General features: G+C 34.3%; 9 protein-coding genes, 2 long non-coding RNA genes and 1 pseudogene across 21 annotated transcripts; 9 read left to right on the top strand and 3 right to left on the bottom strand.

Moving 5' to 3' along the window:
• Positions 1-4,772: 4,772 nt before the first annotated feature.
• LOC132067474 (pectate lyase-like) lies at positions 4,773-7,400 on the top strand. The gene is made up of 4 exons (XM_059460729.1): positions 4,773-5,021; positions 5,527-6,229; positions 6,386-6,628; positions 6,885-7,400. Exons 1-4 carry the CDS (start codon positions 4,813-4,815, stop codon positions 7,107-7,109), a joined length of 1,380 nt encoding a protein of 459 aa, XP_059316712.1. The 5' UTR covers positions 4,773-4,812; the 3' UTR covers positions 7,110-7,400.
• A 213-nt stretch (positions 7,401-7,613) lies between these two features.
• On the bottom strand, positions 7,614-10,997 carry LOC132067475 (uncharacterized). Its single transcript, XM_059460730.1, has 8 exons — positions 10,669-10,997; positions 10,173-10,228; positions 9,623-9,785; positions 9,363-9,451; positions 8,899-9,031; positions 8,600-8,692; positions 8,269-8,371; positions 7,614-8,145 (listed from the first exon to the last, which is right to left on the bottom strand). Exons 1-8 carry the CDS (start codon positions 10,837-10,839, stop codon positions 7,778-7,780), a joined length of 1,176 nt encoding a protein of 391 aa, XP_059316713.1. The 5' UTR covers positions 10,840-10,997; the 3' UTR covers positions 7,614-7,777.
• Positions 10,998-13,837: 2,840 nt separating this feature from the next.
• Positions 13,838-20,121, top strand: LOC132067477 (single-stranded DNA-binding protein WHY1, chloroplastic-like). Of its 3 annotated transcripts, XR_009417154.1 has the most exons (8): positions 13,838-14,241; positions 16,365-16,462; positions 16,571-16,663; positions 17,527-17,621; positions 17,946-18,019; positions 18,118-18,206; positions 19,407-19,689; positions 19,843-20,121. XR_009417154.1 is itself a non-coding variant. In XM_059460731.1 (7 exons), the coding sequence occupies exons 1-7, from the start codon at positions 13,989-13,991 to the stop codon at positions 19,524-19,526; spliced, it is 822 nt and encodes a 273-aa protein (XP_059316714.1). In that variant the 5' UTR covers positions 13,838-13,988; the 3' UTR covers positions 19,527-19,833. The 3 variants fall into 3 exon arrangements, 2 of the variants coding, with proteins under 2 accessions (XP_059316714.1, XP_059316715.1); XM_059460731.1 differs by lacking the exon at positions 19,843-20,121 and having other exon boundaries at positions 19,407-19,833; XM_059460732.1 differs by lacking the exon at positions 19,843-20,121 and having other exon boundaries at positions 13,838-14,232; positions 19,407-19,833.
• A 9,029-nt stretch (positions 20,122-29,150) lies between these two features.
• On the top strand, positions 29,151-35,415 carry LOC132066690 (uncharacterized). Its single transcript, XR_009416912.1, has 5 exons — positions 29,151-29,490; positions 33,555-33,734; positions 33,812-34,144; positions 34,309-35,077; positions 35,176-35,415. It is a non-coding gene; the product is annotated as an uncharacterized LOC132066690 (long non-coding RNA).
• A 4,636-nt stretch (positions 35,416-40,051) lies between these two features.
• Positions 40,052-44,107, top strand: LOC132067478 (WRKY transcription factor 72A-like). Of its 2 annotated transcripts, XM_059460734.1 has the most exons (6): positions 40,052-40,190; positions 41,172-41,240; positions 41,741-42,017; positions 42,126-42,277; positions 42,696-42,809; positions 43,400-44,107. In XM_059460734.1, exons 2-6 carry the CDS (start codon positions 41,193-41,195, stop codon positions 44,036-44,038), a joined length of 1,230 nt encoding a protein of 409 aa, XP_059316717.1. In that variant the 5' UTR covers positions 40,052-40,190; positions 41,172-41,192; the 3' UTR covers positions 44,039-44,107. The 2 variants fall into 2 exon arrangements, with proteins under 2 accessions (XP_059316717.1, XP_059316716.1); XM_059460733.1 differs by having other exon boundaries at positions 41,741-42,277.
• Positions 44,108-46,453: 2,346 nt separating this feature from the next.
• On the top strand, positions 46,454-50,594 carry LOC132066691 (SNF1-related protein kinase regulatory subunit gamma-1-like). Of its 2 annotated transcripts, none has more exons than XM_059459934.1 (5): positions 46,454-47,439; positions 47,950-48,401; positions 48,821-49,087; positions 49,175-49,347; positions 50,104-50,594. In XM_059459934.1, the coding sequence occupies exons 1-5, from the start codon at positions 47,271-47,273 to the stop codon at positions 50,384-50,386; spliced, it is 1,344 nt and encodes a 447-aa protein (XP_059315917.1). In that variant the 5' UTR covers positions 46,454-47,270; the 3' UTR covers positions 50,387-50,594. The 2 variants fall into 2 exon arrangements, with proteins under 2 accessions (XP_059315917.1, XP_059315918.1); XM_059459935.1 differs by having other exon boundaries at positions 47,962-48,401.
• Positions 50,595-51,299: 705 nt separating this feature from the next.
• Positions 51,300-55,875, bottom strand: LOC132067479 (probable LRR receptor-like serine/threonine-protein kinase At1g14390). The gene is made up of 7 exons (XM_059460736.1): positions 54,373-55,875; positions 54,109-54,242; positions 52,951-53,194; positions 52,464-52,648; positions 52,343-52,386; positions 52,146-52,257; positions 51,300-51,699 (listed from the first exon to the last, which is right to left on the bottom strand). Exons 1-7 carry the CDS (start codon positions 55,595-55,597, stop codon positions 51,415-51,417), a joined length of 2,229 nt encoding a protein of 742 aa, XP_059316719.1. The 5' UTR covers positions 55,598-55,875; the 3' UTR covers positions 51,300-51,414.
• An 8,406-nt stretch (positions 55,876-64,281) lies between these two features.
• On the top strand, positions 64,282-67,987 carry LOC132067480 (uncharacterized). Its single transcript, XR_009417155.1, has 2 exons — positions 64,282-64,860; positions 67,264-67,987. It is a non-coding gene; the product is annotated as an uncharacterized LOC132067480 (long non-coding RNA).
• Positions 67,988-78,649: 10,662 nt separating this feature from the next.
• On the top strand, positions 78,650-86,483 carry LOC132067481 (protein IQ-DOMAIN 29-like). The gene is given in 8 exon segments (XM_059460737.1): positions 78,650-78,715; positions 81,425-81,546; positions 82,168-82,449; positions 83,711-83,911; positions 84,560-84,616; positions 84,945-85,082; positions 85,084-85,969; positions 86,137-86,483. Coding segments are annotated over 7 exon segments (1,671 nt in total). The 5' UTR covers positions 78,650-78,715; positions 81,425-81,471; the 3' UTR covers positions 86,169-86,483.
• Positions 86,484-89,299: 2,816 nt separating this feature from the next.
• On the bottom strand, positions 89,300-101,397 carry LOC132067482 (mitochondrial import inner membrane translocase subunit TIM44-2-like; annotated as a pseudogene).
• A 3,083-nt stretch (positions 101,398-104,480) lies between these two features.
• On the top strand, positions 104,481-113,428 carry LOC132067483 (uncharacterized). 7 transcript variants are annotated; one of them, XM_059460741.1, is made up of 7 exons: positions 104,481-104,500; positions 105,129-105,902; positions 108,379-110,939; positions 111,046-111,091; positions 112,200-112,617; positions 112,692-112,932; positions 113,343-113,428. In XM_059460741.1, exon 3 carries the CDS (start codon positions 108,386-108,388, stop codon positions 110,705-110,707), a length of 2,322 nt encoding a protein of 773 aa, XP_059316724.1. In that variant the 5' UTR covers positions 104,481-104,500; positions 105,129-105,902; positions 108,379-108,385; the 3' UTR covers positions 110,708-110,939; positions 111,046-111,091; positions 112,200-112,617; positions 112,692-112,932; positions 113,343-113,428. The 7 variants fall into 7 exon arrangements, with proteins under 7 accessions (XP_059316724.1, XP_059316723.1, XP_059316722.1 ...); XM_059460740.1 differs by lacking the exon at positions 104,481-104,500 and having other exon boundaries at positions 104,607-105,721; positions 105,812-105,902; XM_059460739.1 differs by lacking the exon at positions 104,481-104,500 and having other exon boundaries at positions 104,607-105,180; positions 105,812-105,902.
• Positions 113,429-141,192: 27,764 nt separating this feature from the next.
• On the top strand, positions 141,193-141,819 carry LOC132066106 (uncharacterized). The gene has a single exon (XM_059459491.1). The coding sequence runs from the start codon at positions 141,193-141,195 to the stop codon at positions 141,817-141,819; it is 627 nt and encodes a 208-aa protein (XP_059315474.1).
• Positions 141,820-144,179: the final 2,360 nt, after the last annotated feature.

Raw genomic sequence — 144,179 nt, forward strand, 5'->3', positions numbered from 1 at the left:
AATAAAAAATAAAAATTTAACATAAATAGTAATGAGGTTGGTAGACATAAATAAAGGTAAACATAATTAAACGTTGGTAGACATAAATAAAGGTTGGTGGAAGTTAATAAGGTTAGTAAATGGTTAGTGGCAGTAATTGTTAAAAATATCTATCAATTTATGAGTCTCTTTTTACAAAATATAAACTTATGGGTCAATTTTTTTATTTAAAATTTTTGAAACCCCAAATCATGCCTTTTTGGATGATTTGGGGTTTCAAATCGCATGTCCAAACGCCTACTTATCTGGAGGGGATTGTAAAGATTTGACTTTACTTGATTACTGAATATGTTTAGTTTTAACAACATTTTCCAATATTGTCCAAGAAAGTGTATAGGCGAATCTAGGATCTAAAGCATTTGGTTAAGAATGAATTTGATTTTTTAATATGTACGGATTTCAAGCCCTTTTTTCAATATGTGTTCATAACCGGAATAAAAAAAATAAGCCGAGTTAAATCCACTGAGCTCGACTGAAATCTGCTTTTGAGAAAGTCCGAAGTTTGGTAAAAGAAGCTAATTCAATAAAGAGTGGTTTTATCGTTTTGCAAGAAAATGAAAAGATTCGGATGCAAATCACCAAAAATAATAGAAAAAGGTACAATTTATAAAGGGCAAAAAACATATATGTACATAATAAGAGGTTATATTTACTGAATATAACGATACTTTCAGTTTACAAAATATATCAATAGATTTGTTACAAAATCTATACAAATCAGGTAAACTAAAAAGAATTAAATAAAACACATTAAATAAGGTAAGGAGATTGCTTTCATTATTTTATCCAATTTTCTCTCTCCAATCAAAATTAAATATATTGTTACCTGATTTTCTCCGTGCTCCCTTATTTCATCCACTTTTATATCCCCATTCAAAATTAAGAGATATTGTTCTCTAATTTTCTTCAACTTTTATTCAAAAAGTCAATACTAATCGGTAGTTTTTATATACCTCAGAAAACATATATGTATAATTTTTATATGCAATATGTATAACTGTATAAATTTGTTATAATTTTTGTATATCAAATATGTATTAAAATTACGTGTATTTTGATTATGATAAATTGTATAAAATTTAATCAAAGTATGTATAAATTTTGAGAAAATATGTATAATAAATTTGTAATTGATACAAACCAGATTCCATACAAAGTTCATACACCAGAAAATAAATTTGTGTGAATTTTTGTATGCAATATGTATATATGTATAAATTCGTTATAATTTTTATGTATGAAATATGTATAAAAGTTGTATGTATATTTTGATTATGATAAAGTACATATAAATTGTATAAAATCTAATCAAAGTATGTATAGATTATGAGAAAGTACATATTTTCATTAAGTTTTTTGATCGATACAAACTACATTCCATACCCGTATAATTTTCAACATTTTTTAGATTAATTTATATCGAACTTATTCGCATTCCATACACACTATGCCACATATGTCTAAAAAATGATAGTATATAGCAGATTCCATACACATACTAGTTTTCAACATTTATACAGATTTCATACACGCAATGATCTCACATATCTCAAAATGATACATATCAATTTTTATATACAATTAATACACATGTCAGTAATAAAAAAATATTTTGTAATATTGGTTTGAAAATTTATATTATGAGAGAAGATGAATTTAGGTCTAGAAATGGTGTCTATCATAGTGGGGGAGAGAGAGAGAAGAATCTTTTAAAAAAGCCCAAAATCGTGGGTATCTCATTAAGTCCAAATCTGGTATTCTATTTGGTATACTTTGTAATTTTGTTGGTATGTTTTGCAAATAAAAAAAAAGTATCTTTATGTTTTGTAATATAGAGATTTAAGTAGTATTATTAAGTCATTTTCCCATTTATAAAATAAAACACACATTGGGGGTAGGGCTACTTATCAGGCGGATTGGGAGGATAATTACACTTAACGGTTCGGCTTATTGATTTTAAATTGTACTAATTAGCTAGCTGCGATATGGGGTAGCAATTATCGGACGGTTATCAGACGGTGTATCGGCTAAATTTAAGAGAAAATCAAAGTTAAAAATTTGCAAGAGACTTCTACAAACATATATATAGGGTTCTTCTTCTAAAGGTAAAAGCTGCTATACTATATATAAACAAGAACTAAAATTAATGGTCCATCACAATGAATATGTATCAAATTACTTGAGGGTTTTCACCAATCAAAGAATACCTCCTCCTCTCCTCTCATACAGATAATGAAACAAGGAAGGCAGAAACTTACATTTTGAGATCTTCAAATGTTGAAACAAGTGTTTCAATAAATTTTAAATAGCGATTTGATAAAAGTATTTATTTCTTAAAGTAAATGAATATGAAATGAATTTGAAGAATTCATAAGTGTTATCTTCATTAAGTTAATATGTTTTAGTTTTTTGGACAAATACGTCTTGATTTCAAGAATGCATAAGTGTAGTCGTTGTCTTCTTTTGATGAAAGAACTTATTTTCAAAGAATTGTTTAGACTATAAATAGTGCTTACTTTCTTTGGAAATAAAAGCAATCCACAAACTACTTCCCCTTGAAAATGCTTGAGAGATATTGATCAAAAGGTGAAATCACAGGTTCAATAATAGAAGAGCAACGTTCCTGAATGCTACTTGCTGTGTGGCTTAGTTGAATCCCAAAGATAGAGATGTCATTTGCTCTTCCGTTTGCTCATAGGAGAGACTCCAACTATCTTCAAGAAACGTCTTGACGTGCCTCTAAGCCAAGCAAATCCTATTTTGAGTTTCTGATACCTATTCTAACAATTGGAAGATATTACTATCCTTCTTCTAACATCAAATTCCACAATGAAACCACACAATAGTAAATAATAAGAAGTGAACATCGAATGGTTACTGAATGGGGGCTGGGGCTTTAGATTTAGTACTTTACTGCTTTAGGGTGTACAATATATATTTTATATATCTAGGGGTAAAAATGTACGCTATATAATACTCTCTCCGGATCAAAAAAAGAGTCCACTTCACCTTTTTTTTTCTTTTTTTTTTTGCGTGGATTGCCCTTCATTTGGGGTGGTCTTTAATTTTTGCCCTTCAAATTGGTGGTCTTTAAGTTTTGCCCCTCGCCTAACACCCCGAGGTTGTGGGTTCGAACTCCAGCTTAGTAAAAAAAAAAAAAAAAAAAAACTCTCAAAGCAGAATTTTCGCGAGGCAGAAGTTGCAAAATTTTGCAAATCTGCCATACAAATTCTGCCTATTTGGGCCTTAAGGCAGAATTTGCATGGGCAAAAATTCTGTCTGTGCCATGTAAATTCTGCCTGAAGGGTAAAATTTAAAGACCACCATTTTTTTGAGGGGTAAAAATTAAAGACCACTCCCAGCGAAGGGTAATCCTGCAAACGGCCCTTTTTTTATTGGATCAAAAAAAGAGTCCACCTGGCAAATCAAGAAAGAATTAATCTTGTTGTTTCATATTTGCCCCTATTAAGTGTTATATGATCAAATCCCAATGCCTATTTAATTAGGGGTAGTTTAGTCAAATCACCTATTTTTATTTAAGAGTTAGTATTTTCTTAAGGGGTGTGCACTTAAGGGGTGTGCAAATAGCTAAGTAGACTCTTTTTTTGATCCGGAGGGAGTAATTCTTAATGGGTTAACGGTTTATCCGATAAGAAAATTGAGTAATCCACCCCGCACCAATAAGCCGTTAACTATAAATTTTTAATCGTTCACCAACCATTAATCAGACAACCCTATACGAATAAGCCAATAAGCCAATTTTACGGTTGGATTATCGGTAACGGTTCGATTTTAGACAATCATAATTGGGGGTGCTAATGGCTAAGAACTCCTGCCTTTTGGTTAAGGCTCAATAATAGTGACGACATCTTGTATAAGTATTGGAATGTACCTATTGATTTATTTTATAATTGCATTCTTTTCCCAGTATAATATCCCCTTGATTACCACAAACTTGAGTCTATAAAATGGATCGATCATACACAAAAAATAGGGGTCACTATTACATTGCATTTTTCCTCATTTTAGTAATAAATAATTGTCCTTATCATAAAACTTTTCGTGAAAATGAATCACGTCGACAAAGAAATCAGGGTTTAACATAACCAAAAATCTATCTTAAAATTCCTTTATTTGGGAGTCATAAATATTCATTAAAAAGAAGAGAGTAAATTACATTTAACAAAAGCTTGTTAGTAAATAAATATTTGATCTAATTTAAAATTCCTTTTATTGTTCAGTTTAAAAAGTACTAAATCATTATGGACCTTGTACGTACGTTTGACAGAGACTTTCGTTCGAATTATAACTTCTTGCTCATATTTAACAAGAACGAGTAAACACATATATTATTATAACAATTACAGCAAATGCCACTATTTCAAAACATAGATATAGTTATAACAATATCCTGGATCCGCTTTTGTTGTTTCCCATTTTGTTAACATCCTTTGACTTGTCTTTTCCACAAACAAAAAACATTCAAAAGTTAGTTAGAAAACAGTTATTATCAACCTCAAATTAGTATTTGGTCATCCGTTGTTCCCGCTAGAAAATTGTCCAATGTTGTGCCTATATTAGTGGTATATATGTGTTTACTATCATTGTATTCCCAAGCTTTGGGAACTCACCTGCAGTGAAAAAAAAAATAAACTGCAAAAACTTGGGAATCCCCCCAAGCTGCAGGTGGTAGCAGAAAAGAACAAACTAAAAAACCAAAAAAAACAAAAAACAACAAAAACAAAAAAAAGAAAGAATTTTCTGCTACCATTAATGATGGCCTCTATTAGTAATTTTAATTCAGTTATTTTTCTGTTTTCCCTTTTATGTTTTGCTTCTTTAATCCCATATTTGCATGCCAACATTGCTGATTTTGACCCTTATTTGGAAAAAAGAGCTGAAGAAGCCCTTAAGTCTTCTCTTGCTGCTTATAATGAAAATCCTGAGGATGTCACTTATTCTTTCAACAAAGAAGTTGGAGAGTAAGTGCTTTTATAACTTTTAACAAATTAGAATTCTTTGTTTGCAAAATCTTTTGGGGCTCGCAGGGGCGGATATAGGGTAACATTATGGGTTCATCCGACATACAAATCCAATAGTTTTGTCTCAGACCATATATATGTGTTATAACAATTCGCTAAACAAGTATGAGTATTAGATTTCGAACCCAGTAAAACAGATATGTTATAAAGTTCAAATCCTAGATCAGCTCCTGGGAGCACGAACGTGAGGTTAGAATTAAGTATGAGCCGATTGTATGGGAAATCTTTTAAGAAGTTATGCATGGACATCTTGGATTGCTGAATAGAGCACGCACTCAACATAGATTAGGCATACATGCATTCCATCCTATTGTAGTGTATGGGCGCGCTGTTTGTTTACGTACATTAGTTTGTAGGGACCTAAGGCTCTCCTTTTTTTCTTTTTTTCAACAGGTAGATCAAAAGCTCCTATTTTTTTAACATTAGTTTTTGTCCAATACTGCAGAACAATTATCAATGGCACAAGGAGGCATCTGAAGGAAGAAGATAAAGATGATAAAGATGATAAGGCTGAAAAGGATAATAAGGATGATAAGGATGATAATGATGGTTGCAAGGCATACAATCCAATTGACAAGTGCTGGAGATGTGACAAAAACTGGGCTAATAACAGGAAGGCACTAGCAGATTGTGCTAAAGGATTTGGCCATGGCACAACTGGTGGTAAAGACGGTAGATTCTATGTTGTCACCGATTCCTCTGATGACAATGTGGAGGATCCTAAGCCAGGGACCCTCCGTCACGCTGTCATCCAAGAGGAGCCATTGTGGATCATCTTCGAGAAGTCCATGATTATCAGGTTGAAACAAGAACTGATGATCAACAATGATAAGACTATTGATGGCAGGGGAGTTTCTGTTCATGTTGCATATGGAGCAGGACTAACCATACAATTTGTGCACAATGTGATTGTCCACAACATTAGGGTTCATCACATTGAATCTACCTCTGGTGGTATGATCAGAGATTCTATTGACCATATTGGTCTTAGGACAGTGAGTGATGGTGATGCTATTTCCATTTTCGGTTCCAACCGTATCTGGATCGATCATTGTACTTTAACCAAGGGTGCTGATGGCCTCGTCGATGCAATCATGGCCTCCACAGCTATCACCATTTCTAACTGCAAATTCAACCATCATAACGACGTAAGTTTTTCTCCTCCTACTCTTAATAGGCACATTTCCACTCTTATTCAATAAGTCAAATCCTTAGATAAGGTGTCTAAATGAAAAATTCAGATAGGTTTAGGCCTTAGGGGGTTGTCGATGTATTTGGCGTAATAACGATAAATGATGATTCAGGTGATGCTTTTGGGAGCAAACGATGCCTTTCCTCAAGATAAAATCATGCAAGTTACAGTTGCATTCAATCGGTTTGGAAAGGGATGTATCCAGAGGATGCCAAGGTGCAGGTGGGGATTCTTCCATGTTGTCAACAACGACTACGCTAAGTGGGAAATGTATGCAATTGGTGGCACAGCTAATCCCACCATTATTAGCCAAGGTAACCGCTTCAAGGCTGACAACAACCCAAACACTAAAGAGGTATGTATGCTTAACATTCCAATCACATTTTTTTATAAACGTGGTTTCTGTAAGTGCAAATAAGGATTATTACGCCTGGTTATCTGCTATCTCCAATCAGCACAAATACCAGATAGTATCTGCCCACCAAGGCTTATATCTAAAGAAATCACCTAACTTCTCTTGTTCAATCACATTTTGATATGTTCCATTAGAATGTCGCATAAGGCCAACATAAAGTATGTGAATTGCTAACATAACATATGCTAAAATGAAGGTGACAAACCGCAATGGCGCCCCAGAATCTCTATGGAGAAACTGGCAATGGAGATCCGAGGGGGACTTGTTCTTGAACGGAGCCTTCTTTAGGGAGTCTGGACCAGATATCAAGCGCACTCCATTTACAGAACATACCAGCATCAAGTTTGAGCCTGCTAAATTTGTAGGCAGACTCACTCGCAAAGCTGGTGTAATCAAGTGCAAGATTGGAAAAGCATGCTAGTCAATGGCCGATTTATATGTACATAATAATAACAATAATATATAAAGCTTATTGTACATTTCATTTTTGGGGTTCACATGGAGCCGAAGATTTTTTTGGGGGGTTCTTTTACAGTGTTTTTGTTTCTACTGTTTTGCTTTTTTTGCTTTTCCTGGCTGGTTTGCTCAATAGGGGAAACAGTGAGGAGGGGGAGAAAAAGTGAGGTTCTGGAGAGATACAAGTTTATTTTTTGTAACAGAAGTTTTGATTTATGATTTCTAATAAATGTAAATTTCCCTGTTTGAATTTCAACATAGGCTACATGTGTCCCCAAGAGTGAAATCTATTGTAATACAACCTATTCCTTTATCATAGTAATAAAAGGCATAATGGTGATAAATTTGTGCTTTGTTTAAGAAAATGTGGATTCCAAGAACAGATATATGCATCATACATGTTCTCATGCAACAATTAATCATGTTATTTGTAAAAGTCTTATAGTCAAGACAGATTTTTCCACAACCGTAGAGCAAAATAATCCTAAGTTTTCAAATGAACAAACATTTAAAACGAATACCTATCAGATTGAGTGGTAGATCACATGTACAAGCTCAGAAGAAAAGAACCAGAATATTTGATTAACCGAAATATGTGAATAAAGTCGGACATCAGGGATTTCTTACAAAGAACTATCTGCTTTTGGAGTTATTTTTATGAACACATGTCCTGGCATTGTGTCCTTTTCCTAAGCACACGCTGCAGCTATATGTTCTCTTTACTCGAGTCTTGATTGTCGCAACAACTTTAGTGTCGAACTCATTCTTTTGGCGGCATGTCCTTCTATTATGTCCAATTCTTTGACACTTGCTGCAATAATGGTTAATCTTAACCATCTTTTTCGGTACAATTAAGGTCAACTTTAAGCAGGTTCTTCTATTATGACCTTTTGCTCCACATAATCCACATCTATAACGTCTATCCGTATTGTCTCGAATTTCTGGACAGTAGTTACTCCTATGCCCTTGCTGTCCACAATTTCTACAGTAAAATTTCACTCCTGCAATTAGAAAAATCAGCTATTATCTTCTTCGACAGTTGAAATCTTCATCTATGGTATATTCAAAGAAGAAAGCAAAAACACCATTAATTTAAGTGTTACATGAGAAAAAATGTTATAGACCTTTCATGGATATGCTTCTCTTGCGACGATTATCTGGATCGCGGAAGTAATTTTTCATGGATTCCGAGGCACGTTTTCTAGCAGCAGGTGTCCCCTTTGCTTTCTGCATAACATGTATCATATCAAATTAGAACTTTTAGGTTTGGCTGAAGCAATGTTAAAAATCTGCTATAAATGTAAATCTAGCTATTTTTTATAATAATTTAAAAGTATTGCTAAAACGGGTAAGTAGTGGGCTTAAGTCGTTATATCACGTAAATTTTCCCTATATATTAAGCTAACATTACACATAGCTAGAGGTCAATCATTTGAATATGAAGTTAAGTCAAACCTTAATAGCAGCTACTCTTTCTGCATGAAGCATGGGATCGCCATGGATAATTTTCATCCTCTTGCTAAATAATCCAGTCTTGGCATTTAGGCTCTGCAATCATCCAACTAAACAAATTGGCAAATCCGTCAGAAGTTTAAGATTTTGCATAGGGATCCAAAGAATCATCCAAATGAAAGGTTCACTACATTGTCCAAGCAATAATGGTGAAATCGAAACATGAAAACAAGAAAACCAAGTGACAAAACTTTGATTGAAGAAGAATTATGTGGGGTGCTAACAGAAAAATGAATACTAACTTTTAGTGATCTGCTGATCTTCAAATTGACTTCCGTGTTGGGAGATTGGTAGACACGCTTGGTTTTTCTCTTCGCACGAAGGTTTATGTCTAAGTTGTCCACTTCATCGTCTTCCTTTACTTTTAAAGGGGAACTGAAAAAGATCATGTAGACTTCTTATTAAGCAAAGTTGACTAAGTTCCCAGAGAAATATTGCTTCTCTAATATAAATATGAAGAAAGAATTATCATAATGCAAGATGTCTAGTGCAGAATATACAAGAAAGGCTATTTAACTCCTTTGAAAACATAAAACAGAATGCCATACTTAAGCAGGCAAACATGTTGATAAATATTGAGAGTATCACAGTGATGAAAACTTGATTATGGAGCAAACTTATGTGCCAGATGTAATAATATCACAGTGAGAATACATGGCTTTGGCAAAATGGAATCTGATTGAAACTTGAGGTAGAAAATATTAACCTTGATCGAGCTTTCTCCCAAGGTCTTTCATCAATAGACTCTTCCCAAATGACACAGTCTCCTCCGCACTGATGACAAGTCATCATACCCTACCACACACAAAAACTTCTATTAAGGACATATCTATTGTAGAAAATGAGCATCACACACACACACACACATATATATATATATATATATATATATATATTCCTACTGAAATATCACGCGTATACATGCAACTTTAGAGCTTAATACACTTGATCCAGAAAAGAAATTACCTTTCCATTACATAGTGAACAATCTAAGCGAGATCTCTCTATTCCACATTCGACACATGGAGTGTAGCCCCTTCCTCTGCAGCTTGGGCAAGGCAATTCTCTTATATACTGGCCGTTTGGGCCAAACCACGACCTTTGACTCGAAGCACTAGAAACGACCTTCCTGGAAAATGATTAAAACACAGGTCAAAGATGGATATTTAACTTAATCAAGAGATGATTACGAGTAAATACGCGAAAAAGGGGCTTCTTATCATGACTTCATGAGGACGGGGCATAGAGTTTATGCTTCAATTATCAAAACATCCAGTCTACGCAGTTCTCACTATCTTATAAGCAGGAAAAGAATAAAAAAAATACTGTTGTTTCAAGGTGTATTTCAAGGAGCAAACTTCAATACTCTAAAGCTTCTGAGTTGAAAAACAAATGGTCATTAGCAAACTCTACAAACTTCACAAAGAACACAAATAGAAACTCTACTGCTGCAATAAAATATAGCCCATGATTTAATGCAAGCAATAAAACAGAAACAGAAGAAGAAAGCTAAAACCTTGGCTGCAAATCTGCAGCAAGTCCAAACAGCTCCTCTGAAGGATCATACATAGCCTGACAATAGAACATGTAAAATGTAAGCCCTCTTATGATAATGTGTTTCAAGAAACAATAGGTTAAGTTCACCTAGGTCATTTACTTTAGTCACAAATGTCATATTAAAATAATTCAACTTTATCCGGTATAACAGTTAGACTTTACTATAACAGTAAAGTTATAATTATTTTTCTGTTGAATCTCACTATAACAATTAAGTAACTGAACTTTACCATTAAGTTACTTATTAGTGGTGACTATACTGGCACTATGTAAAGTTATTGTTTTGTAACTCTACTATCTTCAATTTAGTGTGAGAAAAGCTAATTTTGTGACTTTAATGGTACATTGGATATAGAAAAAGCACATTTCACCTTATTTCTCTGCCATATGATTGTATATTTCATTGTAAAAACAGAAGAGACCAACAAAAAGAAAGAAAAAAAGAAGAACAATACCTGATTTTGTTTGATGGGTGACACAGAATCATCATTATTACTGAAAGAAGAGAAAATAGGGAAATAAAGGAAGCTAAGTTTAGTCTTTGAAGGTGGTAATATCCAGTAGTGCAAATTCTTGTTACAGTATCTCCACTGAGGTACCATTGATGAACATATTGCTGATGACATTCTTGATATTATAGTACATGGAGGAACAAAGATTTTCTTGAAAAAGAGTAAGAGAAATCTAACATAGAGTATTTTTGATCTTTTAAGGAGTTATATGTGGATGCAAAACAGACAGCCAGATTTCATGGTTCTATCCTTTACTCTTTTTTTTTCTTTTTTTCTTTCTTTTCCTCATGATTTTATCCTTTGCTTTTTGGTCTCAATTCTTTGGATAATGCTATAATGGGCTCCATGCTGCTTCATCTATGGCTCATATTACTCCACCTCATTGCATGGTAATCCCACGGTTGCCAAAATATACAACGAAAGAGAGTTTGTTGGAAAGAACTATAACTGATTTTTACACACCTAAAAGATAACTATGGCAATGTAATAAGATCAGTAAGCTGAAAAATAAAATACTAGTTAGCTACACTAAACGCTCTTGTAATATAAATTATTGTATACACCTTTTATATTTTAAAATCAAATACTTACACTCCGTAAAAAGCTTACACTTTATACATATGAGATCAGTGACGGAGTCAAGATTTTCACTAAAGAAGTTTAAAAATATAAAAAAGTAAATATACGAAGAAGTCAAGGGGTTCAATATCTACTATATCTAGATACAAAATCATTTTAACCTTGTACATACAGAATAATTTTTCACCGTGAACCCCCTAGCCACTACCTGGCTCTGCTCCTGTATGAGGTATATTTGTAAGTAAGTATTTTAAAATATATTATTAAAAGACAAATTAAAACTATAATTAATTTTTTTTATGAATATTTATTTAAAAAGAAGATAAAAGATTTAACAATCTTTTTATTCATGCCTTTAGTTAAGAAAGAGAATAAGTATTTTTTCAGACATTTATCTTTTCGAAACACATAAATAAGAAATGAGCACAAATTACTCAACAAGATATACCAATTAATGGTAATAACTACTTGCATTTTAAATACATAAGGTATTTGTAATTTTGTTTAATTATAGTCTTACATTGTATAAAGAAAATCTTGTTTATGTTGTTATATTCCGCATCAAATTAAAATTATCTTAAATATATTTAGCAAGATGAGTTTTCATCTGTGTAGGATTTCTATTATATAAAAGGTTTAAATATTTTTTTAAAATAGGGATAACATTAGAGTATCATAAGGAGTATAAGTGCAGCATTTCCCATTGGGAAAATAACACATTATGACAATTTGAAAAAAAAAATTACCTGGATTAGCCCATGTTTATTTTTTTACTAGATGATGGAAGCCCGTGTGCTAGCACGGGCCCAACACAAAAAATAATACCACATTTTTCTTTTTAGTCTGTCTTAAAAAGAATGATATATTTTTATGTTTAGAAATCATTTAACTTGAAACTTCCCCTTTTATCTTTAATGAAATGATTTAAATCCACACAAATATCTATGACTTGTTTTAAACCATAAGTTTCAAAAAACTTTCCTTTTTTTAAAATAAAAATAAAAATCGTGCCTAGTCAAACTATGTCACATAAATTAGGACGAAGAGAGTACTTTTTAGTAATATAATTATGAAATTTTTATTATAGAAAGTATTATAATTCAATTAATTGAAAATATAAATAAATTATTTTATTTAGTCCGCTTCTCCCATATATGACTTTCCTGATTTGGTTCTTCAATTGAAAGATTTGAAATACACCTTCTCCTACCGAGTTTCATGCCATCATCTCTTTCTACTCAACAATACCGAAAAGCTCTTTCATGTGTTAGCATCTGTTGTAGTCTTAAATTTTTAAGTATAGACCGACTTTATCATTTTAAGAAAATATGTGTATACGTTTCTTGACAGGTTATATTTCATCTTCTTGATGTTATTTCTCATTATTTGTGTGAGACGTATGTGTCTAAAGACTCTAAACTTATACCCAAAGGTATAAGTTTTAAATCTTTTGGTTTTATGAATTCTTTAGCTATTTTTGTGTTCAATTTAAATCGTTATTTCTTTTTTCTTGAATTTCTCTTCTTTAAATTTTCTCTAATCGTACCTTTACCATTTTCTGAACTTATTATCATTATTTAAATGTCTTATTTTATTTTTTTATTTTTTATAATTGTCTCCTACTTCTTCACGTGGACCCCGCCTTATTATTATTATTATTATTATTATTATTATTATTATTATTATTTGTAATTGTCTCCTACTTCTTCACGTGGACCCTACGTGGACCCTACTTTTTTTTTTTGCAATTGTCTCCTAATTCTTCACGTGGACCCATACCTTAACTTTTTTTATTTCTACTATTATATAAGAGTGGGCCCTATCTTTTCTTTTCTTTTTTTAATTTACTTACTATTATAGAAGAGTGGGTTGACGACCAAACCCACTCTTCTATAATAGTAGAGATATGCGTTAGCGGGTCATCTCCTTCATCCTAGGTCGCCGATCTTGCATCATCGGAGCTAGATCTTGCTATAGACGGTCGTCTCCTTCATCTTAGGTCGCTGATCTTGCTACGCCTACGTCGGATCTTGCTATAGCCAGCCGTCTCCTTCATTCTAGGTCGCCGATCTTGCTACGCCGGTGCAAGATCTACACTGGAGAGGTTCGTCTTCTTCATCTACCGCCAGATCTACGCCGAATCTCCACTGGATATCCATTATTATACTATTTTATACAATGTAGGAGTGTGTATAAACACCTCCTATATAAGTTTGTATAATATTGTATACCAGTGTAAACGTATGTATAAACACCTCTTATACATTTTTATACACTTTTATATAAGGTTGATATATCATTATATTGTCTACAGTAGGTGTACGTGAAAATGTGGCTATGCGGATATAATTTAAAAAATGGCTACGTAAATGTAATTTCTTTTGTTGGATTTTACATTATGGAAATTTGCTCTTCGTATAGTATAGAAAATGTAAGTATTTGATTTTAAAATACAAAGATTTTATCCATAATTAAATCATAGTATAAATCATTGTACAAGGGTGTATATGAATACACTTTCCCTCGAAATATCTGCTTAAACACCAGTAGGTGATTGAAAGCTCTTCCCTTTTGCTCCAAGAACACCAGACTTTCCAAATTCCACTTTCCATTCTTGGAACATCAAACTTTCTTATAAAGATTAAAACTTTCATTACCCCTTTGCCATAAAACCTTTTGAAGCAATGTCTAATTTCTCTCTTTCTCCTTCACCTACTTCAGGTTTTAGCCTTAACCTCCAAAACCCTACTAAAACCTCACCTTATCATCATCAACCTCTCTCTTTTTCCACCTCCATTAATAATACCATTTTTACCCCCTTAAATTCCCACACAAAAACATTCAAAGCTTTGCCCAAGAATCTTTCCTTAACATGTCGCCATTCTGATTATTTTGAACCTCAACAGCAACAACAACTACAGTCACATGGTAAACTCTGTTAAATCTTGAAAAATGGGTTTTTCTTTGTTAGTGGCTTTTGCTTATTCTTAGTATTTCCTAGCTGCTATACTTTTTTCTTGGACTGTTTCTTGTGGGTCTTGGTTGAAATTTTAATTTTCCTATTTTTTTTTTTTTTAATGACACGGGAACCAGCAGCCGCTGCCCTTTGGGTGCGCACAGGATAAATTCCGCTTCTGTATAATAGCCCGCAAACCACACAGGAGAGATAACCTGCACTAGTAATTTTCCTATTTTATAAACCAATTAAGCTCAAATTCTAGCTCTTACCTGAGGTTTAAATGAATGTTCTTGCATTGAGAATTACTGTTGTTAAATTTCCCTATTTGCTTCATTTGTTAAACTCAAAATAGGGGTAAGGTCCTCCCCAAACCCTACTTTGTGAGATTTCATTGGGTATGTTGTTGTTGTTGTAAAATAGCGAATCTTTTCTTGAATTACAGTGGTTGATTATGGCTGCATTCTATTTATATGTACAATTTTTTTCGATTTAAAATGGTTCTTTTTGCTTGTTATGTTCTGCCTGTGAGGTCCTGTAGATTATGGAAAAGGAAAGGAGTACTTTTTAGTTTCTTCTAATTCTAGTCATCAACAAAGATATCAGAAGATTTTCCCACTTTTTGATGTTTTCGTCTTTCTGCTTTCTATGTACAATCTTTCTTTAACATGCCGCCGTTCAAATTACTTGAACCCCAACAGCAGCAACAACAACAACAACAACAGGGTAAACTCTATTAAATCCTTCTTTTTTTTTTTTGTACTGTTTTTTTGTGGGTCTAGGTGACACTATACCGCTGAGTTATATCCCTTCCCCGCCCCATCAAGAAATAGAACTGACTAATCCTAAGTCAAAGGGTTGAGAAACTCAACGCCACTATTCTTGAACAACTTGGAGCCGGGCCTTCTTTTCGCACTATTATGGATATGAGGTCAATTGAAATTCTTGGGGAGTTATACATTTGTGTATTGATAAGACCGTTTACTATTTCTTGAAGCTCAATCTCTCTCCCGGATGAACCATATAGCCAAGAGAAACCATGAACCAGAATAGAAGAGCTTGCTCCCCTCAATTTTTTTATTTTCCTATTTTATGAATTAATTTATTAAGCTAAAATTCTAGCTCTGGCTGTGGATTGGTTTTTGGTGCCTGAGGTTTAAATGGCTTTTCCTGCAATGTGCATTACTGTTGCTAATTTTTACCTAATTGCTTCATTTGTTGAACTCGAAATAGTGAATTTTTGTTTGATTTAGAGTTAATGGTCAAAAACACGTCTGAACTATGGTGATAGTTGAGGTAGGAAAAGGGAACAACTGATAGTTGGGGGATGAAGCTCGTGAAAAAGCGTTAGTTCAGGTGTGTTTTTGACCATTATCTTTTTTATTTACAGTGGTTTGTTATGGGTGCAATCTATTTATATGTACAATTTTTTTGGTCATATGTATACATAGTCCAAATGGAGAACAGTGGTTCTGGTTGAACACTTTGTGAATGCTTGATATGCTCTTCCTGTGAGGTTCTGTAGATCTGTATATATTAAGTATTTGAAATGTAAAGGGAAAGGAGTACTTTTTAGTTTCTTCCAATTCCAGTCATCAACAAAGATACCTGAAAATTTTCCCACTTTTTAACGTTTTGTCTGAAAAGAAAAATTAAGGGGTCGTTAGGTTGTTGGTTAGAGTTATGCAGGGTTTAGTTGTTCATGTATTGGTTATTCCATCTTATACCCTTCATAACATAAAACATCGATTCCCTCGTAAGTTATACCTGTATTGGTTATGCGGATCTGTAAACTGACAACCAAACATCGTACTCGTGTGCTGAATTTTATACATAGCAACTAAAATACTACCAAACATAGTACTAGTTATGCTAATTTTATACATGAATAATTTAGTTCCTAACCAGCAACCAAACGACTCCCGTAGGCTATCTCCCTACTACCTTGTGTTTTCGTCTTTCTAGTTTCTAGTATATTGTTCATAGAACACAAATAAGATCAGTCTTGGTATATTTGTTTGAAATAATTACTTTGTCTGGTCCATTTGTATTATTTTGAGCCATTTCATGTTATGGAAGAACTAAAAATGTCCTTGGTTTTTAGGGGCATCTTCGCCTAAGGTTTTTGTTGGATACTCAATATACAAAGGGAAAGCAGCTCTCACCGTTGAGCCTCGGTCGCCAGAGTTCGCGCCTATAAATGTATGCTTCCTCATATTGTGTTGGTTGCTCCTCTTCTGTTTAATCTGTGTTTGTCATTGAGGAAATCGTAATTTAATGCTACTGTGGTGGTTGTAAATTATGGCGCAGTCGGGGGCATTCAAGCTGTCAAGAGAAGGTATGGTGATGCTTCAATTTGCACCCGCTGCTGGTGTTCGTCAATATGATTGGAGTAGAAAGCAGGTAATCATTACCTTAATTCCTCTCTTTTCCCCACTGCATAATACTTTTTCTATGTGCTTCTCTTATCCATGGATTGCAGTGAGGCTAAGGTTTGATAAATATGGGGACTTCTACATGATTACCCCAGCGAAGTGAAAAAATCACCCGTCTATACGTATTTACAAATTTTGCCCATTAAAAAATTGTACCATACAATTTTGTACGTGGTATATCTTTGGGGTAACATTCACATAATTGTATACCTTTCAGGTGTACAACAATAAGAATAGTTGAATCACACTGTTATATACTCCCTCCATTCCAAAATAAGTCTCTTTTAGCTCATGCACACCCCTTAAGAAATTGCTCACTCTTAGAAAATTAGGAGTGTTTTTACCAACTTACCCCTAATTAATGCTTAGAAAAAGAAAAGTTATTTAATGATTCTTGATAATAAATAAGGGTAAGTTTGGAAGAATAGAATTAATTTCTTCTTGAAATCTTAACGTGTCACTTATTTTGGAACAAAATAAAAAGCCTAAAAGGACACTTATTTTGGAATGGCGGGAGTAACATGTAAATTGTATACCCCAAAGATTTACAACATACATACCTGCTGGATGTTTTGTAGTAATTTTCTTTCCCTAAATAGGTATATAGTGTAATATTTTTAAATTGGGTTTTTTTTTTGGGTAATCATTTTGGGCACACAACTAGTTTCCCATAAAAATTACCAGATAGTAGATATGTAGTAGTGATTTGTGGTAGACGTGTACGTGACACTTTTAGCTAACATGGTGAGTGTGCCAAGGAGTCGGGCCATGATTTCTGACTATCCATGTGTTGCTTTTGAAGTGCCTTTCTCAGTATTTGTGTGTTTTCAGGTCTTCTCGTTGTCAGTGACTGAAATGGGATCTATTATCAGCCTTGGGGCAAAAGATTCATGTGAGTTCTTCCATGATCCAAACAAAGGAAGAAGGTAAAACCTACGTCTTTTTGTGAGGTCATAAAAAACCTAGTGAGACTGATTCCTAATATGAACCCTAGAGCGACCACTGTTCGGCAATTAGCTCCATTACCATCTATCAACTGTCCTGGATATAATTATGATTTGTTTATCATAAATGTATTTGTATGCATAAACATATGCGATTTATCAGAGTACTTGCTTGGAGACCATTATATTTAATTGATAGGGATCCTAGACCATTATATTTAATTGATAGGGATCCTATCTGTTGGGAATTAATATGCATTCTCATCTGTTTAAGTTCTAAGATGACATTTTATGTGTGCTTTACAGTGATGAAGGTAAAGTCAGGAAAGTGTTGAAGGTCGAGCCACTTCCAGATGGCTCTGGTCACTTCTTTAATCTCAGTAATTGCCTTTTCCTTAAACTCTATTACAGTAAAAATTCGAGATATTATTTTTAAACTAACAAAATATGACTCGTTTCCATTCCTAAATGAATGCAGGTGTTCAAAACAAGCTTATTAATTTGGATGAGAACATTTACATCCCTGTTACAAAGGCAGAGTTTGCAGTTCTTGTCTCAGCATTCAATGTAAGATGAAGATAGTCTCCTATTTTGTGTCTTGATATATAGTCTCTGATTGTTTTCTCACCCATGTGGTATACCATTAAGTTAGTAATCCACTTGGGTTTTTCCATCTTGTGGTGCTAAAGAGCAAATTTGCAAAAGTTCGTGCACGCATATAAGTGGCTGTTTATGCAGTTTATGGGTCCAGTCTCTTTGATATTTGCTCAAATTCCCTAATCAGGAGTAGACCTCAAGTTGAGACCATAAATATGTTGGTAGCCCCATAGTTTGCTGTAGATATGGATGAGAAAGGATAAAGAAATGAGATTATAGGTCCAGTCCCTTTGATAAGTGCTTAAATCTTAATGTAATCAAGTGCACTTAATGGCCTAACTTCTGAACCATTCAGATTCAGACCTCCATTGAGTGCAAACAAATGAGGCCTAAGTACTCCCTCCATTCACTATTACTTGTCCACAATGGACTTTGCACTTGCTTTGAGAAATAATAAATGAAGTGCATATTTACATAATACTCATATTAATTGGTGTATAGTTTCAATGCACTTGAAAAATGATTTGGGATTGAGTAGTTAGTGTTGAGGGTAAAACATGAAAAAATATTTGTTTTTCTCCTGATATGCTAAAGTGGACAAGTAAAAGTGAGAATTTATTTTCAGTTTAGTGGACAAGTAAAAGTGAATGGGGGGAGTAGAGTTTCTTAGAATCTTTCTATTTTAGGAAATTGTTTGCTTTTCTATTGGAACTTGCCTGTGGCTAGAATCCAATCCGTACAGCGTACCTTGTGCTTTTTTGGTGAAAACCTGGGAATTTAGGTGATGAGTTTTCTCTTGTTACTTTCTTGCATTTTGAAATAAAAGCATGTGGTGGAAGCTGAATCTTGGTTTTTGGAAAGTATTTCATGTTATACTATAATTTTAACCATCTTAGAATTGAGCTATCTACTACGTGTCAAGTATTGATCAAGCCTTATAAATCTTGTCTGCAACATCACCCTCCTTCAAGAGCTCCTCTTGTTAAAGTATAGCATCGTGACTAGCTAACCCTTTGTGATCGTTGTTGGTGTTGTCATTTCACGGTGGTTCTTTCTGGTTAAACCTTACCTTACCAAAAAAACAGTGGTTCTTTCTGGTTGGTGCTTATTCTGATCTTGCTTTCTAGCAGTGTTGCCTCTTCTAACATGTTATCTGCTGAATTTGTGCAGTTTGTTGTGCCATACCTTTTAGGTTGGCACACTGCCGCAAATTCCTTCAAGCCTGAAGATACCAGTCGCTCAAATAATGCAAATCCAAGATCAGGCGCTGAACTCGAATGGAATAGATAGGTTCTCGCGGGCTAGAGAACGTTGCCTCGACTATGATCGAGGGGCAAGATGTTCTTTTGGCCCTCAGATCGAAATTTTGTATGACCCACTCTGACTTGCGCCCTCCAGTGATTTTGCAAAGGGTTTTAGAAGTTTCGGCGATAGTTGTATTAACTCTCTTATGGTAATGCTTGACTTAATGTAGTTGTGTTAGTGTCTAGGTGTGTTTATTATGTAGCCATATTGCTGTAGAAACCATTAACTGATTATCCTGTTGAATGTGAAATCAGTCTAGTTTTTGTGAATCTATTTGGTTCTTTTTATGTCATTGTTTCAGGATTATGTGCTATTCCAGCTAGCCTTTTCATAATCACAAAAAGAGCATATGTCAGCTTGTCAAACAAGGGAGCTCTTTTAGCTGATGTTTGCTTCAAGAATGAGGCTCACACTGACCTCTGCAGATCTTTTTTTGAAAGGTCCAAAGAAATACTTGAGGATTTTCCTGCTGCGTCACATGTTATAGTAGGTAGAGAAGTGCACAAAGACGAGTTAAATTTTCCCGAGCTTGTATTATAAGAGATGTTTGGCATTAAAGGAAAAAAGCTTTAAGGCTCTAGTGACACGTTTTAAAGTCATACAGACTTGGTTTAGATCATATATAATTGGTGAGCTGGGTTATTACATATGATATTAGAGTCTCCAAGTGCAACCTCTAGTGAGGGGATAGTAAACCCTCACGAGGTTGCGAGTTAAAAGAGGGAGTGACTCCGTATTAAGTATGGTGACCCGGTAGATGCGCAAACCGAGTGAGTTCGGGCCAGATGTGCTAAAGATTGATGACTACGAGGGTACGGTGCTATCCTTGTATTTTGTTTGTTGCGCTTGACCTAATGTACACTTGCCATCTTATTTTAACTCTTTTGGAGGTTTGTCAATTTGAATCTATCTTCATCATGCTGCTGAAAGACGGAAAGGGGAACCCTCGTTCCGTCCTTGTGGTGTAGCATCCTAATTTCCAAAATAAGGAAAAGTTATGCGGTATATAAGGGAGCAAAACAATATTGCTTGTATACTTTCATAGTTACGGCCTTTTGTCATATCACATATGCCAAAACTTGAAGCCCATTAAGTAAGCCTTTGAATTATTATGGATCTTAGACTACAAAATGCGAAGCCCATGCATTAATATTGTGAATATCAAGAATCGATTTTTTAAAAGAGAAATTGACATAAATAGTCGTTTTATATCAAAATAATAGTCAGTAATGTATTTTTTTTTATACATATTAATTTATAATATTCATATTTTATACATAATTAGTATATATATATTTGACTAGCGGCTTTAATTATTTTCGACCAATTGGCCAAATATGTTAAAAGTCCTTTTTAAAATTGGGGTTTTTTTTTTCTTTTCTTTTCTGATTCTCTTCACTTTCTTCTTTCTTTATTTTCAACTACAAGTCAACGATTAGTGCATAAAAAAGGTACTATATTGTTCAGATCAAGTTCCACGTCATTTGAAGTTATACCTGAATGGCTACACCAATGAGAGATTTAGGTCAAACGTCTTTAAAGAATTATTAGACCTCAAATAAGAGAAAAAAATATTATTTTTTGAAAAAATATACAATAACAGCTGATAATGAAAGACAGTGACACCATCATTTTACCTTGGAGGAAAGTAAATGAAAAGAGTAGATGATTTGCATACTTCACATTGTACAACTTCTTTGCATTATGTGAAAAATGTACGTTTTGTTGTCACGCATCACTCAAGCATCACAATTTTTATTTGATGTAATTTTTTTCAATGGAAAGTGTGACTAGTTGAAAGATTAATTATACAAAACAGTTAAATTATAAATTATAATACTACAGTTGGTTGTAATGTAGCGTAGGATCTACTAACTCATTGACCATCACACCTCTAAGTCGTCATATGTATAATTTTTGTCATTTTTCAAAGAGGAAAAGGTTAGACTTTATAGTATAACGGATTAAAATTAATCATTTAGGTTTACTTGCCCACCTAAGTAACTAAAAATATGAAGCAAATTTTATTTTTATTAAGTTGGATCCATGAGAACGAATAAGATAAGTATTAAATGTGGTATTTAATTTGTGTGCAAATTGTCATTGCAATATACACCGACCCCTCAATTGATTATTGATGAAAATCTTCATGAATCAATTTTTTTTCCTTTTTCTAATTGATTTATAGTGGGTTAGTATACTACTTATAATGAATACGACGTATTTATGTTAATTACATAACAAGAAAACAAATTAGAAACTCGTCAAGTTACTTAAGATTATATCAGTTTCCCACAAAAAGAAGAAACCAAATTATGTCCTTTGTCTTTTAATACCCTTTTGTAAACAAATTACACACACACATATAACAAATCAAGCAGAAAATTAGAAGGTTTTACGGTTGTGGTGGAGTGATAATTACTTCTTCATCCTTAATCAGGGATCTCTGATTCGAGCTCTTGGTATAAATTCACCTTTTTTTAAGAGCACTTTATCTCCCACGTGGGACTTTCCGACGCCAATTCAGATTTAGTTGGTTACCCTATGCGGGAAACCGACACCAGGTGGAAAAAAAAAATAGAAGGTTTTAACCCCCTCATAGTGTAATCCATAGAATCCATATTGGAATGTGGGGAGTAATTTTACCAATTTTGAGCTTTACATTATTAAACTGAATAAACTAGTTATATTGATATTCACTCTTTTGAGGAATTGTAATACTTGCTTAAGTTATAATATATGCAAATTAAGGAATTTGGGCAAGCTAATCAGCAAACAGCAAATAGAAGATCCCAATAACTCCAAAAAGGAGGGTATATAACTTTGCTTACCTTTTACCTTTCCTAGTGGTTCCAAAAAAATCAAGTGTAAAATATATAAATTTTCATATTTTATAACACTTTTAATTTCTTTCTTTCTGGAGCAATAGATTATATGAATCTTCCTTGGAAAAAAGATGGTAAGACTCTTTTGGTCATAAATTGTGACTTACACTAAAGTGGACTAACAAATGTGATACATATACAAAGAATCTGCGTAACTAATGCAACAAAAGTAGGGGAGTTAATTGAGAAAAGGTTTGAATAAGAGAAAAGCTTTGAATAAGGTCTTAAATAAATATGCTTGGGTCAATATATTAATTTAGAGGAAGTGTTAATTAAATATAACAATTAGACTTTTTATCAACATCTGTTAACCCACTCTGATGTAGAACGATCAATAAACAAATTCTAGCTAATCCACACATCTTAATGATTCTTTAGTGGTATAATATTTAACTAAATTGACTGCCTTTAATTCCTCAAAAAATGCAACAAGAAGTGTGCTATTGACGACCTAGCTAAAGGCCTTGACAATATAGATAGGATGTAATATTCATTTAGATTAAATACATTTAGCTTAATCATAATCATGTCAATACAATTTAATTACTTAGACTAAAAAAAAAAAATTTAGAATTAGCAACATACGAATTCTATTGCTCAACAACAAAATTTATTGCTAATCCTATTTAGCGACAGATTATCAAAAAAATTTGGTTAGCTAAGAGAAATTTAGCGATGGATTGGTGACGAAATTTGTAGCTAATTCCAGATTCTTTTTGTAGTGTATAGGTATCCAGTATATTCCCACAAGTGGGTTCCTTGGAGGATAGAGTGTATGTAGGCTTTATCCCTGCCTCGAGGAGGTAGAGTCATAGAGAGGTTGTTTCCAAAAGACCTCGGGTCAATGACACATAACAAGAAAGAAAAATACAATGCCGAATTAAAACGGCATAGCAAGTAAGAATCTATTCAATTAATTTTTTTCATATTATGGAGGTAAGATAAATGTTCCCATCCTTCATACTTTTACTTTTGGATTATCTATACAATAAGCAGGTAACAGTCTGCCTCACCCTCTTTTGAAACTCAATAAGAAACAATTTTTAAAAATCACACTAGCTCTTTTTTATATTGAAAGAGAAAACTATAAATCCAAACCTTATTTTCCCTTAATAATTTCATTATTATATATGAATATGTATATAGTATTAAACCGATACCTCACCCAACCCCTTGTATTAACACCCCCCCCCCCCAAAAAAAAGTAAAATAATACACACCTCAAATTTCTCGGGTGAAGGAACGGGGCATTATATGATATTTACACCATTCTAATGAATACATATAAACTCTAACCACCCGGATAAAGGAGTGGAGAGGGGTATAAATAGGATTTTAGATGCTATTCTATTCTAGTAAAAGTAATCTAGTCCTAGGATGTTTATCTACTCAACACATATTAGTACAAGTTTTTGTTTACCTACAGCATTTTAATTAATAAGTTAAAGTCTGGCCACTTAAAGATAACTTAACCTTTATGGTTGTTATCCTTTATAATCTTCTAGATTTTTTAATATTTTTTGGTATTTGAAGATGATCAACCGTCCCTTACAAGTTGGAAAAGTTGTGAAGAACTACGCAGGATTGATAAAAGTAAATATTACTACATGCACCAAATATGAACTGTTGGGTCTTTTTGACCATTGGTCAACGGCTAGTAACAATGCCACATTTAATTTATTTATTTTAACAAAATCGGACTGGCGCACTGGTGGGCCGCGATGCGGGCTACAAGCTGAGCAGGTCTATCGAGCCCAACCCTTTCCTGGTCCCCTATAATGCAGCCCCCAAGGATTATAGGGGTCGTGCCGGTCCGGGAATTTATACCTGGCTGGAAAGGGGCTGAATCATCCCATTAGACAGGTTTGTATGAAAATATCATATTTGATGGGAGGTGAATGTCACTTCTAGTGCTTTTGGACCTCTATAAGATTGTTGTGAAATAATACATACCTGAAGACGATGGTGTCGTAGTCAGCATCTGCTTTGGAGCCGAAAACAATTGAGGATACCTAGACTTCATATCATCCTCGGCTTCCCAAGTCATCTCTTCTACATTCTTATTCCTCCAAAGTACTTTTACGGAAGCTACATCTTTGGTTCGCAACCTATGAACCTGGTGTTCTAAAATAGTAACAGGGACTTCCTCATATGACAACTGCTCCGTAACCTGTACATCATCTACGGGCACAATCCTGCAAGGATCTTCGATGCACTTACGGAGCATGGATACATGGAAAACAGGACGTACAAACTCCAAGTCTGAAGGTAAGTCCAACTCATAGGCTACTTGGCCTACTCTACGCACAATTCTATAAGGACCAGTATATCTAGGGCTAAGCTTGCCTTTCTTACCGAACCTCATGACACCTTTCATAGGTGATACCTTCAGGAATAACCAGTCATCTATCTGGAACTCCAAGTTTCGTCGTTTATTATCTGCATAAGACTTCTGGCGACTCTAAGATGCTAAGCGTCACAATAAATAGCATAACCCTCTGCTCCAGACTTCATTGCTAGTTCTGACACTTCCACAGGGACCAGAGGGTTATGATATTTATTGTGACTCTTCTCCACCGCCTGCTGAACCAAATCAGGCTCTATCAACTTTGATTCTCCGACTTCGAACCATTTGATGGGAGATCTACACTTCCGCCTATACTCGTACGGGGCTATCTAGATACTGGAATGGTAGCTATTATTATATGCAAACTCAATAAGTGAAAAATGATCATCCCAACAACCTCCGAAGTCTATCACACATGCTCGTAGCATATTCTCGAGCGTCTGAATAGTACGCTCAACCTGCCCGTCTGTCTGGGGATGAAATGTTGTATTGAGGTTCACATGTGTCCCCAAACCCTTCTAGAAAGATCTCTAAAAGTTAGCTGTAAACTGTGGACCTCTGTCTAAAATAATAGATACTGAAACACCATGAGTCGTACTATCTTTCAACAGCTCTAATAATCGCCTCTGACGTAAATTCAACTCTTTCTGCTTGAAGATGTACTGAAGGCTCCTATATATATATATATATATATATATATATTTCAACATGAATACCATATAAGTAATTCCTCCACGTCTTTAACGCATGGACCACTACAGCTAAATCCAAATTATGGGTCGAATAATTCTTCTCGTGCTTTCTTAGCTCTCTCGAAGCATAAGCGATAACCTTACCGTGATGCATCAATACACAATCCAATCCGACGCCCAAAGCGTCACAATAAATAGCATAACCTTCTAGTCCCTCTGAAAGTGTCAGAACTGATAATGAAGTCAGTCTGTCCTTCAAAAACTCTTGAAAACGCCGCTCACAAGCATCAGTCCACTAGAACTTAGTTGCTTCTAAGTTAGCTTCGTCATTGGTGCGGAAAGGGAAGAGAAACCTTATAAAATCTCCTGTAATAACCTACCAACCCCAGAAAACTACGAACCTCTGTCAGTATCGTGGGTCTAGGCCAAGTCTTCACAGCTTCTATCTTCTGCGTATCAACCCTGATGCCCTCATCTAATGTAATGTGCCCCAAAAAAGCCACAGAGTACAACCATAACTCACATTTAGAGAACTTTGCATACATTTTCGATCCTGAAGGACTCTGAGCACTGCATGCAAATGATCTACATGCTCTGCCTCTGATTGGGAGTAGACTAGAATATCATCGATAAATACAATCACAAACCGATCTAAGAAAGGTCTAAATATGTAGTTTATAAAGGTCTAAATACATGGTTCATCAAATTCATAAATACTGCTGGGGCATTAGTCAACTGAATGACATCACACGAAACTCAAAGTGACCATATCTAGTCCTGAAAGCTGTCTTTGGAATGTCTTTCTCTATGACCCTAACATGATGGTAACCTGACCTCAAGTATATCTTTGAAAAGCATCTGGCACCCTGCAACTAATCAAATAAATCATCAATTCTCAGGAGCAAATATTTATTCTTTATCGTTACCTTATTCAGCTACCTGTAGTCAATACACATTCGCAACGAGCCATCTTTCTTCTTTACAAATAACACTGGTGCTCCCCACAGCGACATACTAGGCCTAATAAAGCTCTTCTCGAGCAAATCTTTCAACTTCTCTTTCAGTTCCTTCAACTCAACAGGGGCCATCCTATAAGGGGGAATAGATATCGGCTGAGTATCTGGTAATACATCAATAGCAAAGTCAATCTCTCGCTCTGGAAGAAGGACTGAAAGGTCATCTAGGAATACATCCTGAAACTCATTAACCACTGGAACAGACTGGAGAGCCAGTGACTCTACTTCTGCATTCTAAACTCGAACTATATAATAAATATAACCCTTTGTGATCATCTTCTTTGCCTTGAGATAGGAAATAAACCTACCTCTCGACAAAACTATATTACCTTTCCATTCCAGCACTGGCTCTCCTGGAAACTGAAATCGGACCATCTTTATTCTGCAATCAATATTAGCATAACAAGAAGTCAACCAGTCCATACCCATAATAACGTCAAAATCCACTATGTATAACTCAATTAACTTAGCTACAGTATGACAATTACAAACTATAACTGCACAATCTTTGTATACAATCTATGTATACCCGTCTAGCTATCACTAGATCACCAACAGGCATAGATACCTCAAAAGGCCCAATCGACTCGGGTTCCACCCCAAACTTATCAGTAATAAAAGGAGTAACATATGACAACATATAATCTGGGTCTATTAATACGTATACATCATAAGAGGAGACTGATAGTATATTTATGACAACATCGGGCGATGACTCAAGATCCTGTCGATCAGCCAATGCATAAATGCGATTCTGAGGAAGCTCAAACTGGACGCTCCACCTCTGCCTCTACCGTGTCCGAATAATGTTTGAGAACCCTGCCCAGGAGGGCATACCGATGACGAAGAACCAGCCGCAGATCCCATCGACTAAGCTATACCTCCACCACCTCTTGATAGACAATCTCGCATAATATGGCCTGACTGACCACAGGTATAATACACATCTGAACCCAGACGACACTATCTGCCATGAAACTTACTATACTGAATACATCATGGTAGAGATGGCCTCATCTGGCTAGAACCACCTCTGACCTGGGAACTAGAAGCCTTGGAACTCTGGCCTAGCCAGAATAAGTGGATCGATCAAACCTCGGTCTTGGAAACTGTGAGGGCGCACTAGCCGCTGAATAGGATGGATGCCTTGGAATCTATTGTCTACAACAACCCCTAAACTCACCAAAGGAACCAGAAGATATAGCTCTCTTACTCTGGCCCCTATCATGCTCTCGATCAGCTCGATGCTGTTGCTTTCGCTCCTCTAAACCCTGAGCATTAACCTGAATACGAGAGATATCCATACCCTCTTGAAGTGAGGCCATTATGTAATCATTAATCAAGTGCAGCCCAAGTCCAATCACAAATCAGTGTACCTAATCCTCTATCTCAGCTACAATTGTGGAAGCATACTTGGCTAGTGAATTAAAGAGAAGACTATACTCCCGAACACTCATATTCCCCTGGCGTAAATTCAGAAACCTATCAACTGGAGCCCGTCGGGCCTCTGCTGGCAAATAATGTCGAAGAAAAGCCTCTGTGGACTCCTGCCATACTGCTAGAGGTGTATTAGCCCCTTTAGACAACTCCCAGGTCTCATACCATTGGATAGAAACATCTTGCAAACGGTAGGAAGCCAACTCTATTGACTCAGTGTCTGAAGCATGCATTACCTTCAATGTCCTCAGCATCCAATCTATAAAATTCTGCAGGTCTTTATCTAGTTTTGATCCAAGGAATACTTGAGGATCCAAATTAATAAAGTCTCGAACCTTGGCATAATAGCCCCGTCAACATAACCAGTAACCGTACCCTGACGTTGGGCTTGAGAGGCCACTAACTAAGTCAATAATTGAATAGCACTTCGCATCTCCTGGCCTGATGCATTATGTGGAGGTACTATAGGTGTAGCACTTCTGGGGTCCGCTGAGACGGAAGGGCTCTGAGAAGACTGAGATAGGGCCTCACTCTGGGACTCACCCTAGCCCACATCTATTGGTAGCGCCTGACTGGTACCCTACGTGGTAGCCTTGCCTTTCTAGTTGGTTAAAGCTCTGCTCGTCACAGGCATTACTGTAATCACAGTACGTTATTAGAAAAGAAATCCTGTTGGTACGGCTCGAACGCATAATCTAAGATAAGAAAGAAGGACAATATTCCTAAATGCCCGACAGCCTCCTGTTTATAAGTGTGGTGCACAACACACCATAAACTAGACTCTGATAGACACGGCTTGTAGACAACCCTAGGACGCAGTTGCTCTGGTATAAATAACTCCTATAGCTTCGTGGATCAGTGTCTTAGGAATCGAGAAGCAAAAAAAAAAAGTGTCAAGGCCCGCTTCACGCTTTAAGTGAAGCGCTTGCTTCATTGAAATAAAGCGCGATTTGTAAAGTCTCAACTTTTTAACATTAGAAATATTTAGATCTTGAAGTTAAACGATTTAAATCTTCATATTACTAAATAATATATTTTTCAACAACATCTAAGATAATGTATTGTAAATATATGGCTAACATCTTATTAACTTGAATTAATTTTTACTAGTATAAATTATAATAGATCTATGTGAAGTTAAACTTATTATGTCTTTTAAGAAACTACATTACAAATAATAAATTTGAAAAAAAAGCCTCTTGCTAATATTTGGGTTTGGGACTCTGATTCTAATTAGCCACTCTTGGTCATGGATCACATGGAAACATGTAACAATGATGTTTCCTTCAGGCCAAATTATGCCAGAACCATTATGAGTTCAGATACAGACGTTGTAGCAAAGTGACATTGAACAACATACAATTAAAAACTCTATTTTTTCAAACAAGTATTACTTTAAAAAAATCTACTCGCTATAGTTCACCTAGTAGAGTCTCTTTCCTCTCTCTTCGTCACCTTGCCAGAAACGGCAAGGTCAAACCTGTAGATTCGCGTGTAGCAAGCCCGGTATGGCTAGTTTGGCAAGACAATTAATGCCTCACCCTCTCTCCACCACAGCTCAGCCAAGAGCAGGTGAGGTTGCCCCACTCTTTTCCTTTTCGCTGCAATCCATTTATGAATTTTGTCTCATTCATTTTCAAATTCTCGATTTCAATCAATTCTTCATATATTGAAGGGAATTTTACCCTTAATTTCACAATCTCACATTGAGTGGAACCCTAGCCGTTGGGAATTTTGGGGTTCTATATAAAGGACCCCATCCTACTATTTCGAGAGAGTTGAAAACTTAGCATTTTTCACTTGCATAAAGTTTTTAAAATTGATTTACTTAAGGATTTGGCTTTAAGTCGGAACCCGTACCAAATCGGCTATTTCTAATTTCTAAACTCTTTTCTTTTTAATTTTTGTGCCTGAATTGTGCTAAGGAGGCTTGGAGATCCTTCAATCCCCGTCTCGACCAAAGCTGCCGCGAAAAAAGAATAATAAATAACGACAATTGCAACTGGAAGTACAAAATTTCGAATTGTATCATGGAATATCAACAAGAGAAAGAATCCAGATATAACATTAAAGTTGACGCAGAAATGAGCTCACATTATTATATTGCAGGAGGCTCTTACAATCCCCAATTTGGGAAATGATTTTAGATTCTTTAAAAATGATCTTTTGGTGTTAATATGGGATAGTACATCTGTCAAGCCTACTAAAATTATTCTCACAAGAGATCCTTCGATGATAACAAATTTCTATGGTCAGAATTTGAGTTTGTTAAGTCAAATAAAATTGTTAAGTCAAATAAAAAATAACAGTTTTTGGAGTTTATGAATATTAATATATATATATATAAAAAAAAAACTAGCAGAGTCCCAAGATTTGACTTCTATACTAATATGACAGGCCGCATTTTCTTTATACACATTTGATGCTCAGATGCTCGGAGTTCAGGGTTCATTTTAAAAGGTCATTTCATAAAGCTGAAAGCTTGTACGAAGGAAGTCTGAAATTTATGGACGAAAATAGGGGCATTACCGGTATTTAAAAAAAAAATGAAATTGCTGTTAAAAAAAAAAAAAAAAAAAAAAAAAAACCAGCACAACAATCTCTGGTAAAATTGTCATAACTCCTTGGACATATGTCAAAATCACTAACGGTTGCTAGATGATCACGGAACTCACATTTGACAAGCCCAACATAATCCTTGCGAGATTCCACCCCACATAATCTTTTAAATCACCTAATTTGGCCTTAAGCTAAAAGAGAGATATGATGTTTTTGAAGTTTTAAAGGAAGTCTGAAAGTTATGGACGGAAATAGGGGCATAACCGGTATCTTCAAAAAAACTGAAATTGGTGTAAAAAAATGTAAGAGAAATTTGCCGCTTAGTACTTGATCATGTGATGACACGACTGTGGGTCGGGTTCTTTTTTTTATTTTTTTTTTATTATTTGCATTATTGTTGGAATTACAATTGAACTTTGTAAGTGGACATAAATTTTAAAAGAAATTCAAAGCTCAATTAGCCTATAATTTCATTAAAAAAAATAAATTTGTAATGTTTTAGGTGCCTCATTTTAGTCTTTCCATAATGCAAATTAAAATAACAAAAATTAAAAATATAAAAATATCTGATAATATTGACCAAAATATTCTTTAAATAAGTTACGCAAAACAACTACAAATAAATAAATTAAAATGGCTAATGTAATCTTTATTTAATATCTAAAAAGGAAAGAGAAAAAACAACCAGAAAGTTGCTACTTTTCTGGTGTACAACTATTTTGGTGGCATTGGTAATGACAATAGCTACTTTTCGATCGTATACAATACTTTGAGGAGACACCTCAATCTGCGGGCCTATTTGGAAAAGATTAAATGCTCAACTGACTTTGTCATTGTCATATAACCATGAGTTATTTTCATTTGCTACAAAGAAAATTGGAGCTCCCGTTTGTTACGTGCTTTTGGAATGTGTTGTAAAAGGATTTCTTTGCTCTTTCTCTTCCAATAGTTTATAGTTTGATTCCTTACTATGATTTGACTTGTTCATATACAAGTAGAACAGTGATTTATTTTAAATAAAATAATTGAGCCGAAAAATATATACTTAAAAAAAAAGAAGTTGCTAGACATAAAATTCGAAATTCTAATGATCAATGAAGGAAGTCCTAAATCCCTAAATTTATGATTAACTAAAAATTATTTTTTATTTTTCAAGAAATCTTAGTAACTAACTCCATTCTTCATTAATTCCTCGTCAAGATCACCCTCTTTATCTGTCAAGTTAAAGACACGCTTTGTGGGGCCCAAGACTTTTGTAACCCAAAAATAAATTTTTGAAACCAAAATAAACCATTAAAAAAAAAGAACCAAAATAGGCTTTACACACAGAATCTTTGCGTAAAAGGACCAAAGTGTAGTTTTACACTTAAGTCCTTTTATGCACAGATTCTGTGCGTAAAAGGTGTTAAATATACCCGCTCCTTCTTCCCCACTACTGGTCCCGCACGATCAAAAGGAAAAAAAAAGCAGCCATTAAAGGTTGTTTTCTTGTTGATTTCCGAGGTCCCACGCGATCAAAAACATCGTTTTCTTGTTGATTTCTAACCCAAAAGTCAATATTTTTGGTATATTGAAGTACGGAACGAAACTTCGCAATAAAGCGGCGTATAATTCAATTCAAAAACTCAAAATTAAAGCTTCAATCTAGGTATTTTACTATGATTTTTCTATTACATTATTAACCTAAGCATTACTATTGTGTATTATTTGCGGATATGGACAAAAAAAAAATCTTTTACGCACTTTTTTTTGTGTGCAAAATGGGCTGTTTCTGCCCTTTTTTCATTTTTTAATTTTTTTTTATTTGTTGTTAATTGTTAGATTAGTTATTTCAATTGTTAGACTAGCTAATTATTTATTTAGTTTTTGTTAAGCCAATTGTTTATTTGTTAATTATTTGATTAGTTAGTTAATTGTTTATTTATTAATTATATGCTAATTGTTTGCTAGCTAATTGTTAATTTTTTGATTTCTTAATTATTAATCTTTATATCTTTAATTGTTAATTTATTTATTTGCTAATTAGAAATTGAAAATCCTTAGTTTAGGATTCAATCCTTTGTATAATTTCTCGGTAAAAGATTACATAACTAATACTACGTATTAGAGATTAATTAAAAAAATATTGATTAATTTAAAATGCGTAAAAAATATACCACTTTAATCCTTACTTCATGTATTAATGATTAATTTAATATGCTTAAAATAGATAGGACACCTCCATGGAGCCAGGGCCCTTTGACAACAGAGGGGTACTTTATCTACAGCATCAGCATAGGTCCCAGTATGTATGGGATGCACTGGTATCCTCTAGTAGAGTGGTTTGTACCCGTCCGGGGGAGTCAACATGGGATATTCTAGAGGTTATTCCCTCATATCCTCGTGTCATCGATATACTACGTCGGGCCGGTATCTACCGGTGCATCGAGGTTGGTCGGCTTGTGCACGATAGGGCTCTAGTGATGGCCATGATTGAGCGTTGGCGACCGAAGACCCATACATTTCATCTCTGCACTGGCGAGGCTACCATCACCCTGCAGGATGTCGAGGTGATTTATGGTCTTCATATTGATGGACAGGCATTGTATAGAGTGGAGCCTCCGCAGCTGTCATATCCCAACGAGTTGACTAGGCTCACTGGTTTCGTGCCCCATCAGAGGGATATGCGTGGATGGAGTCGGTTGTTGCGGTCCTCCCTCCATGCTCACTTGCGTCTCGTACATCTGCAGCATCCGATTGGCGAGGCGACGCCTCAGGTTGATGTTAATCGACGTGCTCGCTTATATCTTCTCATCATATTTAGGGACATTATGTTCTCGAACACGTCGGGTGCGGATATGAGCATGAGGTATCTGCTCTTTATTGAGGATCTAGACCAGCTGGGATGTTACAGTTGAGGCGCCGCTGTCCTGGCTTACATGTACAGAGGATTTGATCGAGCCTCTGTAGGCGAGAGGCTTGAGGTCGTTGCATATAGCCCTCTTCTTCGGGTAATATATTTAAGTGTGTGTAATAAAACACTAAATATATTTTTCGAAACGACGACTAATAATTTTTTTTTTTGATGACTATGACAGATATGGGTGTGGACTAGGTTGAGACCTTTTCAGCCCATAGCTGCTCACCCTCCCGATGACTTTGTTGCTGAGGATATGTCATACGCGCGGAGATGGTCGCGAGGCCGTACCAGAGGTGTGGAGACGCACCATGTCAGTCTCTCGTTTAGGGATCAGTTAGACAACATGACGGCGCCCGAGGTAAGTTTTTTTGATTTAACATTAGTTTCTTATTTTTGTTAGTCTTTTATTATTAACTAGTTGAATTCTTTTTATAGGCTTTCATATGGACGCCGTATGATCAGATTTTGGGTCAGCTGTCGGCATTTTGTAGGGCTGGTGAGCACATATGGATTGCACGGTGTCCATTGATCTATATGGAACATCGTTGAGCATCACGTGCCCGACCGCGTGTTACGGCAGTTTGGGCATGTACAGAACATACCCGCGGCTACACGTTGGGAGCACACCCACTATACCAGGGACGAGCGTTCGATCGACAATGCGGCATGGCGGGCGCGTATGCACCAGGAAGTCGATGCATGGAACGCGAGGATGACGACTCTAGCGGCGGTCGGACATGACACTCCGGTCCATGAGTACATGACGTGGTACATGCATATCACTCGCTCCTTGATTGCCAACCCCTCAATGCATCACTCTCAAGAGCGTATGTGGCGCTGGTAAGTTTTATTAGTCTTAAACTTAATCCATCATCTTATTATGTATTACTTTACGAATTTATTCAATTCTTAAAATTTGCAAATATATGCAGCTACGGATGACTCTGATGATACGCCATAAGAGCATTCCCCGTATGGAGTCCACCGACCCCGGGATAGCGGCATATGCAGCACGGATAGTTCAGCTTACCGACATTGGTATGACACGGGCACAGGAGTGGCATCGTGTCGATGAGAATGTTCCAGAGCCTGCTCCAGAGGGTAGTCCAGAGGGTGGTAGGGCTGATAGAGGTAGTCGGGCTGGCAGAGGTCTAGTAGATGAGCCTGACGATATAGCCCGTCAGGCTCCGTCGGCTACAGATATCCCGTCGACTTCTTCTTCCAGGCCGTCGACTTCACAGAGACCTGGATATACGCCAGAGATGTTCCCACATTATGATCCTTGGTCATCATTTCCACAGGTGCCAGTTAGTGATCTACATATGGGAGACGGAGATGAGGACATAAACTTGGATATTATTTTCGATGACTACTTTCTTCGTTCTACAGCCAGGCCTACGGCACCATCGCATCTCGGCTCGCGGCCGCTCGTGAAGCCCTCTCACATGCCATCTCAGGAGCCTGTCGACACACAGGTTTATTTTTTTACAATAAAATAATGTATTAATTAATTATTTTATTAATCCAAACTAAATTATTTACATGTATTATAGGTTCACCGCGCCTGTGGACCCATCTCCTCTTGTTCAGATTGACCCGTCTCCACCTCCAGCTATAGCTCCGGGTAGTGCTCAGGAGACCGTTGAGGAGCCAGCTAAGGAACCCTCTGACCAGCCATCTCAGGAGGCCGTCGACACACAGGTTTGTTTTTTACAAAGAAATAATTTATTAAATAATTGTTTATATGTTATTTCATGTTTAGTTTATGAAACATTAAATTATTTATATGTTATTTCAAGTTCATTCTTCTGCTCCTGTGGTCCAGTCTCCTTCAATTGAGTCATCTCTTGAGGCATCTAATGAGGCTACTCAGGTGGCTACCGCCGCCGTCTCCCACAGGAAGCATATTTTCACCCACGGCCTGAAGAAGGGAAGAAAGGATGATCATGGCATAAATCATCCTGTGATTAAGAGGAGGAGAGAGGATCCTGATGATAATGAGGGTGGTGGGGTTAGGAGGATCCTTAGGCCTTAGGAGATTGTTTATTTGTAAATAAAATGTACATTTTATGTTAATATTATATATATTTTTGGGTATTATTTTTTTAATGATAATTAATTATTTTAGCATTTATTGTCGATTAATAATAACTCGTGCGACGTCTTATATTAATTAGAACCCTATAACGACGATCTAAATGTATATGTATAACAAGTTTTCAAACTTACTTCGAAGCACTTTACAACCTCTAAAATGACGATCTAAATGTATATGTATACTTGATGTAATGAGTCGATATTATTGTACACTAAAAAAATATTAAGTTATATATAAAATATTTATATTCCGGTGTTTTGAAACGCGACTAATTTTCGGTCAAAGTATTGAAAAAAACTTAATTTTGAGTTTGAGTTTGAGTTTGATTTCCAAAGAATAAAGGCTGGGGTGCCCCGGGGGGGGGAGGGGGAATCTGTGCGTGAAGCCTACTTTGTTTTTATTTTTTTATTTTTTTTAATGGGTTAGTTTGGTTTCAAAAATTTATTTTTGGGTTAGAAAAGTCTGGGCTCCGCTTTGTGACATCTAATCTTACTTGCCCCTGCCCGAATTGTTGAAAGTAGGCTTGTTGCTCTTTTTGTTCTCTTACTTTTTCCAACTTTTTCTTGTTCGCAACATCTTTGTTGATTCTTTCGTTCTCTTTTCTTGTTTTTGGTGTATAGATCAAACTCGAAGCACTGCTAATGCAAATTTTCCTAACATAAAGTTAAACAAAAGATTAACTAAAAATAAACCAAATTCAAATTAAAATATATCAAAGGTTGTAAACTATATAGTTAGTCCCTTCTCAAGTATGTTAACAATTTCTTTGCTTTTCCCAAAAAAAAAAAAAAAAAAAAAATCCTTACTGATTTTGTCAGTGAGCATACTATAAAACTCTTTCAAATTTAGGCTGAAGTACTTTCAAATACATTCTTGAGAATATGACATGAGAACAAGTACTTCATAGCAAAATTAGTTAATATAACGTCAGGGAACATATAAACAAATAACAAAAAAGAGCTATGAACAAAAAAAAGTAACACCGGGAGCGGTTCAATGAAATTGGTGGTTCTAAAGCCAAATCTTAACTAAGAGGTCTCAAGTGTATTTAATAAAACTAGCTTCTTCGTGCATCGCACGTGCATTTGGTGCGCCGCACGTGTTTTATATGTCATTGGGTAAAAATATTTTAAAATCACGTATATATTAGGAGCTTCCTTTCATTGACATCTCTTTTTAAAAGAACTTAGTGACCGTTATCAGTTCCACATCCACACTACTGTATATCCATATCGCCATCCAAGTAATCACACTCACCCAAAAACAATTGGTGCTGAAGAGTTGGCAAACAACGATGTCCTTAGGCTTGTGTTAAAATATAATAAATCTGACACTTAATAGCCGGTTGTGCGACTCTCATCTTCATAACTCAAGGTGTAACCACATTGATTTGTCTCACTAGAGCACTCTGAAAAACACATTGGATCTGAACAAGAGATGAGAGATGTAGTTGATGAGGTGGTTGTGTCATAGAAATTTAGCTTAACATGCAAGAACATAATAGTGTTAGGAAAGTTTGAAAGAAACTGAAGAAGTAACAACAGTACGAAGGAAAAGAAGTTCTTTCCCGAGTCCATTTGTCTGAGGACGATCATCGCAGGAACTACATGTAACCCATGAGATCACTTCTATTATCACTCTGCACCTTTCATTCTCTTGGTGGAGATTCCAGTTTTACTTTAGTAAATAAACGCTAAAACAACTGCAAAGCATAGAGAATCAGAGAAAGACGATGGGCAATAACGTTGACTATGTAGAAAGAGTTAAACATTTACAGTATATACCAACTGCTTAAAACAATCATTACAGTCATCAACTTCAATAACCACACAAAGAAAATGTAAAATTTGATCATATATTAGATACTACCATAATACGAAGTTCATCAATTTTAACTAAAAACTCAACTTCAGAGCAAGACACAATAGTATAACGGATGGCTATATACGGATGGGTATATTCGAACCAATAGTATAATGTGTATATTTGGACCGAAACTTGGTCGTTTACATTCATGCTATCCACGGGAACAACTATCCGAGAAATGTTGGTCAGTTAAACATTTTGCGTCGAAAAATTACAATTTATATCTCGACTTACTATTGATTATATCGCTATTCCAATCTCGGGCTTATCACCCTGAAGACTTATAATTTAATGATTATAAACACTTGTAGAAGTGATGAAAAAACTACTTCCTCTGTTTCAATTTGTTTGAACCTATTTTCTTTTTAGTCCGTGCCAAAATGAATGACCTCTTTCCTAATTTGGAAAAAAATTTACTTTATGAATGATTTACAACCACACAAATTTTCAAGGCTTATTTTGAACCACAAGTTTCAAAAGTCTTTCCTCTTTCTTAAATGTCGTGCCCAGTCAAATAGGTTCATATAAATTGAAACGGAGAGAGTATGTTTATTATTGAAAGCATCAGAGCATTTAGATACACGTTATTCCTAAGCATACTGCTTGTACTAGGAGACTTGTATAAATCAAACTATTAGTAGACTATCTTAACTGAAAGAGAACTCTTAAAGTATATCAAGATAATAACGTAAGCTAAAAGATAAAGACGAGATAAACATAAATAAGGATAAACATAAACGACTTCTAAAGACACTAAACAACATCTAAAGATGCTGGTGAAAATCTCTCAGACAGTAGTTGTGGATTCATTTTTCACTATCACCCTTCCCTTTCCATGATCTCCAACGTATTAGAGATATTTTTTTTATTTTTATTTTTTGTTGTGACAAAACGTCGAATTTATCAACCTCCCATTATATGAAGCACTAGGTTAGGTTAGAAATTGTAACAAATACATCAACAATATTAATTTTTAGTCATGTGAAAGGCATAAGAGGGTAGCCGAAGTTGTTGTATTAGACGACTAGTATAGCAGAGAGTGGAAAAAGAATGTAGATTACAAAGTCTTTGATGAAATTCATTAAAGAGTTAAAGGGAGAAATTTATTTACGAAGTTTTCAACGACAATATAATCTTAGGACTTCGACTTTCATAATATTGTCTTACGTCCCATGTATCATGCATTGAACTGAACTGATTGACCCCAACCATGCTATTTGGAATTTAATTTCTTGAATTCTTTAAGAATATCGCAATATGCCAGCTAGTTTTAGCGACATCACAGGAAAATTTCAATTAATTACTTCAAGAACATATATATAGACTATAGTATTTTATCAAAAATTCTTTAAGATATACAGTTAATTGTAAACTCTGGGACTGACTTTATTTAACTACGATCACCGATATCATCACTAAGATTACACACTAAAATGTTTAATTTCGGATTTCAACAAATTCAATACATAATTAATTATACTCTCATTTCATTTTGTTCTATTTGTTTCAGTTGTTAGGGGGGTGTAGGATCGAGTCCATATATGTGTAGTCGAAGTGGATGCGGTCGTACTTTCTGGATGTCATGTGTGAGGAAATTAATTAAATTAAATTAAATATAATAAATTACACCATTTTGAAATCATTGATGGTGTGTTTGGTATAAAAATAGTACTTACTAAATGTTTTATATTTTTGATAAGACTTACACGGAAATCATTTTCTTTAAGACTATTCTAACTTTTAATTCCATATTGTCATTTCCAAGTAGCACTCAGACATTATTATTCATCTTTATTTGATACTCAAAAATTCCATAAAAACTATCAGATTTGCTAATACATCCGAAAAATATGTTCACTAATCATATACTCCATGTTTACGAAGTCAAGAGCCACTCATTTGAGCTGACAAATTCGAATATTTATGCTATGTTGGTGCCTAAAGCAAGCACACAACAACTATATAAATCTTTAGTCTGTCTATTATTGTCTAGAGTCTTCAAAATGTTCATTCCAGAAGTCAAAGAAAATTTGGCTTGTTAGCTTACAAAGCTAGCTTACCAAACATCGAAAAAACATAAATTATTTACTGCACTATTTATGAAAAATTACATTTATAATACCAAATGCATGTCTATTGTCGTACAGAGACGCCCTGCATGTAGTCAAGAAGAGGGGCTAATTTATTTTGACGGAAATTAAATGAGAGGTCGTTGGAGTGACGTCCATTTGGCGTACGAATATTTATTTCAATTATGAATGCTTGTTCAAAAGCAATCCAGGGCGGCGATAAAGAACCAAAATTTAAATTTATGAATTTTAAATTCTAGAATAGTGATATGAGATGTTAATTAATAACGGAGTTTTGAATTTAATTTTTATACCTATGTAGTGAATTTCTTATACAAATACAACATCTAGGACTAAAACTACTAAGTTCAGCCGAAACCAAGTAACCTTCTAGCTCAACCTTGGATGGCGGCAAATAAAATTTCTCTTGTCTCTTTCCAAAGCGTTGAAATTAGAATTAGAAAATCGATCTGCCATTTGAATTAGTTTGCATCGATGATAAAGAACTCAGTTGAAAAACTTGATTAATTGACTAGTTGGCATATTATTTAGGGGGGATGTAACATGCCAATGTAATAACTCTACTCCTATAGTAATTAATTAATTAATATTACAATATCTGGTGGCTGCCCTATAAGAAGACTTCTCCAAAGAGAAACACCAGCAAATGCTAAGAATAGCGTAAAGAGAAACAAGAATAGACATGCTAAGAAAAGATATGGCAGTGGACTCTACTACCATTTGTGGTAAAGAAGAAGTGTAACTAGCCTCTACCAAGAAGGTAATTAAAAATTGAAATTCATACAAATATAATTAAGAGTTTTTTCCCCCATAAATTTCATCATCTTGTGATTCTTGCTGTAATTTTAATAGTACTTTATTTTAACCATCTGTCCATCTTTTGTTGATATGCATGACCAGAACAGTTGCAGCCTTTCATCACAAATTTTCTTTGAAGATACTAAATCATTTTATCAAAATATGGCTTGTTATAGGGTGTGTTTTGTATGAAGGAAAATGTTTTTTTACGGAGCGTATTCTTTTTCCTTACTTATTTTCTGGCATTTGGTAAGTAAGCAAAAAATATTATCTCACGAAAGATATATATAATCTTGGCAAACTGTATAATCAGAAGTTTTTCAATTGCAAGTATAAAGGGAGTTGTGTAAATAAACAATGATTTTCATGTTAGATTTCATGCTTGAAGATCTTTGATCAATTCATCTTAATTTCATGTTCAATAAGGAAGAAGATCAGCAATAATTGGAATTAATTTTCTTTTAAGATCCTTGTTGAATATATTACTATACATTATATAGACATGCTAATTAGGATTTGAAAGGACAAAAGGGACGAGAAAGAGACGATCTTAGCTTAAGGAGTGTTCCTTTTCGTTATTTATTTATTTATTTATTTATTTATTTATTTATTTTTGCAATTAAATATCTGCAATTTGTGTGGAACTATGGCAACTAGTGAATTGTTTAATAGTCATCAGTCAGAGTTCATTTTGTATTTATTATTGAGATTGCAATTAAATAATAGTCTCAAATCTCAACGTTGTATTATTCTAGAGAGAATAATAGTTAAATTAGTCAACTTGGACTGGTCACCTGTTCCAGAAGAGAAAACAACTAGACATAACCTAGTCCGATATATAACTTCTTTCCTATTATTATTCCAAATATTATCTGTATTAAATTGCTCGATCAAGTTCTTTTTTTTGTGTCCAAATGAATATAATTATGCCATATTCATGCAGGCAACTCGAACAACAACGTCCATGAATACCAATTCAAGAGACTCTTTCTTGACCTCTGAGAAGAATCAGGTATAGCCAATTGTTATAGAATATTTGCCATTAACATACATATATTTGTACCACTTTTGAAAATAGTAGCCCTTATATTAGACATTTAATTCAATTTCATCAATTGCGTACGTCACTACAAGAGGGTTTTTTAATTGTGGCGATGAATTAAAGCCTTCTAGAAAGTAGAAATGTCATCACAAAAGACTTTTCGTAATGACTAGAGGATCCCTGAGAATAGTCTCGTCGCTGAAACTTATTTCTGGTGATTCCTAAATGCCACGCATGCATTGCCTATATAAAAGGGCAGCCCGGTGGCACACAAAGCATCCCGCATTAACAAGATCCGAGGAAGGGACACACCGTAAGGGGTGTGATGTAGATAGTCTACCCTAATGCATTGCTCATATATAGCCAAATAAAAATCAAATTTGTTGAATAAGTCATAAAAAATTGCTCTAGTAATGTACTAGTTTGAATCCATTATAACTAATTTGGTGCTAACTTGTGTACATTATCAGGAGGATCAGCTAAATTCAACAAAATCTCAGATTGTTGAAGCAAAAGAAGAAAACGAAAGACTAAAGTCCACGCTATCCAAAATCATGAAGGATTACAAATCCTTGCAAATGCATTTTCAAGGCGTAGCTCAACCTTATCATAAACCTCAATATTCAAAGGATATTGCAACAAGTACTATTGTTGAAGTGGAAGAAGAAGAAGAAGAAGTGGAACTTGTTTCACTGAGCCTAGGGAGAACTTCAAGAGAGATCAAGAAGGAATATGATCAAAATGAGGGTAAAAATAAAAAGCATAGTAAATTATTATTTGATGGTCTTGATCTGGGATTAGACAGTAGATTTAGTTCAGATTTAACTAAAGTCACGAAAAATTATGATACCTCAGAAAATAGCTTTGAGGAATCAAAGAAGGAGAATATAAATGAACCATGCCCAAAAATGGCACGAATTAGTGGGGATGATGATGAAGATTTTTTGCAGCAGAATTCTCAAAAGAAGGCTAGGGTATCTATAAGAGCTGCGTGTGACACTACTACGGTAAGTTTAATTCATACTTCATTGAATTTTCATAGGATTTAATTTATAGACACTTAAGTTATTACACTACAATATTGTAATTTAGCCGATTATAGTTAGTATTTACCACATTTTTATGTTATCAAATAAAGATTACTATAGATAGTTAGGTCATCTCTATTTAATTTGATGATGTAAAAGTTGTACATTATCTTAAACTCATTTGTGTATCTAGAAAATCTTAACGTCCTGATCAAAGTATAGCTTAAAAGAATTGATGATTTTATTTGCTAAAATGTTTGTTCTCTTTCGCTGTTCGTATTATTCTTTTTAAAAAATTTAACAATTTAATTCACTTAACAATCAAATTTTCGATTTCATATGATATTATCTTTATCACTAATTAATTTAAAGGCCTAAATTTAATTTGCAAATGTAGATGAATGATGGATGTCAATGGAGAAAATATGGACAAAAAATAGCTAAAGGGAACCCATGTCCTAGGGCATACTACCGTTGCACTGTCTCCCCGTCATGCCCAGTCAGAAAACAGGTATGTTATTTTAGTATTTTACTTATGTACACAGATAATTGGCTTGTAAATTTTCAGTATTCATATTTGATTCATACTTAAAGGGAGAATCAGTTTTTTAATTATTTATAATGAATAAATTACTAATTAACTGAATATAATACATTATCATTATATATTAGTTATAAAATTAATTAATTATTTGTTTGTTTAGTAAGTTTTCAGTATTAATAATTTCCAAATAATGCAAATTGTTTATTTTTATACACTATTAATTCATCTAAAAATAACTATAGGTAAGAGTAATAAGTGAGATCGCTAATCTGAAAAATAAAACAACTTAAACAATTTAGGGTACATACGCTTGTAATTAAGTTTTTATATGGTTAGCATGTACAATTTCTTTTAGTTAGGGTACACCAAAAAATTTGTCCATACAATGTTTTTCTTAAAAATTGAGTGTTTGGTTATAAAAAAAAATTCATTTTTTTAGTTTCAAACTCACAATACTTCAACTGTTTTTCAAGTAAAATTCATGTTCAAACAAACTCAGATGTCGAAACGCTTACATCTTACCCTTAATTTCTTTTCATGTTTGTGATCCACCACAGGTTCAAAGGTGCTTTGAAGACATGTCCATTTTGGTCACCACTTATGAAGGAACACACAATCACCCCCTTCCAATTTCAGCAACTGCCATGGCTTCCACCACCTCTGCAGCTGCCTCTATGCTAAGATGCACTTCCTCCTCATCAACTTCACAACAATGTTTCTCAAATGTTGATCAAAATTTTCATGGATTCAACTTCACTAATAATACTTCAAACAATAACTTATTAGCCACACATGCACCAACTTTCTACTTACCACCAAAAACTTCAATCTCCACTTCCCAATCACACCCCACAATTACTCTTGATTTCACTACAAACTCATCATCATCATCTAGTCACACATTGTCTTCTCAAAGATATTCTTCCACTTCTCTCAAATTTTTCACACCACCATCAAGTACTTCTTCTTCCTCTTTCAATTCATATACTTCATTGTGTAATAATTTCAAAAGTCGAATTGGAGCTGCTTCATATCTTGGGACGCCATGCTTTTCTCAGCCCTTCACTTCCAACAACACTCTGAATATGACCATTGATGAGTATAGCGGTGGAGCCAGAAATTCTGACAAATGGATTCAAGAAAATGCAAAAGTGTCACGCCTAGGATTTGACCATGTGACTGTAAATAAATTTTAAACCACTTTTGTCACTAAAGTAGAATCTTCTTTTTTGTTAAGAGAAATCAACATTTTATACATATACATATCCAAGGCTTTGTTTTTACCTTGTTTGTGCAGTATAATTTTCTAACGAAAGATATGTTTGCATCAACTATGGTCATTTCTAAGGACCCGAGTCTTGGATCGATTTTTGTTGCTGCAATTTCTTCAAAAGTTTGCAATGATTTGTGTTCCAGAAAGTGATATTCATGGAGAGAACTCTAGCAACAACTTAGAATGGGGAGAAAATTTTTTATCAAACATATCTCGTCCATCCATTAGCTAGTCATGGAATTTTAAGGTACTTGAACATATTTCATCCATTACGATCATGCAATTCTGAGAAAAGAAACTTGGCATTGTTCCCTCCCGCAGATAATCTTATCTATATAAATATATAAAGCAGGGAGATAAGCCTGTGACGTGGCACTCTCTTAGGCTAGGATTTGTATTTATCTATTTTCTCAATTTTTTAGCCTGTTAAATCAATTCTTCCATATATTTGCTAAATAATAAAAGGAAAAAACACCGAAACCTCACTCTAATTTCTATGCGTTGTGACCTTTTAGCCTACTTGTAGGGGTTACAGAGAGTTCGTTTAAAACCTTCGTCCTGAAACGACACCCACAGTTAAAGGCCTCGACTTGTGTATGTCGACATGCCTCTTCGTGTATGCATCTTTCATTTTCACTTATTCCTTTTTATCTTCTAGGAGATCAAAGTAGCCTTTTGCAAGTATCTATTTCTGTCTAAATTAAAATGTTTTTACTTCTGAGAAGTTTTCATCTATATTCTCCAACCACTTTAACGTAATTTATCACCTTTACTATTCCACCATTATATTGGTTGGCACAGTAATCTCCCCGTCATCTGCCGCTGCTTGCTATCATTTTTAACAGTACATTCTCCTCCTATATCTCAACATAGATGTGCATCAGTTTGTACGAGTCTGAATAACATTGATATTACGTTGATTTAAGTTGTGTGCAACTGACGATCGTCTAAACTGCAAAAAGTATTTCACAATCCCATAAACAATTTTTCCATTGTCCCTCAGTTTAATTCTCAAATGTTCGTCGCTTTGTGATATTTATTTTTATATATAAGAATGATTTCGCGCTTGAAAAAAAATGAAATTTCAAATCAAAATAGTTTGTTGGAACAATAACAAATAGGAAAGTCAACGATTTGTATGTGATTATTGGTGTATTTGTAATGTGTAGCTCCTTAACATGTGTGTATGCGTCATCTTCACCCCCCCCCCCCCCCGGCCCTCTCTTAAATTATGTCTTTTGGAACAATTTTTGCTGACACATGTATGTTTTCATTTTGATTTTCGAAACTAATGCACTTCTGATTGTTGGGAGCTAGGCTGGGTTGATTGATAGAATGTGTTTCTGGTCAATGGTGCGGAAGTGGAAAATTTTCGACGCAGTATTAACGACCCAACAACAGTGTTAATTGGTGTCTTTGTATGAGAGAGGAATCTGAAAACTCTTTGCTGATGTATTGCTTCAACTTTTAAAGATGAACCCCATTGTGTAATCTAAGAATATTTTTGTTGATAATAAAAAAAAAATTAAATCCATTTATATGAAATTATATCTTCTCTCAATATACAACTAATATTAATTTTAATTTGCACGATACTAATTATATTTTAAATAAAATTATGCACTTTTAATTAATTATAATTTTTCATTTCTAATACTCATTTTAAATAAGCTTTATTGGTAATATGTAATTAACTTTACATTAGATAGAAACTACTTGTGCTTTAAATAAACCCAAGTGTATGAATTATTAATCCCAAAATGTATGATGTTTCTTAAAGTTCCTTCCTGACAGAAAAGATAAATAGTATCTAAATGTATTATTATCTTGATCATTTTATAAATTCACTAATATGTTTTATATTCGCGCGAAGCGCGAGCAAATTTACTAGTTCATTATATATCCTTTTCCGTGGCTAGTTTTTCTTTTGCGGCTTGCCTATATATGTAACCCATCCAATGCAATCGGAATGGTAAGGTTTTCTTCAATTTGTACCAACAAAGAGGCCATTAAAGTACTAAGAAATGATATTGCATCACTCTACCAACATATGAAGGCTACTTAGAAAAGAAAAAATACTCTAATTTGTGAATTGGCTGGTACGTAATAGATAAATCCAATTTGATAAGAATTAGCCTAAATTGTTGCTTATCCAGCCGTTAAACTAAAGACATCCGGCGGATGTAAAATATATGTATATCTATGTATAATATGTGTATAAATATGTATAATCAATGTATAGTTTCATCTATATATATCAGTTAGAAAAAATAAACATTAAATCTAGTCGGTTATTTATGTAAAAATCCTGATATTATATACCAGTCTTATAAACAATTGGAACCTGGTTAGCCAACAATTCAAATTTATAGTCAAGAAATAATTTTGTCAATCATTGTGGCCGCAAACACAACATTTTTTCACTCTCATTTTTTATTTTTATTTTGTCAAAACAGAACGAAAGTTATCGTAGCATTTGCTTTACTAAATGTCAAATTCCGCAATTTTAAAACATGAATTTGTTATTGGAGCCAATAAGCTCTAGTTGCAAGCTCAGTGGCACGTAGAATGAAACTTGACACCTGGCAGAGCTGCAGAAACCAGCTAATTAAGAGCCAATCTTTCTTGAAACATGGAAGTAACAACAAGTATCAGTACCACACAACACATAACCTTGTCACTCTTCCCACATATCTTTCAGACTAGAAAGTCTTGCAGAGACAGAGAGGTAAAATTTCTAAAGACCCCATGTTTTGTTTTTCTCCAGCTTTGTCCATATGACTCGTAAAGTATAATTACTCTCTCACGTTAAAAATTAATTTAAGGCTAAATACATAGATGGCCCTCGAACTTGTCACAAAATTTCATTTAGACACGTCAACTGAGGATACGACCGATTGAACACCTAATGTTAGTTAAAAGTGTACCTATTGGATACTTAAGTGACAAGTTCAAGGGGCTGTCGCTAGTGTAAAAATAGCTTTCTTATGATAATTTTTAGAATATAGCTAAATTATAGATATTCTAAGGATATTTATTGATGATTTTTACTTTTTTAGTGTCATATAAATCAGGTAGTACATGCTGGGGACTATCTAGGAGTATGAATTTTGTCACTGTGATATAATTTCACTTCTTTGAGTACAGCGCAGTAAATGGAACAAACACAAATTACAGAGAAGTGTTCAAAGCTTGTAAGCTATGATGCTTACTTTGAGATGATCCAGAGGAAAAAGAAATTGCCACATAAATTGCAGGAATCTTTAACAGCTGCATTTGCAAAAATTACAGTTTCATCCTTCCTTCAAGTCCCTGGAGGCAGAGGTATTCCAAAATATATCATATTTAAATTAGTTACTTTTTCTGTTCCATTTTATGTCACACTATTTCATTTTTACTCTGTTCTAAAACGAAGGACACTTTTATATACTTGGAAAAAATTGAACATTGAACTTCAAAACTTCCCAATTTATGTTTTGACGTATAATGATAAGATTTTATAGCCACCCAAATGTCATAGCATGTTTAAGAGCATCGCAACTCTGCAAGTTCCAAAAGTAAATCTTTATAAGCTCCATGTCTAGTCAAACAGGTTCAGTGGCGGAGTCAAAATTTTCACTAAGAATATTCAAAATATAAATAAGTAAGAACACGAAGAAGCTAAGGGCATTCAACTTCTGTTATATACACACACACATATATATATATATGAAGGGGGCTTGGATGAGCCCCTGGCTCTGCCACGGACAAGTTCACGTAAAATGGAAGGGACGAAGTACTTATTAGTAGTAATAGGCTTGTTTTTCTGCACCCTGAAAATTTTCTTTATAACAGTGATCGAAATAGATGCGGACACTTTGATCGGCGATGCTGTCAGAATTCTTTCAGAATCCAATATCCCGTCAGCTCCTGTGAGGGATCCAGCTGTTGAGGATAGTAATGAGTGGAGAGAAAGATACTTGGGAATACTTGACTACTCTGCTATTGTTGTTTGGGTGCTGGAGAGTGCAGAGATAGAAGCAAAAGCCTCATCAGCCAACTCAGCAGCATTGGCTGGAACTGGTGTATGTGTTGCTGGTGCTCATGGAGCACTGGCAATGAGTGCAACATCAATGGCAGATCCTGCTGTTGCTGCTGGCCTAACTGTTGCTGCAGTTGGTGCAGCCGTGGCAGGTGGTGTGGCTGCTGAGACAGGTATAGGAAACGATGCTCCAACTGCAGCGGATAAGTTGGGCATGGATTTCTACAAAGTTATACTTGAAGAAGAACCCTTTAAGTCAACAACGGTAAGATGCTCTTGCAGAAAGACTACCCTTAAGGTTCCAGTATTCCGTTAGATAGTATTGAATTTGTGATCATGTCATCTAGAAGCTTAAACTGTTGGAGAGAACTTTTATTTACTTACTTATATCCTCACACGGCCCCTCACATATGGTTATGGGCCAAACATGTGGAGATTCTTTTTGCTAACAGATGGAGTTGAGACATGAATGGAAGACTTTTGCCTGCTCTGATACTATATACATATAGATTTGTGATCATCTTATCTGGAAACTTAAACTTAAGTTGATTGATAGACCAAACAATCATGAAGTATGTATACCTCTGGAAAATATAACCAAGTCTGAGGACAAGAAAATAGTGCCATTGGAATGAACTATAGTTATAATTTTTGAAATAACGACCTATGTATCTGTATTTGCAGGTGAGGTCAATTGTAGAATCCTACTGTTGGGCACCTTTTGTGCCAGTAGCTACGGATAGTTCTATGTTAACTGTCTTGCTACTGCTGTCAAAATATAGGCTGCGGAGTGTACCCGCGATTGAAACAGGGAAGCCATTCCTTAAGAACTTGATAACTCAATCGGCTGTGATAAAGGGTCTTGAAGAATGCAAAGGGAGAGATTGGTTCAACAGTATTTGTTCTCATCCTATATCAGATCTTGGTCTTCCTTACATGTCCTCTAATGAGGTCAGTGATTTGTAGCATCCGATAGTATATTATTATCTCATAAAAAAATCGATGATCTAAAGTTCGTGATTTCTAAATGGGCACCAGGTTGTTAGCATACAAAGTGATGAACTGATTTTGGAAGCATTCGAGAAAATGAGAGATAACGACATTGGAGGTCTTCCAGTTGTTCAAGGGCCAGCAAAGAAGATTGTTGGCGACGTAAGCATAGGAGATATCAGATTCTTGTTACTCAACCCTGAACTCTTCTCCAATTTCAGGTATATTTTAGAGTCAACTTGTTTGTTCCTCTTATTTATATCTGATAATTTTCAAAATATGAGTGTCTCAATATTAGAGATACTCGAACTACAGTAGAATACTTGAGCCGAGGGTCTATTGGAAACAGCCTCTCTACCTGCCAAGGTAAGGGTAAGGTCTGCGTGCACTCTACCCTCTGCAGACCCCACTTGTGGAATTACACTGGGTATGTTGTTGTTGTTGTACTTGAACTACAGTATCAAGTCAATTTTCAATTTCACTACTCCCGTCATTTCATTTTATATGGCATTTAACTAAGCATGACGTTCAGGAAATAAAGTACTTCATTCCATTTTAAGTGTCTTAGTTTGACTAGGCACAGAGTTTAAGAAATAAGAGAAACTTTTGAATCTTGTGGCTCTAAATTAAAGATGTGTATAATGTACTAAAATGTCCTTTAAATCTTGTGGTTATAAACTTGCCATGTAGAATGTTTGAATTGTCAACTTACCAAATATAGGAAGAGACACTCTTGTTGTGCAGACCAAAACACTTAAATTGGGACGGAGGGAGTAAGACTTTTGACACATAACAGAAGCATCTTTAGAACTTGTAATCTTAAATATGTCATGACATTTCTATAGCTATGAGAGCATCTCATTAAGTGTAAAGTGGGAAGTGTAAAGCTAACACGTTTCCAACATGTAAAATAGAACATCGGGAGTATGATTTATCGTAATAGCTCATGCATTTGGAATTTGACGGTCTGATTGCAGGAAGCTAACTGTAAAGGACTTCATAATCACGGTTGGGTCGGAAACGCATGAACCTAGTAAGGTTGCTACAGCAATAACATGCAAACTTGATTCAACTCTTGGTAATGTGATAGAGATTCTTGCTTCCAAGTCAGTTCACAGGATATATGTGACAACTGATGAAGATAATGAAGTTGTTGGCGTGATTACACTTAGAGATGTCATCTCTTGCTTCATCTTTGAACCACCACACTTTTTTGACAACTATTTTGGATTTTCTGCACAAGAAATGTTTGGAGGATGATTCTGCTTTTGCTGGTGAATAAGTATTAGGCGTGTGAGTAGACGCAAATTTTACCAGTTTAACATGCACAAGATTTTCCTTTATGAGACTACACTGGTTTGGTTTTTCTTATTGTTTACCTTAAATGTGTCAAACAAACAATTCTGAAAATACCTTTAACTTTTTTAGAACAGGTCTAGAGTCAAATAGCAAATATTGAAAAAAATTCACTCTGCTCATTGAGCATCATTCCTACAACCAATGAATTCATGTTATGAAATTCCTCTGGCTGACCATTTCTTTGCATAAATCAAACACTCTTACCTAATAACCGCACTTTGAATACATATCTACTAGACTACTAGTGATATTCTGAGCACATTGTGACACACCAGTGTTTACAACAAACTATTTAATTTACCATGGTCAAGTGATGAATGGAGGAGAGAATGTTTTACCATTTCATCAACTAAAAAAATTATCAATTCAAAGGAATTGTAATTACAATTGAAACGACCGAAAAGAAAATGTGAGTTAATATATGCTCTCTAAGGTTGAAAATATCATAAAAAATCTTAAAAAGAACAGTCCCTTAATTACGTGTTTCTAAAATGAAAATTGGGAACTGAATTAATTATAAAATCTATTTATCATTTTAGAAGGCAGTATGCCTCCGCCTGGACTCGAACTGAGATGCATTACCCTTGCTTTATAAGAGCACCGTGTCTACTAATTTCACCATAGCAACCTATCTTGAAATCATAATAGCCTATGTATAGGCAATCGCCGAGACTAAGGAAACTTTTTTAGGTTAGTAATAAATCGACGTGAACATATAGTTTATATATTCATTGGGTTGGCGTAAACATCGAGATCCACCGGATTTCAACTTCCATGAAAATTTGCTTTGTGTTGTATTGTGAACTTGGGTACATTTGTGATGTAGAAAGCAAAACATTTATTCAGTAAGCTACTGAACTGTGCTATACAGGATGCATGCAAATAACTAAACAACAAGATTAAACAAAATCATTGACAGCTCTCTTTGATCAGTAAAATTTATTATTAAGATTTCCACTTATTTTCCCACTGAGTTTCCCACTTAGGTTCCCACTCAGGTTTCCACTGTTAGTTGCTCCTTCTTGAACCTGAATTGAGTATTGCATATGCCATAGAACATCTTCTACTGATGGCCGCCTGCTTGGTTCTTTTTCAAGGCAGTTTATTGCTATCTGGACAGTTGTTTTTAACGAGTCATATGCAAATGTACCCCGAATACAAGGATCTGTTAAATCTCGTAGCTTTGATGGTGATTCCGCTAAGGCAGTCTCCACCTGTATGTCATAAAATAGGCAATTTGATTTGAGGGTGTTAGAGAGATTGTGTAAATAGACTAGGTCAACATGTAATATATGAAAAAAGCGATAATTAGCCAGCAAATGTATAGATTTAAGTATAAATATACATACAATATACATATTGTATACGTAGGTATACATATAATATACATAATCAGTGTATATGTTTTGTATATTTTGGCTGGAAACCGTAATAAATTTCGGCCGATGGGCCAAAAATGAAATATCCCTATAAAAAATGTACTATATGTAAGTGCTCTATATCGAGTCATGTCAATATATATAGTTTGAATATAGAAGAATTCAAGCGTAAGATATTTGTATTCATGTATTCTTCTTTTTCTTTCTCGTGTTTCTCTTATTTCTCAAAGATAACATATACTTCCATGATTTGAGAGTTATTAGGATCTTGTAATTGATACCTGAAGCTTAAGGTCTTCTGTTTCGCTTTGAGAATTGATTGGTCTACCAATAATAGCCTCTAGTAGAATAACTCCCAACTGATACATGTCTTCCTTTTCTGCTTCTTTCGCGCTGCATATGAAGTTTATATTAGTAGGTAATTTGGAAATGATAGCAGCAAACAGAGAAAGTATATGAGTAGCTGCAGAATTTATACCTGGTAAAATGATCTGGTCCAGCAAGAGGACTTTCAGAACCAACCTGCAAAAATTTTGGATGGTCAAAATCGCGTTTTTTGCATGATTTTGGTGTAGTTGTTTGTGATTTGCTGGCATTACCTTAGGTGGCAAAGATATATTATAGCTGCTTATTCTAGCAGTAAGAGTCTCATCCAACAAAACATTCTCAAGCTTTATATCATTTCCAGTGACTCCTCCAGTGTGCAAATACTGAATTCCTTTTGCAATGCCCATTGTTATTCCCATTCTTTGTGGCCACTTCAATACATCCCTTTTTCTCCAATCTGTCAAAGAACGAATTCGGAAAAATATAAATGGGATAATTAAATGCTTGGACAGCTCAAAAGAATAATAGCTAGCAAATGTATAGGTTTTGTATATTAAGTATAAATATACATATAATATACGTATTGTATACACAAAATATACATAAGCATTGTATAGGTTTTGTATATTTTGGCTAGCGCCCGTAATTAATTTCGGTCGATAGGTCAAGAATGAAAAAAAACCTAAAATAGATTCAGCCCTTTATCGTTCAGATTGTCATTTCAGAGGTATGATTAAAATAATAACACAGATAGCTTACCGCTGAGATGATCTTTTAGCGATCCATTGACAACATTTTCGAGCACAACAAATACAGTGCTAGCTGTATTTGGGTGATCTTGGTAAGTGACAACACAGTGTCCAAGTACACTGACCAAATGCCTATGCCTTAACTTTGATATCATCTCCATGTGCTGTTGTAGAATTTGAGGTGAATGCTTCTGCTTCAATTTCAGACATTTCACTAGGACCACTGATCCATCTCTAAGCCAGCCTCTATATAGCTGTCATTAAAAATCGCCAATTCCCATATCTCAAAAAGCATGTTGACAAAAAAAAAAAAAAAAAAATTGTAGTATTCATCAAGATTTGTGAAAAACATACCCATATTACTACTTCCGGTTATATTCATATTATTTGTCCTGCTCGTTTAGTACAAGGGATAAGGATAAATAATCCTGGGATTATATTTTAGATGAATTTATCTCACGTTTAGTTGGAATAAAATGATGGTATAACTAATCCCGGAATTAGTTATATTAGTTATCCCGAGATTGTAGTGTTGTTTTATCCTGTGGGAGGGTGGAGTAACTAATCCCAAGATAAGCTATACTGGAATAACTTGTTTCCAACCAAACGACCCCTTAAGGTTTTGGCGCACCCGTTGATAGAGGCATTTAATACTCTCTCCATTCCATTTTATTTGGCCGTTATACTAAAAATAGGTTTTTCTTTTTACTTGTCCATTTTAACAAATCAAGAGAGATTTACTATTTTCTTTTAATATTACTCTTATCATTAAGTAACTATATAAAGTAACAGTAGTCAAACTTATATTTTCAAAGCATAATTAATAATGATAATTTAGTAAAACAAAACCCTAACAAATAGTTTCTCAAAGGGAGTGTTAAGTCAGCAAGGGCCAAGTAAAATTATTTTGTCCAAACTACCCTTTGTCTCTCTCTTAAACGTCTCGGTTAATTAACAATACTCCATTAATTGGAGCATTAAGAGTGAATTTGGAAAAACAATGATAAAATGCTTCTTGTTTTTCTAAAATGTCAAATATTTTGAAATAAATTCGAATAATATGGATCAGAGATAGTCATGCCTGTCCTCTGTTTTTTTTTTTTTTTTTTTTTTTTTTTTTTTGACGTTTTTTTTTTTGTTGCTTTTATTAATGAATCAACATTTTTACCTGACCCTGGGAACCTTCTCCAACCAGATTAGTTGGATCAAAATTATTTGTTGCCTCTTCCATTTCCTCTAGAGTGAAAACATGATATGGTGGCAGTCCTAATGATACCATCCTCATTGTCCTCCTTGCATTTCCTAAAAAAATCAAGTTGATGACAAGTTGACAACATTGATTAATTATGCAGAAGATCCAAAATTCAAATGAAATTATTATGATGATGCATTATCATTATTTTGAAATTCAAGATTCATTAAAGATATTTACCTCCATCAGCAGCTTTGGAAAGTGTTGAATTCTTCTCAAAAGCAAAGCTGTCATTTTTATATCCTTGAACTCTATTTCTTGTAACTTTCTTGACAACGAAAAATATCAACAAACCAATTGCACCTATAACAATCACAATTCCAGCAATAAGTCCCAGGACAACACCAAGTTTAACTGTGGATTGTTTCTTCTCATCATCATGAGTTCTTGAAGGTGGCTTAACAGCAATTGCTTGTTTTTCACAAAACGTATGTGGATGTTGATACTTTGTACTTGTACTTGACAAACAATTCCAAATATTAATCACTGTCCTGTCTCTTGAACTTGATCCAAGACAAGCTGGCAATTTTCCTACCAAAAAATTACTCGAAACATCGACAAATTTGAGCTTGTTACTGCATGATACACTTGATGGAAGGGCTCCACTTAGCTGATTTTTAGCAATACTAATGGACTGAATTGCTGGTAAAGAAAACAGAAAAGAAGGCATTGGACCAACAAGTTTGTTTGAAGAGAAATCCAGAATTTGCAAATGAGTATACTTTTTGAGTCCATCAGGAATTTCTGATCTAAGTAAATTGTTGCTCAAATTGAGGATAACAAGGTTGTTGTTGTTTCCTATAGATGGAAACTTAGGTCCTAAATGATTGTCACTCAAATCTAACTCTTCAAGTGTTTTTAACACTTTAAGATCTGGTACACTTCCATTAAACAAATTTCTAGCCAAAACAAGAGATTTCAGATTCTTGAAATTGACTATTGATGATGGAATTTCACCAACAATGAAATTTGAACTAATGTTTAGTACCTCAAGTGAGTGAAGTCTACTAATCTTGGCAGGTAATGGACCCCATAATCCAAGAGAAACCAATGACAATTTTTTCAAGCTTGAAAGTTTAGTCAGAACAGTGAAAAATGAATCAATGGAAAATTTCCCAGATAGAGCTTGTGGAGTAGAGGATTTTAAAGAATCTGAAGCTGATTTTTTGTTGCCAACAATTGCTAATTCTGTTATGTGATTACCAGAACAAGTTATAACAAGAGATGGGGTTTGTGGAAGGTAACAAAAATTTGTCCAATTATTCCAACCTTGAAGAACTGGTGGATATTCAAGAAACTGTTGGATTTGGAAAAGGATTCTATTTTCTACAGGAACTAACTGAGCTGATGAAAATGGAACTAAAATAAACAAAAGCAAACCATGAAACAAGAAACTCCTCATCATAAAATCAAAGCTAAAAACTCAAAATGCCAACAATCTTTTCAGCTCACAAAAGAGTGAGCGCTTTTTTTAAACTGCTTGGAGAGAGTTGTGGAATGAAACAATTCAAGAATCCACAATTGAGTAATGAATAATGATACACAGAGAAAAGGGTTTAAATGATTACATTAAATTAATGGAGTACAGATGTGTTTGTCTGTAGCTAGTCTAGTTGTACAACTTTTGTGATAAGGATTCCATACCATTTCACATTATGTACATATATTGGTAGATTAATGTGCAGAGAGTTAGATAGAGCTAGAGAAGTGAAAAGAGCATAATTCCTGTACAAATAGCTTAAATCTTTTTTTCTCTTACAAATAACGACAAATAACTGCTCATGAAAAGATGGGACTAATAACTTGAAAATTAAGGTATATTATATTTTTCTAGTTTTCTACCTGATGTTCATCTATGTTGGGTTCGACTAATTCGAATTTGTATTAGGGAAGTTTCCCTTCGAGAGTAAAGTGTTCTCTATGAAAGGCAACTCTACTTCCAGAACTCGAGCCCAGAATTTCTGTTTAAGGTTTAAAAAATATCATATCACCATACCTTTGATGGTAAGTATGTTATGTGCTGTATCATATCACCATATCTAAGCTAGGGTTCAAAAATAAAATGGTAAGATCTACCTCTAATAATACCTATTTACGACGGACGTTTCTATCGGAATACTGTCAGAAATCTAGAAATCTGACAGGAATTCTATCGGAAATTTAGGATTTCTAACGGAAAATTGTCAGAAATCGCTTTCGACAAGTACCGTTTCATTATAGCTTTTGATTCTTGCATTTCTTTCAAACTAGTACTAAAAGATGTTTTCTTGAGTCCGAGGGTCTAAAAGGAACAATCTCTCTATGCCTACAAAGATAGAATAAGGTCTGTGTATGACTCACCCTTTTTAGATCCCACTTATAAAACTATATTGGTATGTTATTGTTATTATTTTCGTGGACAAGTACATTTCCGACTAATTTTGTCAAAATTACGCGTGTTTCTAGTTAAAAGAATGAGCAAAAAGAGCCTTAAAAGAAAAGAGAATTGAATGATAGGAGGGTCAGAGATGTGAGGGGAAAGAAAGTGAAGTGTCAATATGAAATTAAAGTAACATGGTCTGTTTGGATCTGTCAGTCGGTGCTTATGAACAAAACAATAAAACCAAAGCACATTCCTGGTCCTGCGGTTAAGTAATAGAAAAGGCTCTATCTTATTAAATTGCAACTTGTTTTGTATATTATAATATAACATAGAAATAATATATGGTTGGATTTTGTACATGTTGCATTGATGTTAGTGAGGGATGCTAAAGTCAAAAGTGGCTCTGAAATCAAAACACTCCATATATTAATGTACTACTCACTAGGATTCTACTTTCTTTGACTGTTGATACTTAGCACTAAAGGGAGTAATTGACTAATGACTTAGTCTATCTTTAGAGCCTGTTTGGAAAGCCACCTGGTAATTGGAATTGGTGTAATTACTGCCCTAGTAATTACATAATATTATAATTATAATGATCTATTTGTTTGTCATAATGTAATTACAGTGTAATTACAAGCGTGCTATTTGATTGTACAAGTGTAATTACACAGTTAGTTTAAATTTAAAAATAACATTTGATTATAAAAAAAATTAAAATTAATATTTAAAAATATGTGCCTTTATAAATGATATTAAATTAGTTATTTAATAATACATTGTTTCTTAAAAATATGTTAATTACTAATCATATATTTGTAACTAATATTGTAAAAAATAATTGATATATAATTTCAAATTAATAATGTTTTAATTTTAATTGATTATAAAATGTAAAAGCATACCTTTTTTGTGAGAACATCATGGGATTGGATGTTTGACAAAAAAAGAATATTTATAAATATAATGCCATAACATTATTCAAATGTTTGACAATAATTCTATCAACTGTAAGTGAAAAATAAACGAAGACGAATGCGAAATAACAAGTCAATAGTACTAAAGCAAATATTTTTAAAATGGAAAATATAACCCAAATTCAAAATCCAAAAGAAAAAAAATTAACATAATACTCTTATGTCAAATTCCTACATTACATAAGTAAGTTTCAACGTAACATAAGTAAATACTCCTATAATTCAAAAGAAAGGGAAAATATAAGTCTATAACCTCATTTACAACAAAATTCTATTTTAATAACGTCACTCATTACATGCCAAGTTTGTTAACGACTTATTCTTTCTAATATTAAGAGATGTAGTTTCAAAAATTGGAATATTAACACGGTTATGCTAAATGAATAAAATAAAAAAATAAAAAAAAATACGAGCAATTACATGGAACCACAAAAAGTAAGGTTGGGAATGAGAAGAAATGAAATGAAATATAAATACTTAAAAATAAAAATATATTTTAAAAAATAAAAATAAAAAATAAATTAGAAAAGAAAAAAATTAAAATAAAATGAAATAAATTAAATAATAGAAATAAAAAATAAATTAAAAAAAAGAAATAAAAATAAAATTAAAAAGAAATAAACAAAAAGGTAACCCCGTAATTACAGGATGTAATTACATCCAATTCTCAGCCCCTCCTTGAGAATTGGAGAGTGTAATTACACCCTCTCAATTACATCCAATTTGCACCTAATTGTGTAATTATCTGATCAAACAAACAGGCCAAACTGTTTAATTACACCCAATTCCAATTACCTGGCTGGCTTTCCAAACATGCCCTTATTGTCACTGTCCCAAGGGTCCTGTAGTACAACCAATAATTCCATGATAGCAAGTTGTAGAATGGTAGCTGGCAATAATTGAAACCAATTGACCAAACACCTCCTTTGCCTAATCACATCATTATGATATGATCATTCCTTTTTGGAAGATATGGACTTTATTGTAGCTTGAATAAATGCTCTTCTTATATGAGTTGTGCAAAATATGCTTAGTTTCAAAGTCGTACGAAAGGAAGATTATTATTACGGTAGGTTAACAGTCGCCATAAAATCAAACCACGATAAATTTTGCAGTCATCGTGAACAGTTTATAATAGAAAGAAGATTCATATACTCTAACTAACTAGTTTGAGATTGACATATAGTAGTTTGTTGTTGAAACAAAGATTAAAATTTAAGAATTCGATACAATAATAAGCATGTTTATGCATAATTACGGCTAGAATGCATATAAAATAAAATAAGAATTGATGAAAATGCCAGTAATGATGGCATATAGTAAGTGTAATTCTTCGATTACCAAGGAATGTGACATATACCATAGTTTTGGCTATGTGTCATATATTTGCAATTTTTTCTTCAAAAAGTTGTGATTCACCGACATTATAACCTCAGGCCTCAGCCCTAGCAAACTATTAGACTCCCAACTTAAAAATAACTTCAATTTTGTTATTGACAAAAATAATTTCAACTATTGACAAACTTGAAAAGATAGGACGTAAAAATTATAAATTTTATGAACTTTACAGGTTATATAAAATAATCAAAAGTTTTGGGTTCGAATTCTCGTATGAAGTCTTTGTTTGAAAATGCTTTACCTTTTAATATAAAATTTTCTGAACACTAAATGAAAAAAAAAAAAAAAAAAAAAAATCTCGACACCGAACGATTTCCTGGGATAGGATCGGGCCAGGACCATATATAAGAGTTTTTATGACACCACAAAGATAATTACTTTTTAATCATTAAATTTCTGACAATACGATAAAAGTTTTTATGACACCACAAAGATATTACATTTTAATCATTAAATTTCTGACAATACGATAAAGGACAAAACTAAATAATCATTTTTTGATATACACTTCCATTCTAAAATTCATATTTTCTACGAAGATATTTATTATAGGAAGCGAGTGGCTAGTCTAAAGGCTTTTGTATCACCTCGTCAATAATAATTCAGACATTGGAAAAGAATTAAATGTTCATTGTTCATTGACTCCATAGCAGGGGCGGATGTACATAGTGGAGTAGGGGCGGACCCAACTTGAAGAGTGGGGAACACTTGCTCCCGTAACTTCGGAAAAAATCCTATATACATATATTTATATATATACCTTAAAAAACTATCATATATTTTAAAAAGATCCCTCAAACATAATTGTTAAAATGAATTCCAATTGGTGCAGGAATAATGCCAGTATCAATATCACTGTTATGACCCGAGTTTGAATCTCGGCTCCTACAATTTTTTATTTTTTTTAAATTTGTGCAGTAAACTGCTGTACAAACCTGCGTTTAATGCAGATATTTAATACTTTTTTTTTTATCTTTTTATTATTTAGTTCCCCTCCCATTTTACTTTTTCATTAAAACCCTCCCCCCAAAAGCCTCAAATTCCAAAAGATCTTTTCTCACTTCCCACTCGTCTTTTCCTAACGTAATAAGCAAAAAGAAAGTCCTTTGGCACTCTCCATTCTCAAACCCTTCTTTCATTATCAAGTTTTCTCACCAATCACTAAGTTAGGAACGTCATCCATAGTCTAATCTAGGGGTGGGCGTTCGGTTCTTCGGTTCGGTTTGGCTATTTCGGTTTCGGTTTTTTGAAGGTGGACACCGAACACCGAACCTAACTAGTTCGGTTCGGTTCTTTCAGTTTCGGTTTTTTGAAGTTTGGTTCGGTTCGGTTTCGGTTTTTTTTATATGATATTAGAAGCGATTTCATTTATACTAATTCATATTCTCAAAAGCAACAAAACATAAAACTAACAAATTAAAATCAAAATCAAACAAACAGGATACACAAGAACAGAAAACCATAACCATAATATAGGATTAGGTGTTATATACATACAGTAAAAATAATTAAGAAAACACATAAAGGATATACATTAATCATTAATCCTAAAGACACATCCTAGTCACCTTTCTTTGTTAAGGATATTTGATTTTTTCAACTAAAGCGGAAAATTAGGGATATAAAAGCAAAAGAGAGCTTATTACAATTGATTTTTTTTTTTGGCTTAAACTTAATGGGTCTGGACTATTTTAATATTTTTGGGTAATGTATAAATTTCTGGTTTTAATTTCGGTTCTTGATTCGGTTTCATCAAAGTTCTATATTTCGGTTTTTTGTTTCGGTTTTTTGAAGGTGAACACCAAACACCGAACCAAACTAGTTCGGTTCGTTTCTTTCGGTTTCGGTTTCTTGAAGTTCGGTTCGGTTCGATCCGGTTTTTCGATTTTCGGTATTTATGCCCAGCCCTAATCTAATCTATTATCGATATTCATTAATATCTCCGGCAATCGAATTCGAGCCAACGGTCGGACTTCTCTTACGGTAAAGCTTTCCCTTCTTTTTTAGTGATTAATATAGATTACTTATTATATAAGTATATAATAGTATTTAATTACTAGGGATTAAGGAATACATAAATTTATAGATTTAATTTAATTAAAAATTGTATTATCTTATACTAAGCCCTAAAATCTTATCATATTCTTAAATTTGGGATTTTGTACAATCAACTTAAGGTCTTGAAATGTCAAGTTTGTTTTTATTTTTCAAATGAAAACGCGTCAAGTTTAAGTATGAGTTAATGATGTACTTTTTTTTTTTATATTAGTACCAAATTAATTATATTTGATAATATTGAAGTTTGTACTTTGCTATTGTAATCGATAAATTTTTTAAGAGTCGCATGCCTAACTTTGTAGCTGGTAATTGGCGTACTAAAGATAATGGTGCCTCGTTGCGCTCAAATCCTAGGTCCACTTCTGATAGTGGTGAGGGTGTTCACCCGAACATCCTTGGCAAAAAATTACAGTGTATATATAGGGTAAACTTTTCGTGTTTATGTACATATATTAACTTTTGAACACCTTGAACAAATGCAAAAGGTTAGCTCAAGAGGTTCAGGGTGTTCAAAATTGTCTCTAACATCCTAGGTTTGATCCCCAAGGACAACATAGTTTTTTATATTTAGGTTTTGTTTTTTTGAACTCCCTAAATGAAAATCCTGAATCCGCTACTGTTCCATCGTATGATAAAAATGGATTTATCTTGTTTCATTTCATTCATTTTGTCCAGATTTGACCTATCCCATCACATCACATATCCTTAGTGGCTCCTATATAACGCAAATTCATATTGGAAGATTTGAGTTTTGTAGTTCAGTATAAATACTTTTTAGTTGTACAATTTTTTTTATAGGGGATCAATAAAAAATATATAATAATTTAACCTTTCATTTTTAATATTTGTGTTCTAAATTGAGCTTTGAGCATACGTATAATTAGTTTGTATAAGCATTTTGGACTTGTTAGGATGATTTGAGTTAAGATTCGAGGGGTTGAATTGAGTTTCTAGCATCATTTGAAAAAACTCAAAAATTTCAGGAAAATTGTTGGTCGCACTTTGGTGTGTGTGTTGCACGCCCACCGCGCATGCCAAGGTTCTCGTGATGGTTTGCAGCAAAGCGCCCATCGACAGGGCTCACATGATGATTTGCGCGATGTTCGCCCATCGCGCTAGGTCTTGGCGTGCAGTGGACGCGCAACACGTGGCCCATAGCGCTAGGACAATTTTTGAAGGAAATAAATAGACCATTAACGGAAATTGCAGACCTAATCATTGTTGTTTTAGAAAAGGATCGGAGGAGCTTGCTGGTGGTTTTTCAATTGCGAGAACTCAACCTAAATCGTCGAGATAATGATTCCACAATATCGTATGATTAGTATATATACTTGATTTTGGTGAAATAATAGAATCATGAGATTGAATATGCAAAATTGAAGAATTTTGACAACATAACTTCCTAATTGATTAATTTGGGGGATTTGACTAAGTAATATTAGACTACAAATGAGAGTTTAAGCATAAATTTGGACTCGCAAGCTAGTGGAAAATTGAATCCCTTGTTTTGGGTGTTTGACTGGTTTGATTAGAAGGTTGACTTTTGGTTGACTTTGAGTTAGATTTGACCAAAAAAACATGTGAAGGATCTCGATTAGTATGATTAACATTGTTAATCAATTTTTTGCATTGGTTGAGGCCGTAGGTGGTAAATTAGAAATTTCTGATTTAGTAAGCATGCTGATTTCAAGGTAAGTGAGACTTTGACCTTCGAATTATTTGCATTTTTAAAAGCATGATTTGTAACTTGAATATTTTCTTTGTTACCAGTAGCTGGCGGAGCTAGCTCATCAGGTGCGGGTTCGGAAGAATCCCGTAACTTTGACCAAATATTATATTTATATTAAAAAATTCATTGAACCTATCTCCGCCTCTGTTAGTAACTACCTCGTATGTTGTGGGGCAAGCACATACTAGCTAGGATATTTATGCTATTTTAAGATATTACTCTATGTTATACTCTAGCACGACTATACCATGATATTGTTGAATTTTAAAAACATGATCTAAAATTATTTTACAATAATTTGAGCATGACATCCTAGTAATTATTAGCATGCTACGTGTATGACGTACTATACGTCTTTATGACTTGTATCGTGAGTGTTCATCAATAAATGTTGATTTGCCTCTACTCTGTTGTACTTAGTTTGTTTTGATTGAGTTAATTAATACTCTTATTGTGGTTTTGAGTCATCTTATCAGCGAGGGCCTATGATTTTGGTCTACATTACGAGGGTCTATGATAGCGGTCTAGCAGTTCTATGATCAGTAAATGACCTATGACCTTGTCCTAACTGCTGTCTGTTCTATCTATGTTGGCCTGTGAGTTGATCTAGTGAGCACACACACGTCGGCGTAACACGCTTGTGTGGTTATAATTATGATTTAATTTATACATGCTCACTGTAATATAATTACCTACTGTTATTATTTACGATTCTTGTTGTATACCTTGTTTTACTTGCATGCATTATTTTGAAGACTTACTCCACGAGGCAGATAGAGGAACGGGTCGATGATCTTATTGAATTTTATGCTCATCAAATTCACTAACTAGCTTAGTTAATACTGTGTAGATCCTTCTACTGGTGGTACCGTGATATGATATAGTTCGAGGCGGTATCCAGTTACCAGCTGAGGTGAGCCAACCGCTTTGGCTTGTGATGGCGTCTCTGTTTCTATCTTTCATTCATGTTTCTGGCTACGTCCCTAGATCTTGTATTCAAAGTTCATTGTAGCTCCTTTTTTAAATTAAAAAAAAAATTAATATAGTAGCTCCTTGACAACTTTCGTGGAACAATGTTTTTTCTTCTTTTTTTGATAACGTTCAAACTTGAATTATCTCTCTTTAGCTTCTACTGCTTATCAGTATTTGAGTCTTTATTTACGTTCCCAGTGCTTTGCTTTAATTACTTTCGTATTGACTAAAGAATGAAAATTGTTCGCATGAGGGAGTGTATCAGCTCATTAGGTGCAGGTTGCAATCAGCAGAAATAGGTTGTGATAAAATAATACATAAAATCTATAAATAAATCATAAGAGATTTTACAGAATTATTTGCTTCTATTCAAATTGTAAATGAGCATAGAAATTTTTTTGTTTCAAATAAATCGGGCTAGTAATTACCAAATACATGATGATTACAAATAAGAAAACAAAATATGGTAGCAATTTTCGGATTATGGACAAATCATCTGAATAATCAAACGTTTGCCTTATGCAAAGTATTCATATACCTATGCCACAAAATTGATCAATTACTCTTTGTGCTTTGTTAGCGAATACCACTACTAAAAAAATGGCCATTTTCGACCTAAAAATTTCGACCACACTTTTGGTCGAAAAAAAATCGACCACGGGTGGTCGAAATTTGAAGGATTTAATTTTTATTTAATTTTTTATAAAATTTCGACCACATCGGGTCGATTTTTTAATAGGAAAATGCATTTCGACCACGTGTGGTCGAAATTAATTTTTATACAAATAATAAATAAGAAAAAAATATTTTATACATAATTAAATTATATATATATATAAAATAATTAATTAAAAATAAAAATAAAATTCTAATTTCGACTACACGTGGTCGAAATAATTAAGTCAGAATCGGTCAAATCTGACTTAGTTATTTTCGACCACATGTGGTCGAAAATTTGAAAAGATTTAGACCAGATCTTTAATTTTCTTTTTCATTTCGCCCCTTCTCTTTCACTCTCTCCTCTCTCCCTCTCCTCTCTCTACCACCCACCACCCGACTGCCCCACCCCCTCCTTGTCAGCACTTGCCGCAGACACCGTCGTTTCCGACCAGCAAGCATCGCCACCAGACGCCGACGCTGTTTCCGACCAGCAACCGTGGCCACCGGATCTGGTATTTTTTTTTTCTTCCTCAATCTCATGAACACAACCCCCAAATTGAACTAATGCTCGGACTTGTATTTCAATACCATGTTATCGCTACATTACCTTCTATATTTAGTAGATTTGATAACTTTATTTAGTGTTCAATAGTTATTTCGGGTTTATATTATGTTCAATAGTCATAGGAAAATTGCTTGAAACAAATCCATGTAAAAAAGGATCAGGGTCGTGGCCGATGATTTGGAAACTTTTACTCATCGCATAATGCAAAGTGACTTGATTAAACATAGGAGCGATTTTTCGTATAAAGTGATTAAAGATGTTCAGGTTGCTAAGTTTAGAGAGATTGCTAAGTACTGTCTTTCTATGGCTAATAAAGAATCATCTGGGGGTTTGAAGGAGACTTCTACTGATGGGCCTAAAGGTCTTTGAGTAAATATCGGTTAGTTTTTTAGCTAGGGACTACGGAATCAGCCTCTCTGCCCCACAAAGGTAGGGGTAAGGTCTATACATCCTACCCTCTTCATACCCCGCATTACACCGGGTATTTTGTTGTCATCGGTTAATTTTTTACTTTATGGATTTTCATATCATTGTTCTCTGTTTTGAAAAAGGTATGTAAAGTTTACATTTTGCAAGTGACAATGGTTTTAGTATATATGCCTAGTTGATTTGTATATTGAGTTGGGAACTTTTTCTTTTAGTTGATTGTCAATTTGGTTGATTTGGTTCGGAATTGTTAGTAGTATGTAATGGATCTTTCTTTGTTACTATCCTTAATATGTACTTGTGCAATTGTGCTCAATCTTTTTAAATACACCAAAAAATAGCAAAAATACATGTGTATATGAGAATTATACACACATCCTACATGTAACAAAGGGTGAGTGTCATGGTAAGTGATTTGGAAACTTCTACTCGTTGCAAAATGCAAAGTGGCTTGATATATACGTGTGCTTCCTTTTGTTGATCTGAGTTATACGGATGCTATGTTGTCATAGTTTAGCTCTTGCATTAAGCAAGAAAAATCTACTACTTCATGTCCTTTTTAAGCTATTAGACACTTTTGCGATGTTTTTGAGAATCATCGAGAGACAACAAGCCTTGAGCTCCGAAATTGTTCTATTACTTTTGGCAGAATCAATGTTATCGATGACACTGATTCAAAGGGGATGTCAAAGTTTTCTTCTTCGATAAAAACTTCGTTGATAGTAAAACGTGAACCTCACTACACAATTTTTTTATGATCACTTTGGAGCTAGAAGAAATACGGTTCTCCACAGGGAATATGGAACTGAAGGAGATCCTTATTTTGTGAGGTCAGGCATTGTTGAATAGTTCTTTTATATTTATTGGCGTATTCCTTTGTGTCGGACTAAACCTTGAGTTACTGAATCTTGACAAAACTGTATCTGCTGCTTGCTGTGGGTTCTTGGACCACATTTTTTAAATGAATTGGCTGCTGCACTTTAAGGCATAATATGTTACACTTGATGCTAGTTCTTTAAGCTATTAAGCTAGGGGAACTGCTATCATACTTGGCTGACTATGTTGCTGTACTTTGCTGGGCTTGCCACTATATCTTGACATGTTATTTCAAAGATACAAGAATGCTGCATCTGAGCCAAAGTGCTATGGCACTTTCAGGCAAGCAGATGCTCCATTCTGGAGTCAAAGTTTATTACCACATTTTGAGGGAAACATCTGCTATCATTGATTGCTATTGTTTCTCTATGGATATGTTGTTGTGCACCTGGAACTGATACCTTTTTGGAGCAACCTATGGATCTGTTTAGCCTGGCCAAGCCATTGTGGCACCTTTAATTGCAGCCAGCTTCTTCTGAGGCCATAAGTTTTTTTTTTTTCACTAAATGGTCACTAGCTTTGAGCATTCATTGTTGATCTTGACTTTAGTCCGCACTTCTTGGTCGCTACATTATTCTTGAAAGTTGTCATACTTTAATGGAAGGCAAAAAATACATTACTATCGCTACATGTTGCGCACTATGCCACATTCTCGCTAACTTGTTGGTGTCTTGGAAAATTTTGGTTGCTACTTTCTCTTTGAGAATCTGCTTGTGTCTATGACTTGATATATGTTTGGGCATCCCATTTGGGGATATTAATTGAACCCTTTTGAGATGCTAAACCTTTAGCTAATTGTTTCTTTCCGATACTTTCCTTGGGGACTAAATCGATCACCCCTCTGTTGATAAGAAATGATTGTCCTAAATTGAATGATGCTACTAAACAACTGATGTGTTAATAAGCAATTGATGCCATTCTTTACTGATTAAAATACTACTGATTTGAATAGATACTACACTCGGGCCGATTAAGGGTATTTAACTTGAGGCCACATATTTAAAAGAACAGATTTCTATACATGATGAAAATTTACTGATTTGAATAGATACTTAACTTGAGGATGCCCAGTCCGGAAAGGTTTTATCCCTCGGTGGGCAAGGATGATCTCACATTGACTTCACGAGGTAGGAACCAACATGTGCTTGGCAAGGCAACTAGAATGGCCACTAGTTTGTAGCCGCGACATGATTCAGGTTCCTTTGCCATATTCGGAACCGTGAGTCTGAGCCTCCGTAATCAAAGCTCTCAAAGTTTGATACGAGTCTACGGGATATTATTTATGTTCCTAAACGTCACCCTAGGGGGTGGTGTATCATTTTTTCTAACATTTTTTTTGCGAGGTACGAATAACGCAAGGCAGTAGAACAAAGATGTACCAAAAGTTGAAGCGAAGAAATTTGGAAGCACGGCATGTTTGGCCGAAGAACTAGAAAAGGGGCAAATAGGGCTCAAGTCTTAAACCTTATTTATTTCTATCTAAATTTATGTATCCAAGTATTACATGTAGATGTTGGGTATGCAAGCCCAAATTAATAGTTTATGATGGATATGTTTAAATGGATATGTACATTATCTTTAAGGGTTTGAATGTAGTTTTAGTTCGAATTAGAAGTACTTTTAAGTTTATAATGTTTTAAGTGTTTGAATGTAGTTTATGATGTTTAAGTGTTTGAATGTAGTTTTAATTTTAAGTACTTTGAGGTTGAATTTGATTGTTTATAAGTGTTTGAATGGACAATATTTAAGTGTTCAAGTGTTTGAACATTGTTTATGGTTGTTGTGTTGCATTGTTGATGAATTGGATGGCAAGAATCTTGCTAAATTTCGACCACAGGTGGTCGAAAATCAGCCCAGATATTTCACAATTTCGACCACATGAGGTCGAAATTGTACCCAGAAAAATTCAATTTCGACCACATGTGGTCGAAATTTAGCAAGATTCTTGCCAGATTTCGACCACATGTGGTCGAAATTCTGGGCCCAATTTACAATTTCGACCACATGTGGTCGAAATTGAATTTTTATTTTCTTTTTATATTTAAATATAAATAATGTTTTCGACCACACGTAGTCGAAAAAGTTAAATATAATTTAATATAAAAATAATTTTTTCGACCACATGTGGTCGAAAACAATTTTTTCCTTAATTTCGGTAGAATGTGATTTCGACCACGTGTGGTCGAAAAAAAATTTCGACCAAGCTGTTACCGACCTACGCGTGTGGTCGAAAAATTGGTCGAAATAAAGGCTTTTTCGACCTCGTGTGGTCGAAATTTTTGGTCGAAAATCCCTGTTTTTTTAGTAGTGTACGATCGTATTCGCTAACCGGAAGAAGCTAATTATAGTTAAGTGAGTAGCAATATTTTTTATCTCTAACTGTTTACTAAATAATCATCATATATTTAAAAATGATCTGTTGCTGAATAAATTCAGACGCAAGAATATACGTGAGTTATATCCCAAAGTCAGACTCTAATTTTGGTGAAAAAAAGAAAAAGGAAAAACTATTTTCCAATGTGACTTTAGAAACAAACAATTTTGTAAAAAAATGAGAGAAGTCGCATTAAATATTATGTTTTGGTGTTTGTGTCGGTGTCGCTGTGTCTCAAAGCCAAAAATGAGGTGCAGAAAATCCCAATTAACCTTTTTTTTCTTTTTCCAAGTGCCGTTTTTGTCTTACCTAATCTTCTCATCTTGTTTATGGCATTTAGAAAAATAACAAAATTTTGTTGTGGAGGACCGGAATATTATCTCCAAGAAATAAAAACAAACAAGTACTGTACTCACTGTAGTATTGCCATTCTTTCAATGCATCTACTATATATTTTTTGTTTTTCACCGTTTTGTTTTTTAATAAGATTAGAGCTTTTCATATGTTTTAAAAGGTCACTCAATTTTAAGAAATTATTTAGCAAAGTCATTGAATTTTGCTACATATCAATAAAATCATTCAACTTTTGCCTTTACTCTCATAAATCACTCAACTAAATATGTCATCAAAAAAATATGACATGACAATATTAATTAATTTTTTTATTGCATGTAGACATGGACCTCACAAATTAAAAAAATATATATTTTAATACCTCAACATCCACCCACCAACCCTTCATTTAAAGCTCATTTTCTTTGTTGTTTCTACCTTAATTTTATGTGTGCTCTTATTCTTTTTCTTGAAATTGTTTTCTTATTTATTTATTGCACTGTCCTTCTTTTCAGCTTCTACAATCTTTCTTTTCGTCTCTATTTTCTTATCTTTCTACTTTGTTTACGTATATCTATTTAATAGATAAGACTTACTCATACAAGATATTTACACCAAATCAATATGTATGAATTTTATTATAATTAAGAAATAAATAAAATAAAAATACTATTAATTAATCATAATTAAAGAATATATAGAAACACGTGAATGTTATTATTGGTCTGGCTGAAAGGAAGAGGCCACATAGGACCGGTTGGACCCTTTCCTTTTGTAAGCAATAACAAATTTTTTTTTCTTACCAAAAAAAAACAACAATTTTTTCACCAAAAAAAACAACAACAATTTTTTTGGTTAATATACGTTGGAACTAAGGTTAAAAATAAATCTGTTGGCATTCGTGTTTTCAATGAGTCAATTGAAATTTAACAACTTAGCTCTCACGTAAAGTGTCTAATGTAGTAGATTAATTTTTATACATTAAATTTTAGAAAAAACTGAAATGTATGTCTAAAATTAAAATATGAATTTATTTTATTTTATTTTATTTTATTTGTGGGGTTTATGTCTACATGGCATAAAAAAATTGATTAATATTGTCATATCACATTTCTTTGATGACACATTTAGTTTAGTGATTTTATGAGAGTAAAGGTTAAAATCGAGTGATTTTATTAATATGTAGTATAATTTAATAATTTTGCTATATAATTACTCTAAATTGAGTGATCTTTTGAGATACTTACTCTCTTTCTCTAGTCATCCTATATTTTTATCCACTTGGAGAACTTTTCACATCTTAGAAAAGTTGGAGTTAAGAACAATTTGTTGTTGGATTTTTAATGCAATTTGTCACTTTAACCTTTTTCACTGAGTTGATTGAGATGTATGATAGGTGCACTGTGTTCATTGGTTCAGCAGTGTTTATATAGAAATAGTCATTTTGCGATCCTTTCTTTAAAAAGTAACAATAACTACTTTTAGTTACAAGATTTAAAAGATGGCTATTTATATATTTTACCGTAGTATTGCAAAACCAAACAATTGAAGGAAGTTTAAATTAGGAAGTATTACTTCGGGACTTTCTTTCACATCTTGTTTTTTGAGTTAATTCCTTGATTGGTCATTCAAGTTGAGGGAGTTTTTTACAAAAATAACTTTTATTTTATTTAAGACAATAAGGTCATTTAAGTATCACTATTTTCCTCAAAAAATATCTAAACACTTCAAAAATCACTATCTCTCCTAGTTGGCATGTCATGTCAATAAAGACCCATTTTTATTTTATAATAGATATTTAACTCATCAAACTCATTTAACTAAATTCATATTTTATAACCAATTAAATATGACATGGTTAGCGGCAAAAAAATCAAACCATACTTTCTATTAAGCCACTTTTTTAAAATCTATTTTTTTAATCTCAATTCAAATATATTATCTTTCAATTTAGATTAAAATTCAAGTGATTTTCTTTCTATTCAAATTCAAGTTTTTTCAAATATCATATTTTTTTTCCACATTAAACAACATAAACATATTCTTTCTACATTAAAATAAAACTACACATATAATACAAAGATTACATTCGTATCGGGTTAAATTTTAAAAAATCTAATTAAATCGTATATTTAAAAAGTAAAGTTAGTGTAAATTTTTCCTCTTTATTTTTAGTTATTTGTTCTTATATACGTAGTTTGTAATTTTTGGCATTTCTATGCATTGAGGTCTTTTTATTTCTCATGCAAAAGGTATAGAATTTTCACTACTATAATACTTTATTTTATGAAATTATATTATTACTCTTATTTTTTATTTTTAAAAATTATATTATTAGTCTTATATGAAAGAAATTTTTACTATTAGTCTTATATGAAAGAAATTTTTTTCTTAATTTATTTCATGTTATGATATAGACATTCCAACTTGTCATGTTACTATCTACCGATATATTAAAATAAAGCTTTAAAGTAACTCAAATTCAAACTTGATTAAATGAGTTTGATGAGTTAAATCTGTCTAATAGTAAAATTAAAAAAATTGGCCTTTAGTGACATGGCATGTCAACTAGGAGAGAAGGAGGTCTTTGAGGTGTGTAGGTACTTTTTGAGGAAAATAGTAATACTTGAATGAATTATTGTCTTAAATGAAATAAAAGTGACTTTTGTAAAAAATTTCCTAAACTTGAGTGATCATATAAGAAATTAACTCCTTGTTTTTCGGGAGTAATGTGTAGTATTTATTTTTAGTCACTCATACTATATTTATTGTAAATAAATCACGAGAATCTTGTGGTTAGTTGAAACTATGGATTGTTTATTTGTTTGCTGTATCTTTGTCGTTAGTATTGGCTGTTTCTTATAAGTCAAAATGCTAACTCTCAATTGGATAAATACAAAAGCTATGTGTCAGACTGCAAAACTCTTTTCTCTAGAAAAAAATTTTCATATGCGGATCAAGGAAGCAAAAGGGAATCATTGAAATTGAACTTAATTTTTAGTCAGCATCAATAATGTTCTAGACTCTTTTAATCTCATATTTAGAGAAAATTTATATGAAACATCTTAAACATGTTATCTATCAAATCCAACTACTGATCTCTAATTACTGATGAAATCCTTCTAAATAAATAATACTAACATCGATCATACAATTTGAAATAGAAAACGATCTTTTAGATATACGTATGATATATTTTGAATAATTCATGCCAAACGTTTTTTAGTTGTAATTGAAGTATAATTCATTTCTTTGAAATAATGATCCAAGAAGGAATAAAACAATATTAGCTGTTTTTAGGACATATAAGTCAAAAAAGCCAAATATAAATCGAATAAAGATCCGAAAAGGTGTAAATTCCTTTATTTATTTTCTTATTAGAATACAACATCGTTTTCCATTATTCCATTTTCTTAAAGTTATCCAAGCTGTACCCAGAAATTATGAAGATTGACGAGAGTCAACAAATAGTTGAAGTTTATTTGGTCCCTATTGACAATCAAAGAAGATAAAATATAAAATCACTGATTTCCCAGCTCTGCTTATTTCATCTACTACTGTTTTTTTTCTTTCAAATCTTAATCAGTCCAAAGCCTACTAAATGTTTAGTTTTGTATGGTCCCAATAATGAGAATATTTTGTATACCCACTTGCAATGATGCATGCATTAGAAACAAGTATATATTAGTCACTGTCAAAATTTTTTGATGGAATGACAAGTACTACTCCATTCTTAGTGGATCCTATATATATAACGCAAATACATATCGGAAGATTTGAGTTTTGTAGTTCAGTATAAATATATTTTTAGTTGCATACCTTTTTTTATGGGGGATCAATAAAAAATATATGTAATAATTTAACCTTTCGTTTTTAAATATTTGTGTTCTAGATTGAGCTTTGAGCATGCGTATAATTAGTTTGTATAACATTTTGGACTTGTTAGGATGATTTGGGTTAAAATCCGTAGGGCTAGGGTGAGTTTCAACACCATTTCAAACATTTTTAAAATTTCGAAAAAATTGTAGGTCACACTTTATTTTTGTGTGTACGCCGCATGCCCATCAGGCAGGCCAGGACTCACATGATGGTTTGCGCGATGCACGTCCATCGCGCTAGGCTTTATCACACGATGGAGGCGCGACACATAGCCCATAGCGCAAGGGAAAACTTTGAAGGAATAACCAGACCAATAAGAAAATTTCAAGCCTAATTTTTGCTATTTCAGAAAAGGAGGAGCTCGTGGATGGTATTTCAATTGCGAGATCTCAACCTAAATCATTGGGATAATGACTCAACAATATCATTTGATTATTATACTTGATTTTAGTGGAATCGAAACCATAGAATTATGAGACTAAATAGGAGAAATTGAGGAATTTTGACATATAACTTCCTACTTGAGTAATTTGGGAATTTGATTTAGTACTAATTGGACTCAAAATGAGAGTCTAAGCATAAATTTGGACTCGTGAGCTAATGGGAAATCAAATTCCATAATTTATTTCGTCGTTTGACTTTTGGTAGAGTTTTTCCTTGAGTTTTAGTTAGGTTTTGACCAAAAAATATGTGAAGGACCCTGATTAGTATAACTTATAATTGACATTGTTAATCAATATATTGCGTAGATTGAGGACATAGGTAGTGAATTGGGCATTTTAGGTGTAGTAAGCTTGCCGGTTTCAAGATAAGTGAGACTTTAAACTTCGGATTGCTTGCTTTCCAAAAGCGTGATTTGTAACCTGCACATTTTCTTTGATACTACCTAGTATATTGTGCGGTAAGCACATACTAGACATGTACACTATTTTGAGTTATTACTCTATCTTATACTCTATCACACTTATAACATGATATCGTTGAATTTTAAAAACATTATCTAGACCAATTTTACGATAAATTGAGCATGACATCCTAGTATTTGTTGACATGAAGCATGCTAAATTTATTTGACTTACTATACGTGTTTATGACTTGTATTGTGAGTGTTCATCAAAAAATGTTCCTTTGCTTATACTGCGTTGTACTTGCTTTGATTGAGTTAATGAATACTCTTGTTGTGGTTTTGCTCTAGCCATCCTATTGGCGAGGGCCTATGATTTAAGTCTAGTGATCCTATTACGAGGGTCTATGAGACTGGTCTAGCAGTTATGATCTGTGAATGTGTGAAAGCTCTATTATTTATGTTTTTCTCACTGACATTCAGAAGATTTTTTAGTGGAAAATCTGTGAGAAAATAGTGATTTTTTAGTAGTGGTCAATGCTTTGCTTTAATTCCGGAATCTACAAATAAATCAAGAAATTTTTATATAATCATTTTCTTCTATTAAAATTACAAACGGGCATAGAAAATTATTTTTTCAGATTAGTCGGGCCAGTAATATCGAAAACATGATAATCAAATAAGAAAAAAATGTTGTAGCTATCTTTGGATTAACGGAAAAATCATCTGAATAATCAAACGTTGCCTTATTATGTAAAGGATCCATATACCTATTCCACAAAATTGATCAATTACACTTTGTGCTTTGTTTTTGGTAGTATTGCCCTTCTTTCAATGCATCTACTATATATTTTTTGTTTTTCACAGGTTTGTATTTTAATAAGATTAGAGCTTTTCATATGTTTCTGTAGTCATACTGTATTTTTATCCACTTGGAGAACTTTTCACATCTTAGAAAAGTTGGATTTAAGAACAATTTGTTGTTGGATACTTGGATTTTTGGTGCAATCTCTGTCACTTTCACCTTTTTCACTGAGTTGATTGAGATGTGTGATAGGTGCACTGCGTTCATTGATTCAGTAGTAATTTTTATATAGAAATAGCGTTAATGGTCATTTTTCGATCCTATCTTTAAAAAGTAACAATAACTATTTTTAGTTACAAGATTTAAAAGATGGCTATTTATTTATTTTACCGTAGTATTGAAAACCAAATAATTGAAGGAAGTTTAAATTCGGAAGTATTACTTTGGGACTTTCTTTCGCATCTTGTTTTTTGAGTTAATTCCTTGGATGATCGTTTACGTTTAGAGAATTTCCTACAAAAATTACTTTTGTTTTATTTGGGACAACAAAGTCACTCAGTATCACTATTTTCCTCAAAAAGTATCTAAACACCTCAAAAGCTTTTTTCTTTCCTAGTTGGCATGCTATGTCACTAAAGGCCCCTTTTTTTAAATTTTATAATAGATATATTTAACTCATCAAACTTTTTTAACTAAATTCATATTTTATAACCAATTAAATATGACATGGTTAGCGGCAAAGAATCAAACCATAGTTTCTATTAAGCCACTCTTTTTAAATCTATTTTTTTTTTAATCTCAAGTCAAATATATTATCTTTCAATTTAAATTAAAATTCAAGTGATTTAATCTTTCTATTCAAATTCAAGTTTTTTCAAATATCATATTTTTTTTCCACATTAAACAACATATTCTTTCCACATTAAAATAAAACTACACATATAATACAAAGATTACATTCGTATCGGGTTAAATTTTTAAAAATCTAATTAAATCGTATATTTAAAAAGTAAAGTTAGTGTAAATTTTTCCTCTTTATTTTTAGTTATTTGTTCTTATATACATAGTTCTTAATTTTTGGCATTTCCACTTCCATACCATTGAGGTCTTTTTATTTCTCATGCAAAAGGTAAAGAATTTTCACTACAATGATATTTTATTTTATGAAATTATATTATTACTCTTTTTTTTTTTTTAAATTATACTATTAGTCTTATATGAAATAAAAAAAAATTCTTAATTTTTTTTATGTTATGATATAGATATTCCAACTTGTCATGTTAATATTTAACGATATTATTAAAATAAAGCTTTAAAGTAACTTAAATTCAAACTTGATTAAATGAGTTTGATGAGTTAAATCTGTCTAGTAGTAAATTAAAAAAATTAGGCTTTAGTGACATGGCATGCCAACTAGGAGAGAAGGAGGTCTTTGAGGTGTTTAGGTACTTTTTAAGAAAAATAGTGATGCTTGAATGACTTATTGTCCTAAATGAAACGAAAGTGACTTTTGTAGGAAATTCCCTAAACTTGAGTGACCATACAAGGAATTAACTCCTTGTTTTTTTGGGACTAATGTGAAGTATTTATTTCTAGTCACTCATAGTATGCATAGTATATTATTGTAAATAAATCATGAGAATCTTGTGGTTAGTTGAAACTATGGATTGTTTATTTGTTTGCTATATCTTTGTCATTAGTATTAGCTGTTTCTTATAAGTCAAAATGCTAACTTTCAATTGGATAAATACAAAAGCTAAGCTTAATCAATGTTTAAACTAAGAGGTGTCAGACTGCAAAGCCCTTTTCTTTAGAAAAAAAATCATATTGCGGATCAAGGAAGCAAAAGGGAATCATTGAAAATTGAACTCAATTTATAGTGGACTGTCAGCATCAATAATGTTCGAGACTCTTTTAATCTCATATTGAGAGAAAATTTAAATGAAACATCTTAAACATGTTATCTTATATCAAATCCAACTATTGATCTCTAATTACTGATGAAATCCTTCCAAATAAATATTACTAACATCGATCATACAATTTGAAATAGAAAACTAATCTTTTAGATATACGTATGATATATTTTGAGTAATTCATGCGAATCGTTTGTTAGTTGTAATTGAAGTATAATTCATTTCTTTCAAATATCTTACTCAAAATGATCCAAGAAGGAATAAAACAATATTAGCTGTTTTTAGGACATACAAGTCAAAAAAGCCAAATATAAATCGAATAAAGATCCGAAAAGGTGTAAATTCCTTTATTGTTTTTCTTATTAGAATATAACATTGTTTTCCATATTCCATTTTCTTAAAGTTATCCAAGGCAAAAACTGTGAAGATTGACGAGAGTCAACATCTAGTTGAAGTTTATTTTGCCCCACATTGACAAACAAAAAAGAAGATAAAATCTAAAATCACTGATTTCCCAGCTTTGCTCATTTCATCTACTACTTTTTTTTTTTTTTTTTTCAAATCTTAATCAGTCCAAAGCCTACTAAATATTTAGTTTTGTATCGTCCCAATAATGGGAATATTGTGTATACCACTTGCAATGATACATGCATTAGAAACAAGTATATATTAGTGTTCACTGTCAAAATATGTGGTGAAATGACATGTACTCCTCCATCCTTAAATAAAGGTTCGAGTTGAGCCTTGAATATCGAGTCATCTTTGATAGGAAGGATCGGGTCTTATATTAGGGGGTATAGGGATGGTATTACTTCCCAATTCAATCTATTCTGCTTTGTTTTACTCCTATCGTAAATTCATATAATCGCCCTAACCATACTTCGGATGAAAAATAAAAATAAAATGAGCAATTACAGCTAATACCATTCAGTCATCTAGCTTTCAAAATATGTACATAGTGTATAGGTTGTGCATATTTTATAAATAAATATACATATGCTATACATATAATATAATATAATATACATATTTATACACAACATATACAACCAAAGTGTATAGGTACTATTATAGCGTATACTTCGGCCATACTGATAAACTAGTTGGCCGAAGGATACATTTACTTAAGTTTCCCAAAAATAAAAGTGTTACACATATATAGGAATTTGATTAAGAACCCGTTTGACCATGAGGATTTTTCACCTTTTTCTGGATTTTTTTTTCACTTTATTTGAAAATCAATGTTTGACCTTGACTTTGAAAATCAAGGTCTGCGTACACTTTACCCTCCCCAGACCCCACATTGTGGGATTTCACTGGGTATGTTGTTGTTGTTGACCGTGAAATTTTTAATTACAACTTCAAAGTTGTATTTGGAATTTGAAAAACACCTAAAAACCTGTTTTCACTTTTTTTCCCCCACTTTTTTCACTTTCAGTACATTCAAAAAACCAAATATTCTTTACAAAAATTATAACCAAACACAAATCATCTTCAACTCCAACTTCAAAATTCCAAATAAACTAAAAAATACTATATGGTTTTCATGTCCAAACGCCTACTTCCAAATATTTGGTTTTCATGTCCTAACTTCAAAATTCCAAATAAAGTAAGATGGAGGAAGTACTAGTACTAGCTTGAATAAGTTTGAATATTGGGCCAAAATGGGAGACCTCAATCATTTGGACCAGGATTCAACGTTCTAGGTAAATCCCATAGATGAGCCCAACCCAATGCAATCTCTATGAGCCCACGTCACTGTTTATTTAGTTTTTGGCATTTTGGATTAGCTCCAATTTCTTGAAAACACTGAAACAGACAAAAACAAATACAGTCACTACACAGAGAGCAGTACTAACAATTTTCCAGGTGTTTTCAAAACCCAAAAAAAAAAAAAAAAACTTAACCCTGCTTCTTGTTAAGTGCCGTTTGGCTCTCTCTACTCTTCTATGAATATGAAAATGGTGAAACCTCTCTCTCTTCATAATAATAACTCCATACTTATCTATAACTCTTGTTTAGATCTTTCACTAAATAAAGTTGGATTCTTTAGCTGCTTCTTTCTTTTTTTAAATGCACTTCTTTTTTCATTCCTTTTTTTTTTTTTTTTTTTTTTTTTGCATTTTTTTCTCTTGAACCTTTTCATATTTTGAGTTCTTTTTGTTAAATTCATTTTCATTTCTTGCAGTTAAACAAGGGTTGTTGTTAAAGTTGGATTCTTTAGCTGTTTTTTTTTTCATTTTTTCTCTTAAACCTTTTCATTTTTTGAGTTGTTTTTGTTAAATTCATTTTCATTTATTTTCAGTTAAAGAAGGGTTGTTGTTAAAGTTACAATCTTGCTTTGTTGTGGTTAGTTACAATTTTTCTGTTTAGCTGCTTCTTTCTTTCTCTTTTTTTAATGCACATTTTCTTTTTTTGCACTCTTTTCTCTTGACCCTTTTCATTTTTTGAGTTCTAATTGTTACATTTATTTTCATTTCTTGCAGTTAAAGAAGGGTTGTTGTTAAAGCTACAATCTTGCTCTATTGAGGTAAGTTATAGATCCAATGTACTTAAGTAGTTCATTTAAAATGTTGGCTTCTCAAGCTCACATTTTTTCTTTTCTTCCTGATATAGTCATTGTTATATATTTACTATATTACTAGTAATATTTGTTACTTATATGTGTAAGGGTTAATATGTGTAGACTTAACTGTTTCCACATTGTTGCATTTGGGGCTCTGATTTAATTGGACACTGGATTTCCTGAAAGACATCACTGGAGTGCTTTGGTGATAGGGGCTTTTCGTATCTTCATATATCACTACACTTGCTAAATTTAGGAATATAATTGAATGGAATAAAAGAATACCATGTTGGCTTCTTGTTTATTCGTTTCTATTGAAGAGATATATTAATGAAGTAATAAAGGGGTTTGCGGCAGTACATGTTTTGAGCATGCTGGAAATAGCTTCTGTATAATGATAAATTTTCAACTAGAAGGATCTTGATTATAACGAGAAGACAAAGCGTAGATATTGTGTGTGTCTTAATATAATCTGATTGGAGCGAGACGTGGAAGCCCTCCTGAAATTGAGAGATGCTTCTTGCGAATCATCTCTTATTTGATTGGCAGTGCAAAATAAAAATCTGACAGTGTTTTAAATCTTAATTCTCTTTTTTTTTTTTGTGTGCTACATAACATATCCCAGGCTTTGGCATGGGTTGATAGGGTAGGAGAATGGTGCTTCAAATTTGGTAAAAAGCACTAGGTTTATTTTTGATGAGTCGTCTTCCATATCCTAGTCTCCCAGCATATGAACGAACTATGAGCCTATCTACAATCCAATATTGAGAGAAATGAAACTTTTTAACTGTTGCAATGGGAAACTGTATCTGCCTCTCATCAGTAAATTGGATATTTGAAATCCTGCCTGATCAAGCTATGGTTAAGAAATTCAGAGTGTACGATATATAGTTCCCTGGATAATTATTATTCCGTCCGGTCCATTTTAGTTGTCGTGTTTCTCTTTACACGTCCCTTGGGAAATTATTAATAAGAAGGGCTTTTTGACTATTATACCCTTATTTATATCTTTAAACATTCAGCATATTAATCTGACCTCCCTTCAATAAATGTTTCTTCTATTTATGTGCCTTAGTAAATGCAATCATAGCACTAGCAATGGACTTGAGTAAATATTTAAAAGAACAAGGTTGAAGTAACCTAAACAATCATAACATTAATGTGTTTGTACTCTTCACATTTAGGTTTTCTATGCTATATAATCAATATTTATCACATTTTAGAACCATTAATACTCAGGATAAAATGGGAAAAAATAATTAATTATATCTTGGTTTTTTAAAATGACAACTATTTTGGACCAATTATTTATGGTAAGCACGACGACTAAAATGGACCGGAGAGAGTACATAAGGTATCTACGTTCCAAAAAGAAGAAAAGATTATTACATAAAGTGCTATCTTTGTTTGAACACAAAATCTGATACCCTGATCCCACTTTCCGTATGGAAGTTTGAGCTGCTCTAATTAAACATGATCCAAGCAAGTCAAACAATACTCACCAAACTGATCTGCGGATGTAGTTTCGATCTGGCGGGGCAAGTAGAGAAGAAAATGTCAAAAGAACTTATTGTTCAATGTGTTATAGTTGATACCAGGCTTAGAGTATGTAAAGCTTTCCCTTCTCCGCTCCCAAACCATAAAAGAGGAAAGGAACACAACGTTAGAGGAATTAAGTTTATCTATTACACACATCGAGTCTGCGAAGCATATAGTTCTCTTCTCTTCTGGAAGAGATTGTGTTCAGAGTCTTCCATTGGATAGGTGTTTAATTCATGAATCTAACATAAGAGAAGATGGCTTGAGATGGTTTGGTCATGTCCTCATTGATCTCTAGATGCACCGGTTTGTACGTGTGATCATAGTTGGTGAAGGTATTAAAAGGGGACAAGGTAGATCCAAATCACATGAAAGGAAGTTGTCTACAAAACCTATTATCTCTTGGAATCCATGCAAACTTAGCGAAAGATAGGCATATTGGAAGAAAAAGATATATATGTAGACAATACCAATTAGTTGGGTATATGTTTTAGTCATGTTTCTATGTTTACTTTAGGTCCTGTGCTTTCTAAGAGGCTTTTGGATTAAAAAATAAAAAAAAGTAGAACTGCTACTTCTTTTTATATCTTTATTTATTTATTTTATTTTGTATATTTTTGGCTTGGGATGAATTTAAGTGGAGAAACATGCTCAGTGAGAATTCATATAATCGACCCAACTTGTTGGGGACTGAGGCATAGTTGTTGCTTTTCTTCTTTTATTGTAGGCATGTTGATAAACCAGTTAGTTTCTAGTTCCTTAAAAAAAGGATATATTGACAATAAATTCTATTTTAGTTCACTAAATTCATTTTGACCATAAATCCTCTTTTGATTCACTAAATTGATCACTGATGGTAGGCTTTGTGTTGAAAATATAAACTTTTTATTATGCTTCTTCACTTTTATATATGCATGTGCTTGCCTGATATAGAGCTTTTTTGAACCTTCCAGGCTTTCTATAACTAGGTTCTTACATTGTGGGCGTCAAACTTATTATAATGGGAAAATCTCCTGGAAAGTGGTTGAGGTCATTGCTACCGGGGAAAAAGTCTTCCAAATCTGGCACATCAAAGGTAGGAGATACGATTCAATTTTATTTCCAGTTGAAGCTCCCTTTGGTTCTGCATTTTGTTTATATCTGCATGCTTTACAGTAAAGTGGATATATCCATATATCTCTTTGACTTGTCCAGAGTTGAAAGCTAGTTTTGTAGTGTGAAATTGTTACTACTTTTATATTTAGTGTATTCACAAGTTGCTAGCTAACTTTTTGCACCTTCTGGAATAGAATTGGATAAGGTTTATACTGCGAAGTAAATTGTTGCCATTAGAATTTACCTCATCTTATCCAAAAAAAAAAAAAAAAGAAAAAAAAAAGAGAGATTTTATTCGTTGCCCCTAGAACCTTCGCATAGCGTAAGTATAACCCATGGTAGTACTTCGTTTTGGGAAGTGGGCATTCTTTTGAGGCAAGCCATAACACGAGCTGTCTAACTACTTTGGTGAATAACAACGATATTATCATCACGATGGAATAAACTCGAATCGGGCAACTTGTAAATTATATGTTTTCTTGAGAAGGATTTTCCACAAGCATTACTTGTTCATGCAGCTTATCCCTCTTTCCCGTTTGGGGTTTATTTTATTCATACTATTTCCGATAACTAATTGCACTCTCTGTTTCTTTCTTTAAAGAAATCTTCAAATGAGAAAGCATCTGTAATTTCCACCAACGCAGCGTTATCCGGTTCATCTGTCCATCTGCCATTGATATCTGAACCAGTTGCTGGTAGTGCTGGTGGAATAAAAGAAGACCCAAGCTTTGAAAAAGGAGGGGTCACGAATGAGTTGATTCGCCCTTCTATGAAGCGAGATGAAGGCGAACCAAATACATGTCTTGCCTTACCCGAGGATACTGAGAAAATGAGGCTTGAGCAAGCTGCTACAAAGACACAAGCTATTTTTAGGGGTTATCTGGTAATTACTCTACCCATACAAATTTACTGGTGTCTTAATATATTTTTGGTTTTCTTCTGTGTTCTTTATTACAATTACGTTACTGAATTTGTTTGTTTTTTTGGGGAAAGCTTTGTCTTCTACCTTTTGATGCATTTCCCATTCCACTTCAATGTTGTGGCAGCGAGTTACTTTCCAGCTTTTAACTCTACTATGCTCGTTTCTTGTGGTTAATGAATGTGCGAGCTGATTTCATTTGTATTGTTCTTTCAGCAACATGTATGAATAGGTCTTGATTTTCTGTTAAAATGGTTAGAGACAAGTGTTTGATGTTAAGAGACTGGAAGTTGTAGTGTGTGCTAGTTTTTCTCATAGTTTAACCGAAAGAAGACATGCAATTATCCATGTTTGTCTAGTAGGGTTTATATATATAAACCGTATAAACTATTCTTTTGCACAAGGGTGCGGTAGGCGAGAGGAATTCTGAAAATTTTATGCTAGATCCTGCTTGGCACACATTTATTATGCTTAGATCCTTTCTCCTTTCTTTCCTATAAAAAATTCTGGAAATTTTCTTCTCTCATACTTATTTTCTAATGCATCTTGCCATCCATAATTGTTTCCATGGATATCATATAATAATATAAGGAGACTATATGTTTAAGTTTTGTGTGCTATTCGTGAAGGTACATTTGATCTAGTCCTTGATCCTTGTCTTGTGGTTTGTGTGGGGGTGGTTGTGGGGGGGGGGAGGTGTTAAGCAATAAGACAAGACTATATTGTAAAGATGTAAACAATTTCGTAAGAAGGGAAGTGCTACATTAGAATTACTAGAAAACGATCTCTTTTGAGTCATAAATCTTGGAAAATGACCATCATCAGCAAGCTCTTATACTACCAACAAAATGGGCTCACCAGTGGCTCCAAAGTCCAACATCCAAAAGTGACCAACTTTGAATCTACGTGCTGGTAACATTTGGATTTCTTGCAACCCCTTGAAGGTCTTAGTGGTTATCTTCATTATGTTCAATGAATTGGCTTTGCATATTGCTTTTCGTATGAGATGCATCTAGACTTTATGTGACTGATAGTTTAACCTTTTCTCTGTGCATATGTTTCCTTAGTTTGCAAATGTTTGACTGTTACAAAGGACTTTGACTACTTAACTCTGACATTATCTTGCTACCTTTGATGTTTAAGAACATATTTGATGACAATTGGCTCAATTCTAATTTAGCTTGAACGTTTAACCCGTACTAATGGTGATATGGTCTCTCTGAAGGCTCGCCGAGCATTTCTTAGGCTCAAGGCCGTCATAAGGCTACAAGCTGCAGTACGTGGCCATTTGGTCAGAAGGCAAGCTGTTGCTACATTATACTGTATACATGGGATTGTCAAGCTTCAAGCACATGTCCGTGGCCAGATTGTTAGACGTTCCAGTATTGGCTGTGAAATGATAACGAAACAAGAACTTGGACAACAGGTAAACTGCCAAATTGACTTTTTTATTTTTGAAAATTTATTACTCCCTCTATTCACTTTTACTTGTCCAGTATTCTAAAAATAGATTTTCACTTTTACTTGTCACTTTTAGCATATCAAGAAAAGACAATTTATTTTTTCCTGTTTTACCCATAGTATTAAATACTCACTTCAAATCATTTTTCAAATCCAATAAAAATATGCACCAATTAATATGGGTACATTGGTAAATTATGCACTTCATTTATTATTTCTTAAACAGTGTGAAAAGTCCAAAGTGGACAAGTAAAAGTGAACTGAGGGAGTACTATTTAGGGGGAGGGGTTGGGGGAAAGGTGAGGGGATATTACATATGTGGGATTTGATCCCTTACCACATGGCAAGAATGAGGGCCTCACACCATGTGAAGTACCCTCAACCAAGCTGAATTGACTTAATGTCATTAAGATCCATAATTTTTGACATCTTTATATTATCAAGGCTTTTTGTGGTTTGAAATTACAGCATCTACGAGTCCGAGTTTCTTTCACTATATGCTGCCAAGGGTGTTCAACATACCATTTTTAACTATTCTGCTATGACTTGCTCAATGGTTTATGATTTTAATGGTACCTTTCATCATTAGGATGCTAAACAATTGGATTATCAGGGAACTAATGCATCCAAACTAGCAAGGGAGCTATCCAAGAATGAATTCACTGCAAAGGTACACATCTTACTTCAAGCCATTTTTTCTTACTGAGGGTTTTTTCATACTTTTCCTGCATTGTTTGGACCTACGGGGAAGAATATGCCCATGGGACAAGTGGTTACCCCTAAATAACCAAAAGCAGTTACCCATGTTTTCCATACATGAACCAGACATGAAAATTCCCGTTACTTCTAATTTTATTTTATAGGTTTTGAAGCATTAAGTATAAAAGAATGTCTTATTCAAATTTGAAAGAACCAACTTTTCTCGTTTTTACTCGGTTGTTATTACTATAGTTGATTGATCCACTGATTGAACAATCTTTTCATATGGTATATTTCAGCTACTTGCTTCATCACCGACTGTAATGCCTCTACGCCTCCATTATGTTCCCGAGGAACCAAATTCTTGTCAGAAATGGCTAGTCCGTTGGACTGTATCACAGATTTGGCAATCACGCTCTAAACCGAAAACACTTTCGAGAAAAAAAGCATCAAAACACTGAAGCAGACATTGCTTTGTCAAAGCACAATGGAAGAAAAGTGCATTCTAGAAAAATGCAGAACGGTTCGAATCATTCCACGTCGGGGTCAGAAAAGAAGAAATCAAGTCATTCGGTAAACTCCGTTATTCAGAATCCAGGAAGTGAGATTAAGAAGGTAAAACATAACTTAAAGAAAATTTCCAGCCCTCTATTGGAAAAACCTGTTCAGTCTGAGGTTGATACTGAGAGAAAAAAGCAAAGTCATGAGAAATCTTCAAATATTCTGGTTCCTCAGAAGAGCATATCTGATGAACCATTGAAAAGTTTAGAAGGGACAGTTGAAAATTCTACTAATGTGGAGACACCTCAAGATACCCAAGTGGTGGATGATACTGTCACTCATTTCGATATCCTTTCTGTATCTGTTACTCATCACAATTCAAGTATTGATGCCACAAATAACTTTTCTCAGTCTGATGTACATCAGAAATCGATCACTGATAACAGAGAGGATACTCCTGTTGGAAATGAGGATTCTTGTACTAACCATGATAATGAAGGAAATGAGAGCAACAAGGTTAACAGAAGAGTTTCTTTACCTGCAAAGCATGATGTTGATGCAAGCACGCCAACAACAAGAAAGGTGCCTAGCTACATGGCTCCAACCAAGTCTGCTAAGGCTAAGCTGAAAGAGCAAGCCTCACCAAGGTTTGGCCAAGATGTGGCTGAGAAGAATGCCCAAACCAGACGTCATTCTTTGCCGTCCCCTATGAATGGCAAGCTGAGTTCATCACCATCACCACGGGTGCAGAGGCTGGTCCAAGCTAGTGCAAAAGAAGGAATCAAGATTGATAGATCTTTATCATCTTCAAGGGATGGTACTGGTGAGTATATTTAAGTGCCAACTATTTCTCTTTGATAAATGCTGAATTCTCTATTGATTAGCTCAGTCTATGGAGTATTCCTATTAAAAGTTAAAACAAACAAATAAGATCCATCATTCATGACTTGGTTGATGTTATGCCAGTAACTTTTGCCTTTACCATTTCAGATAAGATGACTCGAGCAGAATGGAAGCGGTAACTCTGCAAGATCAGATGTAGCAGGAAAGTAGTACCCGGAGAATTAAAAAAGGGGATCGATCACTGACAGAACAAAACTTCATTTTGTCCATATTCGTACTTTTAATGTTAGAAGAGGAATCAAGTTATAAGATATAGGTGGTGTGCCTTTTGTTGTCCTTTCAGTTTTGCTTGGGAAATATTGCAGAGTTTGTACTCGCTAACTTTACATAGGTTTGACTTGTTAAGGCTTTAGGCAGGTTGGCTTTGATATAGAATGTGTGTTTTGAGGCAAAATCTATCTGTATGTTCAGTTAATGTTTGCTTTGAAATGTTTGAGTATGCAAAACACTAATATAGAGAAGTTATAGCATCATAGCTTGAGCATTAAAACACCCAAATTGAAAAGAAAAAAAGATTTTGTAATGAATTATTTCCAAGTTCTGAAGACTCGTTACTAATGATTTGCTCTAGTCAGAAAATATGTCACTAGCCTTGCAGTAGTAGTTCCCTCTAAAAGTTGTAAAATCAAGCACAATTTGTGTAGTTTTTCTGTTTGATTTGAAAGATACTTCTAAAAATGCTAGAGTGCTAAGTATTTTCTAGCATCCTAGGGTGCCGCCTAGCATTCTAGCATGGTCAATGAAGTGGATGAAAATCATGGGAGAATTAGGTTCAAATTCTACTAGAGACAAAAAATGATTTCATTTGCAAATGTTTTGATGGACAAAATTATCCGATAATTTTAGTTGTGGGAGATAGCAAGTTACTGGTTAAAATAGTCGAATTGAACATAAAGTGAACAGTCCATTGTAGAATAGCACCAAATAACCACTGGAGTTCCCCCAAACACTTCAGTGTGTACATTTCTTATAAAAGGGAATGAATAATAACTCAGTGGAGTGATTTGAGAGAACTCTTGGGGAAACCTGATCTTGCTACTACTTCATTGCCTTCTTTTATTACAAGAATAAGGTCAGCTGGTGCTACGATTTATAGTGGCCTTTCTGATTGGACATGATTGTAATTTTTTTGTTTCAACTATGTCATACAATTATTTGCTTGAAACTGAAATATATTTAGAGGTAGAGTCGAGTTGAAAAATGTGTTCGGGATTTAGACCATTTAAGTTAATGAGTTCTAAATCAATAATTTGTGTATATTCAATGAATTTCTTAAGATAATTATAGAGTTTGGATCAAAAACCAGAAAGGGAAAAATCAAGATGAACTCCGTATTCTAGTTCCGCCCTTGAATATATTGCCCCTCGAGCCTTGGTACGTCAAAATGTTAATCACAAAGTGCAATCACAGGACATGCAAGGTGGATTTACAATTTTAAATTTGATGGTTATCAATCTTTAGGTTTTGATGGCTGAATCTATATATTCACTTGAAATTACAGGTTCATAATTTAATATTTGTTGAAATTCTAATGATATTTACATACGTATCTATACCTCGAGTTGAAAATATTGGATTCAGATGAATACGATAATGATACTCTTGCATCCGCCTCGGAGTTGAAAGTAAATAAGCACTGTTTTATTCAAGAGAAATAAACCAGTTGGATTATCTCGCCTTTACTACCATAAAACCAAAACGTAGTCGCAAAACTAAGGTACAATCAGAAGAAAAATCAAGACGTAAAAGAAAACTTTTTTTTGCACGGATTGTCCTTCATTTGGGGTGGTTTTTAATTTTTACCCTTCAAATTGATGTTAATTTAATTTTTCGCCTAATACCCCGAAATTACGGCTCGAATCCCAAATTTAGTTAAAAAAAAAAAAAAAAAAATTACACAATTGACTTTAAATTCGTCGTCTAAGATGCAGAAAAAGTTAAAAGATCACCAATTTGAGGAGCAAAAATTAAAGACCACCCCCAGCGAAGGGCAATTTTGTCCTAAAAGAAATAGATGGAAAAGATCGTGGTTTTTGAATTTAGGCCAATTTACTGGCTAGATGAAGGATGCCAATCAAAAGAGACAAAAGTTATCATTTTACTTCTTTATAATTTATCTACACTTGCACTTTTTTCAGCCACAAAAGGTACGTATTAGATTTTTTTTTTTTTCGTTATGCTTGGAATCAATTCAAAATTTGTACTCCCTCCGTCTTAAAAAGATTTTCCATTTTTGACTTGACACAAAATTTAAGAAATAAAGGAAGACTTTTAAAATGTATAATTAAAACAAGCTTTGATATTTGTGTGGTATATAAATCATCTCATAAAGTTAAATTGTTTAAATATAGAAAAATAATCTTTTGGACGATTAAAAAGAAAAGGAGGATAATCTTTTTGGGACGGAGGGAGTAACTTACACTAATTCATTGAAACCCCCAATTGGAAGATTTGTAAGCTGGGATACAGTTTGCCAGAATATTCCTGTATATACAGTCAAACCTCTCTATAACAAAGATTGTTGGGTCCGGAAATTTTCAGCTATTATACACCTATAACAACATTAAATTTTAAATAATATTTCGCTATTATAGGCAAAAAAGATGCATAAAATCTAATTTTCATTTTTAATTGCCAAATTCTAAGTTTAATCACACTTTGTATAATGAAGGAAAATCGTTTAATGATGAATATATATATATGATATTTTTTTGTTATAAATAGTGTATTAAATGATCAAATATTTGGTCAAAATCTCTACACTTATTATTGGTAATCATAGATATTCTATTTTTATAAAGATGGTTAATTATTATATTACCAAAAAAAGAAGATAGCTGTTATATGGGAGGTAATTTTACAAAGAACGTACTGGTATAAAGTTGGCTCTTACTGTTATAGAGAAGTAAAATATAACATAAAAATCGGTTCCAAAAAACTTGGCTGTTATAGAGAGGTATTGTTATATGCAGGTGCCGTTATAGAGAGGTAGTAAATAAATGTAACTAAAGGTAGATAGATTTGTGGTCACTTGTTACAAAAATATGATTCCATTTCTTGAATTCAACACACAATTGTGACCAGGTTCAATCTGACCAAAATGCATTTACCTCGTAAATTCTTGGTGTCAGAAAGGATATTAATTACTGTCTTAAAATTACCCCATGTTAACCCCATTAATTATATTCTTTGGCTTCTCTATAAATAGGTAAATCGTCAATCCATATATAGAGCATCATTTCCTATCAACTAGCTAGGAATGGAAGATTAATAGAAAAAGAAGAAGAAGTCAGGTTTCCCCTAGAGTTCTTCTGAGCACTTCATTGGGTATATATTAATAAAATGTGCCTACTGAAGTGTTTGGGGGAACTCTGGGAGCCACTTGACATCATATTGAGAAGCTAAGAACTTCAAAGTGTGTTTGAAGAGAGCTTAGTATATGCTTATTTTTTGTCCCTGTGTTTCTCAAGATGAATGCTTATCGTTTGTCCCTCTAATGGTTCTATATATAAGGTGAGTTTAAAACTAAAACCTAACATTACTTTCAAGGTATTCTTCTACTCTATATTATATGTAAATTAATATTCCCCCACTTTGTTTGCACAAATATTTCTTTATTGTATGTTAAAAGAAGAGTCGCACGTTCATATAATTCCTTAATGAGAGTTTTATAGCCATACAAATGTTATGACTTGTATAACACTATAAGTTTAAAATTTTGTATAGCCACACAAATATTATAATATATTTAAGATCACAAATTTCAAAAGTCTTCCATTCTCGATTAAACTTTGTGCTGAGTTATACTATGATAAATAAAGCAAACCGGAGGGAGTATTATATATGCACCTCTGTTAGTTCTTTCATTGAATACGTTGGTAATTCTTTCTAAGTCGCCATATTAGAATGAAAATTTTTTTAATAAGAAAATACGGCAAGCAGGTTCGGTTCACTAAAATCTGCTTCCAAGCTAATTAGGCCTTGGTGGGAAATCTGCGTTGTTATTAGATTTTTTTGTGTTTATATTGCCTATAACCAGCATTTCACGTTTAGCAACATTCATTTACTCCAAGGTTGAAAATGGTTACTAGCTTGTTCGTGTTCCAATTTTTTCTTTTCTTTTTAAATGTTCGAGATGTATATTAATATATACGACTTATAATTAACGTTTTGTTTTTTTTTTGGAAAGCTGCGAGCGTAGGCTAGTGTATTTTGATTAGAGGAACAGGGAATATTTAGCCGTAGGTTAGTGTATTTTGGTTAGAGGAACGGGAATACTATTTTCTAAAACTGATCTAATATTAGTTGTTGGCACCCATGCTCCAAAAATATTGAATGGCGCACTTGGTGGAAAACATAGTTTATTTACATGGAGGAACAAAACGCTTTCTTTCTTTCCTTTTTCAATGGTGTGCCAATGTTCAAGAAATCCTAGATCCGCCCCTAGTAGCAACAATATACTCCTTTGATGAAGCAAAAGTCTTGATTAGATAAGGGCTGCAACACCATGTTGCTGCATCTCTATAAGCTTCCATACGGGGTCTTCTCCGAGTTGCATAGCCCAAGCATAGTGTACAGTGTGTATTGTATCCTAATACAGCAAAAATTTAGCCATACCAGGGTTAAAAATTTAAATCTGGATGGAAGTCTTAGGTTCAATGATGAGTTTGGGATCATTCTACAGCATATTCAAGGGTATTAGAATATAAAATGCTTAAGAATAATTGCTACTTGTTACCCTTCATTTTTGCTGCATTCTTAAGACTTCCAAGCTAGATGAGTTGACGTCAAGGATATTTTACTCAATTCCCCTCCGACTATTTAAAAAAGGGGATTAAAATGAAATTCCCCTAGGGTGTATGTAAGACAACCTTAATTTGTCCGAATGGATGAAGTTCAGTCTCTCTTACTGGTCTTGGTATTACAATATCAGGGAGGAAATAAAGACTCCCGTCTCTTTTGCCCTTTTAATTAGTCTTTGTCATGTTTAGAGACACTTTTTTTAACCTACTAGCAGATGAAACTAGCAACATCACATCATATTATCCGATTGATAGCCATTCAAGTCTATCTTATAGTTTCCTCTCATATACCCCCGCTGATGCCTATTTCCTACGATTGAAGAAAATAGAGAAAACTACTAATCCCACCCACGTCGTACATCTTTAGTTTACCCACTTCTGCGTATGAAAACCACACCAGCAACATAGAAAAATGACAATTTGACCACAGCGATGCAACAAGGCAATTTGTTTGGATATTTTACAAAATACCATATTGAGCAGCAGGATCAATAGAATTGAATAGCCAATGCAGGACCAAGAGAATAACAGCAACCAACAAAAGAGATATAATACATACATACCTTTCCCCCTTCTTTAATTGAACCAAGTTTATCGCGTATGCAGTAGACCTGCTGCGTGTGGAACTGTGTACATTACCCAAGAAAGATTACTATCAGGGTCTAAATTTTTGTTCTTTCAAGAGGTGCACTGCATTGGTTTAGACATACAAAGAAAATGAATGAGGAAAGACTCTTACCCCCAAAGTTATTAAGGGACTGTCTCCCATCATTTTTGTCTCCCGCACTTCAATATCCGAAATATGTAAAATCTGTCTCATTTTCAGTAGGGTTATCAGATTTTCTAGCAGCATTAAAGAAAAGTTTGATGCGCTATTCAACCCCTTTAATGTAAGTAGTATACCAAATGAGAGGTGGTCACAATTCATGCAGAATTTTTAGTTTGAGCGTTAGTGGAAAATCAGGGTAGACTTCAAATCAAGCGCACTGGACTGTTATAGGCAGTGTCCAGTGCTTAACATATCAAGGCCACTGGCGAAGCGCAGTAGTATATTTAAAAGTGAAAGAAAAAATTACCCTATAAGGTTTTAGACCAGGCTACATGACCGAAGTCAGACAATTTCAAACATCCACGGCCACCAAAAAAAAAAAAAAAAAACGCTCAGCTGTTACTAAACCCCAAAAGAATTTTAGTTCTATTCAACTTTTACAAGCTTTTGTCCTTGTCTGTCATGCTAATAGAAATCACTGAAAATAGATTTGTAACACAAAAAGTTTGTACACTTCATTTATTGTTAACACTGGGAATAGATTTGTAACACAAAAAGCATGTACACTTCATTTATTGTTAACCCCGCTTCCCTTCACTGTACTTATACAATATCCAAAATGCAAGCTAATATAACAACTTGTATTTTTTCTTACCTTGTTGTCGAAAATGATACCCTGGCTGTCAAAAGCTTGATGCTCTGCTTTACACCGCTCAATTATCTCTTTGCTGCAATGTTTCTTTAACACCTCTGTATCTCCCTAATGACCCAAGAAGCAAGATATCATCAAAGGATAAAAATGTAAGATGCTTAAGTATATCAACATGAGATGATCAGAAAGTAAGAAAAAGACTAAAGAATCATTTGTTTGCACTTGATAAAAGACTGAAACTTAATCATTCATATCTCAATCATTAAGTGCGTTTGAATCTTAATCATTCATATCTCTATCTTTATTTTAAACAATTTATCCGTCCCTTCAATTTTATATGGTAAAGAAAGACTTTCTCCTCTATGTCCAACTTTGAAGGGGGTTGAAAACTAAACGCGGAGAGGTTGCATACTACTCGATCACTTTAATATTGAACCAAGCAAATTTTATACCATACCCTTCCTAGTCAGAAGCAGAGCAAGATTTGAAGTTTATGTGCTCGAAATTCTAATTATTCCAAGTCAATAGGTTCTAAATTAACAATTATGCATATCGGATAAATTTCCTAAGACAAATACAAGGTTTGAGCCAAAGCTATTGGGTTCAGCCGAACCTGGACTCGGGCTTGTAGCCCCGCCCCAACCTTCCTTCTACCTCTCCCATTTTCACCCCATACTAAGAATAGTGTAAATCTGTCTATAAGCTTTAGTGGACTTGTGCATACTTACTTTGAAGAAAGCATCAAGAACTGGTCAAATCACTTCTTGAACCTCATCAACAAATTCAGGCAAAGAGAATGACCTTCACAAAGCATATTTCAAATTTATAGAAAAACAAGCCAAAAGTGAAAATGGAAAGTCAAGCAAAGAAGCTAGTAATCATACGGATTTCTGCTGTAAATCTCTTTATATGACATTGCGGTTGAAGATTCTCCTTCAATCTTACTGTAACATTAAGATGGAAATTATATGTTGATCTTAAATTGAACTCTATGCATAATACAACTTTTAAAATGCTAATGTGTAGCCATACTCTTGGATTTTGTGAACAAGGGGATTATTACTCGTTTCCAATCTCTCACGAATATCTTCTATAATCTGTTATCCAGAATGTAAAGTATTTAATATAACTTCATTAAACGCATTCCAGATCAAGCCATGTATATCCTCATTGGATTAAACATTAACAAAAGGAAAATTTTGAAAATGAAAATCTATTACTAACACAAAAGAAAAAATTACGTTGAGAATCACAAAGTACCTCCCGGAACTTTGCTACAAAAGGTTCATTCATTGCAGTGAGGCGCTTAGAAAGAGGGTGACGCTGCATCTGAGAATAATAAAAAATCAGTGCAAATTACTAATATGCGAGAAAATACAACTTCACTGGCATCTCAGCAGAGTCTAATAAGCAAGAAATTACTTTTTCCTTGAATGTTTCCCATTTCTTATTCCATTTCGATTGCGTTGATGGTAAGATAACAACATCAGTTCTTGTGCTCCTCTCAAAGTTCGATGAAGTTTCTTGTGTGGAGGCAGAATATTCGAGGTGCTTTCTCTTAACAGGACCTTTCAACTCGTCCAATATAACATAGTAGCCCTTCTTTGCAAAGTCAACAGGCTTTGCATAGTAGCCCTTCTTTGCAAAGTCAACAGGCTTTGCTCCTTTTATTTTCTGAAAGAGCGGTGAGGCTTTCGATGAAGCAGCAGATTTAACCTTGCTATAAACAGTTTCCGCACTATCACTGGAACCAGACTCACTACTCTCATTGGTATTTGGACTAGAAGTGTCAGCGTGACCGCGTGATCCTGGAGCTTCTTGCTTCCCTACTCCAAAGCTTTCTTTGACCTAAATAGGAATCAGAGTTAACTGTCACCTCCTTAAATAGTTAACCATAATTGGGCACTATGCTAAGCTGAGATAGGTACAAAATTACCAACCTCCATTTTCGTAACAGATATTTTTTCCTCCACATTTGCATAAACCTACAAGACAAATTACACTAACTCAAAAGGCAGGGACTAGAACTTTACAATTTTTCAGGATTTTTCAGGATTTGAAGATTGAAGGATCAATATCTTTATTAGAATTCTATGAAAAGAACTCAGAACCCACACAAAACGAAGATACAATTAAATGGAATACTAACAGGATAAAGCTGTATGAGGTTTTGAAAGTGTTTACACTCCATAAAGCTGAATGTCTACTAATCTAACTTGTTGCTGCAATTCAAAGTCTGTAAATATGTCATGCCTGGACTTCCCTAGCTCCCTTCATTTTTGTACTAATTGCTTCCTCTGGATCCCCCTTATTATTTTATCAACAAAAGAAGGGCAAAGACTAGAAAAACAATTAACAAAGTTCGCTCAGCATACCATCTTGATACCTAGAAGAAAAATTGCACAGCATGATAATCTCATTCAGCAATCAAATATTTAGACCAGCACCAGAGGAACTGATGAAGGTTGCACCAATACTCCATCCGTCCCAAAATAAGTGTCGCTTTAGCAAAAACAAATGTCCCAAATAATTGTCGTTTTAGAAATTCAAGACAAAAAATAGTACTAATTGTTTCCAATTATAACCTTATATTAAAGAACTACTTCTTCTTAATAGTGCTCAATTTTCAAAAAACATCTAATACAGGGGTAACTTAGTAAAATATACCTTGTATTTATTGTTTTTCTTAATGAGGATTAAATGAGCTAGAGCACACTTATTTTGGGACGGAGGGAGTACCTTTTTTGCCGTAACTTCAGCCTCCATCCAAACACCATCTACATGTTTGTAAAGCGTCCCAGTTGTCTGCTTGATTCTGCATTAGGCAGTTCATCATTTCATTGGAAGTTCTGCAGCCTTGACATACAGCAGTATGTCTCGCCCCTTAAGGAAAAGGCTAAAAACACCTTAAAATTATGAGTTAATGATCAAAAACACACCTGAACTATTGTTTTTGAACACATAGATGGTGACAATTCAGGTAGGAAAATGGAACAACTGATAGTTGGAGTGTGAAACTCTTGAAAAACGATAGTTCAGGTGTGTTTTTGACCATTATCTCTAACATTATATTAACAGGATATTTATAAGGCACCTTGTTTTAAAATCTTCTTTCAACTCCTCAGCTTTCTCCTTCAGTTGCTTGACAGACTTTTGGAATTCTTGATTTCTGTAGCCATAAGCATTGATGAATAAACTTAATCGCACTAACGAAGCGTATAGATGGAGAGGGAGACACAAACAGCTTAATATTTACTAGTAACATTGAGAAGTAGTTGAATTCTCTCCTTTCTCACTTCAAAAGATACCAACATGTCCCCGTACCACCCACCACCGAAGGAAAAAAAATGAAATGTTAAGAATCAAGTATGCTGATATATACCAGTGTTATCAAATGTGGAAAGCGCAAGAAAGCTCTAAGGTCCAAAAGCTTTAAGCGCAAAGGGCAAATAAAGTGTGGACTTTAATCAAAAAAAGGGGCAAATGGAGAAAAAATACAAATATGTTTGTGTAGCCCAAGATTAATAATCATAAGCATGAATAACAAATATATGGTCAAAGAATTTGACCAAAAATTATGATAAAGTGAAATATCAATTGTTTATTGCCGCATCTTCAGGATTGCATTCATTGGCAAGGAAAGTATGCCTTAGAGCCTTGATGACGACACTGAAGCGCCCATAAAGCGAGGCGAAGTGCTCAACATGTTTTGCGCCTCGCTTCAGGGCTTAGGCGCGCTTTAAGCGCACCTTTGACAACATTTGGCTGATACTGCATTTCCAAAGATCTTATCTCACTATGCCTTTAATCCTTTCTGTAGAATTTCAAGAAGAAAAGAAAGTATTCTTTGTATTTCTTGATAATTTACATCCCATGACAATGGGTATTTATACAATAATTCCTATAACTAAATAAAGAAAGAGAATATTACATAATCAAAGAGAATATTATACAATCATTACATAATCAATCTATATCAATTAACACTCCCCCTCAATTTGGGGCAAAGATGTCGCACATGCCCAACTTGCAAACTAGTGTATGGAAAGTCCGTTTGGTGAGGCCTTTGATAAACACATCAGCTAGTTGCTTTCCTGATGACACATGGAACAAACTCAAGACACCATCCGTAACTTTTTCTTTGATGAAGTGTCGATCAATTTCAACATGCTTTGTTCGGTCATGTGAACCGGATTATAAGCTATCCGATTGCGCTTTGTTGTCACAATACAAGGAAATCTTTCCCTTTTCAGACAATCTCAATTCCTCTAATAGCTTTCGTAACCATAAAAGTTCACAAACACCCTGAGCCATAGCTCTAATTCTGCTTCAACACTTGATCTAGCAACAACACTTTGCTTCTTGCTTCTCCAAGTGACCAGGTTTCCTCCTACGAGTGTACGATGAACTGGATGTAGATCTTTGGTCATCTAGAGATCCCCGCCCAATCCGCATCCGTAAAGGCTTCTATTTTGAGATGACCATGTCTCTGGGAAAAGTAGACCTTTCCACGGGCGGACTTCGAATCGCAAAATGCGAAAGACAGCTTCCATATGAGGATCTCGAGGATCATGCTTGAACACCTCTCACTAGGCTGACTGAATAAGCTATATCTGGTCTAGTATGAGAGAGATAAATGAGTCTTTCTAACCGACCTGCGATATCTCTCCTTATCAACTAACTTTCCAACTCCACTTTGTAGTTTGTGATTGCTTTCCATGGGTGATTCTCACGGCTTGCAACCTGTCATACCAGTTTCTTTCAAGAGGTCCAGAATATACTTTCTTTGGGAAATAAAGATTCCTCTATTTGATCTAGCAACCTCGATACCCAAGAAGTATTGCAATTTTCCAAGATCCTTGATCTCAAATTCTTGAGCCAACAACTTCTTCAATTGGGTCATTTTCTCCTTGTCATCTCCTGTCATTACTATGTCATCAACATAAACTATGAGAAGAGTGAGTTTACCCTTTTGATGTCTTATGAAAAGAGTGTGATCAACATTGATTTGTTGGTAACCGAAAGAGATCATTGCTTTGCAGAATTTGTCAAACCAAGCTCTGGGAGACTGCTTTAGTCCGTACAAGGCTTTCTTCAGTCTGCATACCTTTCCTTGACTTTGTTTATTACCAAAACCAGGAGGAATCTCCATATACACTTCTTCTAAGTCTCCATGAAGAAATGCATTCTTCACATCAAACTGCTGTAAGTCCCAATCAAGATTAGCTGCACAAGACAAAAGAATTCTAATGCTGTTCATTTTTGCAACATGGGCAAATGTCTCTTAATAATCCACTCCATAGGTTTGAGTAAATCCCTTAGCCACCAATCTCGCTTTGAATCTTTCAATCGAACCATTAGCTTTATGTTTCACAGTGAAGACCCATTTACAACCAACTAGTTTTTTGTCTGGAGGTGGTGTGACAAGTTCCCAAGTCTCATTCTTTGACAAGGCCTTCATTTCTTCAAGCATATCTTGCTTCCATTTGGAATCTGCAAAAGCTTCCCTCCAATTCTGGGGAATAGACACAGAAGAAATAGACAAGGCAAAAGCTCTATAGGAGGGAGACAAAGAATTATAAGAGACAAAGTTAGATAAGGGGTGTTTGGTGCAAGATCTGACTCCTTTCCTGTGAGCAATAGGCAAATCTAACTCATTAGGACTATAGATGACTCACCAGATGAAGAAGGTTCGGCTTCGGTAGATTGCATGATAGCTTCTTCTGCTCTATTCCTCCTTGAGTAAGTTATCAAATCAGGCCTATCCAAACGACCAACAGTTTCCCCCTGAATTCTTTCTCCAATTTCATTTTCTCTTGTTTCAACAATGGAATTAGGAAAAACCATCTTTTCTTCCTTATAATTCTCCCCGTGAAGAGGTGATGGTGTAATACTGAAATAGGACTCAGATTCTCGAAAGGTAACATCCATGCTGACGAAGGTTCTCCGAGAAGGAGGGTGATAACATTTGTACCCTTTCTGTGTTGGAGAATACCCAATAAAGACACACTTAAGAGCTCTAGAATCAAGTTTTCCAGAGTTCCTAGTGTGAACAAAGCAAACACATCCAAATATCTTGGGAGGAACAGTATAGTCATTTCTACCCTTTAAATCTTCCAAAGGACTCTGAAAGTTGAGAGTTTTAAGTGGCTTTCTATTGATGAGGTAGGCTGCTACTAGAATAGCATCCCACCAGTAAGGTTTTGAAAGATTCATGGTAAACAAAAGGGATCTTGCTACTTCTAACAAATGCCTATTTTTCCTTTCAGCAACCCCATTTTGTGCACTAGTATAAGGACAACTAGTTTGGTAGATTATCCCAAAAGACTCCAAGGATGCTCCAAAAGTTTTATTCATGTATTCGTACCATTATCGATTCGAAAGATCTTTATCTTAGCCTCAAATTGAGTACGGATCATCTTATGAAATAGTCCGAAAACATGTGAAAACTTCACTTTTGGCTTTTAACAGATATACCCATATTATTCTAGTGCAACAATCAATAAAAGTAACAAACCATCGACTACCAGACAAAGAAGGTGTTTCAGTAGGGCCTCATACATCAGAATGAATGGTCGAAAAAGGAATTGTGCTTTTATTGTCACTCAGAGGATAAGAGTTTTTTGTGTGCTTGGCATATTCACAAGCATCACAAGACAAAGATTCAAACTCAGTTCTGGAAAATAAACTAGGATATAACCTTTTTAAAGCAAAAAAGGAAGGGTGTCCCAACCGTCTATGCCAAAAACGCATTATTTCTTGGTTGACATCCTTATTTGTTCCTAAATAAGCCCGACCGGAATCTCGAGCTCCGTTGATCAAATATAAGCCATCATACAATCTACTACCACCAAGCCAATCTTCTTCCCCTGTTTGAAGGTCCTTAAAAACACAATGATCGGGAAAGAATTTTACACTACGGTTTAGTGCTTTTGTGATAGCGCTAACGTATAATAGATTAACGGAAAGTCGGAACATGAAGAATGGATGATAAGGTAATATCGGGGGTACAAAGGAATGAACTTTGTTCCGGAGACGGGGGTTGGGGAGCCATTGGCTATTTAGACATAATCCCTTTGGGACTAGGAGAGTAATTTTGAAGGCCTTTAGAAGAGTTCGCATTCGAACCGCATCAATAATCCGGGAATTTATAAGTTGAGCATTAAAGACAATACCGTTGCACATAATTGAAACTAGCAACACTTGAAGAGTCAAGTTTGTTCAAAAGACGACGAAGTTGTTGAACTTCATCCGGAGACAAAGTCTCTCCGGAAGTAGCGTCTCTAAACGTCTCCACATTTTACTTGCAATATTAGACCCACCGAAGACCGATTTGTGAAAGAAAACTATTATCTGCTCCCTTTGTATCTCTCATAGTTTGAACAGTCATAGATCTAAATAATTTAGATGTGTTCCAAGAAAGAAATATCTCACAGACAGATACCGTGGGTAAACAATGTCGAAAAAAGAAAAAAAAATCTAAACCTGAAAAGTCACCGGAAAACACGCCGTAAAAATCTGAAACAGTGGCTGCAGGTGCAAAATATAGCCGGAAAATAAAATGCAGATCTCTAAAAATAGTAGATCTCGCCGGAAAAAATGGCGACCATAAAGCGGAACCTTAATTTCCGGTGATCGAAAAAAATCAAAAAGCTGGTAGGTGATTCGGAATGTTCCGGTAACTCCAACGGAAGAAAAAAATTATATATAAAAAAGCGACGGAAGGAGCTTGTGTTGCGGACATCCACCAAGAGAGAGAAAACTTGACCTCTTTGAGAAAAAAAAAGGAACCCTAGTCTTTGCGAGGGAGATAACTCACCTCTAAAGGGCAAAGAATGGCTCTGATACCATGTAGAATTTCAAGGAGAAGAGAAAGTATTCTTTGTATTTCTTGATAATTTACATCCCATGACAATGGGTATTTATACAATAATTCCTATAACTAAATAAAGAAAGAGAATATTACATAATCAAAGAGAATATTACACAATCATTACATAATCAATCTATATCAATTAACACTTTCAAAGATATTCTCATCTCCAAAGACATTCTGGAGTGGGAACTAATAATCAATGCCATTTCTTTGCTTACTGCTACATACTATTTGAAAGGTTTATAAATCCATTTTCTATGTGGATAAAGTGTTAACGACTCGTTATTATTGAGGATTTTTAATTAAAAAAAAAAACTAATTAAAAAAGGTTCTTTCTAAACAGTATTACTAATTCTAAAGTGACATGTACATACCTTTTTTCCATAATTTGACGCTTAAAAGCACTTTTTTATGGAAAGGTAGACCAAACACCAACTGTTTTTATTAATACTAACAAAAACACTTCTCAATTTGGCCGAACGCTAACTGTTACAGTTCCAACATATTATTACTTTTATAGTTTCTTGTCCTTCATTCCTGTTACTATCTGTTGTTTCTTGTACTTTAATATTCGTATTATTTTGTTGTATATAATGTTTCTTTTTCAGAATGCTTCGTTATGGTTTCTATAGTATTTTGTCATGGCTTTTTCACTTCCATTATTTCTTTTCTTGAACTGATTTCATTTGCCTTCCCTTAGCTGAGGGTCTATCAGAAACAACCTCTCTACCTCCCAAGATCGGGGTAAGGTCTGCGTACACTCTACCCTTCCCAAAAAAAAGGTGGTAAAGCTAGAGGCTTTCAAGTAAAAACAGATATAAGAAAAGCAACCACCAGATAGCAATATACCTGTGGGTTTGGTCTCTAACCTGGTTGGAGAACTTATTGAATACACTATAAGGACGAATACCGACATACCTCACCACCTATGCATGCAAACACAAAAAAAATGTTACAGTACAAAGAATAAGCAAAAGCCATTAATCACAAATTCAAGAACCTGTTGTTGTGGAGCTAATATTCCCCGGAAAGTAGGATTTTTACACATTAACCAATCCCGTACCAGCTTTCTGCTAGCCATTCCAACCTTTTGTTTCTTCCTAAAATTTCTTTTTTTTTATTTTTAAAAATATAGAAATTTCTGACAAAGAGGAGGAAGAAAATGTCAAAGATCTGGTTTTTAGAGTTAACTTCTCTAACTTGCGTTGCAAGTTACTCCCTCTGTTCATTTTTTTTTTTAATTTTTTTTCTTTTTTTCTTTTTAGCAAATCCTCTATGCGGTTAATTTTTTAATTTATATAATAAAAAAATAAAGAAGCAAAACTCAAAAAAAGAAGTCAAAGCAATGGGGGCTAGACCCTACCTTAATAATCTATAGAGGCGTAAAAAACCTCTACTATTAACATGGGTGCAAGAAATAAGAAGAATTAAGAAGTAAATGTTTTATCATCATCACAAAGTTTATAACACACTTTATGATAATGCTTAAATAGTGAAAAATTAAAATAAGTAAGAATGTAGAGCCCTCCCCGTGTTTCTTTGAAATTGTGAAATCTTCAAGGAGATTTAAATTGCGATAGGGCCATAAAATGATTGAATATTTCTGACTACAGTAATTGGCATCAAATACTATTGAGAATCAATAATTTTGGTTAGACAACAAATAGGACACTTGCCAGTTGCCTTGAGTATTTTTTTTTTTTTAAATGTAAACTAGTATAAGTACCCGCGCGATGCGCAAATTATTTTAAGAAAAAAAGAGATTTATAGATATAAATGCATATGAACCATGTGTGACATATTGCAGATTTTATATTCTTATTTTTTTTTTTTTTTTGGGTACAGTCTTATTATAGATTAAGATTTTCTATGATATAGATACTCTGTTATTGCCAGTTAAGCTTAACAAACTCTCAAAATGTCATGAAAATACTTATCTTATCTCTTTATTTATATAAAAAAAAATTACAAAGATAAAAAATAGAAATAAAATAGTATCATTTTGTTGAACAAATATTTTAGACTCTTTTATATTAGCTGCAACTTCTGTTTGAAATGCCAAATAATGTACATTTAACGGTGGAATAAGAAATGGATAAATATACATTTTTTTTTTTAAAAAAAAATTATAGAAAAAATTACACATTTTAGAAAATAAATACCCAAACCTGCCTGTTATTTCTTATTACATTGCCTTTCACCAATTGTCCATCATGAACAACTGCCTCAACATATTTCCTCTTATCGACATTACTTTTACCACTTTTTTTTTCGATCCCGGTCCATTTTGATTCATAGTTCAACCTAAGAATCCTCACATACGCAAGATGATAAATTTTCATGAAACTCACCTCTCCCTGGCATCACCCCCTTGGCCCCATCATTCCCTATTTGAAATGTACAAACTTAGATGTAAATTCATATGACTTATTTCTATTTTGAAGAGAGGATGTTAATATCTTAATATTTGACCGAATGATAGGTTTATGACCAACTATCTCATGCAACCCAGCAGTAAAAATAATATACGCAGAATCTATATACAAATCGCAAAACATATTGCAATGCCAAAAACAGAAGCACCAGACCTTTTTCATGCAAACTTTTTTTGCCATGTTTCCGTTGTTATTCATGAAAATTGTATCACTTTCATCACCAAAATATGAAGTCAAGAGCGGCCATTCTAGAAGAAAAAGTGATTCCGTCCTTGATGACAATAGCTTCATTGTAGAAGAAGTTTGGAAAGAGGGTCTTTAACGGAGCTGATGTCTCTTCACATCTGTGTACTTACCAAATGGCACGTAAAGATGAACATCTTTGCCTTATTCAAGTGATCGTAACATCAAGCCAACGAAGATACTCAACAACTTACTTTCTATTAATTTGACTAAAATGGCTTGAGTTGCATGTAAATTCACTTTCGATTTCTTATTGCATTAGCTGTTCTCACAATAAAATTGTGTCATCACTACATGGTATCTCATCGACCAATCAAACATCTATTTCGTCTAGAGACATAACAAAAATAGCTTATAAGATAAATAAGTAAATAGCTTATAAGATAAATAAGTATTCATGAACAGTATCCTTAGTGACAGATTGATAAAAATGTTTCGTTTTCCTCTTCCACTAAGAAGGGAACACTATTGTTATAGGAGTACTAAATAATGACGTTCAGCTTTAAATCTTTCGTGATCATCGTACTCTTCATGGAGGAGTACCTGGCGCCTAAAAATTCTAATTTTTTAAGATTAATAAGAAAACTTGATCCGATATGTAATATTTTTTATTCCCTCCATAATTATCTTTGGCTAATTCCCGCAACAAAACCATACAAAATTCCAATAAAGAATCCTCAAAAGGCACTCATATATATAGTTAAAATCAAGTCATAGTTGCACAAAGCCATAATTGCGATATGCTTAAAAGAAATATAAAACATAAATAAACCATTATCATCACCTTAAGATATGCCCTGTACAGTTTGAAAAATATACCATTTCAAAATGTGCATTTGCTTGCTGCATTTTTTGTTAATTGCAAATCTATTAGATAGATGCAAGAAATAAATACTTAGGAGAAATAGTAACTTTAATTTTTTACCTCAATGATGATTCCAAAAAACTACCACATGTCTTTATAATCCATATAGAACTTTTTCGGAACGAAAGATTCATAAAAAAAGGTTGCACACTGAATCACAAATTCATGTATATATATAACACAGATTCATGTTCATATCCATATAAAGTTGGCACTCTATGGTAACGATTTTACAAATACTTCCAAAAATTAAAAACCTTCACAAAATAAGGGACAAAAGAGCAAATGATCCCAACGCAAAAGCCTCTATAATATCTGCACCAGCTATAGATAGTTTATGGCAACGGTCATAGCCGTTGCAATATCTTCTGGGTACTATAAGTACACTTTGGCTACAAAACCGTAACTATTGTGTAATAACCGTCACCATAGGGGTAAGTATTGTGACGGATTTTTGAACCGTTACAGTAGAGACGTTTATTGCAACACTATTTTCGGGAAATTTTCTATTGGAACGGTTGTATAATTCCCACCTTAATTATTTTCCCCCCAAAATTTTGATACACCCGCCAATTATTTTATCCCTGTAGCTTAGACCCTTTTAATATTAAATTTAATTGATTTAATTTTTATCATATTTCCCTCATCATTCACGCTTAGCAAACAAAACCCACTTTTTAATATCTCAGTTCTTTACCTCTCTCAGTAGTGGAAGAGAGGCAAATCTCTCACTATATACGTGAAGAACAAGTTTTTGTTAAACCCAGCTGATTTTCTCTCTACAAAAACACAGTTTGTTGATCTTTGAGGTTCTATTTTCTATCTATATGCTTATAATTTTACATATTCTGGTCGAATTTTGCCTCTGTTCTTTTGGTGGGTGTTTGATAAAAATGGTGATTTGTAGTTATTGTGGTGGGTTTTTCCAATTTACATTTCTCTGAATTTTTTCGTTTTTACATGAAATTATTGCTCTTTGGTTTTGGTTATTTTCTTGGTTAGAATGGAGATTTATGGTTGATTCTTAGTGGGGGTTTTCTCTTTGGATTTCATGGTCATGAATTGTTTGTCAAAATCTAATTTTATGGTCATGGGTTCTTTGCATGTTTCCTTTTCTACCTGAATCTTCCTTCTTATTTAAATTTTTGAGTTTTTATTTGACTAAATGGAGCTTTATGCCTTATTTTAAGTGAGGTTTTTTGGTTGGAATCCAAGTGTCAATTTTTCAAGTTCAATTTTATATCTAAATCCTAGTGTTTCATATTTGCAACAATTTTGCCTCTTATTGTTTTTTTTTTTTTTTTTTGTTAGTTTTGGGAGATTTCTTTTTATTAGATGTAGGTATATGGTTTTTTTTTTTTTTTTTTTTTTGGTTTTCCAGTTCTAATTTTGTTTCAAGATTATGGCTGGTTTGCTGAATTTTTCCTTTGATGCTAGGTAACTCGATCGTGGGGAGAATCCAGAATTTGGAGCTTCAATCAGTTGGGAGGTACTGAGTGTTGCTCTTGTATTGTACCCTTTACATTAGATGGTCATCAATCAGTTGTGGGTGTTTTCTTTTTGGAGTTTGGTAGAGTCTTGAGTATTTGCGAAATGGTCTTAGAATGCATATGATTTGTTTTGCTTGTTGATTGAGGTTTGCGGTTGTCTTATTTTCTTGTATAGACAGGCACATATAGGCACGTGCGTGTATGTATGTTTTTCTTAATGGGTTTTAGAGCTAAATTTTAATTCGAGATTTTTGCGGATGCATAAGATGGTACGTTGTTAGTTAAGCTATCTCGATAGAGATGCTTCTCTTCTTTGTTTCCATGTATGAATCACTAGAAACTTGCAAATGCTTTAAACATTGTGTTAGGATTAATGTTTTATCCATGGAATGATTCAAATTTTTAGTGTTGTTTCAATTGTGGAAAGCATTTATACTTGTTATTCCCACTTAATATCCATCCGGATTTGGAATGAGCGAAAAAATAGCAAAGATTACGCATCGGCGGTTCACGACGGTTCTTCTTCTCGCTTCTTAAGTTGTTAGTTTTATATTCTTAATGAGATTTACCTAGAAAAGATTACACCTTTCATAGAATTGTTTGATTGATTTTTGGCCAAACTTTCCGTAGAGTTTGTTTGAATTCATCGATTGAGGTCGCCTGGGTCTTGTTCCAGTAAACTTGACATTTAGCTCGGTTGATTGCGTCTACTTCTCTCCAGGTACTCTCTCTCTCTCATTTGTTTTCTGGATTTATTTTGTATGCTCTTTGTTTTGCTATTTTGGAATTCTCAATAGTCGATTCTTGACTGTAGCGCCTTCCTCATTGATATTTCTTCTAACAGCTTCTCCTTTGATTAGGATTTGATTTTTGGAGTATGTTTTTTTGGGTTTGTTCCATTAATGTACTCTTTGAATTATAATTTTCAGTGTTGTTCGCTATTTTTAATGAAAATATACCCCTGGACATGGATTTCGACTTTGACAGCCTAAGATAAGTTTGTAAAAGAAAAATACTGAACATCATTGATAAAAGGGAAAAGGGTCAAAAATACCTCTCTACTTTGGAAAAAGGGCTAAAAATATCCTTTGGAAAAATACCCCTCCCATTATTAAACGTTTCAACATACCCCTCTGTGTATCAAATCCCCCAAAATAACCATTTTTTAAAAGTTGAAAAGGAGTTTTTGAATAACAAATAACGGGATGTTTGGAGATTTCTTCATTTTTTTGTGAGACATGTAAATCTAAATTCAACCTTACATAATTGGGAGAGCTTCACTATACAACACGAATAAGCGTAAATTTTTTTGTGTGTTGCGTGTTATGAATTATGACATTGGTTTTGCACTGTTCTTAACTTCTTTTGCCTTTTAATTGTTCTTCTTTTAGAAACTTCACTCTTTTTTTTTTTTTATAATCATTTAATATTTAGAGTTTACTAATCTAATTAATTTATATCCACTAAAGTTCTTTCATAAACTCTAGTTATTTGGGTGGATTTGATATTTCAGTTAAGGGGATTTGATATTTCAATTAACTGAGGGGTATGTTTGAAAAGTTTAATAACGGAAGGTGCATTTTTTACCCAAATTCGAAACAGAGAATATTTTTAGCCCTTTTTTCAAAGTAGAGGAATATTTTTGACCTTTTCCCTTGATAAAGTCTCTGTTTCTTTTAACATAAAATATTGCTCGTAGAACCCATAGTATCTGTTTTCATTTTTTGTACATAGTCTTCACACGACTTTAGGGGTGTTGTTGCTTTTGTCAGCTGATATAGTGTGTGTGTGTGTGTATATATATTCCAATGTTGTTTTAGGAACTTCATTGTACTGATGTGCAGTTCCATCTAAGTGATGGTTATTAATGAAGCTTCTTTATTGCTTATTGATTTGAAAGAATACTAATACTTTAGAACCATTGGAAGTTTAATTTATTGTAACTGTCTTCTTGCCTAGCCTTGGGGTTTGTTACTTGGTTCTGAGATTCTTATAGTGTATGTTAATTAAAAAACAGAAATATAATTATAGTAATCCACATTTACATATTAGCAAAAGTATGCAAGTGTATGGTGAAAAAAATGAATAATTTTTTTTTTGGCAATTAAAAGAGAACTTTATTAAATCGCCAAAGTGAGAATTACATACCAAGGGAGAGCTTAGCCACCTCAATCCCTTCTCAGTTACTTCCTCTACACCTAGAAACAACAACACCTAGGAAAAAACCAAACAATACAAATAAACCTACAAATTACTAATGTATTCGAACAGCCTACTACTAGCTCTAACTCTAGTACAAATAGCAAGCTTCAGTTGGTGAAGCAGTTGATTCTCTGGTGTAGCTTTGTGCTGAAAAATCCTCAAGTTCCTTTCAATCCAAATACCATGTACTACTGCTGCAAAACTAGCCTTCAAGATAATCCCTCTAGGATGTTTGCCCCTAGCCTGCTGCATTACCCAGTTCCACATTGTATCCCAATCTTGTGATTCTCCTTGCCACTTTTGCCACTCCAACATGCTTCTCCAGATTTTGTAAGTATACTCACAACCAAAAAATAGATGTGCTTTAGTTTCTGGCACAGCTTGGCAGAATACACACATAGCATCCACAGTCATTCCCCATGTAAGTAAAATGTCTTTGGTTCTAAGTGTACTGTGAAGACAAAGCCATAACATAAAGACATGTTTAGGTTCAGCTACATTCTGGCAGATCAACTTCCTTCAGGGGACATTGGGTACAACACCTCTCAAGATCTTGTAAGCACTACTTATGTGAAAGACCCCTCTTTGTATGAAACTGTTATTCTGATTCAGTACCTGCTAGTGTTTCCTCATATTAATAATCTTCCTAATCATCCAAGAGGTTTGTTTTGGCATCTCCATTGTGAAATTTTTTTGAACAAGCTATTTATGTCGAATGGATTGAAACTAATAGTTCAAAATTTCAGCCTGTAAAGTGTGATTGTAACTGTCTGTTTTGGGTCCTCTGTGTATGCTGTTTTAGTCAAGGATTTCTTATCTTTTGCTACAAATTAAAATAGCGTCTCCTTTTCCTTTTGAGATGCAATTCTACTGAATGAGTAAAAGTTTTGTGGTTAGTAGTTGAAGGTCCGTAACAATTATCTTAACATGTTGCTCTTCTTCTATTTCTTGGCTATCAGGACTTCTAAATTTTGTGTTTTTCTTATCTTATATAGGATTTTAATGGACAATGAAGATAAAAGTTGGATGAATTGCCTAAGATGGACGGAGGAGTATAGTCGTGGAGTGAACAATTTTCTTGATAAGGCATTTGAACGAGCTTCTCAAGGAGATGAAATATTATGCCCTTGCAAAAAATGTGTTAATCGCTACTGGCATTATAGAAATGTCGTGGAAGAACACTTGGTTGTTGAGGGGTTTGTTGATAATTACACCAAATGGGTTTTCCATGGAGAAGGGTTTTACTCGAGAAATGCACCTCATCCAATCAATGATGATGAAGATTCTAACTTGCGTGACAACATTGATGGACTGCTTCATGATACATTTAGAAATGTGGAGGGTGAGTCAGCACATGAAGAAGTAGGGAGAGAGGGACTATCTGAAGATGCAAAGAAATTTTTTAAATTATTGGAGGAAGGGAAACAAGAGTTATATCCGGGGTGTGAAACTTTCACTAAATTGAGTTTCACCATTCGGTTGTACTTGCTTAAAACCTTGCATGGGTTGAGTAATGTAGCATTTTCAGACATTTTAGCATTGCTGAAGGAGGCATTTCCCTTTGCCCAGCTACCAGAGTCATTCAACAAGGCTAGAAACATGATAAAAGATTTGGGTCTTCATTATGAAAAAATACATGCATGCCCTAATGATTGCATGCTATTTTGGAAAGACAATGAGAAAGCAGAAAATTGCTCCGTTTGTGGGTCTTCTAGATGGAAGAGTGTTGGTAATGCCTTGACTAATGCCAAATCTAAAATCCCTGCAAAGGTTTTAAGGTACTTTCCCTTAAAGCCTAGGCTTCAAAGGATGTTTATGTGTCCTGAAACATCTGTTGCAATGAGGTGGCATGCTAATGAACGACCCAATGACGGGAATATAAGACATCCTGCTGATGGAGAAGCTTGGAAGGATTTTGACTCTTTGCACCCAGACTTTTCTAGAGATCCTCGTAATGTCAGGTTGGGTCTTTCAAGTGATGGTTTCAACCCATTTCGAACCATGAGTATTTCTCATAGCACGTGGCCTGTTATGTTAATGAACTATAATTTATCACCGTGGATTTGCATGAAGTCGGAATATATCATGTTGTCAATGATCATTCCGGGTCCTTCATCTCCGGGAAATGATATAGATGTGTACCTACAACCATTAATTGCAGAATTAAAGGAATTATGGGAAGCTGGGATAGAAACTTATGATGCTGAAACCAACCAAACATTCCGAATGCGTGCAGCCTTATTGTGGACAGTTAGTGATTTTCCAGCATTAGCAATGGTTTCTGGATGGAGCACCAAAGGGAAACTGGCATGCCCCACTTGTAATTATGACACATGCTCTCAATATCTCAAGCATAGTCGTAAGATGTGTTACATGGGTCATAGGAGATTTTTGCCTCGCGATCATCCATTAAGAAAAGATAAGAAATCATTTAATGGTCAGGAGGAACATAGACCTGCACCAACTCCTTTGTCGGGTGTAGAGGTATTTGAAGAGCTGCGTGAATTCAACAATGTTTATGGAAAGGGCAAAAAAAAAAGGCCTCGGGATAATAAGGGTCCCTGGAAAAAAAGGTCCATTTTTTTTGAATTGCCATATTGGGCACATAATAAATTGAGGCACAATCTTGATGTGATGCACATAGAGAAGAATATATGTGATAGTTTGCTTGGGACTTTATTGGATATAGATGGAAAGTCAAAGGATCATGTAAATTCTCGCTATGACTTACAAGAAATGGGGATACGGAAGGAGCTACAACCAATAGAAGATGATAATGGTAGTTTAAGTTTGGCTCGAGCTTGTTTCTCCATGAAGCCAGAACAGAAACGGTTGTTTTGCACAGTCATGAAAAATGCCAAATTACCAAAAGGGTGTGCTTCGAATATATCACAACGTGTGCAAGTGAAGGAGATGAAAATATCAGGGTACAAGAGCCATGATGCTCATTTTATAATGCATTACCTTCTCCAAGTTGCTGTTAGAAAAGCTTTGCCCAAGAATGTTTCGCTGACCTTGATTAGGTTGGGCAATTTCTTTAGAGCCATATGTAGTAAGGTTATAAGGCCAAGAGATCTTGAAAAAATGCATTCTGAAATTGTTGAAATAATATGTGACCTTGAAAAGATTTTTCATCCAACATTTTTTGATATAATGCTACATTTACCTATTCATTTAGTGAATGAAATTAAGTTTGGGGGTCCGGCCCATCTTCGTTGGATGTATTCCATTGAGAGGCACCTATGTAAGTTGAAGGGGTTCGTTCGCAATCGATCTTGTCCAGAAGCATCAATAGCGAGAGGGTTCTGGCTGAAGAGTGCTTGACTTTTTGTTCGAGATACCTACACGATGGCGTGAAGACAAGATTTAGTAGGTACCAAACTGAGGATGACGAGTGCCTTCAAAATTTGTCACCTATATTCCCTAACATAGGTCATCCAATTGGAAGAGAGAAGAAAAAGAGAAACACTTTTCTTATGGATTCACAATCCAAAGATGAAGCACATCGGTATGCTCTGTTCAATACTGGAGATGAACAAGTGGAGAAGTTAATTGAGTAAGATAAATTATATAACAAATATTTACATTTAATCTTCATTATTTGCATTTTAACTTCATTTATAAAGGCCTAGTAATTTAATTTTTAATTTTCATGATTGCAGGGAACATAAGAATTTGATGGGTAATCATACTAGATCAAATGCCTGGGTAAGAGCAAGGAATCATAGTCGGGAATTCGAATCGGTTTGAAAAGAAAGTTGAAAATGTTGAAGTGCCGGATTATTTACGAGGTCTAGCTCAAGGGCCTAATTCGGTGGCCAAAAGATATACTGCATATTTTATTAATGGATACCGATTTCATACGAAAACCCGAGATGCACCCCGCAAGACTCAAAATAGCGGAGTGACTTTATCAGCAACAACTGATAGTTTTGCTAGTGCTAGGGACCAAAATCCCATTGATGGGGAGGTTATCTATTATGGAGTTATTCAAGATATCATTGAGATTGATTATTATGGTCATTTTAGTGTCGTATTGTTTAGATGTGATTGGTTTCATAATGAAATAGATGAATATGGTTTAACTCGGGTATACTTCAACAGATTATGCAGTACAAATGACCCTTATGTGTTAGCATCGCAAGTTCATCAGGTATTTTATGTGGAGGATCCAGTTGAGAAAGAGGTTTACTATGCAAGGAATAAAGTCCCGGTAGATTTGTATGATTTAGAGGAAGAGAATTGTCCCAATATCAGAGACACATTTTGGAGGGAACCTAATGATGACATTGGTTCCTCAAGTAGATTACCTGATGTTGACAATAATATATCAAGAGAAGACATGCCTGTTGATGTTGTTGACGTGCCATTTCGTGCACAAGATTTAGAAGAAACAATTAGAGAATCATCAGAAGAGGAGGATGACATTGATGATACTGATTGGGATTGGATGGAAGAGGATGATTAAAGTGAAAATCTTGAACAAACTTTAATTATGCACTAGTTGTTTTAATTTTAATTTTATTTTTTATCAATGAGTGATAAATGCCCTTTTAGAAAACTATTTATGATTATTCTTGTTCTCTCTTTTTAATCATCTTTCAGTTATCTTCTTTATTTTACTGAATTTATGAATAGATTTGTATATTTAACAAAATGTATCTTAGGATGAGATTTAAGTTAATATGAAAAAGGTGTGAAGGTCCTGATACAAAATTTAAAAGGTCTGTAATTTTAGAGTTGGTCATCTTTTATTTTGTTTCTGTTAATGCTTATGCTAACCTTTCCTTTTATTTTAATTTTCTGAACTTTACAGAGTTCTGAATAGTCATGGATGAAGAAGACGGGGCTTTAAGAAAAAACAAAAAAGCAAAAGGATCAATGTTCCTTCCAGCTGGATCACTTGCCTCGTTGGCAAACCAAATGTCGTTGAGGGGAACAAAAAGAAATGTTCAAGCTGATTGCTCAAATAGGAAAAAAATAGCATCCAAGGTTAGGATCCCAAGTGCAAACTCAAGTGCAGCAAGTGCCAATTCATTCTACCTCTCTTGTAGAACAAGTAAAACAAGTACCAAGGCATTCAACCACTTCTGCAGCACAAACAGTACTAGAACAAGTGCAGCAAGAGTCACTGCATCCTACCCCTTCTACAATACAAGCAGTACAGGAGCAAGTGCAACAAACGTCACAAGATTCTACACCCCAAGAAGCAAATGAAGAAACTGAGAAACAGGGTAAGAATCTATAGATTGTCATAGATTCTACTAACATTAGTAATTTGGTAATCTCTGTGTTGTGATTATTGTAGGTCCTTCCACAAAAAAAAAAAAAAAAGAGGTAGAACACAAATGCAAAATGTACATGGACGGAGTGAGCGTAAATTGATCGTGCTAAATAAGCACAACCAACCTGTTGGTCCTACTCAAGCGATCGTAGCAGAGTTAGGTAGCTTCCTTGGCACATTGGCAAGGAATTCGACCTTTTGTCCTGTTAACGTATCAAATTGGAGGAAACTGAAAACACATAAAGATATGTGGAAATATACCAAGGTTTGAAGTTCTTAATGTTTCAATTTTTTGTTGATATTTTTTAGTATCTTTCGCATTAACCTAACAGCACCAAATTGTAGGAAAAATATAACATTCCTGATGCTGCACAAGCATGGGCTTTAAAAGCAATTCAATCTGCTTGGAGAAAGTATAAGAATTGGTTGAAGAATAAACACTATGTACCCTATGCCAATGATGAACTTCAAATGGAAAACAGGGTCGAATATGTTCCACAATCTCATTTTAAGGATCTCCTTGTATACTGGAACTCCGAAAAATCTCAGGTAATATATAAATTATGGACAACGTAACTTTCTTTTCTTGAAACTAGTGCCTTATTTACATCTGATTTATGCTCTTCATTGCTTATATTTTTGGTTCCTATTATCTCACTAACTAATTTATTGCAGAAAATGTCCAACACTAACACAGAGAATCGCAAAAAGTTGAGATATCCGCATACTGTTGGCAAAAAAAGCTTTGCTGTAATTCGCGAGGTTTGATGTTTTCTTTTATTGTTCATTTACTATAAATCTGCGGACTTTACTTAGGAAGATTTTTATGCCAACTTTCATTGAACTAGGAAAAAAAGAAGGAAGGTCCCGATGCTGTGACGAATAAGGCCATCTTTGTGGCTACAAGAAAGAGGAAACCTGGTCGAGTATACAAGGACTCATATGAAGATACGATTAGGAAAATAGTACGAAACTTTCTAATATAAAGTTTATTGAGATCATTTGTTTGTTCTTAAATGTTGGATCAGTTTGATATACTTGAACTCTCTACTCTTGAATCTGATTTGTAGGCTGAAATGGAAAGAATAGAAACTCAAGAAAGCGAAGATGGAAGTCAATCAGTTGATGCATTTGCCGCAGTTATGGGACCTGATCATCCGGGCCACGTAAGATTGTATGGGCGTGGGGTTACCAAAACTGTCTTGAAAGGGAAAGCGGGAGATTCTGGACCCTCTTTAAATGGTACTGATGAACTGATGAAGCAAAAAATGGAGGAGATGGAAGCGAGGATGCAAAAAATGCAGGAAAAATTCGATGCACAAACGGAGGTGATGGAACAAGGTATTACAATGAACGTCATTGCACAACTTCAGCGTCTAAACCCAGACTTAGTACTTGATCCTAGCATGCTAAGATTCAATTTTCGTTCGCGAGGAGAAGCTGCTAGTAGTAACAACCAAGGTCAGTAATTCTTCTTCTTCTTCCACTGTTCTCTCTGTTCAAGACATTTCTTTTCTTCTTGTTCTCTGTCTCAAGCAACTGAGTAATCTTGATTCGTACATGTGATCTAGTTGATAATTTTCTTAATCTCTCTGTTGATTTTTTTTCTTGCCTAAGCATTGATGAAATATTATGCCGTCTGGTTGTTTGTAAGGAATGAACAAAATATGTAATCTTTGGGTGTTTGCTTGCTAGGTTGTTTGTAAGGAATGAACAAAATATGTAATGCTTGTTTTTCGGTGTTTGCTTGCTAGTTCTTGATCTATCCGGATTGGTTGGAAAGAATAGCGAAAGCTTTGGAAAAAAATTCTCTTGTTATTGGTTGTGAGCTGAAAATTACATATGGAAGAATGTTGATTTGTCAAAATTCGGTAGTTGTTTTCGATGCTAGGCTTGTGTACTTTTGAGGTCAAATGTTCATAACTTTCAAGTGCTTTTTCCCCAGAACTGCAACTATTTGCTTCTTCAGTCACCTTTCCATCCCAACTCCCCTTCCTTCTATCACTTTTATTTCTGAATTTTCCACTTTGCACCTGTTTAGGTGATATATCACCCTCCCTAACAGTATTAATTAAAGAAGTTCTGCGCAGTCGACTCCTCATCCATATCAATTCTACTTCTTTCCTCTCCTGCTATTGCTACTTGCAAATGTCCTTGAGAATTTTTTTACTGCAACTTAGTTTTTACATATTAGATGAAGAATGCTGTAAAACCTGAGCATTTACCGATTCTTCTTATTTTCCAATGCGGACTTAGGATCGGTTTTTGCTAGGCTTGTGTACACTAGCACTTGAGGTCAAATGTTCATAACTTTCTCTTAGTGCTTTTTCCCCACTTTGAATTATTCGATCCGGTTAACATCTTCGACGACATATTCACCTGCAGCCACCTTGTTTACCATGATTTCCTACATATATGTTACCCCTTGATTCTTTCTCGAGCTTCAAGACTTGTTTATGAGTCACATTATTTTGCAAATTTTTTTTTAAACATGCCATTAACTTATTGTGAAGATGTTAATGAATCCACGGGTCTTGCTTACCATCATGCCCTCTCTCCTATGAGTATTATCCCTTCGAGTCACATTATTTTCCGAAAAATAGCTTTAGTCTTGTTTGCTTCTTGCATTGTTTTCACCTCGGTACCCCTCAAATGAGATGGAGTAGTAATCATCCGAAGAGATGAATCATACCTCCAAAGCACTATCATTATTATTTTCTTATTCCTGATAGCTTGTTAACGCGGCTTCTCTTAGGATCAACTAAACTAACTCCTTTTCTTATCGTGGTTGTCCTTTGAAAGCTCTCTCTGCGTAAACGCAAATGATTACTTTGTCTCTACTTTTCATCTATTTTTTTCCTTTGGTTAGTTTGCCACTTATACACATTCTTAACATTGCCCACAACTTTCTCTCTCTGTTTTCGGTGTGGCCAAACGTAAACTTTTCTTAGTGGTGTAAACTTTGTCACCCTTTTCATTGATGGAAAACTCATTTGATCCATCTTTGTTAACTTTTCACCATACTTTATAGCATTATGCTAAAGATGATTTAGTCACCATCCTAAATTCCTTTCTCTCTTGTTTGTTTGTATTGCATCATGTGCGGAGTAACTTGAATCAAATAGTTTTATTTTAGAGTATACTATGTTTTTCATATATACAAGTTAACATCTTCGTGATGACCTGTGCATTGGGGCAAAAGTTGAGCCGAGTTGGTCTTCTCAAACTAAGTCTTGGACTATTTTTTTGGTGTTCTTGTTGTTGTTAGCGTTGCTTGTTGATCTTTCTTGTTTATATATTCATGATTTCCTACATATATGTTAAATATCATGAGAGATTCTTTCTTGTTTCTACTTTCTCAGAAGAGAAATTGTGTCACATTTTCCGGAGATTCTTCTTTAACATGCTTTCCATTGTTGAAAGTTGATGTGTACAGATTTGAATGTTTCTCAAAAAGAAAATACGAGTTTTAATAAGATATTATCTGTGTATTGAGTGTGCGCGCTTGAAGGGTAATGACATTATTTATCCTCTTTTGTAGGTGTTGATGAAAATGAAGAAATGGAAGGTGATGATCGGAGTGAAGACTTTTGAGTTGTTGCTGAAACTTTAGATCTTTTGGGAATGATCTTTTGCTAGATGTTTTAGGAATGATCTTTTGCTATCAAACTTAGGAATGATCTTTTGCTATCAAACAATTTAAAACTTATGCAAACTCTCTTGAAATGCATGTAAACTTAATTATGCATATTTGGGAATTGCCATTTTGCTTTTATGGATATTAATTAGCTTGTAGCCCATTTGGATTATGAAAAGTTCCATTTTGTGATTATATAAAGTGCATTGTATATTATAATTGATTTACAACCAGGGTTGTTATTTTAATTTTTACTGTTGCAATGATCTACCAAACCCGTTGCAGCAAGTGTCAAATAAAATGTAGCAACCGTTGCAATAGCTCATGTGAACCGTTCCTATATGTCTCGAAAACTGTTCCCGTAGATACTTATCGATTGTCTCTAATCCAATAGAAACGGTTGCATAAATTTTTATTAACCTTAATTAAGCGTTGCCATACCCTTAGTAGCCGTTGCATAAAAGTCTATGGGGACGGTTTTTAACGGTTCCAATTAACCAAAAAAAAAAATGTTCTTTGCAGGTAGACCAATTAACCGTTGCTATAGAGAAACTATAGCAACGGTTATGTTAACCGTCGCACGAACCGTTACTATAGAGCTATTGGCACGCGATCAGATGTCACGGATGGTAATCCGTCCCCATAGATCTATGGCAACGGTTTTCGTGTCTATTGCAACGCTTTTGTCAGGTAAATTTAGCATGGAGATTTTTGCTTATGAAGAGTGCAAATTGCATTACACCTTTGGGTGGCCTAAAACGAAACCAAAGAATTCCCAAAATCCTCCTCCTACCTTTGAATTAGTCGAAATCCAGTTGATTTGCAAAGTAGAACATCTTTGGCATAATTTTTCTAATAAAAAGAAGGGAAGCTGCGAACGTCCACAGATCTCAACATCTATCACAATGGAATCTCAAGATTTTACAAACCCAGAAAAGACTCGTCTAGCCATATATGAGCAGCTAAAAAGTTTCCAATTTCCACTCTTCGAATGCAAAGTGATCGTCGATGAATTAATTCAATTGGCACATGAACATAGCAATCGTTCAGTGCTCGTTGATGATCGTCATGTGTTGAATCTTGGTGTTAAGATTGATATGTCGCATAGGTACAAGCAAATAAATGAGAGTGATAGGAATGCCATGGCAAGAGCTCTTCCCACTAAGAATTGCATAATATGTGAAGAAGACATTTTTGGAGGATCCCCAATTCTAAAGATGCCGTGCAAACATATGTTTCACTTCAACTGCATGAAACATTGGTTAGAGAGGAACATTGGTTGCCCAACTTGTACTCCTACCAATAATCGGAAATCCAATTAATAAATCATGACCTAAGTTGAGGTGTCTAAATAATAATTTCTGGGGCTGCCTATTTGGCCTATGGTTTTTATCTGAATTTATTGATTTGATAAATGAACATTTTACTTTTAGTATTGCTTGTACATAGATAATGTTTTTTATTTGATTTTGTTGTTAGATTGATTGTTATATTATGAGTATTGATTAATTGGATTGATGATGATGGTTACCGCTGTTGGTTTTGTTATATTATTTAAGAATAGAAGGCTGTTCTTACGGGATTATTATTTAAGAAGAAAACTCCCATCTTGAGGGGAATACATTAGTCGTTTATTAACGATAAAATACTCGTAAGCTTTTCTTTTTCCTTCTTTTGCAACAATGGTTTTGGAAGCAAAGAAATCAAAATCTCAACGTACGAATCTATGGTCTTATTTTTGGATCAAAGTCTTGCATTGGCAGAGAAAAGAACTAGATATAAGGTATAGTGATACTTTTAATGGCGTGAGACATTTTGAGAAAAACCCTGGGGATTTTGCCCAAAGGGGTCAACATCACATATTCATAATATTTTTGGATTATTTTAGACAACAAAAACTGCTAGTGAGAAGAAAAAGGAGGAAAACATGTAAACTGAAGAAGTAAGAAAGCAATGAATATTAATTCCATGCCCCTAAGAACTTTGCCTTCTAACTTTAGCGGTCGATGGCAATTATAAACAAACAAGAGATTACCAAAAAGCAATATTGTTGACAAACATAATGCTGGAAGTGCTATTATGGTCCCATGCATGGACACAAAGGTAGGTAGAATTATCCGATGCCATAGTTAAAATAGTCGAAGTGCAGAAAAGTTAATCAAGATATAATAGCTAAATAGTTGAAGTGAACATATATAAGTGAACAGTCCATTGTATGACAGCACCAAATAACCACAGGAGTTCCCCCAAACACTTCAGTGGGTACATTTCTTCTTAGAAAAGTTAAAGAATAACAACTCAATGAAGTGATTGAGAGAACTCTTGGGGAAACCTGATCTTGCTATTTCATTGCCATCTTTTATTACAAGAATAAGGTGGTGCTACCGTGCTACTATTTATAGTGGTCTTCGTGTGATTGGACATGCATGATTGTCATTTTTTTTACCTCAATTATGTCAGGAACATGCATTAATTTTTTATGATACTTATTTAAAGTTGAATGACTTTTTGGATATAAAAAAATTGTTAAGTGTCTTTTTATGATAATTAGACAATGTTAAATCACTTTTGTTGTTGCAAAAAAATATTTAATGACTTTTTACGATACTTAGGTAAAGTTGACCACCATCTTGGGAGCATGTATCCTTTTTTTTTTTTTTGACAAAATTGTTTTTGTTACATAGGGGTAGGAGAAGGGAAAATGGGGGAGGGGATTACAATGTGAGGATTCGAACCCTCATCACCAAAAAAAAAAATCGGATAGCAAAAAAAATAAAGGTATCCTGGGTAGCTAGAATAAACTAAAAAAAGAAGAAGGTAAAATTGAGTGAATTTTTTGTGCAAAAAAAAAGTATGACATTTTATGATACTTAGGTAAAGTTGAATGATCACTTTCTCTTTACAAAAAATATTTTAGTAACTTTAATGAAATAAAGTAAAAACTAATTGACCATCAATGAAATTAACTCTCGCACTGAGGTACAGTCGAAATAAAAAGAAAAAGTAAGAGAAATGGATGGAAAAGTTAGTGGTTTTTCGAATTTAGGCCAACTTACTGGCTAGATGAAGGATGAGAATCAAAAGAGACAAAGTTATCATTTTACTTTTCTATAATTTATCTGCACTACGCTTTCCTCAGTACGCAAAAGGTACGTATTAGATTTTTTTTTTTTTCATTATGCTTGAAATCAATTCAAAATTTGTAAATTTACTAAGGCTTAATGCATATGCAGCCCCTTAAACTTGTCCTTTTTTTTCCCCCCCATTTTGGCACCTCAACTAAGTGTTGTTCCTATTGAACCCCTAAACTCGTCCTCAAGTGTGTCTATCAAACCCTCTAAATCTGATTTTTATTAGAAGCAAAAATTAAATTGTGGTAATGAAGGTGAAGTAATATTTTAGACGCGTGGTAATGTTAGGTCATGGATGTTTTGGTTTCTCTTTGGTTCACTCTTTCATTCATTGAAAAGATGACATAATTAAATTAGAATATATAGTAGCATGTTGCTACGGATATATATTTTGATAGACACAGAATATTCAAATGAAAAAAAGGGACAATGCATTAAGCCATTTACTAATTCATTGAAACAGCTAGGATATATATTTTGCCAGAATATTCTTGCACAAAGAGTATGGTCGAGCAGAAACTTTAACAAAAATGTAACAAAAGGTAGATTTGTGGTCACTTGTTACAAAATATGATTCCATTTCTTGAATTCAACCCACCATTGTGACCGGGTTCAATCTGGCCAAATGCGTTTTCGTAGTTTTCTTGGTGTCAGAAAGGAAATTACTATATATCGTAAAATTACCCATGTTAGCCACATGCATTATATTCTTTGGCTTCTCTATAAATAGGCAATTTTCCAATCCATAGAGAGCATTATCATTTCCTATCAGCTAAGAAAATTGGAAGAGTAATAAAAAGAGTCAGGTTTCCCCTAGAGTTCTTCTGAGCACTTCATTGGGTGTATTTTATTATTAATGTGCCTACTGAAGTGTTTGGGGGAACTCTGGGAGCCACCTCACAAGTCACATCATCTATAAGCTAAGAACTTCAAGTCACTGGGTTTCTTTAAATTAATGCTGTTATTTTTTACCCCTACATTGTTTATTTATATATAAGGTGTATTTTAAAACTAAAATCTATTTTTTCAAGGTGTTCTTCTAGATCCTTTTTCTCAAAGTAATACTCCTTCCTTCCTTTTTGTTTGACACTGTTTTTTATTGTCTGTTTAAAAAGGAGTTACGCATATATCTGACGTTCATTTCTTCATGGGAGATGCTAATTTAATATTAGTGGAGGGATAGAGGAAATTAACTAATTAACTCGGTAAATTGCAGTTCAATTAAGGTAACTTTTTGTTAATATCAAAATTGGCTTTCTAACCATACACTGGAGGTGAAGTGTAGATTAATTTAAATATAAATTAGTACTACAGCATCACCTATCCCAGTGTGGGTGTGCAGCGTTAAAATGCCTTTTGTACAAAATGCTACTTAGCTTATTTTATTTGCCATCCCGTACAACTGAATAACCCATAACACACATGAATCTTGGCTCTCTTGGCAAAAAGATCTCGGTCGTCAATTGGGAAACTACACCTTGAGTCAAAAAAATTGGCGAAATACCTCGCTTTTATGACATCAACAAACTTAGTTTAATATCCAATACCCCTGCACTGTTTACTTTTGGTTCTCTCTATGGTGCAATGGAAGGATTAGACACTGTCTAATCACCACCATTATGGTGGTTTTAAATAAAATAAAAAAACAAACAAACAAACTTAGTTTAAAAGCCTTCAACCTTAGCCTCAAAGTCTTGAAAAATCCAAAATAGTCATCATCCCCAAAGTCTTAAATGACCTACACCCCAACCCCAAAGTCTTGAAAAATATCAAATAATTCCCTTCCCCAAAGTTTTAAAAAACTCAAATCAGAAATAAAAATTAATTTTCCCCTCCAAAAGTCCCCGTTTTTCTCTCCTTCATATCCCTTTTCCGGTGCAAATTTCAGGCTTTTCATCGAAAAAGCACTCCCCAATGACGAAAAAGCCTTCAGTTCAGCCATTGTTATCCTAGCTCTCAAAACTATTATCACCAATTAATTTATCCATTGCTGTAAAAGCTCAACCACTTCACCAATGATCATAGACTACCCCTTATGTCGATGATGGAGAATGGACGAGTATATCATAAATCGATCCGTGTCATTTGTCAACAGATTCTACTCAATTAAATCATCTGTCGATAATCGACCACTTGGTATATATAGGCTAGGCTACTATTTGGCTAAAAAAGCAAAATTAATTTAATTATAAAAAGGGATTTGGCACTATTTAAACATGAAACGAATTCTTGATTATATCATAAGGCACACCCCATCAATTGGACACATGATCTAATGAGTTTGAGAACAAGTAATGATCCTCATAGCACTACTATTTGGCTAAAAAGCAATAAATAAATTAATTAAAGTAAATAAAGGACTTAACATTATTTAAACATGAAAGTAATCCTTTATTATATCATATGAGAGTACCCATCAATTGGACACGGTATAATGAGTTTGAGAACAAGTAATGATCCTCAATGCACAACTATTTGGCTAAAAAAGCAATTAATTAATTAAATTATAATAAGAGACTTAACACTATTTAAACATAAAAATCATACTTTATTATATCATATGAGAGATCTCATTAATTGGACACATGATCCAAATAATTTGAGAACAAGTAATGGTTCTCATATCACACGATGCTATGAGTTTGAGAACAAGTAATTATGGTTCTCAAAGCACATCTTTATTCTAAGGTGTGGTGCTCTGAGGACCATTGCTTATATGGTAATCACAATAATCGGTCACATGTTATTATGTTAAGGATTATTAATTTGTAAGACATTATTATGTGAGGACTCATCAATTGGTGACATGATCCAATGAGCTTAAGAACAAGTAATGGTTATCAAAGCACAATCTTGTTCTAAGGAAGTGCCTTGTACAACCGTTACTTGTTCTCAAACTCATTGGATCTTGTCAGCAATTGATGGAGACTCTCATATGAATATACAAAATTATTATTATCATGTTTAAATAGTGTTAAGTCCTTTATTTTAATTTAATTAATTAATTTATTGCTTATTTATCCAAAGAGTAGCCTAGACCATATATACTAAGTGGTCGATTGTTGACAAATTATGTCGTTGAGCAAAAACCATATCTGTTGACAATTGGCACGTGCTGATTTATGATATACTTATCCATAGTCCATTAGACTTGTGCAAATTGAGGTTCGGAGTTTATTTATTACTAATAATAAGTATTTTAAAACATTGTATCCCAATAAAATAGAGTTTGGGGTTTTCAATAGCTTACTTTAGTTAATTAAAACATTAACCATTAAAACATGTAATGGCTTTTTGTATTGAAATTCATCTTTGTTTTTTGATTTAAAACTAAAGGCTCAATTTTTTCTTTTCAAAGTGTTTAATTTTATTTATGATTTTATTTACAAGAATAATAATTTGTACGCAGAACTATAAATGTAATTGTGTAAAACTGAAAGTAATGACATTATAATAGACAAACTAATTTATTCATGTGTGAAATAAAAAGCAAATATTTAAAATCTTCTTGTTGATAAAAAAAAATATTTCAATAGGTTATCATCTATTAGTTATATATATAATAATATATTAATAAAATCTTATTAGTTTCAATATATAATAATAATTGAAATGTCTCCGCCGATCCATTGCTTTCATAAATGAAAGATTTGCCAAAAATGACATAAAATAGTCTATTTAGATGAGTAGGAGAGTAGGGGTGATGAATGGTATTTATAGGAAAATAGGGCGAAAGATGACTAGATAAAGTTGACAACAACTAGATTTTAAAGTATCAAACTTAATAAATTTTAGTATTAGAATTTTTTTTTTTAAAATAATTAAAACCCAAACTCTTTAAAATTATTAAAACAAACCCCGTGAAGCACTTAATGAACCCTAAAACTTGTGCAAATTGAGGTTCGGAGTTTGGAGTTTGGGGTTTTCAATAGCTCATTAGGCTGATTTATATTTTACAAAGTCGTTTGTGTTTGGATTGTGTTTTTTAATGAAAGTGATGATAGATGAAAGTAATAGGGACATAACTTATTCATTCATAAAAAGCAAAATATTTAAAAATTTTCATCTCAAAAAAAGAAAATGACATAAAATAGTCTATTGGTGAGTAGGAGGAGGGGTGATCAGATCATCAGGGATGACATACAAAAGATGTACAATCTCGCGGGTGTATATGTTCATCCATTGCCTGTCCTCTCCACGTCCCCTAAAGAGACGCTCCATGTCCTTTCTCAGGAGGAGTACTTCAAGTGAAGGGCGTCGATAGAGGTGATGGGGCTGGCGTGGTGGTCGAGCATGAATACATACTTCTCGTCATTTTATTTTGTAGAGTGGTGTGGTGGGTCATTATCTTTAAGGACTTTCTTCATCTACTTCTTATCATTTTTTTTTGTAATCTACATACGGATAATAGAGTGTCATTGACAAAAAACGATATAATAATAATAATAATAATAATAATAATAATAATAATAATAATAATAATAATAATAATAATAATAATAATAATAATCGACGATAAGTCTAAAACAGACCAAATGGGTCGAGACAATAGGAAACAACAAAGATAACCCAACCCAACAAACCCATTCGTAAGAACCAGAAAAATATATTATCCCAGATGAATTTGCCAAGGATTGAGCTTTGAAAAAAAATAAGAATTTTTCTCAATTCAAGAGAATCTGGAACTTCTAAAGGTAATGATTGCAAGCAACAACAAGTTTATTGACAAAATACCTGAAAATAATGAAGTGTGAATCGAGCAACGAACGGAGAACGTGAGAGAGACTGAGGGTGGAAATGGTGATAATAAATTCTTGAAACCTTGCCCCAAACTCTTTAAAATTATTAAACAAACCCCGTGAAGCACTTAATGAACCCTAAAAGGCAGTTAGACATTCTCTGAGCTGAAAATAAAGAAAAAGAAAATCAGAAGGTAGTTTGCCAATCGAATACTTAAGGAGTCCCTTTTGCCAATTCTTCTCATGATACTTGGTTTTACTTTTCCAATTTTTCCCCAATGCATCTAATTATTAATTTATCATCCATTTGCTTCCATTTTTTTTTTTTTTTTTTTTTTTTTTAATTGTGAACCTCGCCTGTATCCTGTGCCATGTGAATGCTAGAGAATGACCATTAATTCTTCAAGTAGTCGTACAGATTCTCTGGCCTTTCATCTCAGGAAATATACGATGCCTTTTAACCCGTAAAAAGAAACTTTTGGTGCAAGAGATCTAAAAACTTGAAGATGGTAAATGATTAGGTTATACATACATAATATCAAGTTAAATCCTTGGTATAAGAATTAGCAAGTATCACCAAACTTTAAGACATGAAAAAGAAAAAAAAAAGAAAAAAAAGGGAGAAAAGTACAACATGGGATGAAAAGAAAAGGATCTGGAGAAGGAATACCTTTTCTTCTGATATTCTCATACTTTAATATTACCCATGTTTGCAGCTAGATTCAATGTAGTGTCACCCCCTATCCAAGTTCAAACCCCACTTTCACATTTGCCATGGGATTTTCTTACCAAAACAATAGTATAAATGGGAGTGTATGTTGTAACAAGATTAAACAAACTAAGTAGAAGTGCAAGAAGAGTACGTACTACTTCGAGATGATGAACACAATGTATGGTTCATGTATAAGTCTATCAAGGTGTTCCCTAGAGTTCCCCTGACCGCTTCATCGGGGCTTACTTCAATTTTTGTAGCTCTGCTGAAGTGTTTGGGGGAACTCCCGGGTTCACTTTGAAAAAATTTAACTTCTATGCTATGATAGTAGTATTTCTTATTTCCTCTTTTGTATTTTCAACATATTTTAAGCTGTAACAAGTAAGTCGTCTTTTTTAGGTTACTAATGCCAGTACCGGTTACCTATAATTATTTTTCAGACAATTTAATAGTAATGGTTTTTTTACATACTCCCTCCGTCCCATAAAAAGATTATCTTAGCTTGACTTGACACGTATTTTAAGAAATAAAAAAAGACTTTTGAAATGTGTGGTCTTAAATATTTTATGAAATGTGTGGTTTTTAATCAATCATTTTGTCTTAAATATTTGTTCACTTTTTTTCCGGAAATGTTTTTCACTTTTTTTACTTTTAGTTGTAAAAATTATCTTTTTTCCGGATTAAGATATATTATTTTTCAAAAAATTTCCACTTTTTTTACTTTTTTAAACATGTTCACCAAAAACTCATTTCAAAAACTATGGGATAAACTAATAAAAATTCCAAAAAAAAGGTGAAAAAGTTTTTGGTATTTATGGCCAAACGGGCCCTAAGACAATCTTCTTGGGACAGAGGGAGTATATAATATTGTAGTAGCATGCCTCATCGTGAAAATTGGTTACAACGGAGTTGCTAGTGGTACCATTGCCGCCACTACAAGAAAAAATATATTTGGCAACAATTTTTTTTTTGTTGCCATAAATTGATTATTGTTGCAAAAAGTACTTTTGGCAGACTTTTCCCAACGGCTGTTATTGCAACAACGGGCAACAACTTTTTTTGTTGTTGCCAAAAATACTTTTTGCAACAATAATCAATACTATGACAACAAAATTAAATTGTTTGGCAACAAAAAAGTTCATTTGCCAACAAAAAAACTAAATTGTTGTCAAATATTAAATTTTTTATTACCATTTCTATACTTTCTTGTAGTGCGCTGCACAATGGATAGAATTCTGGCCCAGGGGCAGTTTTACTAGTACTTTTTTAGGTTAAAATTAAGTACTCTACTATGTAGCTTCTACTATTAGATGTATCAACTGTTCATCATTAGAAAAATGTATAAGGACTTTGCAAAGAGATTAGGTTACTTTATCCATTGTGTTAAGAATTTGAAACATTGGAAGACATATAGAACTTACCATCATTTCAAGAAAAAAGGTAGCCGTCGCGAACGTACACATATAAATGATTGCAAGAGAGATCGATATGTTAGGCTTTCTTTGTATCGCTTGATATGAAGGCTTTCTATGTATCGCTTGATATGATACATCGAAACTTAATGTCCTAAAGGAAGAATTGGAAACAATTGAAGAAAATATTGAGCGTCTCATACATCACATGTTTCAATAAGATATCTTACGTCTCATATGTCAATCATTTGAAGAAAATACTGAGCTGTGCTGTCTCATACCTCAATTTGAGGTACTAAATAATTGCAGTATTTTCAGGTTGTTGTTCCGTAAAAATCACCATTTGGAAGAAAGTGACCGATTTTTCAATTGATTTGTACCTATTTTATCTCATATAGCTTTATCACGAAATTTGCTTTTGCTTTATTTCTGTTAAAGTTAAAATGTTGTTACTGGTGTACAACATGCTAATATAGTAACTTTTTTTGGCAACACTTCACAAGAATCTGCCTTTTTTTTTTTTTTTTAATCAATTTCCGAGTAGCCTTCTGGGTATTTCATTATCCCCAAAAACCAGTGCTTTACATAGAGGTGGATTAAACATCCATGCCTCCAACTTCACAATTGCATAACAAAAGTACAACCTACTATACAGAGGTTATATTAACAGCCTAAAGCAGTTAGTTATTTACTAGGCTTCTAGCACAAGAGTCACCAAAAATTGAGCTTCTTATGTTTGAGTCTTAGCGAAGGCATTTGCATTCGATCCAAATTGAAAGGGCCTCTCGCACTCTGTGGTCGTTCCTCCAAGGAGAAGAAATTATGATCAAGTTTGTTGAAACTCCATTTGGCCAATGCATCTGCAACTTGATTTGCTTCACGAAAACAGTGTTGAAATCGGCAGTCCATAGTTTGAGCGAGTCTTTGAGCTTCGATAATAGTTTCTTTCAAGTGCCATGGTGGGATTGTTATGCCTTTCGGCATGTTAATGATTAACAAGGAATCACCTTCCAGAATAAGCTTTTCAACACCATTTTGATTGCACCATTTCAGCCCCTGGAGAACAGCTTTGGCTTCAGCATTGTTGCTACTCACATTGCCAAGAGAAGAAGTAAATGCCATGATAATATTCCCTGTTGCATCCCTGCATATACCACCTGCTCCTGCTGGTCCATCTTTACTTTTGCTTCCATCAGTATTCAATTTGACACATGCCCCTTCTGGTTTCCCCCATGTAACAATCGTGTATTCAATTCTGGGAGTCAACTGCAGAATTTGATTACAAATACAAAACCAATCTGTCCCCCACTCTTTATCAGGTTTTACCTTGTTTAAAATCCATTTCATATGAGGCAAGATATGATATTTTATCCTCTTGATAGAACACTTGGTATTGCCTTATCTTTTAGAACATCTAGCTTTCCAAACTTCCCAACAAACTACTAAAGGTGTGGTTTGTAAAAACATTTGATGCATAGAATTTTTAGGCTTCAGGTTCCACCACCTTTTCAATAAAGCTCTGATAGGAATATCTTCCCATCTAATGCCAAGGGGACTACCATAAAATTTCCAAAGCTCTCTAGCCACATCTCCTGCCACAAAAGAATGATGTATAGTTTCATTATGAGAAATCCTGGAACAGAAACATTTTGAAACTACATTTTGTTTAAACTTGCATAAGATGTCATCAAAGGGCAACATATTCTTCAAAAGTTTCCACATCAGAAATGACATTTTGAAAGGTATAAGTTTATGCCATATTTTCATCAAAAGAGGATATTTTTCTTTTCTTTGCCTTTCCATATTCCAAGCAGAAGATGCAGAAAAACGACCATGACCCGTAGGGGTCCAAATAGGTATGTCAGGAGTATCAAGATCTCCAATATTAACAGAGAGAATTTGCTCAGCTAAGAATTCCGGGAACTGCATATGATCAATGTTGCACTCCCAATTGCTAATGAGATCTTGAACAAGAGTATTCATAGGGGGATTCTCAATATGAATTGTAAGAGCCATAGCCCCCATGTTGGTCTAGTTATCCCACCATAAATTGCAACTGCCGCTATTAATCTTCCATAATATCTTGTCCTCCATCTTGTCCTTGCTTTTGAGCATCTTCTTCCAGATAAGAGATTGGGTAGGCATAGTCTTCTTAGCCACTGGAGAGGTGAATTTGCAGTATTTGGCCATAAGAAATTTGGTCCATAAGGACTCTGCAGTCCTAAATTTCCACCATCTTTTCATATTAAGACTTTCACTAACATCCTGTAACCTTCTTAGTCCCAGGGCCCCTTTGATCAGTTGGATAAGTCATATTATCCCAGGCACTCAAATGATATTTTTGTTTTCCATCTATAGCCCCCCAAAAGAATCTAGCCATATGTTTTTCTACTTCATCAAAAACACCTTTTGGAGGTTCTACAGCTGAGAGAAGATGGATAGGGAGAGATTGAAGAACATGTTTTATCAACACAAATCTCCTACCATTTGATAATAATTTTCCATGACACCCATTAATCCTTTTGATGATTTTTCTACCATGCCTCCACAATAAGTAATCAGTTGTCTTCATGTATATAAAGGGCAACCAAGGTAGGTAATAGGAAAACAGTTGGAGGAAAAATAAGAGGCACATGACCAGCCATGTGCCTCTATTTGTATATATATATATATATATATATATATATATATGTGCAAGTCATGAAAAAACAAGACAATTCATCTGTTACACCTCGCATTTTTGCACATTTGAATATCCCGAGTTAATGGCGAGAAGTTAAGGATAAGACCATGTTCTAAAATAATTTTAATGTCGGAGTTGTTAGTAATATTATTTATGAATATTGGTATTGTGGAAATATTGAGAAAGGCTAAGGGCAAGAAGAGAAATTCGCAAAATGGGCCGTGAAAATAATGTGGAAGGTTAGAGACAAAATGGTAATATTGTGAAAGCCAAGGGGCAAAATGGTAATTTCACATGATGTTCAAGAAATTTCATGAAGGGCCATAATGGCCATGTGAAAAAAAAAGGGGAAAGGATGATGACAAATAATAAAGTCATCTTTATTTTAGAAAAAAAATTCAAGAAAAAGAAAGGAAATCTCTAGAAAAATATAGAAAGGGGGCATGTGCCCCTCACATGCATGTGGGATATATATATATATATATAGGAGAGAGTCATCATCTTATGCAAGAGAAGCAAGAACCAAAAAAAAAAAAAAAGAGAAAGAAGGAGAAACTACAAGGCCATTCGGCCATGGAGGAAAATTATGAGGTTTCCAAATTTGATCCCAAAAATTATTTTCTTCATATATTCCTACTAATTCAAAGGTCCTTTCAACATGGAAGAATTGTTGGAGCAAGAAAATCCTTCACTTGGACAAATTCATAACCTTGACAAAGAGGAAATTTGAAAGGACAAGGTAAGAATTTAATTTTCTTTCATATGTTATGGATGATTGTGAATGTCGTAGAATGTAGAAATGGATGAAGAATATGGAAATATGCGTGTTGAGGTATGGCCGAGTACATGCCATGTTTGATCGAAAATGTGTTGTGTGAAGTGATGAATCTATTTTATGTAGTATGTTGGTTGGTGTAATGTATAGAAATGAATGAAAATGCATGGAACATGAATATTGTTGATGTGGACGAATATAGGGGTGATGGTGAGACATGATGAATTGACTTTATGTAGCATTTTGATTGTTGTTGTGTGTGGATTCTATATTGCGAATGAAAAGCTTAATGATCCTAGAGAAATTATGGTAGTTGGAGGCTTGTGGTTGAAGTTTATGTAGATTGAATATTATGTTTTTATATGAATGAAAGACAATGATATTAGTATGGTGTTGTTGGAATATGTATTATAAGATTACTATTGTTTTATTGGAGTTGGAAAGTTTTGAAGGAAGTAGTACGTTGATTGAAATTGTTAGCATGGTTGTTGACTTTATGTTGATAGTTTGGCCGGGTTGTATTCCCGGATTGTTGTTGATTGAAATCGGCCAAGTTAAACTTGGTGGCATGGTATGTTTACGGAAATCTTTGCCGAAATTTCGGTAGCCAAGTTCATTTAAGAATCCAACTCTAAAGGCTTCTAATCAAGGTTTGGTAAACAGGACCAAATTGTAGATTTTGGTAGATTTGCAACTTGGATTTGGAGTAGCAGAAGGAGCGGAAAGAGGTATGTAAGACTTCACTTTCCTTCTTTGGCATGTCGTAGACGTAGTAGGCTTGAACACGGGCCTCGGGATAATTCCTTTCCTAGAAAACCGAGATTGAAATCGCTTACTATTCATTCGGTAAATTGAACTAGAAATTGTGTGAAATGCGAAAAAGCTTCCTAAACCTCTAGAACTCGCATAAATAGGACCCGACTAATCTAAAACCCTACAAGCAATGCCATGACATGTAACATATGTAAATTTGGTACGCCGCCTCATTTGACCCGAGGTGGGCCCATTGTTTCCGGATTTTCCTTATTGTTCCGCTTGACTTACTCACGAAAATTTCTCGAATCCAAAAGAAACCTTTGATCCCTATTCTCGTTATCAATGACAAGTACTATACTTATCCCAACGAGAATACTTCTATGGCAATAATGATAACGATGATGTAGAAAAGAGAATATGCTTACGATCAATTATGACCAAAATGATTCCATGACCAAGATTTCTAAGTAAAGGATTCAATGTGAATACGAAGGTGACACTATGTTCTACGGATTTCAAGGTCTATGAATTGACGTCTATGATGCCTTATGCTCTGTCCTATGATTTCTCATGATGTCACTCTCCGTTGATAGTCTCGCCCTATTACTAGTTCTTTCGGGGTGAGATAAAGCGCCCATGATTATTTCATAATACAATCGGAGGTTTCCGACCTTATGTCACTCCGATAGTTACATGATTTTCCTTGGGCTCTCATAAATCTTTACTATGACATGATATATGTATAAGTATATGTATATGTATATGTATATGGGGAAGATGGGGAAAAAGGGCCGGCGCTATAGACGCGCGGCCACCGATCGGTTGGAGAATGATATGATACCGTCCGGACGCGGGATACATGGTTAAATGGATCGGAGCCGACGCCTCGGCAATAAGACATGTTCTATTTTCGTATATATGAAATAAAAGTGTTTTCAAAGAAAACGGAAGTACAAAGTATATGGATCGGGCCGCGTTCCGCGAATGTATATGGATCGGGCCGCACGTTCCGCGCAAAGAATGTATGTGGATCGGGCTGCACGTTCCGCGGCACTAAGCATGCATGGCATCCGCCCCGAGTGGCACTCACATGTACGGTTACTCCTTATCCTATGATACGGTCTATGTTTCCATACGATTATTACTACGCGAGGTTACGATTTCATACGTGACATGCTTCATATGTACGAATCGACTTCCCATGATATGTCTCATGTGTACCGAATACTCTCTTTATATGATATGCTCCACTCTTACTATGTTGTTTCTTGTTCACGTCTTACATACTCGGTACATTGCTCGTGCGACCCTCTTCTTTTCGGGGGTCGTTCGTACCACGCGTGTACACCCCCGACGATAAAAGCCGGGATAGAAGATGTTCCGGCGAAGTTGGCAAGCTCCATTTGGCACTCGGAGTGTAGCCGAGTCGAGCACACGTGCCGGATTTTCGATTACGGTTAGAGACTTTGCGGACGAGTCGTGGGTACCGAAGTTAGTCGTCTGGCTTCGTAGGCCAAAGTGTCGGTTTGTATTATGATACGGGTTATATATACGATTACAAATTCGAATTGTTCGGAAAGCAACAGAAAGAATATTTTAGTAAGCTTTGTCATATGTATTTGACTTAGAGGAAAAAAAAAATTTACGCATGGAATAAGAGTCAGAGGGTTCGCTCGGCCCTAGGTAAGGGTCGGGTGCCCATCACACCCTAATCAAGATTGGGGTGTGACAAAGTCATCCTCACCTTAAGAAAATTCAAGAAGAGTGGAGAGAAAGAAAACAAAAGAAGAGAGGGCACCATTCGGCCATAGGGGCTGGCCGAACATGGCCCCGAATTTTGGTCATGAAAAATTCCTTTCTCCTAGTCTTTCTACTAAATGGAAGGTTCTCGTTAACGTGGAGTAGTTGTTGGAACAAGAGAAGCGTTGATTCTTGCAAAGAGTGTTCTAGCCGAGAGAAGAGGAATTGAAGGGAAAAGGTAAGGATTCCATCCTCTTTCATGTGTTGTGGGTGAGTGGTACATGTTGTGATATGTGGAGATGAGTGAAGTTCATAAAAATATGGTGTTGTGTGTGCTTGGCCGTGCATGTGTAATGTCATGTAAAAGTGTAGAACTAATTTTATGTAGTGTTTTGGTTGTTGTGTTATGGGAAATGTGATGAAAATGAAAGTTTGATGGCTCAAATGGAAGTCGTAGATGTTGTGGGCTGATTTAGAATATAATGTAATTTTAATACAATTGCTTGAATTGATGAAAATGATGTTGCTAACGTATGGAATTATTGATATAGTTTATGGGTTTGGGAGAAGAAAATGTGTTATTGGGGTTCCTAATGTAGTTGGAAGATTTCGGGTGGAATGGCCTATGGTTTGGGTTGTTTTGAATATCGTATGGATTGTTTGGAATGTCCTTAAATCATGTGTGAATGGTTGCGGATTAGTAATCGAATATGTGAGCATTGATATTGAATTGGGCGTATGTAGTTTATTTGAATATAATTGAAATGTTGTCGAATTGTGTAGAAAGGAATTATTAACGTTAGAATGCATTTTGAATCACTTATGGATATTGTTAGTATGGTTGTTGGTTTGGTTGTTGTTGATTTGGCCGAGTTGAATTCTCGGGGATGTTAAAGTTACAGGGGAAATGCTGCCGAAATTTTTGTAGACGAAATGTTAATTTGGAATTGGATTCTCAAGTGTTATGGCTAATGTTTGATAACCTAACGACATTATTGTAGATCGTGAGAAGTCAAGACGCAAGTTCGGATTAGCTTAGGAAGCGGCTAAGGTATGTAAAGCTCAACCTTTCCTTCTTTGGCATGTCTTAGTGAAAAGTAAGTTATGACACGTACTCCGAGGTAATTCTACTCTTGCGGTCCGAGCATGTTTATGATCCATATTTGTTTCTTGATATTCATACTCTTAATGTAGTCAAATTATGGTCTTTATGTTTTCGCATGAATGGATTTCAAAGATTGCATAAAAGTTGTTTTCAAAAGAGTTTGTTTCCTAAACGATTCCGAAACTACGAACGTCCGTAACTTTCGCAGAAAGGCTCGGATCGCTTCGATTTGTTCGTAGAAAGTTCAAAAGTGAATAATGTTCGTAACCTTCCGAGGCGGACTCGGATTGGTTTGGCATATGACTATGATCCCTATGGTTTTGTTAATGCGTTTACGATATATGCTATGTTTCCGAATAACGTCCGCAAGATATTTGCTATAACTATGGTCCGATTTTCAAATGACATTCCGTTTAGACTACTTCATTGAGTCTATGATGATGTTTTATAAGCATATGGTATGTCACTACTCTGCTCGTGCCAGCCTCAATGTATCTTTCACCGAGTCCCGGGCCGGGTACGTATTCGTGCAACTCCATTGCATTATTCACCGCATCCCTCACTAGAGGGCCGGGGCACGTTATATATATATGATATGATGATGATATGGTGATATGGAGATGGTGGCCAGGATGGCATACCGAGCCCCTTGCTAGCGGGGCCGGGACACGCTATTCACCGAGTCCCTCACTAGAGGGCCGAGTACGGTATATGTATATATATGTATATGCATGCATGATGATGATATGATTTTACTTACCGCGTCCCTTGTCAAAGGGCCGGGGCACGTTATATGTGTATATATATGATGATTTTACTACTGAGTCCCTCATTAGAGGTCCGGGACACGCTATATGTTTTTACGATGAGTTTATAACATTGATATGCATGGTACATGTTTTCAAAAGCAAGTCTTATGATTTTCAGTACTCTTTACTTCGGTATGATCCCGCTTATTATGTTTCATGCTTTATATACTCAGTACATATTCCGTACTGACCCCCTTTCTTCGGGGGATGCGTTTCATGCCACGCAGGTACACCCAGGTGAGCTAAAGATATTAGCAGAAGATGTTCCAGCGGGATTGGCGAGCCCCATTTTCTCCGGAGTGCAGCCAAGTCAGAGTATTATGATATGGTTTCATGTTCCGTGTTAGAGACTTTGCAGACAGTGTCGTAGGTATAAGATATCGGTAATGTAAGCGACTACATAAGCCGATGTATTAATACGCATTGTATTATAAGCTTTACATGTTATAGATGTTATTTGGGTTGAAAAAGATGAAAAGCATATTTGATTTTTCGAAAAACTTCCGTTATGTATTTATGTTATGGCTAAGGGTCCAGTATGATTAAGAGTGTCACGAAAGTCAGCGGGTTCGCTCGGCTCTAGATAAGGGTGGGGTGCCCATCACACCCTATCGGATTAAGGGTGTGACAAGTAGCCTCTTTGATTCTCAAAATTTGATTAGCGGTGGCTTTGGAGCCTACCAAGAAATAACTTTTATGAATATTGATAAGTTGACCAGAACACTTTTGAGATGCTTGAAGTTGACCCTTAATGGCTTCAAGAGATTTCTTGGTTGCAGAGGAGAAGAGCATTACATCATCTGCATAAGCAATATGTGTGATAATAGGAGCTTGTGGAGGCATACTGAATCCATTGAAATGATGAACGAATGGAAGTTGGTTCAGCAATCTGGATAGAACCTCTGCTCCACGTACAAACAGAGAAGGAGATAAGGGATCTCCTTGTTTTACCCCTCTGGTGGAGTGGAAAAAGCCTCTTCTAACTCCATTAATCAACACAGAATACCATACATTCGAAATAGATCTCCATACCAGGTCAACCCATTTTTTAGCAAATCCAAACTTCCGCAAAATAGCCAGGAGGAAATCCCAATTGACCCTATCATAAGCTTTAGCCATGTCAAGTTTGAGGACTACATTACCTCCCATATTCTTCTTGTTAATGGCATGAATGATCTCCTGGGCCAGGAGTACATTATCAGTTATTGACCTTCCCTGAATGAAACCAGATTGGTTTTCTGAGATAATTTTTGGCAATAGAGAATTCAACCTTGTACTCATGATTCTGGAAATAATTTTATTGGAGCAGTTACTGAGGCTAATAGGTCTCATCTCATTGAAGGATGTAGGATTGTCCACTTTTGGTAAAAGAATCAGACATGTGCTGGTGTAGAATCTGGTTAGTTCAGCCCCGTTGAAAAAATCCTAGATTATTCTTACGAGATCCTCTTTGATGATATCCCAACAGTTTTGATAAAAGGATCCTCCAAAACTATCTGGGCCAGGAGCACTATTAGGACTTAGAGCAAAAACAGCCTCCTTGATTTCAGTTTCTTCTGGGATGGCACATAACATGATATTGTCCTGTTGAGTAATAACCTGGTCCAAACAATCAATATATTGAAGATCCGGCTCATTCTCCTCCTGGAACAAATGATTGAAATGTTTAACAGCCTCCTCGGAGATCTCATCTTCACCATTGATCCACTACCCCTCCGAATTTTGAATTCTCTGAATGTTGAGTCTCCTCCTTTTATCATTGATGATGGCATGAAAATATTTGGTGTTTGCATCTCCCTCATCCAACCATCTAATGTTAGCTTTTTGCTTGAGGATGGACTGTTCAAACTTAAGCCATTTGGTATGTTCAACCTGGGACCTGTTCTCTATGATCATCAATGTCATTATCGATATACTCAGCTTCTAAATTCTGCATTTTGAGCTCCCACTCTTTAACAAGATCAAACACATTGCCAATATGTTCTCTGGACCAAATACTAAGTTTCCTACTCAAATGTTTGAGTTTGAGTTGGAATTTCCTCATGTTGTTTCCTTGTACTTGGATATCCCAAGCATCCCGAACCACATTTTTGAACTCTGGTTGTTCAGTCCAAAATTGTAAAAATTTAAAATATTTTATCCCCTGAAAGTTTGAAGCAAAACACTTTACTGACACAGGTGTATGATCAGAACCTGTGCTAGCCAAATGTTTTATGTCACTTCTGGGAAATAAGCTTGTCCACTGATGATTGAAGAAAACCCTGTCTAACCTCTTCCAAATTCAGTGAGGTTTGCCCTTTGTGTTGCACCAAGTGAATCTGAGCCCGATGTAACCAGCATCCACCATGCCACAATCATTCATACAAGTAATAAAATCCCAACTTTTCTCTATCCTATGTGGTTTACCACTTTTTTCTCTTCCGGACTCATAATGACATTGAAATCTCCACTAATACTCCAAGGTCCTTGGATAAGACTGCTACAATTTCTCAAACTCTTCCATAATTGAGTTCTCAGGTGATGTTTTGATTTAGCATACACAAAGATGAAGAAGAACACCTCATCAGTGGTAGTATTGGAGATTTTCAAAGTAATTTGTTATTCATCATCCATGACTACTGTAGAATTGAAACCAGCTGCCCAGAAAAACCATACTTTACCATTACAATTTGCCAAACAACCATCAAAAGCTAGGCCCTTTTTGTACTGTTCTATCTTACTAGAATTCACAAATGGTTCTTGAATAGAGATGAATTGTATTTTGTGGATCTTGGATAGGAACTTTAACCTTTCAAAAGCTCCCCTTGAATTGATCCCCCTAATGTTCCACAAGATTGTATTAATCATTAAAAACATTTGAGGGAGTGGCACCAGTTTGAGAGGCTTTAGTCTTAGCCCTTGTGACATGACCAGAATTTATCATTGTTTTAGATTTAGCAGTGGTGATTCTTTTTGTGCCTCTCGGTGAGAGGTTGCCTGTCATGATGAGCTTATTCTCCTGTTGAATAATAGCATCTTCACTTTCCTGTCCATGCCAAATAGTCCTAGGAGCAAAGATTTTAAGTAGTTCATCTTCATCAGTGGAGTTACACTCTTCATATTCCTCCTCTTCATGAAAATATTCATTGTCACTGCCCCGTTCTTCACCCAGGCTAGATTTATACCCACTTGAGTCTTCAAAGATTTCTTCGTTTCCCTCATGTACCCCTTCATCTTTGTTTTTTTGGTTTGATTCATTCTGTGAAAAGGCTACATCTATATCCTCATTGCAATTAAGCTCTACAAACAAACTAATACCATTCATATATTTTATTTGAACTTGTGGAGCTTCAAGGATTTTAGGTTGTTCCTTAGACTTCGCTGTTGACTCAGTTAAAATCCTTGAATTGTTTACTTGTTTCTCTCCGGGTTGCGTTTTTTAGTTCATACTAAAATTTTCCTCAGAATTTGAAACACCTTGACTGCCTTCATGAATCATAATACCTTTGGATCTCTCTTAAGTTCTTTTAGGGGTGTTTGCTCGTCCTGATGGCTTGAGAAGGACGGATTCTTCATCTGCTCTTTCTTGCTCTTACTTGTGGATTGAGACACTGCTTCATCTTCCTTTCCACGTTCCAATTGTTGGGGAGTGATATTAGTCTTTAGAGAAGTTTTGGTACTTTGATTATCTTGGTTAGATATTTTATAGAAGTTTTGTTGATTACTTCATGAACTTCTTTTCCATCAATGACAATATCTCCTTGGTCCTTATTGTTGTTCAGATCTACATTAACATCTTCCAATTGCTAAAAAGAGTTCTTAGTGGGAATACCATCACCTGTTGAAAGGGGAGAAAATTACCCTCGATTGGTTTCAGGACCTTGAACATCTACAACAGTCCTTGATTGATCTTTTACATCTTTATGTGTTTCATTCTCCGCTTGAGGGTGTTTCTGAACATTTCTACTTTTCAGATTTTTCTTTGGCATCCAATCAGCTTGTTTCCTATTCTTGTTCACATTCCAACCTTTCTGGGAAAGTTTGATCTTGTTCTCGTTGTTGTTAGCAATATTCTTAGCATGGTCAGCCTTAGGAACCTGTTCCGTCCTCCTAGGATCATACTTGCTTCCACTCGATTCACTAGTAGCATAATTATTCTGTGTAGTACCAGCAAGGGCAGGGGCTGGATGAGTCGTCTTCCCTTCATCCGCAGGCTTCTTCATAAAACATTGATTATCATTGTGCCCTTGGTGTTTGCAAATAAAGCAAAAACCGGGTACATAATCATATTCTATCACTTATTCACTTGTCTAAATCCAGATTTTTCAATACCATCCACACTCTTGATTCCAATCCAAACAAACTCCCTAAGGGGTTTTGCCAAATCAACTTCCATCTTAACTTTGGCAAAATTGGGTCTCGATTTGATGTCCGTAGCCTTGTCAATCGTCAAAAGAGTTCCAACCGGAGCTGTAATTCTCTTTAGAGCGCTCCAGTTGTAATAATGCCAGGGGAGCTCCGAGAGATGGATCCAAATCGGTGCCAAGGAGGTCTCCTCCTCCGGGTTGAAATCTTTTGTCCATCTCATGAGTCGCATAGGGGAACCAAGAATATTTATTTTCTCTCTAAAATAAATGTTGTTAAAGTCGTCCTCCTCTGAGAAATCCAAGAAAATATGCTTAGGGTTGTAATGGCCGATTATGATAGTGCCCCGCAACGGAAATCTAGCTTTAAAATCCCTTATTATATCTTCAATAGCAGCACTTCCATGGGAGAATTTACCAATGATAGTCAGGCGACAAACGTTAGCTGGAGCTTCCTCCTCCTGTGGAGTAAAAAATGCCGCTGGCTGGCCCTTATGTATTTCCGGTGGTCGGAAAATCAAATTAGGTTTAGCGGGTACCGGTGTTTTAGAAGCCAACAGCGACTTAGCAAAATTCAGAGAATTCACACACACTGGGATTCGGCTTCAGGAGAGATTCATTAGATGTGTCCCAGTTGAGCCCATCGGCTCCGGCCATCGCCGAAAACGAGAAGAGAAGAAGAGAAGTTGTTCAGAAAAGGGGGAGCGTGAGGCGAGTTCCTTTTAGCATAACAGCTCTTTTTTTTTCGCCTAAGCTGATCACTCTGGTCGCCAGGACTTTTTGGACGTTCCATAGCGGCACTTTCGAGATGCCACCTTGAAATGTCCAACAAAAAAGTATTTTCAATTCCATTTGACTTCTTCTACTCGGTTTTTTTGTTTTTTTGGCAATGTTATTGAAGCTGGTCCAGATAAATTATACACTAGTAGTACTAAAGTTATCGAGGAGTTAACAATTTACCAATTACACAACAACTTTTGATTTTCAGACTTGGTGTAAATATCCATATAAATGTAAATTTAAAAGACGAATTATAGTTTTTCTTTTGACTTATTTAATTTCAACATTATTGTATACGATATTACTAATATTTATGCTTTTAAATCAAAATTGCTGAAGAGATAGAAAATTGCGGAGAAGTCGCTTTATAAAGGAGATGAAAGACGCTTGAGGAGTAGCTATTACAAATTTACAATCAACTTTTTTCTTGTGGGATATATATATGTGCTGGTTGTTTAATTACATCTGAAAATGAATACTACTGATAAAAAAAGATATCTGAATATTGATTAGTAGAAGAAAATTAAAGTCGATAACAAACAATTTGTTCATTTTTATTTCCTTTACTTCTTACCGGATAAACTTTGGACGATAGTAGACCAAATTTAGTTAGGAGAGTTTAGAGGCTAACGTGTTCAAACTTCATATTTCCCTCAAATCTGGTATGCTTCAAAATTGTGATCAACTGAAATCCTTAAATTAAATCAATAGGAGAGTCAAATAAATTAAAGGAGGCAGAGAGTAATGACTTCGAAACATTCTATTGAGGTAGAAATTATAATTATTTCCAATACACAACAAACCAAAAAAAAAAAAAAAAAAAAAAAAAAAAAAAGAAGAAGAAGAAACAAAGATAAGATGATAGGTTAGTAGATTTGATCTAGTTTATGAATAACTTCACTTTGGTCATATTTTCAAACTAAACTTTCACCACAATTGTTATGTAAATTTGTTAGTCAGAGTTCAAATCCCCACATTGTAATCCCCTTCAGAGGCATATGTAGCATTGTATGTAACCCTAACTTTCAACACGGAGCATAAATTTATGTATAAAAACCTATTAAAATTATAATAAATAATATATATGAACCCCTAACTTAAAAAATATAATTGGTTCAATGCTAAAAATCTTAAGTTTGAACCCATATAGTTCAAATTTGGGATCCGTCTCTGATCCCCTTACCCATTTGTCCTTCCCTTATCCCCCTATGTAATTTTTTTTTTTTTTTTTAAAAAGACGATAGGTTGCAAACAAAAAAATTGTACCCACGTTAAAGGTGCAATTGCACGGTTTGTCCTTCAAATGGGCTGATCTTTAATTTTTGCCCTTCAAAATCAAATTTATGCCTAGCGGAACCCATAGCACGAATTCTTTAATTTGTCGTTCATAACCCCCTATGTAATATTTTTTTTTTTTTTTTTTTAAAAAGATGATGTTGAAAATATAAACTTATACCCCCGAAAAAATTGTTTGTTATGAGAGACAAAATTAACGACCAGCACAAAATAGAGACAAAAGTGCAAACTATATATCCCAACGCAAAAGCCTATATAATATCTGGCCTAATCTTTTTCCCTTTTCAAACGTCAAAGGAGTCTAACTTCGTTAAACCTAATCTAGTCCAAATTAGTTGAACTTAAAAGCGTTATCCCATACTCTTTTTTCATAATTAATTTTTAAACTAGAATATTAAATAAAGTCATACCATATCTATCTGCACGGACATAATTCTTTTTCCTTTATTTCATCATTGAATAACCTTAAATTTGTTAATATTATTAAACCAAGTCCAAGTAGGTTTAATTATAGTAAAACACTTAAATCCTTCTCAGAAAAGGTTTAGAATTAAAATATCTATAAATTCCTGACCCACCTAACAATCTTTTGTCAGCTTAATTTAGCATGGAGATTTTTGCTTATGAAGAGTGCAAATTGCATTACACCTTTGGGTGGCCTAAAATGAAACCCACGAATTCCCAAGATCCTCCTCCTGCCTTTGACTTAGTCGAAATCCAGTTGATTTGCAAAGTAGAACATCTTTGGCGTAATCTTTCTGGTAAAAAGATGAGAAGTTGTGAACTTCCACAAATCTCAACATGCATCACAATGGAATCTCAATATTTCAAGAACCCAGAAAAGACTCGTCTAGCCATACACGACCGGCTAAAAAGTTTCCAATTTCCACTCTTCGAATGCAAAGTGATTGTCGATGAATTAATTCAATTGGCACATGAACATAGTGATCGTTTAGTGTTTATTAAAGATCGTTACGTGTTAAATCTTGGTGTTAAGATTGATATGTCACACAGGTACAAGCAAATAAATGAGAATGATAGGAATGCCATGGCAAGAACTCTTCCCACTAAGAATTGCAAAATATGCGATGAAGGTATTTTTGGAGGATCCCCAATTATAAAGATGCCGTGCAAGCATATTTTTCACTTCAACTGCATGAAAAATTGGTTAGAGAGGAACATTGGTTGCCCAACTTGTACTCCTACCAATAATGGCAAATCCTTAGGTGTCTAAATAAAAAATTCTGGCAAATCTAGGGGCCACCTATTTGGCCTATGGTTTTTATTTGAATTTATTGGTTTGATAATAATACATTTTACTTTTACTGTTGCTAGTACATATATATGTTTTTTTATTTGAATTAGTTGTTAGATTGATTGTTATGAGCACTGGTTAATTGGATTGATGATGGTTACGGCGTTTGTTTTTTCCTATATTATTTAAGAAAAAGAGGCTGTTAGGGTCTAATGGAAGAAAATTCCCATCTTGAATACATTGATCGTTTAATAAAGCAAAAGTTCTTTTGCCTTCGTTTGCCAATGGTTTTGGAAGCAAAGAAATCAAAATCTCAACGAATCTATGCTCTTACTTTTGGAACAAAGTCTTACATTGGCAGAGAAAAGAAACTACATATAAGGTGTAGTGATACTCTTAATGGTGTGAGTCATTTTGAGTAAAATCGTGGGGATTTTGTCCAAAGCGGTCAATATCACCATATTAAGAATATCTATGGATGGTTTTAGCCCAATAAAATTGTTAATGAGATGAATTAAGAGGAAAAAAGGCGAGGAAAGCAATCCCTAATTTGAAGAAAACATGTAAATTGAAGAAGTGAGAGGAAAATTTATATGAATTCCATGCTCCAATGAACTATATATGCCTTCTAACTTTACAGGTCTATGGCAATTATAAACAAACAAGAGATTACTAAAAAGCAAACGTTTGACAAACATAATGCTGGAAGTGTTATTATGGTCCATGCATTGACACAACAGATATCAAGGTAGGCAGAATTATCTGATGCCATATAGTTAAAATAGTCGAAGTGCAGATAAACTAATCGAGATATAATAGCTATGACAGCACCCAATAACCACAGGAGTTCACCCCAAACACTTCAGTGGGTACATTTCTTCTTAGAAAAGCGAAAGAATAATAACTCAATGAAGTGATTTGAGAGAACTCTTGGGGAAACCTGATCTTGCTACTACTTCATTGCCTTATTTAAGTGTCTTTTTATGATAATTAGACAATGTTAAATCACTTTTGTTGTTGCAAAAAAATATTTAATGACGTTTTACGATACTTAGGTAAAGTTGACCACCACCTCGGGAGCATGTATCCTGGGTGGCTGGAATAAACTTAATAAAAAAAATAATAATAAAGAAGGTAAAGCTGAGTGAATTTTTTGTTACAAAAAAATGTTTAATGACATTTTATGATTCTTGGGCAAAGTTGAATGATCACTTTCTCTTTACAAAAAATATTTTAGTAACTTTAATGAGATAAAGTAAAAATTAAGTGACCATCAATGAAATTAACTCTCGCACTTAGGTACAGTCGAAAGAAAAAGAAGAAGTAAGAGAAATGGATGGAAAAGATCGTGGTTTTTCGAATTTAGGCCAACTTACTGGCTAGATAAAGGATGAGAATCAAAAGAGACAAAGTTATCATTTTACTTTTCTATAATTTATCTGCACTACTTTCCTCGGCTGCAAAAGGTACGTATTAGATTTTTTTTGTCATTATACTTGGAATCAATTCAAAATTTGTAATGCTTGGAATCAATTCAAAATGTGTAACTTCACTTGTTCATTGAAACAGCTAGGATATATATTTTGCCAGAATATTCCTGCATATAGTAAGAGTATGGTCGAGCAGAAACTTTAACAAAAATGTTACAAAAGGTAGATTTGTGATCACTTGTTACAAAATATGAGTCCATTTCTTGAATTCAACCCACAATTGTGACCAGGTTCAATCTGGCCAAATGCGTTTTCCTAGTTTTCTTGCTGTCAGAAAGGAAATTACTATATATCGTTAAACTACCCATGTTAGCCACATGCATTATATTCTTTGGCTTCTCTATAAATAGGCAATTTTCCAATACATAGAGATCATCATATATAGTTTCCTGTCAACACTAGGAATGGAAGATAAATAAATAAAAGTCAGGTTTCCCCTAGAGTTCTTCTGAGCACTTCATTGGGTGTATTTTATTATTAATGTGCCTACTGAAGTGTTTGGGGGAACTCTGGGAGCCACCTCACATCATCTATAAGCTAAGAACTTCAAGTCACTGGGTTTCTTTAAATTAATGCTGTTATTTTTCATCCCTACAATGTTAATTTATATATAAGGTGTATAAAACTAAATCTTTTTTTAAGATCTTCTAATCATTTTTCTCACAAGTAACCTCCTACACCTTTTTGTTGAACTGTTTTTTAATTTAAATTTAAAAAGGAGTTACGCATATATCTGACGTTCATTTCTTCATGGAGATGCTAATTTAATATTAGTGGAGGGACAAAAATATAATTAACTCGGTAAATTGGTTCAATTAAGGTAACTTTTTGTTAATATCAAAATTGGCT

This window comes from Lycium ferocissimum, chromosome 8 (assembly GCF_029784015.1).
Source record: "Lycium ferocissimum isolate CSIRO_LF1 chromosome 8, AGI_CSIRO_Lferr_CH_V1, whole genome shotgun sequence".
Taxonomy (NCBI): Eukaryota; Viridiplantae; Streptophyta; class Magnoliopsida; order Solanales; family Solanaceae; genus Lycium; species Lycium ferocissimum.

What these genes read in the sequence shown, in the direction of transcription:
- LOC132067477 (XM_059460731.1), top strand. Translation starts at nt 13,989, where the DNA reads ATGTCTAATTTCTCTCTTTCTCCTTCACCTACTTCAGGTTTTAGCCTT. An exon ending in ATGATTGGAGTAGAAAGCAG is followed by an intron (nt 16,664 to 17,526) that starts GTAATCATTACC and finishes GTGTGTTTTCAG; the next exon opens with GTCTTCTCGTTGTCAGTGAC. An exon ending in TTCTTGTCTCAGCATTCAAT is followed by an intron (nt 18,207 to 19,406) that starts GTAAGATGAAGA and finishes GAATTTGTGCAG; the next exon opens with TTTGTTGTGCCATACCTTTT.
- LOC132067474 (XM_059460729.1), top strand. Translation starts at nt 4,813, where the DNA reads ATGATGGCCTCTATTAGTAATTTTAATTCAGTTATTTTTCTGTTTTCC. An exon ending in TTCAACAAAGAAGTTGGAGA is followed by an intron (nt 5,022 to 5,526) that starts GTAAGTGCTTTT and finishes CCAATACTGCAG; the next exon opens with AACAATTATCAATGGCACAA. An exon ending in AATTCAACCATCATAACGAC is followed by an intron (nt 6,230 to 6,385) that starts GTAAGTTTTTCT and finishes ATGATGATTCAG; the next exon opens with GTGATGCTTTTGGGAGCAAA.
- LOC132066691 (XM_059459934.1), top strand. Translation starts at nt 47,271, where the DNA reads ATGGAACAAACACAAATTACAGAGAAGTGTTCAAAGCTTGTAAGCTAT. An exon ending in TCAAGTCCCTGGAGGCAGAG is followed by an intron (nt 47,440 to 47,949) that starts GTATTCCAAAAT and finishes TCTTTATAACAG; the next exon opens with TGATCGAAATAGATGCGGAC. An exon ending in CTTACATGTCCTCTAATGAG is followed by an intron (nt 49,088 to 49,174) that starts GTCAGTGATTTG and finishes AATGGGCACCAG; the next exon opens with GTTGTTAGCATACAAAGTGA.
- LOC132066106 (XM_059459491.1), top strand. Translation starts at nt 141,193, where the DNA reads ATGGAGATTTTTGCTTATGAAGAGTGCAAATTGCATTACACCTTTGGG.
- LOC132067479 (XM_059460736.1), bottom strand. Translation starts at nt 55,597, where the DNA reads ATGATGAGGAGTTTCTTGTTTCATGGTTTGCTTTTGTTTATTTTAGTT. An exon ending in GCTAAAAGATCATCTCAGCG is followed by an intron (nt 52,649 to 52,950) that starts GTAAGCTATCTG and finishes GTTCTTTGACAG; the next exon opens with ATTGGAGAAAAAGGGATGTA. An exon ending in ATATATCTTTGCCACCTAAG is followed by an intron (nt 52,387 to 52,463) that starts GTAATGCCAGCA and finishes AAATTTTTGCAG; the next exon opens with GTTGGTTCTGAAAGTCCTCT.
- LOC132067478 (XM_059460733.1), top strand. Translation starts at nt 41,193, where the DNA reads ATGAATACCAATTCAAGAGACTCTTTCTTGACCTCTGAGAAGAATCAG. An exon ending in CTGCGTGTGACACTACTACG is followed by an intron (nt 42,278 to 42,695) that starts GTAAGTTTAATT and finishes TTGCAAATGTAG; the next exon opens with ATGAATGATGGATGTCAATG. An exon ending in CATGCCCAGTCAGAAAACAG is followed by an intron (nt 42,810 to 43,399) that starts GTATGTTATTTT and finishes GATCCACCACAG; the next exon opens with GTTCAAAGGTGCTTTGAAGA.
- LOC132067483 (XM_059460741.1), top strand. Translation starts at nt 108,386, where the DNA reads ATGGACAATGAAGATAAAAGTTGGATGAATTGCCTAAGATGGACGGAG.
- LOC132067475 (XM_059460730.1), bottom strand. Translation starts at nt 10,839, where the DNA reads ATGTCATCAGCAATATGTTCATCAATGGTACCTCAGTGGAGATACTGT. An exon ending in GTTCACTATGTAATGGAAAG is followed by an intron (nt 9,452 to 9,622) that starts GTAATTTCTTTT and finishes TGTGTGTGGTAG; the next exon opens with GGTATGATGACTTGTCATCA. An exon ending in TGGGAGAAAGCTCGATCAAG is followed by an intron (nt 9,032 to 9,362) that starts GTTAATATTTTC and finishes GATCTTTTTCAG; the next exon opens with TTCCCCTTTAAAAGTAAAGG.